Genomic DNA, 144,179 nt, shown 5'->3' with positions numbered 1-144,179 from the left:
TGTTATGAAATAAAAAAAAGTATCCTACCTCACTCATGATGTACAGTAATTTAGAGGTTGCACGCGGTTTCCAACGCTTGTGTTTGACTACCAGGAGTTAACAGTCGTCTTTTTGACAGTGGCTCAACGAGAAGCTTTATAAAGTATTTAGCCCAACTCCTCAGTGTCATCACGTTCCCACTAAACCAATAGGAATGCCGTCGGCAAATTTGTCTCACAAGTCACCACCCAACTCTTTAAAATATTCATAGACTGTGTAGCCTTTTTCATTATAAGACATTGCTTCTCTTTCTCTCTGAGAAAGGCTCGGTCGTGAATTAAAACGGGGAGGCATTTAAAAAAACTGTATCGTAAAAACGAATTTGCTTTAAAATTAAATTTAAAAACAAAGCCATTATTCCTGCCATCACTATATACAGCGCGGGTACAGTATAGACTAATGCCCCGTTAGAGGAGGATATGTGTTATCTAAATGTGAATTAAAGGTGTATTACTTGTACTACTATGTTTTGAGGTAGATGTTGAACAGGTGGATTTGTTTGTAGGGGAGGGCGGGGGCAATTGTAACATGTTTTGCAATTAACTCTACAACTCAGAGACCACTCAATCTAGCCGTTCTCCTGTGTTCATCATCCCCCCCCCCCCCCTTATTATAATGTCCGCGGCCAAATTTGGCCGGTCTGTTTTAACTGCTCTTATATTAACACAAAAACCATAAATCATCACCAAATTTTGTTTAACACCTTTTTAAACTGTGAAACAATGTCTTCAGCTAGTGGTTAACATGAGTAACTGCAGTGAATATACAAAGAACAGACTGAAAATGTATCTACATTTCTATGTATTTTCTCCTATTGTATGTATCTATTTTTTACATTTCATGACCCATTCATTTCTTATGGTGGTCATTTTAGACCCGGAACCCCACAGGTGTGACAAAGTTGACTAAACCACTCAAAATTCAATGAAAGTGGTGATCAGGAATTTTATATGTTCAAATTCCTAGTGTGGAGGAAAATATAAGGTCTTGAGGCAATCAGATGAAAAACACAATATTTATATTTAGGAAAAGTTGTAAATCGGTCAGATTTGACCCAAACACTACAGGTGCTTTTTTAAATATCATACATTTGTAGGTCTCTAAAGAGGACACTTATTGGATCACAGTACTGATTTTAATCCCAAAAGTCTGATGTTACAGTACACTTACCCCCATGAGCAGGGGCAATTGTAACAGTGGGCGGGGGCAAATGTAACCCCTTTAGAAAACACCAAATAAACAATGTGGAAAACAAAATAGACTCACTAATGCTCCATTAACACCTTTAATCAGTCTCTAAAGAATTTCACAATGTGTTTTGGAGATATCAGCGCCTAAAAAAGCGTTTATGGGATATGACATCATTAAATGTTTATGGGATATGACATCATGCCAGGAAGTCACAGCAACTTATACCAAAGATATTTGGAGTAAGTAAAGATGTGAACAACGGTAGGCACTCGTTAGATGTTGGCACATGCGCACCGTCATGATGTGTGCCAGAGTTGATTGTCTCCTCTTGTTTCTTGATTGTCTCCATTTTGATATTATATCTGGTAGTGTCGCCCTGCTCTTTTCCCGTTGACATTATATCCCAGAGTCTACCTTTACAGCAATAAAATGCCATATGTGCTCAGTTCTAATAAGATTGTTGACTTTCTCTTGTGTTTCAGCACTATATCCCATGGTATGCTAAACAAGTGCCTCCACTGTCGTGCCTACACTGGAAAATAGTTTTGCTTTACTTAATGCAAATTAGATGGATTTTTGTGGCCTACACATGTGAAGCAAGCTGACAGGGGACATAAAACATTTGTGATGTGTGGTTTGATTGCAAGCCATTGTTTTAATGGACCCTTTAATGCGGTAAAAGTATGGTGACTGCTTCAAACTGCTTCAAATTCAAATGGTCAATTTTGCATTGAATTATGTGATCACAGAATCGCAGAATCCTGGAGGGACGTTTAATGGTAACAATGTTTTCATCCATGGTGGATCCTTGTCAAAAATAACATCTTCATTCTCTGAGCAACAAAACACAAAATGACACCCTAACTAGAGCCCGACAGATATATCGGAGAACCGATATTGGCCTTTTAGAGAAATATCTGTATTGGCACATATTCCACCGAGAATTCAATGATATATACGTCAGCATAATTAAGGATTGCTCGTTATGATTTGTTTCAAAGCCCACATTTATCTCTGAATGCACTGGACAGGCTTCAGGTAAAAATTAAGAGACAATTTCAATTAAATTTGATATGTTCCATTCACTCAAAAAGGAAGCAATGGTTTTGCCCAAATTTAGTGTGCTCCATTTCACTCATCTCTTTGCATATTGGTCTCTAACAAAGATAGTTTTGGCCAAAGAGGGATTGCAGAGGAGCAATATTCTCAATGCATTTGATGTTGGTGTCACTCAAGGTGTGTAAAAATCAGTGAAGTTCCCAAAGACTGTTGACAGATGGAAAAGAGAATGATTACATATGTAGGTCTCTTGTCTACGTGTCGCTCTGATAATGGCATCACCTCTAGTGGAATTATCTGTCCATATGTGAATCTTAAACTTCTAGCCTATATGTCTTCTTTTTGATCATACAGTACACGATAAGACTAACCAAGGAACATTCATATGCATCATGTGTAAATGATAGCGCACAGTTCTCAAATCTACATCATTTACTACCTGTTACAAGATGAACAGTGCAGGTGTATAGGGCCTTTATAGGTTGGCAGTTACAATACAAAGGGTTGGCAAGGAAATTTGACTATGTATTGTAAATAGCAAAGATTATCTTAATATGAATAATCTGATAAATAATCTTAAATAACACTATGTGCAAATAATTGTTGAGTTTGTGTTGATTAGAGCAAGAATAGTGAAATTAGAATAAATCAGGTTCTCAGCCTTCACAAATAATTTGTTCTCCAGAAGGCGTTGAAGGACTTGGCGAACATGCAATTTATGCTCCAAGAGGGACTGGGAAAAAATCAAAATATCGTCCAAATAAACAAAAACAAACTGGTTCAGCATGTCTCGGAGAACATCGTTGACCAGGGCTTGAAACACAGCGGGGGCATTGGCTAATCCAAAATGCATCACCAGGTATTCAAAGTGTCCCTGGGGGGTGTTAAACGTTAAACTTTCACTCTCGCGGATGCAGACCAGGTGGTACGCGTTGCGCAGGTCCAGTTTTGAGAAAATGGTAGCTCCATGGAGGGGGGCGAATGCAGAGCTGATTAGCGGCAGAGGGTATTTGTTTTTTACTGTGATACTATTCAGGCCATGGAAGTCAATGCAGGATGTAGAAATGTAGGGGAGTCACCGATGGGAACAGGATGGACGGTGGATCTCTCCCTGCGGCGCTCGCGGAGATGGTTGTCCAAGCGAATGGCAAGGGAGTTTAGCTGGTCGAGGTCTTGAGACTCATCCTGGGACACCAACTCGTCCTTGATGGCGTCGCTCAGAGCATTCCGGAACACGCCCTGGAGAGCTTCATCATTCCATCCACTCTCGGCAGCGAGAGTCTGGAACTCAATGGTTAGGCAGGCCTTGGATGGGATGGTCAAAAACCTTTCGCATCTCCCGAGTGAAATCGGCGTAGGAGGAACAGGCCGTTGACTGTCCCTCCCAAACAGCAGAGGCCCAGGCTAGCGTGGCTCCTTTAAGACACCCGAGCAGGCAGGCAATACATGCGCGGTCGGAGGAATAGGTGAGGAACTGCTGCTCAAAAACCAAAGAACACTGAACTAAAAAAGCCCGACAGGAAACCAAATCACCCAAATGCTTGGCCGCGGGGACAAAAGGTTCGCAAATAAAGGGAGGTGAGCTAGGGTCTGGGCTAGGGGCTAGTGAAGGGGTCCTCGGGATTGGTGGGTTGCGGAGGCTACTGAGCACAGCCGAAAAATCTCCTAAACTGTCTGAAATGTCCTTGAGGGCCTGTTTTTGTTGCCCCAGATGGACATCTTGACTGGCGCAGTTCTGGTGGAGAAAATCCCCCTTACCGGAGATGGCCTCGAGGGCTAGTGAGTGTTGTCCAAGAATAGCGCATTGATTGGTACGGGCTTGGCGGAACGCCTCTGTGTCCGCTGGGTTCTTCATCATGGCCAGATCGTACTGTTGCGGTCAGAGCTAAGGAACCCAAGTGCAGGACACAGAGACAGGACATAAAACAACCAGGTTTTAATGAAGGAACAGGGGGGAAGGGGAAGGCAGTGTAAAATGATAAACAGGGTTGGGTGGCAGGGTAGGCAGGGCAAGCAGGCAGGCAGGGCAAGTAGGCATGGCAGGCAGGGCAGGTGGGACAGGTAGGCTGGCAGGTTGGTAGGCAGACAGGCAGAAACTGGGCAGTGGTACTAAAGCACAGAGAGAGCGCAGTTCGACAAAGACTAGACACAAGAAACTTCTGATAGACAATTGCTACAAAAGCGGCCGAGAGCGAGTCTGACATGTGAGAACAACAAACGATCTGCCTATGAGTGGAGGGAAGCCGGGGTTTAAATATTGCAGGTTGATGAGAAGATGAACCACAGGTGTGAAGACCGAGCAGGTGGAGATGATGACGAAACCGGATCGTTAAAGCCTGAAGCCATGCCCACACACACAGACAGACAGACAGAGACAGACAAGGGAGAGAGCGAGGCTGGCACAGGCTAGGTGGAAGTGGAGGGCGTGACACATCTCTGCCTGGATGTCTGCTCACCACCTCAAGCTCAATCTTGACAAGATGGAGCTACTCTTCCTTCCTGGGACTGCCTGCCTTCTCTAAGACTTCTCCATCACGGTGGAGAACTCCTCTGTGTCCCCCTCCCAGACAGCAAAGAATGTTGGGGTAATCCTGGACAACCAACTGTCCTGTGCAGCTAACGTCACAGCGATGGCCCGCTCCTGTAGATTCTTCCTCTACAACATTTGAAGGATACACCCATTCCTCACGAGAGAAGCAGCGCAACTCCTGATGCAGGCACTTTCATCTCCCACTTAGACTACTGCAACTCATTTCTGGCCGGACTCCCTGCCTCGTTCATCAGACCTCTAATCACGTTTTGATTCCCATGCAGTTTACAGATAAAATGGAACAGTAGAAATACTTGGTATTCATATCCCCAAAGACATACATTAAAATATGAGGTTGGGACAAGTCCCACACACTTTTAAAATTATTAGTTTAGTCCCCCCCACTTTTACCATGTTTTTACCATGTCGAAAATCAGTGCATCGGTTTATCGACTCGGCGCTCTTTTCAGAGCGCTCTGTCAGTGCTTCATTATCAAATCCATTCCGCTTATTGAGAGAATGCCCAAATCAATTAAATTCCCTACCACGTTTTCACTGCTACCTTGCACCCAGGCAGATTCTCACATAGCAGGCACACGCACACCCATACACACAAGCGCGCCACTAACGTTAGCTAATCATTGATGCCCGGATGCCAGGTAGCTGAGTTAAGGTGGGTCACACTGTCACCAGGAAATTGTTAAAGAAATTGTTTACTGCACCAACTGCCATTTAACTAAATGTTCGTATTTTGTTCGCCTGTTGCTTATAGCCTTCTTCTTTTTGTTACAAAGTCTCTATACTGACTGACAGCAGCCTCGCTGTTCGGTTAGCTAACTGTTAAGAAGCGCTAACGCTAGCTAACGTTAACATTAACGTTAGTAAAATAGTGAAAAGAGGAGGGAGGCTAGATTTCATTTGTTACTGTAGAGTAGACTCATCTATTTTTTGGGTGACGATCTCTTGGTTTGATATGTTTGCTCCCCCAGACAACATGGACATAAGGTGTTTTTTTTTTTTAAATTTTCAAAGAAGAGGAAAGTAAGTAATCACTGGTAGTAATCCGTTAACTTCAGCTAACTAACAGCCGAGTCCCTTGTCATGGCATGGGGCTCCCCGTTTTGACAAATAAAAGCCTGGCTAGCCCATGTATAAACTGGGTCACAAAATTGTTTGCAGTTGCCATGAACGCGGCGTTGATTTCTGTCAGTCGAGATAATTAGCTCTGAAAAGCTTCGCTTGCGCATAATATGAACGATGTGTGAATGAAATTAGGAATCGCCCTTCCCCAGCAGATAGTTGTTTGAGGAGCAACTTTTGGCCTACTGCTTGGGACTTTGGGTACTCTAAATTTGCAGTGTCACAGCCTGGTACTTCAGAGTCAGTTGTATTTAAATTCAGTATGACTATCAATGTGAAAGAATATATACTGCTCAATAAATTATCACTCCACCTCTCTTGACATCTAGCTTGAGAGTGAGTCAGAGGCAGGGGCAGAATGCAGGGACAGTGGAGAGAGTTCCATTGCAGAGGTGAGTGATGAAAGGGATTTGACAGTTTAGAATAATTTGTGATCTTCTCAGAATTTTATGGAAATCAATGGGGATATTGAATAGGAAACATTTCAGTCAAGGTGCACCATATGACCGATATAGTCAGGAGAGCCTCATTTATTTGAAAATTTGATAACTCAGTGTCATACCATTCCTAGGTGAACCATCCTATGCTATGCTTACTTTCAAACTGTAAATCCACAATGCACCCTCAAATCCATTGTCATTAATTTTAAAGGCATAGACCACCCAAAAATCTAAGTTTGCCAGTGATTATCTTACCTGTATATTACTCCAATGATGAAATCATTCCCAGCAACAACGATGAGTCGGCCTACAGGGAGGAGGTCCAGCACCTAACAGTGTGGTGCAACGACAATAACCTGGCTCTCAACACCAAGAAGACCAAAGAACTCATTGTGGACTTCAGGAAGTCTAAAGCTGGCGCACACACCCCCATCCTCATCAACGGAACTGAGGTGGAGCGAGTCACCAGCTTCAAGTTTCTGGGTGTCCACATCTCTGAGGACCTCTCCTGGACCCTCAACACCTCCACCCTGATAAAGAAGGCTCACCAGCGTCTCTTCTTCCTGAGGAGACTAAAGAAGGTCCATCTATCTCCTCAGATCCTGGTGAACTTCTACCGCTGCACCATCGAGAGTATCCTTACCAACTGTGTCACAGTATGGTAAGGCAACTGCTCGGCATCGGACCGGAAAGCACTGCAGAGGGTGGTGAAAACTGCCCAACGCATCACCGGTTCCTCACTCCCCTCCATCGAGGCTGTCCAGGGCAAACGATGCTTGCGTAAGGCACGCAGCATCGTCAAGGACATCTCTCACCCCAACCATAGACTTTTCACCCCACTCCCCTCCGGGAGGCGCTACAGGTCTCTCCGCACCCGAACCAGTAGGTTCAGAGGCAGCTTCTTCCCTGCGGCTGTCACCCTGCTGAACACGAACACTACACCTACCTGACAACCTACTACCCCCGCAACCCCCCCCCCCCACCCGGACAATTGCACTATTGCACTATTACTCCCCTCCCCTGCTCTTACTCTTACTCAATACCACTGCTCTTCTGTACATACCTGTTCATACTGTTCATAATGCACATATCCTATATTTTCTTTAATACTACTGCACATACTGTACATACTTGTTTATACTGTTTATACGGCATTCCATATTTATATTTATTCTGCATCTACCTCATGTTACTGTTAATACATATATACTGCTAGACTGCATTACCTATACAGCTCATATGCTGCTACACTGCTCATACTGTAACTATTTATTCTGCTATAATGCTACTGCTACTCACATACTGCTATACTGCACTGCTATATATACTGCTTATACTATACTATATTATACTGCACTACTACTGATCATATATTGCACTACCTGTAAATACTGTTCATTGCACTTTCTGCTATTTTGCACTTCTGGTTAGACGCTAACTGTATTTCGTTGTCTCTGTACTTGTACTCTGCACAATGACAATAAAGTTGAATCTAATCTAATCTAAAAAAATGAATGTCATGGCAACCCTTTTAAAGTTTTCAGTGAGTTCTCAAAATGGGTACAGTAGGCCCAAATGAAGCTTGTATTAGAAAAATACTTTACCTCCAGTTAATGGAAAGGGTTGCTGTGACATATGGATTCATTTCATCATCATATGTCATCATGAGCCTGCCTGAGCTTGTACAAGTGTACAAGAGCAACAAACAAGAAATAGACTGCCATAAACAAAATGGCAGGGAGTGTAGTCAAGTAACCAGTGCTTTCAAACACAGCCCAGCGTCAACATATGATGATTTTATGTTTTAGAAATGCCGAAAATATTACACAGGGGATCTCCACGTGAATTCACTTCTTTTATATTGGCTGGCGTTTACATCCCTCCTCAAGCTCAACGTCAACGTCAAGCTCAACGTCAACTCGCCGACCAAATATTAGGAGTGGAGAGAAGGAAAGAGAACATGTATTCCCCAGTTATTGTCATTGGGGACTTTAACAAGGGAAACTTAACTCACAAACTCCCTAAATATAAGCAGTTAATCAAATGTCCGACCAGGGAGGAGAAGATTTTGGATTATTGTTACAGCACCATCAGCAGAGCTTATCACACAGTTCCCCGCGCGGCTCTGGGACTATCTCACCACGCTCTTAATCATCTGATCCCGGCATACAGGCAGGAACTAAAACTTTCTAAACCTGCTGTGTGACTGCCTAGATAACACAGACTGGGACATTTTTAAGACTGCTTCCAACAGCCTGGACGAATACAGAGTGTGATGTCATACATCAGCTTCTGTGAGGACAGATGTATTCCAACATGCACCAGGGTGAGTTACAACAATGACAAGCCCTGGTTCACAGCAAGACAGCTTCGTTTGGAGAAGGAGAGGGCTTTCAGGAGTGGAGACAAGGAAAGGTTTAGACTGGCTAAGTACACGTTTGGCAAGGAGATTAAGGAGTACTCAAAGAAGCTGGAATTCGTAGCCAACGACTCCTCATCAGTCTGGGAAGGCCTTAGAGAGATCACAGACTGCAAAACCAAATCCCCTTACTCTATGGATGACCTCAGACTTGCAAACAACCTGAATGACTTCTACTGTAGATTCGACAGACAGGAACAGTCCTGACTCTGACCCACACAACCAACCCCCCTCCACAGCTATCACACCTCTTCTTCCCAGCTTGGACAGAGACACTACCCCTCCCTACACAATGGACCCAGACAGCCCCCTCCCCCCCATCACACCTCTCTGGATACAGGAGTGGACTTCAGCTCCCCATTCAACACCATCGTCACAGCTCTCCTCCAGGACAAGCTATCCCAGCTGAGCTGCAGGTGGATCACTGACTTCCTGACAGACAGGAAGCAGCACGTGCGGCTGGGCAAGCTTGTCTCAGAGCCCCGGACCATCAGCACTGGAGCCCCACAAGGCTGTGTGCTCTCTCCTCTACTCTTCTCCCTCTACACCAACAGCTGCACCTCTACCCACCCTTCTGTCAAACTCCTGAAGTTTGCGGATGACACAACCCTCATTGGATTAATCTCCAATGGTGATGAGTCCGCCTACAGAGAGGAAGTTGACAGCCTGGCTTCCTGGTGCAGCCAGAACAACTTGGAGCTGAACACCCTAAAAACTGTAGAGATGATAATAGACTTCAGGAGAAGCCCAGCCCAAACCACCCCCCTCATTCAGATTCCTGGGGACAATAATTTCACAGGACCTCAGGTGGGCGGAGAACATCACCTCCACCATCAAGAAGGCCCAGCAGAGGATGTTCTTCCTGCGGCAGCTGAAGAAATTCAACATGCTGCAGAAAGTGATGGTCGAGTTCTACACGGTCATCATTGAGTCCATCCTCAGCTCATCAATCACCATCTGGTTCACTGCCTCCACTGCCAAGGACAAAGGCAGACTGCAGCAGACCATTCGGTCAGCCAAGAAGGTCATCAGCTGCAACCTGCCATCTCTCCTGGACCTGTTCCACTCCAGGACCAGTAAGAGAGCAAGAAAGATCATCTCTGATCCTTCCCATCCTGGTCACAACCTCTTTCATAGATTTCCATCCGGCAAAAGGTTCCGGTCAATCAAGATTAAAACCTTGCGCCACCTGAACAGTTTCTTCCCCGTGGCAGTGGGGCCCACAAACAAGCCGGTTCCGGTCTATTTTATTATTGTCATATTATGTCTTAGACACACTATTATTTACTATAGCTTACTGTCTACACGGTATTCCAGTATATAACACATTCAAATTTTGGACTGTATTTATTGAGGAGATTTTCTTTTTTTCAGGACTGCTGTCTGTTTTTACTTATGTACAGTGCCTATAGAAAGTCATCATACCCCTTTGAAATAGTTACTATATTTGTCGTACAGCCTAAAATCAAAACCCATTAACAAAAACCTTTTTCCAGCTTTATGTACAAATTTAGCCATACAACATCAAACTAATTAAAAAAAAGGCGACAGGTCTGAAAATTTATAAAAAAAAATTAAAAACAAGAATAACAGGGTTGGAAAAGTCATCAGTCCCCTGATTTAATACTTTGTAGAGCCACCTTTTGCTGCAATTACAGCCATCAATCTGTTTGGATATGTCTCTACTAGCTTTGCACACCTAGATTGGAGAATATTTGCCCATTCTTCCTTGCAGAATTGTTCGAATTCAGTCAAATTCCGTGGTGAGTGGCGATGGACTGCTCTCTTCAAGTCCATCCACAGATTTTCTATCGGATTTAAGTTAGGGCTCTGACTTGGCCACTCAAGGACATTCACCTTTCTATCCTTAAGCCACTGCGTTGTTCTTTTGGCGGTATGTTTAGGATTACAATGCACAACAGAACATTAAGAAATCCCATCAGCGACTGTACTTCTTAAGAAGGCTGAAGAAATTTGGCATGCCATCCAAAGTTCTCAGCAACTTCTATAGATGTACAGTTGAGAGCACCCTTACCAGTTCCATCACAGTCTGGTATGGAAACTGTACAGCCCAGGACAGGAAGGCACTCCAGCGTGTGATAAAAACTGCACAGTATATCTCAGGAGCAGCCTTCCCCTCACTTCAGGACATTTACAACACCAGGGTCACCAGGAGAACACACAACATCATCAGGGACTGTACACACCCCCAGCACAGACTCTTCACTCTCCTACCATCAGGCAGGCGCTACAGGAGTCTGAAATCTAGGACCACCAGACTGACAAACAGTTTCTATCCACAGGCCATCAGGCTTGTGAACAAGCTACCTCACAAAGCCCTCCCCCTTCCACCCCCCCACATCACTTGCATTACTTGACTTGACTGATCAACTGTGAACTCGACAGACATTCTGACTGCTGCTGTGACTTCACTACTGTTTGCACTACTACTGTTTGCACTAAATACCTCATGCAATTTGCAACAATGCATAAGCGCACTTTATAACTTTATAACTGATCCACCAGGTGCAATATAGAATTTGTATATGTATATATGGAACTAGTTTTTTTTTTTTTCTTTAGTTTAGTCTGTTGTGTTAGGGGGGACTAGCAAAGTAAGATTTTCATTGTGTGGTGTAACTGTCTGTTTACTGTGCATATGACTAATAAATATCTTGAATCTTGAGGATCATTGTCGTGTTGGAAGGTGAATGACCTGCCCATCTTCAGCTGTCTAGCAGAGGGACGCAGGTTGTCCTCAAGAATTTGGGTGTACTTGGCAGCATCCATTTTCCCTTCAGTCCTGACCAATTGCCCAGTCCCTGCTGAAGAGAAACATCCCCACAACATAATGTTGCCACCACCATGCTTCACAGTAGGTATGGTGTGGTTTTCGCCAAACATAGCGCTTGGAGTTCAGTCCAAAAAGTTCAATCTTAGTCTTGTCTGACCATAAAACCTTTTGCCACATGGCAACAGAATATTCCAGGTGTGTTTTTGCATTGCACAAACGAGACTGAGTGTGGCACTTTTTCAGAAAAGGCTTCTTTCTTGCTACCCTGCCATACAGGCCAGCTTTGTGTAAAGCTTGCGAGATTGTTGTCACATGCACAGACAGACCAGTCCCAGCCATAAAGACTTGTAAGTCCTTCAAAGTTGCCTTTGGCCTCTTGGTAGCTTCTCTGATCAATGTCCTCCTGGCTCGGTCATCCAGTTTGGACGGACGGCCTGATCTAGGCAAGGTGTTGGTGGTGCCATACTCCTTCCACTTCTTAATGATGCTCTGAACGGTACTCAGAGGGATAGCTAAAGCCTTCGAAATCATTTTGTAGCCTTCACCTAACTTGTGCCTTCCTACAACTTTATCCCAGAGGCCTTTTGAAAGTACTTTTCCAACCATGGTGAATTCTTTGCAGAACCATGCACTTCTTGTAGTGGAATCCTCAAGAAACAGCTGGTTTTATTCTGAAGTAATCAAAACCACTACAATTGATGTCAGGTGGGGGGCAATTAGCCTGGTGTTTGATCTAGAAGTTGATTGGTTGCACCTGAGCAAGTTTATAATGGTATACTCTAAGGGGCTGATCACTTAACCAAACCAGGTATTTCACTAATTAATTTTTAATAATTGTCCAGAATTTTTAAAATTTGTATTTTCACTTTGATGATGAGGGTTATAATGTGTACATACAGCTCAAAAAAGTTAGATTTTATTTATTTTAATTTCCAGGGTGTAATGTGACAAAGGGTAAAGATTTCACAGGGTATGATGACTTTCTATAGGCACTGTACCACTACAATACCACCACAAGAGTTTATAGTCTCTTTGATACCACAACACACCCCAGATGTGTGTGATACCGATGGTGAGACCACAATCTTGTATTGTAAATGCATACCCAAGTGAAGCCGTTACTATAACTTTGATCTTTATATGACTTTGATCTTTATGTACAAATAATATTTAGGAATAAACAGTATTAGGTGATGGTCTGAAAATGGTTTTAGAACATGTTTATGAACTTTAGTTACTCTAAAGTTCACAAACATGTTCTAAAACCATCTTTTGAAAAATGTGCAAGTGTTCATGAATGATTATCAATTATTATTATTTATTTGTTAATGAAAAGATTCAAATGCAGACTTTAACATGTATTTTATTATTGAACATTGAATAATAGTATTATGTAATGTAATACTACATTTAGTATAATTAATTAGTACTGACCTACATTTACATTTTAGACATTTAGCAGACGCCTTTATCCAAAGCGACTTACAACAAGTACATTTGTCTAAGTAAGTGAATCATCTATACATCAGTCATCATAAGAAAAACTAATATATACTAGGACCAGGGGCCATTGGCAGTTACAATGCTAGAAGATGCTTTTTAAAAAAAAAAGGGTTTAAGTATTTTTATTTACAGAAGAGAAACTGTACAGGGGGATAGTGGGGATGAAGAGGTCTTTAGGAGGGACAGTCAAGATGTAGCCTGAAGAGATGGGTCTTCAGTCTACGGTGAAGTAATACTATTATTTAAAATGGAGACAGGAGGACATGGTCAACACTTTGACAGCCTGCAGGAAGGGCATGAGTGTGAGGCAGGCTGTGAAGACCTTCAGTGTTCCCAAATCGACACTCCGGGATAGTCAAAGACCATGGCTGCCTTAGTGGACCAGGCTGCATACTTACAGATGCAGAAGACACATCCCTGGTCCACTACTGCCTTTACAATGCTAGTCATGGGTTCCCCCTGACGAAGACCCATCTCCTGGCCTTTGGCACCGCCATCAGGAAAAGGAGGTACCCCAAAAGCAAGTCCCTCTCCCGCACGTGCTGATGGAACTCCGGTGAGCGTCATAAGGGGGAGCTCACTATGAGTAAGCCAGACCACCTGGAGAGGACCAGAGACTTGTGTATCCGTGAAGGTCCAGTGAGGGACACATGTGACGAGTCAGGGTTTTCAGATGAATAGGAGCAGGAGCAAGATGCTAGTGGCAAAGGGGTGCAGGCATCCCTACCTTCAGGCATTTGGCACCAGGGAACACATCACCGTTATGGTATGCCTGAATGCAGCTGAGGAGGATGTCCCTCCGATGGCGATTTACACCAAGGGATATCCGGGGGGGGCGGGGGGCTACACCACTGGAGCACCAGAGAACACCCTCTTTTCCAAGAGCCCCTCTGGATATGTGGACTTTCCAGCGGTAGTTCCAGGACCACTTTCTGAGGTACTTTCCCTCCACATCCACCTCCCCCTGTGGTCCATCTCCTGGTGGAAACAGGGCTTGTCGACCCTTGGCTGGCAGAGAAGATCCTGGATCCAAAGAAGACCACCCGCAGTCTCCCCATCAAAGCCAGGATCCTCACCATGGAAAACGATCACCATTTCCAACAGGAGAGAGAGGAGAAGCTGGGGGGCAGCAGTGGAAAAAGAAGAGGAGGGTCCCCCAGCCACAGAAGAGGAGCCCCTGCACCCCTCTGCACCTCTGCTACCACCAACATCACCGCCACTATGTCTGGAGGTTATACCACCAGTCCCTCAGCCCAGTGTTCCCCCACCACAGGCCATATGGCTCCCAACGCGTCCACCAGCAACACCGGCTCCTCCAGCTCCTCCCGCATCTGTCTGCTATCCACCAGACTGTCTACCACCACATTTTACACCAATGGCCACCTGCCAGGACTTAAAAAGAAAAGACAGCGAGTAAAAAAACTACAATGATTAAAATGTTGATATCACTGTTAGCTGTTAGTGTAATTGCACAACATTTCATTACAATTGCTTACCTTTTAACTTCCCCTCTACAGACCAATCAACTACAGCCTGCAGGTCCTCCCCCTCCATGTCCTCAAAAACGTGCAGTTCTTTGCCCAGGTAGGTGAAATCATTTATCCATTAAGTTCCTCATGTGAACTGTTGTGTGCAATCAGCTGAGAAAGGGAATTCCGCAGTCATACGTTTTTTTACTACCTCTTCATCACACACTCCAAGTGCTCCTTCCTCCTCCTCCCCTGGACCAGCGCTCACCAGGCCCATGACATCAGCCCCAGGCAATTGTGTAGCATGTTGCAACTCAATTGTAATAAACCTATTGACTGATTATACCCACTGTTGCTCATTCCTGCACAACAATATAGTATGTATGTCATGGCCATTTAGCAATGTCCATGTGCATGAACTAATGTCTCTCTCTAAACAATTGTTTTCTACTTGCCTCTACAGTGCCACACTCTTCAAAGTCGAGAGGAAGTAAAGTGAAGGTGTAGGTAGAGCACACGCAGGCCATCTATGAACATGGCCTGGGCAGGTTTTCTCTGTACCTGCCGAGCAGCAGATCCTGAAATAGCGTACCATAGCAGCTCCGACAGCCTGTGCTTTAGTCAAAAAGTAAAACCGAAAAATAAATGGCAACAGTATCCAAATATTTAACCCACTGCAAAACCAGGTAGTACCATTTTGCTCCAACATCGATGCTTGGCCATGTGAAAGTAAAAGTCATTATGTTTCCAGTTAATTCAGTGTTTTAGGAGTATTTAGAATTTTGACATTGGTTTTGATTATTTTGGCAAAATAAGCTTATGCTCAAGGGCAGTGGGGTGTGTAATCCTTTTTGACCAATGAGATATTTTCTGTGCATTATTTCTGACTGTTAAGGGGACCCCTTCAAGAGCACCCCCAGAGGCAAAATCCTCCATAATGTAGCCTAACTTCAAAAGTATTATAAACAATAAGAAACAGGGCAACAATTTAGAATGACTTAAATACTGTCACGCCCTCCTCTTCCTCCTAGTCTGTGCCAGTGCCTCGCTCTCTCCTGTCTGTCTGTGTCTGTCTGGCCATCTACTCATCTAGCCATCTACTCTACAGAACCGATAATAGGCTAATATCCAAATTAAGATGACATGTATTGCAGAGGGGAGCGATCAGCCATTTTTGTTTTTCGGAATTAGAACCTCAGTGTTTTCGGGTGTGGGTATAGGTTATCATTAAGTGTCACAATATGTTACGGATGGGGGTCGCGCTCCCCAGTGCAGTCCCGAGGTGTCTCCCTCCATTCTTTCACTGTGCCACCCAATCACAAACTCATTACCAGCACCTATGCGTAATTGTCACTCATGCTATATGTTCCCTCACTTCCCTTTACTCCCCATTTAGCCTTCACCGTTTGTTGGTCGCTTCACAAACGCAAATTATATGAGTATACTAGTACTATTTGGAGACTGCGATGTCCCCTTTTGTTTTCGAGCTTTGAGTCTGTGTTTTGTATCCTGTTTTGTCTACTCTTTCAAGTAAAGATCCTTTTGTTAGGCACCGCTAACTATTTGTCCGCATCCATTTCTCTGCACTGCACCTGGGTCTGCTTACAAAACCAAACTCTTACAGAAGGCTAATCCCTCATGGACCCAGTGGATGCAGAGCAGTGCCATCTTGCCTTGGCAGCACAAGACGCCGTCATCGCTTGACACAAGCACAATCTGCACCAACTGACCGCCGCAGTACAACAGCTGTTGGTTGCACGGCAACCACCAGCCCAGGGGGGCAGCGGGGTAGATGCACCTGTAGCAGTTCCTTTGACTCCTCCTGTGGCCCACCGTGAGCCCCAACTTCCGCCTCCCAAGCTCTATGATGGGCGCCCGTAGGGGTGCCGGGAGTTTCTCACACAGTGTTCCCTGGTCTTCTGTCTCCAGCCATCCTCCTTCCCTACCGAGCAAGCCTGAGTCGCCCACATCATTACCCTGCTGACGGGTCGAGCCCTGACCTAAATATAGGAGATATTCTGTCATTCGTGGAAGGAGTTAATCTATGTAGCAAGCTGGTTAAGCAAGGCTCTGCAATCATAAACTATCCTCTCATGTTTATTTTCGTGATTATTTTGTGACATGGAAGGAACACAAATCTCAGCACTGTCAGTCATTTCTAGAACAGAAGGATGGATGTTTTCAAACATCCTTCACAGTTAACAAAGTTATGGAAACACTGAGAATTATGCTAAACCAAAAAAAATTGTCTTTGTGTATATATATATATATATATATATATATATATATATATATATATACACACACAGTATGTATGTCTGGAAGGTCAAATTATGGGTCCCTCTTTGTATATATACATAGTAATGAGATGATACAGTGTATAATATAGTAGGTATACAATGTTATACCTGATTACGGCTTGGAGTGAATTTTTTAGATTTTCCGTGTCCATGTAATCTATGAGAGTTTATGTTTTTTGCTAAATTGTATTATTTGTGTTAATTGTAAATTTAGTGTCATGAATAGGCTTTAAGGTCAGGAGTAGATGAGTATGTTTAATGTGTATTGTATCTTTCAGGGATTTTGTATTTCATTGGTGTCTGAAAAGTATGGATTGATTTAAGTGATTTAGTTTGATGGCTAACATTGCTAGTGTGTAGTTGTACAACCAAACATGATTTATACTCTTACTGATGAGGAGTCCAGGCACAACTGCTCTCTAAACCCTCTATGTCTGTACATTCGCTAACTCTTGGCCAGTTAGACTGCTTTTGGCTAAGCTTGCCCTCCCTGTTACCTCTTGGATGCTGTGCGCACCTTAACCTTTACCCTCCCTCCATTACCCCTCTCCTTTTCGTATACAGCCTCTTCATACAGAGCTCCTGCATCCAACACTGGTGTGCATCTCTGTGCACTTTCCAAATAAACAGCATGTCAAAAGAGCCCAGGGACATTCTCTGTGTTTTTACGACTATGGCAGGCAACTTAATTTAATCCTGTGAGCATGGCCACTGCCAGCGACCCTGAGACAGCTGCATAATGAAATCTCACACAGGGAAAGCCCAACAGCCCTCCCTGCACCCTGGCTATTTAAGGCACAGCAGGCTGTCTCTGCCACTTCCTCTCCCTCTGTTGCCTTCATCCTTTCTGTAATTGATTCCTATGCAAATCAGAGACCCTATAAAAACAAAGATATTAATTCCAAAATTGCATAAACTATTATCCGTGCATTAAGATGGACTCAATTCAACTTATTGAGTGATTTGTTGATGACATTTTTGCATTTTAGCTAATTTTAAGTGTGATAGCAAAGGGTCTGAATACTTATGTACATGAGCTATTTCTGTCTTTCAATTTTAATACATTTACTGAAATTTCTAAAAACGTGTTTTCACTTTGTCATTCTGGGGTATTGTGTGTCGATTGATGGCAATTTCTTTTAATTTAATCCATTTTACAAAAATGTGGAAAAAGTGAAGGGGTCTGAATACTTTCCAAAGGCACTGTACATTACATACAGCCGTAATTAAAATAGTGAAATGCTTTAGGATCTTGCTCCTCGCTCAACAACAGTCAGCAACTGTTACAGATGGGGTCGCACTTCCCAGTACGATTCCTAGGTTTCTCCCTCCGGCCGCCCACTGTGCCATCTCACTCTCTCTCTCACTCACTCACTCACTCATTATGGACTTATTACCTGCACCTGTGTTTGATTGTCACCTATGCTCTATATGCCCTTACTCCCCGCTCAGCCTTCACAGTGTGTGCGATCGTTTGTGTGTGTCGTTTGTTCGATCACCTGAGAAAAGTAGGCCTTTGATATTTACGAGTTCGAGTTATGAGACATAGTTCTCTTTCTTTATTTTTCGAGTTAAGTCCATTGCCTTTTGTTATCTACTATTTCCGTTTTGGAGACTTTGCTTTCTCCCACTTTATTTTCGTGTTTGTATCCTGTGTTATAAAGAACCAATTTTTTCTGCCTTTTGTATGCCTCTTTATATGCACCACACCTGGGTCCGCTCATCCAACACGAAACCTTACAGAAGACTGAGCCAAAAATGGACCCAGCAGTTGTGGAACAATATCGCCTCGCAGTAGCAGCGCAGGACACTGTTCTCACGTGTCACAAGCAAAGCCTACAGACGATATCCAATACCCTATGCCAGCTGACCGTCACAGTCCAACACCTGTTGGTCATACAGCAAACCCCAGCCCAGGCGGGTAGCACAGCAGAGGGTCCCGCAGCAGCTTCTTCATGTCCTCCGGCGGTGTCCTGTGAGCCTCGATTACCACTTTACAAGCAATACGATGTAGGACCAACGGGCTGCCGGGAGTTCCTCACCCAGTGCTCCCTAATGTTCAGCCTTCAACCATCTTCCTTCCCCACAAAACAAGCCCGGGTGGCGTATATCATCACGCTGCTGACGGGTCCTGTCCTGGGCCACCGCGGAGTGGGAAAAGCAGACCCCGGCCTGTTCCAACCCCCTCCAGTTCACGCAGGAACTGCGGAAGGTATCTGAGATGGCAGATGAAGGGTGGTGTCAGTACACAAGGCAGGGAGATGACTCATAGCATACCGGCAAGGGAACCAGGCAGTGGCGGACTACTCGGTTGGGTTCTGGACGTTGGCGAGGGAGACCAGATGGGAGGAGAATACGCTGGTTGTCTTATATGCTCAGGGACTCTGAGGGTATTAAGGAGGAGCTTGCCCTCAGAGAGTTACCTGAGTTATTGGACGCTCTCGTCGACTAGGTGGACAACCGATGATGTGAGAGGATGCACGAGAGGAGGTTGACTCTCGGCGCGCCCTCCCGTATCCTGCCCAGTCCGGAACCTACTCGTCGTTCCACGGAGGAACTACCCCCAGGAAAGCCCATGCAGTTGGGAGGGATGCGCCTCTCCAGAGAGAAGAGGCAACGTCTCCAATGCGAGGGACGCTGCCTATACTGCGGGCAGTCTGGACACGTCTGTGCCACATGCCCGGAGGGGTTGGGAAATGACCTGTCTCGCTAGTGTTATGGAAAATACATTGATAGAACTGTTTTCAGGTTATACACTTTCATATGACTGATACAACTTGTGTAAATACTGTGATTACATTTTCTCTTGCCACACCTCTAAAGTTCTATTGCCATTGTTCTGAGAAGCACTGCATAATTTACCATATGAACAGCAGTGGTTTCGGAGGGAGTGGTGAGGGAGAGCAGTAATGGGGGGACAGACGTATCTTGCAGATAAGTGTGAAATGTTGAACGCCGATTGATCAGTAAGAAAGTCTCCCCATTGTTCATTCTCTCCCGCCCTCTCTCACGTAAGCACAAACCCATCAGCCGATAGCCTTGGCGGAGCCTATCATTATGTTTAAACTGTATAAAAGACAACCCTGATAATTCAGACTTGTGCTGAACAGACCCCCGGATCTACGCTGGGCTGCTGTTACGCTCTTGTTTGCAAACAATACATACCGGACTCAGATATTGTGGCTACTCAGGACTTGTTTCTTGATTCTTACCTCCGAAGAGCTGAAGTACAGAGTGGTAAATCCTAGACTTCCACCACACTAGCCACAGGGGTGCTAGCAAGGGGTGCTAGCGAGTCGACCCAGGAGATACCAGGCCTTTTTTTCTTACGGTGGTGCAGAGGGTCCAAAACACCCATCAGGTGTTCATTGACTCAGGAGTGGCGGGGAATCTACTTGTTGCGGGTCTGGCCCAAGAGTAGGGGGTCCCGCTGATCACTCTCCCCGAACCTATTCCCGTCATGGCTTTGGACGGCTGGACCTTGGGGTTGGGCATGATATCTCTGCGCACGATCTCAGTGTGTCTGCAGGTGGGAGAGGGTCATAAGGAATGGATCCAACTCCTCATTGTCAACTCCCCCGACTGTCCCCTAGTTCTTAGTCATCCCTGGCTAGCTGTCCACAATCCTCACATCGACTGGTCTTCGAGCCAGATCAACCATTGGGGGAATCCCGTTAACAACCAGGACCAGTTCCCATGTTCTTGTTCCCCTAAATCCCTTGCAGCAGTCTCCAACGGGAAGTCAGAAATCCCCATAGGTCCTATGACTGTGCCATTGACCTCCTGCCGGGTTCCACGCCCCCACGGGGTAGACTGTTTTCTCTATCTCGCCCCGAGACCCTAGCCATGAAGGCTTACATAGAGGAGTCCCTCGCCGTGGGTCATATTCGCCCCTCCACTTCCCCCCGCGGGCGCGGGGTTCTTCTTTGTGGCAAAGAAAGACGGTGGACAGCACCCTTGCATCGATTATCGAGGACTTAACAACGTAACCGTCAAGAATCGCTACCCCTGATGACATCGGCCTTCGAGTCTTTGCAGGAGGCCCGGATCTTCACCAAGCTGGATCTACGCTACACATACAATCTGGTGAGAATCAGAGAGGGCGATGAATGGAAAACAGACTTTAATACTCTTGGTGACCACTACGAGTACTTGGTCATGCCTTTCGGCCTTGCGAACGTGCCTGCAGTGTTCCAGGCGCTGGTGAATGACGTGCTCCGGGACCTGCTCGACCACTGTGTTTTTGTGTACTTGGACAACATCCTCATCTTTTCCAAGGACATCACCCAACACAAGCATGTTTGACTAGTCTCTTGGAACATCAGCTCTTTGCTAAGGCTGAAAAATTCGAATTTCATGTCGACATCGTCGTCTTCCTGGGGTTCATCGTGACCCAGGGACATATTCAGATGGACCCCGCCAAGGTCCATGCAGTTCTGGACAAAATTACAGGTGGGCACTTTTCTTTGCCTGTTTTAGTTTCACCATCTCCTACCGTCCGGGGTCAGAAAAAATACTAAACCCAACGCCCTTTCCCAGCAGTTTGATCTTGTCGACATGGAGGAGCAGACCAACCCCATCCCTCCCAGCACCCTCATTGCAGCCCCAGTCTCGTGGGGAATTGACGCGGTGGTCAGAGCGGTGTTGCGCCGCAAACCCAAAACTGTATGTGCCTAAGGCTGCACGGCTGCAGCTGCTTCAGTGGGCGCATGCGTCAACCCTCACCAGCCATCCCGGGGCCACCAGGACCTAGGAATTTCTCCGGAGGAGGTTCTGGTGGCCCACAGCGAAGGTGGACACATGTGCCTTCGCTGCCCCCTGCTTGGTGTGCACACGCAACAAGAGCTCCCGCCAACCCTCAGCTGGGCTCCTCCAACCCCTACCCATTCCCAAATGTCGCTGGTCCCACATATTCCTTGATTTCATTTCTGCCCTCCCCCCCCCTCTGATGGATTCATGGCCATTCTGGTCGTGGTGGACCAGTTGTCTAAAGCAGCCCACTTCATCCCCCTCCCCAAACTCCCGTCGGCCCGGGAGATGGCTAAGTTGGTGGTGCAGTACGTTTTTCGGGTCCACGGCCTCCCCCAGGATGTGATGTCTGATCAGGGCCCTCAGTTCTCCAGGTTCTGGAAGGCGTTCGCCACCTGCCTTCTGGCTTCCACCCCCAGTCGAGCGGGTCAACCAAGACCTGGAGGGGATACTGAGGTGCCTCCAGTAATCCCGCCACAGGAGTCAGTGATTGGCGTGGGTGGAATATGCACACAACACCCTTCTCTACTCATCCACTGGACTGTCTCCCTTCCAGTGCCAGTATGGCTACCAGCCTCTCCTGTTCCCTGAGCAAGAGAAGGAGGTGGAGGTCCTGTCCGTCCAGGCCCACATCAGTTGGTGCCACCACACCTTGAGGCATGTACGCACCATCTCTCCAGCGGACCTTAGTCCGGACTCAACATCAGGCCAACCACAGGTATCGTCCTACTCCAGTCTTTCGTGAGGGACAGAGGATCTGGCTCTCTACATGGGTTCTTCCCCTCCGTGTCGAGTCCCGGAAGCTGTCCCCACGCTTCGTGGGTCCCTTCATGATCATTCGTCGGGTCAACCCAATGGCCTATCGGTTGTAGCTTCCCCCATCCATGCAGGTCCAGCCCACCTTCAACTTGAAGTTGCTGACTCTCTCCACTGCAGCCCCGCGATGTGGATGGGGGCATGGTCCCCCCCCCGCCCTTCTTCCTCCTGAAGTCCACTATCAGCTCCTTAGTTTTACTGATGTTCAGGGAGAGGTTGATGTCCTGGCACTAGTCCACCAGGACTCTTACCTCATCCCTGTAGGCTGACTCGTCGTTTTTGGTGATCAAGCCAACCACAGTGGTGTCATCAGCGAACGTTATGATGGAGTTGGTGCTGTGTGTGGCGACACACTCGTTCTCTGATAGTGGTATTGTATGTCAAAATACCAACATGGTATTGTCATTTTGATAACATCATTCAGTTGGGATTATTTCCATCTCTCAAACACCCCACAAAGCCAACTCATAGTTGTTCTGTATTCGTCATAAAGGGAATTGATGCCTTGGCTGTGGCTTCATTCAGAAAATGTGTCTAAAACACCTTGCATATGCTCAATGAATGCTGAATGAATAAAACTAGCTTTTATTGCTTATTGTTTATTGTTAGGATTAAATTTTTCGTCCCTTCCAGTGTTCTTGATCAATACCAATTGTATGACAAAGGGAGCCATACCAGGCCTAGATGCACTGTCAGCAGTTGTATATAGATTTATGTGTCCAGTAATATACACTCACTGAACACTTTATTAGGAACCCCTGTACACCTTCTCATGGTGGAGGTGATGTAATGGTGTGGGGAATGCTTTCTTGGCACACTTTGGGCCCGTTAATACCAAACAATCATCGCTTGAATACCACAGCCTATTTGAGTATTGTTGATGACCATGTGCATCCCTTCATGGCCACAATTTACCCATCTTCTAATGGCTACTTCCAGCATGATAATGCACCATGTCACAAAGCAAAAGTCGTCTCAAACTGGTTTCATGAAAATGACAATGAGTTCAGTGTTCTTCAGTGGCCTTCCCAGTCACCGGATCTGAATCCAGTAGAACACCTTTGGGATGTGGTAGAATGGGAGATTCACAGCTTGAAAGTGCACCTGAAAAAAACTGCAGGAATTGCGTGATGCAATCATATCATCATGGACCAGAATCTCAAAGGAATGTTTCCAACATCTTGTGGAATCAATGCCACAAAGAATTGAGGCTGTTTTGAGAGCAAAGGGAGGCCCTACCCAATATTAGTATTGTGTTCCTAATAAAGTGCTCAGTGAGTGTATATCGTAAGCATGGTATTTTCTCCACCCAAACAGCACCCTCTGTTTAGTCATATCATGCAAGAACACTAATAGTAACTGGATCTATTCAATATCAGTTTCTTCTAGGAAATGTATTAATATAATATGATATATTTTGTTGTGTGGATTGTTAATGGGGTAAACTGGAATTTCCCAATAGTGTTTCAATTGCTTTGTGATGATATTTAATTGTGAGTCCAATAAAGCCCTGAGAAAGAAATATTCTAATCAGATCAACAAAAAAATGAAAGAACAGGAAATTTGAGATGGATTATCTAATACATACAGAACCCTGCAGAATATCTGGAGATATATCTCAATCTGAATGCAGCTCTATGTTGACTGGATGAAATACTTCAGTCATTCAACAACATTTGCCAAAAAAAAAAAAAAGCCAGAATGAGAGTGCTGTTTAATATTGTAAAAGGCTATGCAACAACATCTACAGTTCTCCCTCTAAATTAAATGCATTTTGCATACTCCAACAGCACTGAAAATGTCCACACTCTAGAGGCTAGTGGACAGTCCAGGCAGAGTAACTACTAATAAAGGTGTGCAATCAAAAATGATCCCCTTGTCTACCACCTAGCAGGACAGAAGAAACCACTGTCTCTCTACTTCTCACATTCTCTGTTTCTCCCATTTACTCCATGTACTCGTTGAGCTGAAGATAAAGCACTGTGCTGGAAGAGGGGAGCAGTGAATGCTATCTCCCAGCCAGCATAGTCAGATCAAAGGGAAGATGGGTCAATGTTTAATTACTGCACAGCCAGAAGACCTTGGGTTCCTCCAAGATCCCAATTACATTATTGAAAACCTTTTCTGAAGATTACTTTAAGATTTTTTTTATGAAAGACAGGACTTAAAAAGGCTTGCTGAGCAGGTTTAATTACTGATGGCCTATCAATAGCCATTAGCTGAAAAACCTATTAATTATTTTTCATTCCTCTACTGCCCCGACAATTATCTTTGCTCGGAGGGGGAGAGTGAATATACGCCATAGCAACAAGGTTAGCCTGTTTAGCCCAGATGAGACCTAAGAAGCTGAAGGACTCCTTGAAGTGGTGAAAAATTAGACGATGGATTTGCTGTGTTTGAGTGATGTGTATTGGACGAACAGGCCTGGGAGAAACTCTTGGTTACCTTTTGTACTTTTACGTCAGAATGTACCTTGCAATATAATTGGATCTTCTTATCAAATTCAGCAACCTTGGTATAAGATTTCAGTTGACCGGTTAATCCATATTTGGCCCTACTTCCTGGTGACAACCTCAACAATAACATCAGTTTTGTTCATGCATCCCATAAACCAACAGATAAAATAACTTGTTAATAACACAGTTGTACAATGAACCCTTTCTCACAAAGGCCTTCATAGGGGAGTCCCTAAAGGGTGCCCTGATTACAAAATATATACACATCACTATTATTTATATGCAAATTATAGAAGGACACAATTTACACAGGCAATATATTTTTTTACAAAAAAGAACAGCTGAGTAATCCTTAATCAAGTTCCTAAAATGGCCGAATGATACTAAAGCAGCAAGTCTTAGTGTATCCTACAGGTCATTCCATGCCCAAGGAGCACAATGACTAAAGGTAGTTCGACCCAGCTCAGAGGAGACAAGTGGGACCTTGAGACCGTGTCTGGTAAGTGCTAGGTCTTGTGGTGGATGTCTAGGATTTACCACTCTGTACTTTAGCTCTTCAGAGATGAGATTCAAGAAAGTCCTGAGTAGCCACAATATCTGAGTATATTTATTATTGCTTGCAAACAAGAGACAAGAGCCTAATAGCAGCCCAGTGTAAATCCGAGGGACTGTTTAGCACAAGTCTAAATGTAACCACCCTCAAATTCATCGACAGCGCTATGAATGCAAGGACTGACCATCAAAATTATAGTTTCAACCATATTTTGCAGATATACAGTGTTTGTTTAAAATTATGAGGCATTTATCATCATTAATGAAAAAGTTACACAATTGATGTATTAATCCCAGATTGCCCCTTGAAGAAATTACTTTTGAATAAAAATGGTGTAACAAAACTATGTCCTAAAATGGATTTATCCACATTTCATTCCAGTTTTACACCTTGTATTCTGTCCCCAGTGTGTGTGTCTCTACACAAATCGACAGATAGCTAACATGCTTCAGAGGAAATCAGAGGCAGAATTTCCCCTCAGGGATCAATAAAGTATCTATCTATCTATATATCTATCTATCTATCTATCTATCTATCTATCTATGTAAGTTGAATACTGCTTACAAATGAGCTCAAGTTACACAATGTTACACATTTTACATTGTATTTTTTTATATGAATGATGTAAAATAAGTTGCAAAGTGCCTGTGGGGGGACATGCAGCGTTTGGCATGTAGAGGGTGCTACAGGACCGTGGCCAGGGGGCGGAAGCGAGGCTTTGTCGCACACCTGTTGCGAATGAAGCCTCGCTAACGAATGGTTTAAGATGTGTGTGCCTCTGTTTTCAGTAGGTGGGCTGGGAATAACGACGAGGAGGAAGAAGAGAAGGCTGAAAAGCTAAGGAAAACAGACTGGAAAGTCGATAAGGACAGTACTGAACATTCTAAATAAACGGGATATTCCCTATCATAACACTGCGTCCGCTTCTGTGTACAACGGATCCCGTTACATTGGCGCCCAACCTGGGACACAGAGGAGATGGAGACGTTAAGTGCGGCCATCACCAGGATGACGATGATCCTGGAGCAGCAGGCCCACCTGCAGCAGGAGAACCAGACCGCGGTGGGGGAGATGGCGAAGGCAAGGGCTGAGGACCGCAGCCTGCCCACAGCCTGCCAGCAGCTGCCTAACGGGATTATCCCTCCCTAGCCTGGGCAATTCGATACCGCCTGGGCCTCACACCGGAGGAACACCGTCGCAGGTTCGGGGCCCTGACGATGGAGGAGGGAAGCCGGCCCTTTGCTTACGCCCAGCAGCTGCGGGACAGCGCGTGGCGGTGGCTGGACCCGAGGAACAGCTCGGCGGAGGAGGTCGGGGACCGGGTGGTGATGGAAGAGATCCTCACGGGGATCCCGGCCCGAAGCGCCACCTGGGTCCAGTACCACCGGCCCCAGGATCTCGCGGCCGCCGTGAGCTTGGCGGAGGACCATCTCTCCCTCCCACCGCGGGAGCCCCGGCGACCCCCCTGGCGCGGGGCCGGCGCCCGGAAGGAGCCGGGGTACCGGAAGGAGAGAGGCCGGCGCCCGCACCGAGGATGAGATGGCAGGGGCGGGCATATCGAGAACCAGCCCTGGCCCCACAGGAAGCACCCCGAGCGGCAGGGGGGGTGTGTTGGCGATGCGGACGGCTGGGCCATATTCAGGCGGATTGCCCAGTGATGGAGGTGGGGCAGGTCGTCCGCATCGGCGACATACCAGGCCCTCCCCCCGGACCAGAAGAGGCGTATTGTGTTCCGGTAAGGATACAACATGATACGCACCAGGCGTTCTTGGATTTGGGCTGCATGCAGTCCATGATCCAGGAGCGCCTGGTTCGACCGGGGGCATTGTTAAAGGTATCGAGGGTGTTGGTGAAGTGTGTGCATGGGGACATCCACGAATACCCTGTGGTCACTATCGAAATTCATTATGAGGGAAAAAAGCATAGTGTACAGGCAGCGGTTAGCCTGCGCCTCACGCATCCCCTTGTTCTGGGTGTAGATTGGGAGGGGTTTCCTCAAGCAGTAAAGCGGCCTACCGGGGTGCGTGCACGACAGAGAGGGAGGTGTGAGGCGTGTAATGTGCTCTGTGCTGAGGTGGCGCCTTGCGACACTGCCGAGGAGCCGGAGCCGGCGGGGGGGTCTCAACCCGAGATTTCCCCGCCGAACTATCCACTGCTAGGTGACTTCCCCCTCGAGCAGTCTCGTGATGAGACCCTACGATCGGCCTATGACCAAGTGATAGCGATTGATGGTACTTTGGTACAGCCAGACACAGTGCGCGCCCACCCCTATTTTGCGATTATCAGCGACAGGTTATATCGAGTAAGTCGTGACTCACATAGTCAGGAGGAAGTAACCCAGTTGTTGGTTCCCCGTAGCCGCCGGGAAATGGTCTTCCAGGCGGCTCATTTCAACCCCATGGCGGGCCATTTAGGTTATGATAAGACACTAAACCGTATAATGGCTCAATTTTATTGGCCGGGAATTCGGGCAGAGGTGCGTAGGTGGTGCGCTTCCTGTCGCGAATGTCAATTGGTAAATCCCCCAGCCATTCCCAGGGCCCCGTTGCGGCCCTTACCATTGGTCGAGAACCCATTCGACCGCATTGCCATGGATATTATCGGCCAATTTGATCGGTGTACACAGGGGTATCGATTTGTGTTGGTCTTGATAGATTACGCAACCCAATACCCCGAGGCAATACCGCCTGGTGTTTGATCTGGAAGTTGATTGGTTGCAAGTTTATAATGGTATACTCTAAGGGGCTGATCACTTAACCAAACTAGGTATTTCACTAATTAATTTTTTAATAATTGTCCAGAATTTTAATCCGGTCCAATGGTCGGGCCAGTGCCAGGGGTCGTTCGAGGCCCTTAAGGGCGCTCTTTGTGGAGAAACGGTCCTGTATGCGCCTGATTTTAACCTCCCTTTCTCCCTACAGACAGATGCGTCGGATAGAGGCCTGGGAGCAGTGCTGACCCAGCAGGTGGAGGGGGCTGACCGGCCGGTGCTGTACCTGAGCCGCAAACTGTCGGAGAGGGAGGGCCGGTACAGCACGGTGGAGAAGGAGTGCCTGGCCATCAAGTGGGCGGTCGGCGCCCTCCGCTACTACCTGCTGGGTCGCGCTTTCACCCTCTATTCCGACCATGCTCCCCTCCAGTGGCTCCACCGCATGAAGGATGTGAACGCGAGGATCACCCGGTGGTATCTCGCGTTGCAGCCCTTCAACTTTTCGGTCGTGCACAGACCGGGGGTGCAGATGGTCGTGGCAGACTTCCTCTCCCGTGCGGGGGGGGGGGGGAGTAGGCTGTCGGCCGTCGTATCCCCGGCCTGTGTCGGGCGGTGGGGGTATGTGGGGGGACCTGCAGCGTTCGGCCTGTAGAGGGTGCTACAGGACCGTGGCCAGGGGGCGGAAGCGAGGCTTTGTCGCACACCTGCTGCGAATTAAGTCTCGTCGGCGAATGTTTAAGATGTGTGTGCTTCTGCCATTTCAGTAGGGGAGCTAAGCTGGAGAAGGCGAGGCGACGAGAGCAGAGCCGAGAACCGAGACAAGAGAGAGAGAGACATTGAACGAGGCTGGAAAGCCAAACCGTGCCAGCGGAACCCCTTTGTGAATAAACGGGACGAATTCCCTTATCGATATACTGTGTCTGCCTCTGTGTATAAACGGACTTTGTTACAGCTTCTCAAGAGGCTTACTTCTGAAGGGTGGGGAGTAAGGCTTCTTGTGTATAGGGCATTGCTTGTTGATGTTCAGACTTGCTGCTTGAGCAGTCTGACTTTAAGACTTCAGGTTAAGGGATTCTGCAAGTGTTATGAGAGGAGACTAGACCTTTAGCATGTTCTGATGGTTGGTGTTACGTTCCCACTCCTACATGTGCGTGTGTCCTTGTTGTGTTTTGTGTTTCCTTCTGTGTTTCCCTTGCCCTGTCATTCTACATTCAGGTGTCCGTCAGCAATTGGCCATTTGTCCCCATCACTCATCTGTTCCTGACCAATCAGAGGGCTGTCCGTTTCCTTTAAAAGCTCTGCCGGACTTCACCTCGGGAGTCGACCTGTTTCATTGTAGTCTTGTGTTTGCTGTCAACTCGCTATTGCCCTGTTTGTTCGAATCCCATAAATATTAGTTTACGTCGTGTTTTCTTTTGTTAGGTTTAAGTCATTGTTTACTTATTTTCTCATAGTTTGTCTCTGTTATTTGTACGCCATAGGGGTAAAGTGAATAGGTAAGAGACCCATGGGTTTACATTTCCACCACGTAGGCTCACCTCTGTTACAATTCACCAGGTTAGGAGTGGGTGCCGCCCCATGTATGTATTAGTCTAGTGTAGCATAGCACTTTACCATAGCCCTGATAGTATAGACTATTGCACTAGTTTAGGACATCACTTTTGTTTATGATTTCTTTGCTTTGGCACCACTCTTAGTTCCCTTTTCCCCTTGGCGTGTGTCTTGTGTTTGTGTTTGCCCTGAGTAAATAAATACCTAGATAATAGTTGACTTTGGCCTGTTGTTTAATTCCTACAATAAGTTTGGTGTACTACCTTTTGTTGCGACTCCTCTACAGCCCCTAGACGTAGACGAGTTTTCATCTAGAGTCGTAACAGTTGGTTGGCTGGTCCATCTTTGAATATGTGTTTCCTGCTGCAAGGGCGATGCTTGGGTCATTCCTTGTGCAAGCTTCTCTGCAGACCAAAGTCAACAACGAATGAGAATGGAGGAAAGGTGCCACTTTTCCTGCAGAACAAACATAAACATGTTGATGATGGGGTTGACACCTTGCAAAGTATCCAAGTAGCTGAGTCCTGGTAGGTATCCCTCTAACTTAGCGTAATCCAACTCCTATACCAGATCTCTGAGTTCTCTGAGCTTCAAATGATCCTTCTAATTCCCATTATTCTCAAAAAAGTGCTCTTTTTATTGCTTCCGGAGACCCATAGCATTCCTCCAAGTGCTCCCATGCCAACCTCCCAGGCCAAAAGCTGCATGACCGACATGTACAGATCGATTCCTTCTCACTTGCAACCACTTTGTCTGGAGATCAAACTCTTTAGTGGCAGTTAGGTGTAGCCCCCGATGGCATTGCAAACGATGACTTCCAGGCCCAGTAGTTCTCAGTCAAACTTGGTGAGCCCAGAGACCACAAGCTCTCTGTGTACTAGGTTGTCGAGGGGTGGCTGTAGAGGAACCATTCTGGGAGAGGAAGTATATTGCTGGTCAGGGGGATTGAGATGAGCTGATGGCATTAGCCACACAGGCTGTTGTGCCCTTTGGTCATCCGGATCCTTTGTGTGAGAAGCTCTTGTATGGTCTTGCTCTTGTCCAGAAAGAGAAATGGAGTGGTAGAGTCTGTCAGCGGGGGCACATCTGTAGAGATTGACGAGAGGCTTTAGAGGTGGACTATATGGATCAACACCGGGAAGTGGCATAGGGTGTGTTTGGTGGACATACAGACGGGTACATTTCATGGCCTCCTGGTTGGTAGGGCGACTGCCCTCTCCACATTCGATCTCTGCTGCTGCTTCAAAGACTTTCCCCTCAGCAATAGCTCCTGCTACTTCATTCCCATACTGGAGAGCTGTTAATGCCAGCCTCTTCTACATTTAGTTGTGCTTTTAGTTGGGCCTTTTCTACCATTACTTTGTTTTCTTTCCTGATAAAGGTGCCCCATGCACGAGCAGCCTCCACCTTGGCACATGCTTTGGCAGCTACCATGCATGCTGATAACCCTTTCCATTAACTGGTTAAGATAGAGGCTACTGACCTTGTCACATGTGTTTGGTCCAATTCTATCTTACCTTCTGTTTCAAGAGCTGTTGTGTCCTTGTTCTAATATCATGAAACGCTGACCAAACGTGAGTGTGATGTGTGATGATAGAAGAGGTAAAGGAGCTTGAGCTGAAGCTTAATTCCTGTTTGCAGTGTCCTCTGTGAAGCTGCTTTCTTACTATTCCCCAGTGTGTATGTGTGTCTCTACACAAATTGACAGATAGCTAACATGGTTCAGAGAAAGTCAGAGACAGTTGTTTTGATGTTACGTATTGTCCCAACAATTATCTAAAATAAGCTGCAAAGTGTCAAATATGAATACAAAATGACTGTTCACCTAATACAAAATATCATATAACAACTCAAATTAGCATTGGTAGCATAAACATAGTTACAAAGAATTAGAGGAAAGATAGCATAGAATAAGCTACAAATTAGCATAGCATTAGCCTTCAAACCTGAGGTAAATAATTCTATTTACAGAAAAATATATCAAATTGTAAGCAGATAAAATGTAAACTTGCACATAATAATCAGAAATAATTATAAACTTAGAAGCAAAGTTCTCCGAGGCACAAAACATGAGCAAATGGGAGAATAGAGCTGCTAAACACATGAAGAAACTTGAGTCGACACGGCAAATAGATATTTAAGTATTATTGAAAATAACCACCAGATGGTGCCAAAACATATAAAGCAAAGTCAAAGTAATGAGTGACATGACACTTTTGTTGTTGTAATGTTCTCTATTTCCCGGGAGCCATTTTCTGAATTTTGTATTGGTTCATTGTTTTGTCATTAACAAGTTGCAATGAGGTGATGCAGCACCATGGCACTGAACAAATACATACAGCAGATTGTCACAGCCTAACTGTGACACAACTACCTTTAACAGTGAAATAGTTGATCCTTGGCTCTGTACTTTGACAAACTTGAATTTTGGGCAAGTGCTGTTCCAGGGGAGAGCAGAAGGGATCATCAAGAATGACAGCTGTGTGTCAGTTGATAAAATACTGCACAGTGCTAATCTTAACTAGCATGTTATGATAAACTGGAAAGCCTCTTTCAGGACCATAAACATTTTTCTAGTGTGCACCTCTTCAAAATACCTTACACAGCATTTGAAGTTCGGAAGCTGAACATAAATTCATGAAATAAACCAGAAAACTGTCAACTCAGTTATTATCACAATCCTAACCATACACTTGCATGTATGAATTCCTATCTTGACATAACCTTGCAGGGGAGACGTCCAGCCCAGCTACCTTTGATGTCTCTTCTTTATTTGATGTGATAGATGAAAGTCAGTCAGAGTTTAGCCTCTATCTTGCTGACTGTGCTTCTTTGGTCGCTGGTCTATATCCATAGGAAGTACTGTTATCAGATGGGCACCAGCAACCAGCTCATCATCAGTGCCACAAAACGTCCCTTCAATATAGCAGCCTGGGAAAAATATCAAAGTGTGCTTGTCGTTCTTTCATACCAGTGAGCGCACCTTTTGATTTTTTTGCATTTGAAGCAGGGGTTGGCTCCAAGACTCCAAGCAGATGGTGTGGTGGTGACTTTCCTCTCAGAGCCAGAGATGAACACTCATAACCTACTATAAGGCATCCTTCATCCTCTTCATCCCACTGAAGATCGTAAGAAATAATTGAATCCAGCTCCTAAAAAGATAGGTCCCAAGGGCTGGTAGCCTATACAACACACAGACTGGCTGTCTGCTGGTCATCTAAAAATACAGCAATAGAATGGAGGTAGTTTTAACAAGGGCTTTTCAACTTATGGCACCTTAACAAATGTAGTGCTTCAGATTTCAAATGCTGGACTAAAACATCCAGTCCATATATTTGCCATTATGGCTAATTGTTACCTTTGACCGCAGGCTAAAGTCCTGTGGTAGCAAACATGAGGTCTAGTATTATAGCTAATGATGAAGCTGCCCTTTTCAACATGGGAATTATTTCAATAGGCTACTTCTGTGATGCAAAATTGTGTGAGAAGGACTTTCTGTTGGGAGTGGGGCTGTTGCCTAAGTCTTTTGGCAGCCCAGCAACAACTGGGTGTCATTTATCAGGACAGGAGCTATCAGGGGATATGGTCTGTGGAAGCGCTGACGTGCTGAATTGCTACCCCCTCACTGCCAACGTCTCTGCCATCTGAGCCCAGCAGTGACAGATGGGCAGGTCGGAACATATGGAAAAGGGCCCGCAGAATCTGCACAGAGTTCATTTGGGCCAACTCCATGTGAAAGCTGGGTGATAAAGTTGGCTTTCAGTGAAGCAACCACCTTATTATAACAGAGGCTATATTCAGATGGGCACAGGTTTTGCTACTGTAATTCAGGGCAATAAACAAAAAGAACATTGGGAGTCTTGTCAAGTAAAAAAATAACTATTTTAAAAGTAATGTATTGCTACGTTAAGTACAGATACTGTGCAGTAGCTAGTTAGGTTTTTATTAGTGAAATATTTGTGAAGTTTGTTATCAATAAGCAAATATCAGCCTCAGATGAAAGTAGCTAGCTGATTGATTGATTGATTGATTGAATTTATTTAATCATTAAAAGTGGTCATCTTCTACAGCCGGAGACATCAACACATACATTAAAAATTAACAAGGATAAAAAACACAACAAAGCACGAAGGCTTATATTTGTAGCCCTGCAGTGAGATGGCAACGGGTGGGCAAGATTGGCATATCACATGCATGTACAATAAAAAACAACAGTATCAGCACAGAAGTGGCTGTATTAAAGAGTCACCTCATAAAAGAGTATGTTAGCTGTGAAGCTTGAGTCATAGCTTTGAATTGTAAGGTCACAAACTTTATTGAATTTTATTATGTTAATTCATGAATATTTGTAGCTAACATCTTGTTATTGTTATGAATTAAATGTTGTGGTGAATATTATTGGTAATATTATTTAGTCCAATAGAAGAGCCAACTCCATCCGACTCTTACAACAAGTATGGTACCAAGGTCTTGAAGGTGTCTCCATTATTCTCCACCCATAAACGATTACATTACAGAGCAACATTACCTACAACAGCTTATTATTATAAATGTCAATGTCTAAATTTGTTAATAAAGTAAAATGTACATTAACTGTATGGAGTCATCCGTATACCCTTTATGTAGGCCTTTGTATCAGACCCATTGTGTAGGTTATTGCTGCATTCATGATGCAGTGGATGAATGCATACTGACAGGTGTGACTGTATTACCACTGCCTGTTGGTCTAACCATGATAAACATGGTCTTACTTGTCAGGTTAAGATGAAAGACAAAGGTTGAATATAGCATCTGGTAATATAGCATCTTCCAGCTTTGATACCACTTTATTTCAAAGTAACTACCTTCTCTGTTTTTGCAAACCATGGTCTGTCAGTTGTGAGGGTAATCAGGATACAAGGCTAGAACAAAATGGAAACAGGTGATATACAATATACATGTAGCATTTTCTAGCTCTGATACCCCCTTATTTAATAGTAACTACCTTCTCTGCATCTTTCATGTAAAATAATTACATGGAAACTACAGTTCAACTACATATTCTTCAACTTCAACTTCTTGTTACTGGTAACTACAGGTAATTACTGGTAGTTACCATGGTTATTACCATATTATTTATTCCAAACTATAATGTAAAGTGTTAACAAAAATTGACTGCTGCAACGCTCACTGCCTTTCACTCTGGTGATGGTCCGCCACATCTATTTCTAAATTGCATCAATCAGCTAATTAAGAGCACCGTAATTGTGCTAACAAACTTGCGTCCAGGATTTTAGCTCCTATTGCCTTTAATAGCCCAGACACATAACACTGTGGCAAAGGGTGGATTTTGGAAGCCCTTTGTTGGTGCCAAGTGCTAAGATGCACTTGAGAGCATTGGCTTTCAATAACAGGAGGACATGTTAAGTTATTCATCACTGTTGGCCCTGAGAGACACAAACAGAGCACAACTGTTTAATTTGCCCTGACCAATGCCAAGAGAACCCATTTAATCCAAGTCAATTACATCAACTCAAGACCGTCCTGAAGAGGCACAGCCTTTTAATTTTGAGGGGGTCTGATATGCATTAATACATATTTATAGAAATTATGAAGCTTTCAGGCTTTACATCCTATTGTCATATTAATGTTGATGTGACACAGTCTAGTGCTCATGTTACTAAATGTATGGGTCATGGAAAAGAGTTAAACAAAAACAGAACTGGTTCCTACAATGATCAAACTCAAATATCCTCTTTTGCTATTAGATAACACTTTATAATACTTTCATTTATAAGCGCTTTATAAACAATTAATACATAATGAACTTTCTATTAACATATGATTATTCCAACATATTTAAACATTAATAAAAGCTTGAACTATTGAAGTCTTATTTTGATAGTTGATCAAGTTAAAAGACGGTTTAGACTGCAGATAGTCCGATAGATTAATAGAAAGACAGATAGAGAGTGTTGTAAATGAGCTTAATGTTAAAAACATCTAAATAGTATCAAACATCTGTATAAAATGTATTTAAGTGGGGTTAGGCAGTACACATTTTATTTATATTGAATTGTCAAGCTTAAAAGATGAAAGAGGAGATGCATTTTAAAATGATCCTCATAGAAACCCATGTTAATGCATGCAACTTAAAAATACTTACGTTTAAAAGGTCTGAATAGTATCAAAACTCTGAATTGAACTTATTTAAGTGGAGTCAGTCTTCACATTTTAAAGTTGAATTGAGGTGTCATGGTTAAAATATGAAAAAGTGGATACATTTTGAAATGTTCCCATTCAGAGCAAATGGCAATAGGAATAAATAGGATTTCAGGCAAATTCATGTACAGCTCAAAAAGTATAAATGGCATGAACAACTTTTTTTCAAGCATCTCCAATTACACAAGTATGAGCATTTCAATTTAATTGATTTGACTGATTTGAAGTTACAGTAGGTCAGTTTTTAATTTATGTATTTGTCAATGTCGGCAGAGCACAGTTAATGTGACAGCGGTAGTGAGTCTATTTGCCTTTTTCTTGGGGGTATTATGTATCGCAATGACACACGCCTCGAAGTCGCTAATATTGTGTTAGAGGGAATATCTCAGCATACTGTATGATATAACTATATTTTTATACAACAAAGTTATCTGTACAATGTGATTATAATCAAATGAGTGATGTATTCTGACACAATCATATAGCATTTGTTTCCTTTACCAATGTAATTTGCAAGATAGGCTACTACAGAACTGATGATAATTTCTAAATTAATATTACGTATTGCAGAGGGGAGCGAGAGTGCAATTATAATCTTTGGTTTTCGGTATTGGAACCTTGCTGTTTTCGGGGTTGGTATTGAGAAAGGCCATATCCAAGTCACATGCCTACCCATCTTGGCTAGGCAGCTGCACCATTGTTTCGCATTCATTCTCGGAAATGTTGGCGAGACGCAACCCCTGGAGTCCCATCGAATTCTAACTAAATCAAAGCTCTACAGCAGTTACAAAATAATGCACCTCGTGGAGACAGTCAGGTGGTCAAAATCACATGGAACAAAGTCAGTTGGTCGGTAGGTAGAAGAAAGGATAATGGCTGGGTAGTTGAAAGAAACTGGAAATAGGAAGGTCAAACGGTAAGTTAGCCAGAGAGATAAGAGAGGCTTCGATGATTGTTCGGGTAAGATAGATAGATAGAGAGAGAGTGTAAGGCGGTTTTGTTGGAATATAACTGGTTGCCAAGAGAGTGCATTGTTCTAAGAATGAGTTATGCAGGTCTCATACTGTTTTTATTTAAGAGTTCTGAAAGTTCCATGGCAGTTGCAGTAACAAATGAGTTCACAGAATGTTGGCCTAAATCAACATTCCACCATGTTAAACGGATGAGAGTTTTTGGAGTTCTAAAAAGTTAAATAGTTGAATAGGTATCAGAGAACTTTCATCAGGGTTGATCATTTGGTGTTCTTGGCACATTCTACAGTTAGATTGGTGTGAATACCGTGAAAGGTGTAAGAGTAGTGGTGGTTCAAAAATGTAATCTTTTGGTTTCCATAGACCTCCATGTTAAAATGTGCACAAGTTTTAATACTTTAAAAGGTATAATGAGTTTCAAAAAGTTAAGTACAAGCAACGCTTGTTGGTTCACCGCAAATCACATTCAAGCACAGGAGGACGCAGAGACTGCCCAAGGGATCTGGCTACCATCCCACAACTCCTGAACTCCAACACCAACATCCAATCATAGCCTATTGTAGTCTATTGTCTTGTTGTATTTGTCCTATTTGTCTATCAGTTTTTTATTCATTCAAATGGTCTTTTCAGATTCCTTTGTGAAAGAGGAATTTCTGACCCTATTACTGATGAAAACAACAGCCAGGGGTGTAGACATTTACAACATACTCAAAAACTACTTTGTGGAAAAGAACATGCTCTTGAATAAACTTGTGTCAGTGACCACTGATGGAGCACCAGCTGTCATCAGCCGCCATGCAGGTTTCATAGCAAATTGCAAAGCAGATCATGATTTCCCTCTTTTTTTGAGCTATCACTATATTATCCACCAGCAGGCAGTGCCAAAGTAACTGGATTTGACCATGTGATGACACCTATCACAAAGATCATTAATTCCATAGTAACAAAGGCCAAGCAACATTCAAACTCTTTTTGGAAGAACTGGCGTCAGAGTATTGTGATCTATTGCTGCAGACTGAAGTCTGATGGCTCAGCAGAGGAAGAATCCTGCATCGTTACCATTCACTTCTGACAGAAATCAAGATATTCGTGGTGTCAAGAGGTGAGGACACAACCCTACTATCAAACACAGCATGGCAGTTGGACCTGTCATTCCTGACAAACATCACAAAGAAACTCAACACGCTGAACACTGAGTTGCATGGAAAAGGCAAATCCATCACCACTGAGTGAAGCTTTTGATGTGGGTGCTACAGACTTGGAGCTGGAAATAATAACATTGCAAAACGACGTAGTGCTAAAATTGCATCACCCTGCCCCTAATGTTTTTAGTCTTGTTGATAATGGAAAATACACCAACATCTGCATAGATGCACAGAAGTCAGCTTCCTTATTTAGCTCAACATACCTATGTGAACTTCATCAAATCAAAATCTAGAACACGCCTCACTGATGTACACCTGGCTGACTCGATCAGAGTAAACCTGTCTGGATAAACTCCAAACTACAAAGCTCTGGTGGACAGCATGCAGAGTCAACCCTCTCATTAGCAAGGTAAATATACATTTATTTCATGTTAATATCATAATTTAAATACAGATGAATAGCTCATTTGGTAGCCTAAAAGCTGTTTATTAACTATCAACAGCTTCCCCCTTGTCTGCCACTTGTCTTTTACAGAAAGGGAAGATGAGAGAGGAGAGGAGAAGAGAGGAGAGCATGTGGTGTCAATCCTCTTAGAGAGAGGAGAGAGAAGAGAAGAGAAGAGAATAGTAGGAGAATGTGTGTTTGGAAGCTGAACATGCAGTGTCATCAAATCTGTCATTAATAAAATCAAAGGGAAAAAATGTAGTTCAGTCAGGACACATATGTCATTTTAATAAGTTTAATGAAAATTGTAATACATTACGTATTACATATGGCTTAATTGGAAGGCTCCACTCTGATATAGCTCCCTGTCTGAAGTTAAACAACATTAAGTACAATATTATACGGTGGGGGGCCCATAAACTTTTCAAACCACCCATAGGTAGGTAAAAAGACAGATCGAACCAGCAGGTGGAAGCTGGGATGGTTGGTGGGACGACCAAAATGTAACTCTCATAGCCAGTGGTGAAAACACTGTTTTACCATGGTGGAGTGTTGCATAACTCGGCTCTTTTAAGCCTAGTCCAATGAACATGTGATGTGTTGCTTTCTTTCATTCGTGGATTCAGTTGTCCACACCTGACGGCCTGTCCATCACCTGACAGCCAGCTGCCCTTCTCCTTAAAGTGCCCTGCCTGAACCTACGTAAAATTAATTTCAGTCAGGACACTTACATCCTTTTAATATGTTTAATGAAAATGGTAATACATTAGGTTTGGTGTAACTGGATAGCTCCGCTCTGATATAGCTCACTGCCTTTAGTTAAACAACATTAAATACAATATTATAAGGTGGGGAGCCCATAAACGTTTCAAAACCCCAACAGAACCATCCAACACCAATGCAACTATGTGACCTATTTGTATCAGAAAAAAACATCCTGGTGTCCCTCTGCACCTTCTTCAGTACAGGGCCAAATGAACTGTTGCATCCTGGATGAGACAGTGGTCATTCTAGCATTATGTGAATCTAAAACTATGTATCCACATTCTTACCCGGTACCTGCTTTGCAGGGTGACCCCTCCCGGTGTTCTCCCGCAACTTCTTTTGTGCAGAGACGAATGGCTTTACCACCTGGATCAGACGGGGGTCATTCTAGCATTATGTGACCTCAACTATTCACTATTACCCATGTACCACAGCGACCTCTCCACTGTTCTTCTCATCAGTATTGTAGGGTCTTCTAAATACTTTACAGTCATTTAGAGATGGCATTTTGCTTCTTGACTCTAAGCTCATCAGCACCCATATGATGTTTAAGAAGCTGATACTAACTATGTTGTCTGGTACATGAGGATATTCTACCTTGTGAACTGTGTTTACAATGAATCCATCACCACTTTCCTGTACATGTTTCGGGATTGACATGGGGATGTCAAGAAACCACCTCTTGGTTCTGTGCTAGTTTCTAGTTCACAGAGCATGTCTGCGACCCACCATGGATGATTATCTGCCTGGTCATTCTACTTACTACGCAATCAGTACCCAGCCACCTCCTGCTATGAGTAACTGCTTCATCATATACTTTTCTTAATTCAACAGCTACACTGCTGTTTATTGCAACCATTGCCATCATGTCTCTATATCATACATTACTCAGTGCCTTTTGGGCTTCACAATTCTTAGAATTCAAACTAATGTAATGTTCGTATGCCACTGAGGACATTGACCCATTGCCGCATGCCATTGCATCTCAATGTTATACATTATATGTACTCAGCGTCTTTTTGATTTCATCCACTTGACGCTCTTATGATGCTGAGGAGAGAGTGTGTGTGCGTGCATGTGCGTGAGTGCGTGCCTAGAATAGTATGTGTGCGTGCATGGGTGTGTGCCATCTCATCAGGGTAGTATTTGAGGCCCTGAAGGTTGATGCCGCTGAAGTGGCAGTGCCAATGCAGAAGGAGTGAAGTCTGTATGTTCCCGGATTTAGCCCACATGGCTCAGGAGCCGGAGATGTGCACCACTGGCATCTGGTCATAGGTTTTCCCTCCTCGATGAAGAACATCGGTTTGTAGGCATTGTCCGTGGTCGACATCGCAAATAGCAGGACATGGAAGAGAATGGGATAGAAGCAACTATTACTTGAGAATTACAATGGAGTTCCTCTGCTACCTCTATCCAAGTGTTTGAGAGTGATGTAAACAAAAGCTCATCCGTTTCCAAATCAGAGTGTGAGAATCATAAGGATAGAAGAATAATCATGAGCAGTATTCACCACGCCTTAGAAGCACATGCAACCGTGTGAAAGCTACTCAGCGACTGAATCTACATAGTGACTTAAACGCCCTCTTCTTAGATGACACCTGCTGTTCACTTAGAGGTAGAGTCAAAGACTTTTATCATTGCTAAATTGCATTTCCTTAATCCCTTAAGAGACTAATAAAGGACTACCCAACAATCTATACTGCAAGGATCATGCCTGCAGCTGACAGAAGCCTGCCATCTGAGCCTTGGGAGGCTGTAGTTCTGTAGTCTTGGCCACCCCATTCATTCATAAAGAGCAGCCTTGGAAACACAGGACACAACGCCTTTCATCTAGAATCTAACCAGTCTAACCATATCTGAAAAGCGGGGGGGCATGGCAGGTCAGCATCCAGGATAAATTCGCACCATGCTCTGAACCAAGGTTGTTAGGACCCCAAAACCAATAGAAGAGCTGCATCGCGCACATCAACACAACAGGACTAGCACATGTCAGACGACACCCTGCATCCAAAATAACAGTGCAATGATAGTGAGTGCACAGTAAACATGTCTTCCCCTGCAAAAGATGTAGCACCCTTATAGAAAAGAGAGTGAAGGAGAACATGTAAATGAAGCAACAAAATCATAAACCTCTAACACAGCTGTGTCCCCGTTGCACACAGGGAGGCTTCTCTCTTAGTCCTATCACGTCTGTGACCAAAGACCAAATCTGGGCGCCAATAGCTACTAACGTACTAACTCTGTATTGAATAAGACACCGTAATTTCAAACACAATTTTACCGATAGCTAGACAAAATATTTGCTTAATTCCTCAAAATATTATTCCAGAATTGTTAGGCTAAATGCCTACTACATTAGGCTACACTCCTAACTCTCCACTTGCACCCCATGATGTGTTGATGAGGCATCTCGAACTCCTATACAGTCTCTAACGGCAAGAACGCATCTTCAACGTAGTTTCATAAAAATTGGGCCAATCCATGATTGTCATACATTTCCCATCTATTCATTTCCCACAAGACCCATCATACACCCGAGATTATCAATTGTCCCAGTGATGTCAGAGAAAAACTTGACATAAGACGGACAGAGACTGAATCATAAATCCCCTCTCCGATTTCATCGGTGGAAGACAACAAAAAACATATATAAAGATATAAAGCCAGAAGGTTCACTTGCATTCTGTCACAACCGCATTCTGAGAACTTAATGAACAGGATTTCCAAAGCAGGAATGGTAGAACTGTGAACATCATGTATTTAATTAAAATATGGGGTACTCCTAGTCTCTTGAGAGGAAGATACAACATAAGCTGCCGAGGTGATCATACAAACAATCCAACCAGCGAAAACACCTATATATACTGAATCTGAGACCTATGACTACTCATTACAGAATTTCAAGCATCCTGCAAAGTCCTCTCGCACCACACCCATTGCATACAATTCTTCATAGCACCAGAGGCACAAGCGGCCTAGTTTCCAAACTTTACCATTTCATCTCAGAGCATGCTTACAGACCCCTGGCATTAGATGCTATATGGAGGGCTGACTTCCCAGATCTGGACCCAGCCTTTGATTGGGACAAAGTCTGGTCCAACATACTGCTAGCTTCACTGTTCTCTTCTGACTCAAGAAAAGAACCCCAAATCTTTGAACACTGAACTGATACTGCACACCCACATGAACTAAAGAACATACATGAAGCTCTTGTAACGACTCTTTATTTGGCCATGCAATCAATTTTCATAAATTGTAGGAATTTGGCCACCTGAAACCACAAGTTTACCAACACATATTTGTTACTGGTTAATATGGCAGGATCAAGAACTGAAATTAATTAATTATAAAAGGAAGAGAAATTAAAACTATATACTCCATGACATGAGTGTCGGGTGAGCACATGGTTTTGGAAAAACGTTGGGTTACGGTATGTAACCCCGGTTCTCTGAAGGAGATGAGGAAGACATCTCACTATGGGATATGCACCCCTGCATACCCTATTAGCTGAAACGCCTCAATCACGCCTGGAACAGGTATGTATGGCTGACCCTGCCCCAGCTCAGCCTATTAAGGCTACTGCAATGTGTGCCCATTTCATTCTGCAAACCACCTCTTCATGAACCTGTAAAAGAGGGACAATCTGGTGAGATGTCTCCCTCATCTCCTTCAGAGAACCGGGATTACATGCCATAACCCAAAGTTCTCTTTCAGTTGACTCGGTTCAATGTCTCACTCGGTTCAACGCCCTGATTGCCATAGCCCGTACAGAAAACCTGAGTGAGTACATGGAAATGTACCCAGTTCACCCCACTCAGTTCCAGCACCAGAACTGTATGCTCCGAAGAAGTAGAATCTCACAAAAGTGAAAGGGAGCCCAACTGGCTGCAGCACAAATCTCCAAAACAGATATGCCCTTGATCAGAGCACAAGATGTAGAAATTCCTCTAGTGGAATGCACCCAGACTCCCAAAGGGGGCTGCAGGCTTTTAGAACTGTACACTGTAAAACTTTTCACCTTAGATTTACAGTAATTTACTGGCAGCAGTTTATTTACAGCATATCTACATGTATATGTTGTTATAGTATATTATGTAATCATAAGAAACATTCAATTACTATATTTCTATGTTTTTACAGTAATTTACTGGCAGCAATTTACCAGTAAACTACTGTTTATTTACTGTGTTATAAACAGCACTGTACTGCAATCAAATTCAGTCTATTACTGTACTTACTTGTACTGTATTTACAGTACTGAACTGGTAGCAGAATCTCTTTTCAATTCAAGTGCAGACAGCACTGTCAAGATTAAGTCTACTGTGTAATACAATCAACAATATTGTTATTCACTGTACTAGAGATACAAACTGTATACTCTGAAATTAAATAGTGAAAAATACCTATTTACGTAAGAATCACAGAGTCATATTAATAAGAGAACAAGATAAGATAAGACAACACAAATCAAATACATTAAATTATATTTCTCCACATTTGGAGTGGAGAAATAGAAAAAAATGGAGGGAGTACTTAAATGAAGTTTTGACCTTGCAGAGGCAAGGGAAATCTTTGAAAAGACAATTCCAGCAATCACTTGCAGGAAATCACAAAACATTTTTTAAAAGAACAGAATGTGAAACTTTAATGTGTGTGGGGGTGGGTTTGAGTGAGTGAGTGAATGTGTGTGGAGTACCTTGATTTTCCTGATACTGTTTATATGACAATTACGGATCAAAATAAAAATACTGGAATCATGAAAATAGCAAAAATGTATGTTCATCATAATTGCCTTTTAAGTTGAGTAAATGGTGGCAGGAGGGTTTGAGTGAGTGAGTTGAGTGAAACAATGAAGAAAAGGGGTAAGATAGCATGCTGCATCTGTAAACATGCAGAGTTTGTCAATAGAATCTTCTAAAATAATGTGTATATATGCAGTCTGACCTACACGATTACACAAAGTCCCACTCGAAATCGATGAGCTTCGTTATTAGTGTGCACACGTGGATTCAAGGAAGTAGGTTTCTTCTGAACCATTCTTCCTGTCTTTTTACTTTGCACCTTTCCTTGGTGTGTTCGAGCCTCTCTCAGGGTTAATTCCAATGCAACTTCTACAGAGAGAGAGAGAGTGTGAGTGAGATGGTTGGTTAGAATGAGTGAGTGGTGTGTTTTTGAGCCTCTTTCAGGGTTAATTCTACAAGACAATGTAAAACTACCACTAAACAAGCAGTTTATTGAGAAGGCAATTGTAGAGTACATAGAGGGTGTGATATGTGCCAAGAACTTTACCTCTGAATGAACTCCAATGTGCATGTAGCCTCATCTTGATATTGGAGGTTGAAGTTATAGTAGGTGGTGAAGACCTACACGAAAGATGCACCCTCACACACCACCTGACCCTCGATGCCCACCATCCACTGCTGGTCAGCCAGCATAGGACCTAAAATATAAGAGGAGTTAGCAGAAATACCAACCGTACAGTATATACAGTACCAGTCAAAAGTTTGGACACACCTTCTCATTCAATGGTTTTTCTTTATTTTTTTATTATTTTCTACATTGTCGATTAATATTGAATACATCAAAACTATGAAGGAACACATATGGAATTATGTAGTAAACAAAAAAGTGTTAAACAAACCAGAATATGTTTTATATTTTAGATTCTTCAAAGTAGCCACCTTTGCTTTGATGACAGCTTTGCACACTCTTGGCAAGGTGTGTCCAAACTTTTGACTGGTACTGTATATATACTATATATATGTACAAAATAAAAAGTATGTAATGTATTGAGTATTTTAGTATTCAAATTGTATACTATTTCATTTTCACATTCAAATTAGTTGATATATACAGTATACATACCGAGAACCACTAAGGTGAGGGACATCTGTACGGTAGCTGCTGTGGCAGACACCTACAGAAAAAAGAAAAAAAAACATTGAATACCTTGCAGTTAACCATGGTTGCAGGAATTATTTTTCAAACAAATTAAATGTTTCAAAAAGTAGAAAACTTGCTTATCCAAAATTCCTTCAAAGCTTTGCTCTTGCATTGCTACACCTTTATTGACCATTGACCATAGATTATTCTGATGAAGGTCCTTTGGACAGAAACATTAATGTTTACCTACAATAAAGGTGTTGCATTGCAAGAGCAGAGTGCAGGAGTTTTTCTATTCTCTTGAAATTAATGAGATGTAAAATGTATTTTAATTATATGCATTGCATTTCAATACAATTGGAGGAATTGCTTTATCTGAAATGGAATTGACAGTAACAATGAGATATACTTACATCTGGATGATGAGAGAATCCATCTGCTCCTTAAAGTGTGCCATCAGTAGCAGCAGGATGTTGGGAGCCGTCACACCGCTGCCGTTCCTGGATAGGACAGCCTTCATTTCATCATTGGTTGGTTTTTGCTTGAAGAATTCAATTATGATTTTGTCATGCTCTCTGAATGCCTCTGTTCTTCGGACAATCAGAAAATCAGCTTGCATAAGTTTGTGTCTTGTAGTTTCCATATTGAAATATGTATAACTCCAATTCTGGATAGCATGACCACTTAGATTCTCACTCCCAGGATTAACCTCACTAGGTTTATTGTTGTCATCACTTCCAAGAAGTGGTTTATGCACCGATTTAATTCTACATAAGTGAACTCAATACCACAATACCTTAAAAAATATCATGGCTCAAACAAGGAGGTAGACCAGGCTGGTACACATGAAAGATTAATCTGCATCAGTTGCCATTATGTGCTGTATATGTTCTTTGTATGACTCAACTGTTCTGGGTGATGCCTTTGCCTGTGGGGAGGACACAAATGTTGCACGATCTATGTCACAATATCTGCAGAAGTAAGTGTTCCTGCTAAAATTCTAATTGAAACCACCAATGTTGTGTGATCCAAGGCTTTCACCAGCAATGGCACACAATGTGCCTCTATACACCTGTCCATCAGATATGGTGATGCCATTTTCTTCGAATCTTTCAAATTTCTTATAAGTGAACTAAAGACTTTGTCTTGGCCAAAGTACTTATAGCCCTGCTCTTGACATAGTAGAATCAGTTGCATTTGATCTACAGTACACTAGACCTGTTGTGCGGTGCCCTATCTGCAAGAGTAACATACACTGCAAGAATTGTATGCTTCTTCTTGCCTGATTCTAGCAGATTAGCCACCTCAAAGGCATTTTGATACAGTATTAAGCCCAAGGACTTGACGTATTTTCTGCCATATTACTACCATCCAAACGTCTCCATCTCCAAATATGTACTTTGGTCTAGTAGAAGAACGCACCTGCTGCTTATGGGAATGAACTTAAATCTTAGCTTTTTAACAAGCTCCTTTTTACAGACAATCCAATATTGTTGATGTAAATGGTAAAAAGAACCAGACCAAGAATTGATTTGATTAAGGATGCTGGACTCCCAAATATCATTGGCGCTGTAGACTGCACCCACATATGCATCAAAGCGCCCTCTCCAGATCCATTCCCCTTCCTCAACCGTCAGATGTACCACTTCATTAATGTCCAAATAATATCAGATGCAAACTGCCACCTTCTGAATGTTGTGGCCCATTGGCCAGAGGGAGCTTACAACTCCTTTGTGCTGCAGAACAGCTCGGTGGGGATGCATCTAGCTCAAGGAGCTGGTGGAGATGGGTTTCAAGTTTCAAGTTTCAAGTTTATTTGTTACGTCTCATACACGAGTGCAGGGAGTAAAATTCTTGAGCTCGGTTCCTTGACAATGCAGCATACAAAATACAAATAATACAAATACGCAGTAGTGCAATGAGGTAAGGACAAGACAATAAGTGACAGTACAAGATAAGTGAGACAAGACAATAAGTGACATAGTACAAGATAAGTGAGACAGTTGGACAGTGACGACTGTTGGGGACACAAGACAATAGACATGACACAATTGCAGTATAAATAGTAGAGTAAAAAAGTAAAGTGGTTCAGTGGAATGTCAATTATTGTCATTATTATTGCACTGTGCCATTGGTGTAACAGGTGTTGTTAAAGTGACTGTGTGCTAGTAGAGTCCATTCTGTGGGTGTGCTGGGGGTAAAGTCATGGGTTTGGGGTAGGTTTGTTCATGAGCCTGATGGCCTGGGGAAGTAGCTGTTAGAGAGCCTCTGAGTTTTGTCTTTTGGATGGCAACAGTTCAATCAGGCCTCCGGGCTTTGCTGACACATCGCTTGTTGTATATGTCCTGGATGGAGGGAAACTCACATCCACTGAGGCGCTCAGCTGTCCGCACCACCTTCTGCAGCGCCTTGCGGTTGAGGGCGGCACAGTTGCCTTGCCAGGCAGTGATGCATCCCATCAGGATGCTCTCAGTAGTGCCCCTGTAGAAGGTCCGCAGGATCTTGGGCCCCATGCCAACCTTCCTCAGCCTCGTCCCAGGTGAGGTCGTCGGAGATATAGACGCCAAGGAACTTGAAGCTGTTGACCCTCTCTACTGCGGACCTGTTGATGGTGATAGGGTCCTGTTCCCGGCCTTTCTTCCTGAAGTCCACCACCAGCTCCTTGGTCTTGTCGGTGTTGAGAGAGAGGTTGTTCTACTGTCTGTATTGGGCCGATCTCTCTCTTGTAGGCTGTCTCATCGCCGTCTGTGATCAGGCCAATCACTGTGGTGTCATCAGCGAATTTGATCACAGAGTTGGAGCCATGAGTGGCCCTGCAATCGTGGGTGTACAGGCAGTAGAGGAGGGGACTTAGGACACAGCCCTGGGGGGCTCCTGTGTTGAGGGTCAGGGGGGTGGAGGTCATTGAGCCCATTCTCACCACCTGTCATCGGCCCGACAGGAAGTTCAGTATCCAGTCGCATAGGCTGGGGTGGAGCCTGGAGGGGACAATAGTGTTAAATGCTGAACTGTAATCAATGAACAGCATCCTCACGTAGATGTTCCTCTTCTCCAGGTGGGTGAGGGCGGAGTGGAGTGCGGTGGCGATGGCTTCGTCAGTGGATCTGTTTTGCCTGTAGGCAAATTGGTGAGGGTCCAGGGTGGGAGGGAGCATGCTGCAGATCTGGGCCTTGACATGTTAGGGCTGAGAGGTGGTGTGGTGGACCCAAACGCGGAGAGATACTCAGACCACAGCGCGAAGTGTATGAGAACAGGTATTTTTAATAAGAACGGGTAGGGACACGGGAACAAACAAACACTGGGACCAACGATAAAATAAAGGCGGAGAAAACAAGCTCTGTAACAAAAGTACACGCTTAACAAGCGGTAGATAATCTAAACGGGGAATACAGGGATTGGCGATAGTGACGATGCTGACAAACAGACAGGTACTCACAAACAACGGGCAAGGGACAAGAGGGAACAAACAGGCTAAATAGCAACCGGGACAGAACACACAGGTGAAGCGGATGAGGGTGATCCCGGCAGATTGGGAGGCCCTGACCCGTGTGGCCGGAGGGGGGCGCCAGAGTCACCAGACAGAACCCTCAGGCGTGACATGACATGCCTCTCAAAGCATTTGCTCACGATGGGAGTGAGAGCAACAGGGTGCCAGTCATTTAGGCATGCTACCTGATTGGTAAGTGATTGGTAAGTGATTTGTAATAATGGAAACCACTATCTAGTTTAACCTTTCTAAAAACTCAACTTGATAAAAATGTAGCATAGGTGACCGAGGTTATGCCCTCACTTCATGGCTCATGACCCCGCTTGCAAACACCTAGACCAGACAGGAGCGTTCTTGCAAGCATGGACACGCGCGCACTCGTTCCGTGGTAGAGCGCACAATTGGAGTGCTGAAGGCCAGGTGGATGTGCCTTGATTCCGCTGGTGGAAAGCTTCTATACACCCCGGAGAAAGCTTGTCTAATCACAATGGCCTGCTGTACGCTGCACAATGTGGCCATGAGACGTGGCGTGCCACTGCCAGATCAGATACCCGCTGTGGAGGAAATGCCAGACGACCCAGTAGACGCACCTTATGGAGATGGTATCATCGTTCGGCAGTAGTTAATTGACTGCTAATGAGATAGGCTATCATATGGTTTTCTATACCTGTGGGCCTGTAATGCCCTTTGAGACTGTAAATAGTGATATTGGGCTTTAAATAAACTTGAATAACAAATAAGGAATTCCGCACAAGTCACATTTTATTTGGACTTGCTTTTGAGTGTTTAATTAATCCTTTCAAGGTTTTCAGTTATATTATTTAACACAGAAGTCAACAAAATTAAAGTTGTGGAAATATCTCGTAATGTTGAGAGAATCTGTGTTACGGTCCCTCTCCCTGACCTGCCCTCTGGCACCACCTTGAGGCCCCAGCGATCATTGTACTGTGTATATGGCAACCTTCCCAGTATTACGCTTCCAGCCTTTTCATATCCTCCCGCTTTCCTAGCTAGTGCGTCCATGCCCAGAGGAAAGTTGCGATTCTTTATTGCTAAAGACAGACGGCAATATGTGTTGTCCTGTGATGCATAGGCCCTGCCGTGATGTCTCCACATCTCCTGGAAGACATCCAGGTGGAGTCGTCATTCCCCTGAGAAGGAGCCTCCATGTGACAGTAAATCTGCTCCTGAATTTAGTCTGCCTGGTACATGTGTTGCTCTGAGAAACAACAGATGATTGCTGTTCTAAAGTAGCAGTTCTCGTGCTACGACAAAGAGCTGCTTGGAGCATGTCCCTCCTTGGCAGTTGATGTACGTTCCTAAGGACACGTTGTCCGACCTAATCAGAACATGAAGTCCCTGTAGGAATGGATAAAGTGCCTGAGGGCCAGTAACATGGTGCAGAGCTCGAGAACGTGCTAGGGGCGGAGCTCATTGAGTCTGACCATATGCCGCTCATTGAACATTCTTTGTGAACTGCCCCCATCCCTGTAATGATGCATCTGACATCACAACCCTGTGTGAGAGGACTCTGCGCAAGCGGCAGCCTCTCCACAGATGGGAGCGGTCTCTCCACTGTTGTAGCGCATGTCTTGGAGACATGCACACATCCATGCTGATGCAGTGAAGGATCCAGATGGAGTGCTATAACCCATTGCTGGTATTCTCACATGAGAAGGAGGCCAAGAGACCAGTCCCCTTGGTAGGGTTGCCTGCACAGGCACTACCAGGCACTACCGGGTCTACCTGGCCCGAAGGTCTGGCTGATCTGCCTGTTAGAGTTCAGCACCAAGTTATTCTTGTTTGCAGAAGCTCCTCTCACCAACAACCTAGCCATCATCCTTTCACCAGTCACTACTGCTTCACTCATTATAACCCATGCAGATTAACCTCTTACTTGTTTTGATCTTTCTATTCCTCCCCTCTCTCATCTATCCATCCTCTCTTTCATGTATCCATTCATCCATCCAGTCAACCAACCTCTCACTTTCATTCAACTACTCAGAAGATCTTCATCAACCCTGATTAAAGCTTTCTGATACCTATTAAACCTTTTAAACTATTAAGCCATTTGTACCTCCAAAAATTCTCATCCGGTTAACTAACCAACTCTACCACTCTCTACCTTTGTAAGGTTTTTGGTAGGATGAGATGACCCAAGTGCAGTGTATATAAATGAGGCAGACGAGTAGGCAGCAATATAAAAATAAAAGGATCTTTACTAGAAAGTTGATAAGGCAACACAGGATACAAAACACAGACTTACTCGAAAATATAGAGGAGAAAACAAAGTCTCCAAAACAGGGATCAGGTACATACAGAAAAGCTACGAACTAAACTCGAAAAATAAAGGAGAGAACAACTTCTCATAAACAGTAAATATCAAAGACTTACTTTTCACAGGGGACAAACACACAGTGAAGACTGAGCGGGGAGTGAAGGGAAGTGAGGGTACATAAGGCATCAGTGACAATTAAACACAGGTGCAGGTATTAAGTCCATCGTGAGTGAGTGAGTGAGTGAGTGAGTGAGTAAGTGAGTGAGTGAGTGAGGTGGCACAGTGGGCGGCCGAAGGGAGACACCTAGGAATCGTACTGGGACGATTATTTTAGAAACTGTAGTGGAAGACATCCTCATTTTCCAGTGAAGTAGCCGCCATGTTGTTCTGATTTAGTTTTTTGTCCCGCCCCTCTGTCAATTTGATTGGCCCAAGATGTCGCCCTGAGACCATAAATTATGTGTCCCTCAATAGTAACGTCTGCTATTCATTAAATCCATTTGTTTTCATACCATTTATACTTTTTATGCTGTACCCCATTGTGCCTGAAATCTTATTAAATCCTATGGCCATTTGCTCTGAATGGGGACATTTCAAATTGTATCCACCTTTTCATATTTTAAGTTTGACACCTCAATTAAACTTTAAAATGTGTAGACTGACTCCATTTAAATAACTTCCATTCAGAGTTTTGATACTATTTAGAATTTTTAAACTTTAAGCCTTATTATGTTGCATGAATGAACATGGGTTTCTACGAGGATCATTGGGTTCCTATGATACATTCTAGCTATACCTCCCCTCTCTAATCTATCCATCCTCTCTTTCATCTATCCATTCATCCATCCAACCAAACCAGCTTCTATATACTGTATCTATCCTTCTCTCATCTATCTATCTAACTTCATCTGTCTATATATCTACAGTATCTATATAACCTACTCTCATCTATCGATCTACAGTATCTATCATCTATCAATTCATCCAGCAAACCAACCAACAAACCAACCAATTATTCATCCATCCATCCACCCAACCCACTAATCAAACCATCTTTATCTGTATCTTCTACTACTCTATAATTCTATGTTGTGAACATAATCTGTGCAAGGGTTTTTACAACATAACACTGTTTACAATATATAGCTGGGACATGTAGACATGATCACTCCTACCCTGCAATGTTATGAAGAACAACCCATGCACATGTGATGTTGCACACCTTCTCAGGAACCATTCTCATCCCTGCGTAAAGGCAGTGGAATCTCCTCTTTAACACTCCTAAGGTCTTCTCTACAACAATGCAAGTTTTGCAAAGGGAACTATTGCAAAACGTGTTGGGGCGGGTGGTTGGGTTTAGGTAAGTTGGGGGTGGGTGGTTGGGTTTAGGTAAGGAGTGAGGAGCCATGGCTTCAGAGGGTAGTCCCCCAGCAGAGTCCCCCAGCAGAATCCCTTGCACAATTCCCTGTTCCAATGTGTCATGAATCAGGGAATTCGGTAGAATCCTGGAGTCATGTGTTGACGCTGGCCAGCGGGCCACACAGTTTATGATTTGTGGTACTTCCTGTTCACAAACAGATGTTCATTTGCAGATGGTCCCTGCAGCCTTATGTGGGTTCCATCTATTGCCCCTACAACATCTGGAAATCCAGCCATGGTGAAAAACTCAGCTTTCATTCTGTTCAGGACTGTAGGCTTGGTCGGGAAGAATGGCATCTTCTTCACAAGGTCCTTTCATACTCTGGACTATGCCAGACACTGTGGACTTGTGAAGTCGAACGGCATGAGGAAGAAGAAAGAGGAAGACCCAATTCCTTAGACAACAACCCAATCGTTGGAGGCTGCATTCTGGGTTCATCTCATGACAGAACCTGACCTTCATCACATTCAACACATTTTAGCTGTGAAGTTTTAAGGCCAAGGTTACAAATAGAAGGAATCTTTAGAAGTTACCTTATTTATAGTGTTACATAGAATAGTGTTGATCTACCTGAGGGAGGGGGGGACAAGATTATTTTATAGGAAGGTAAGACCAAACTTTTCTTGTCATTAAATCTGTGCTTCTCATTATAATTGTGTTTGTACTTGGGCCTAAAAAGATGTTAGTTAGAGGTGTTGAACATATTATGACTGTTGCTTATCATATGCTTATCTGATATTATTAAAAAAACTAGGACTTCTCTGCCTGTTTGGGATTTTGAATAAATTCAGATTTATTGTCCTGAACTCTAATCTAAAGAGTCATACAAGTACATGTGGTTTCACTGGTAGAGTGGTTTCAAAAGTGGTTTTACTTTTGCATCCCTAAAGTGTCAGGTATAAATAGAACTGTGCCTGATATAGTTCTAATATGACCTACTAATATAATTCGTAGAGAGGTCAGGAATAGATATTCGAGGTGGAAGCCTGATTATATGTATTAACATGGGTATGCAGTATATAGCCGGGATACCTGATCATAAAGTCACTATAGAATAGAGACAGAGTTTCTATTCTAGGAAACGTAGGTACTGTGTAGCGTAAGAAAGGTGTTCGATTCATTAAGAGGGCCTTAATGGAATGGAATAAGACATGGAATAGTTGAGTAACAACTATCTCTAAAAGAGTACATCAAGGAATAGCCAAGTAATGGTTTAACTTGATCAGTTGAATTGGAGACTTGAGTTACGTTTACTCTTAGAGTTATAAATAGGTTTGGTTGCGGCTATAAAGAAGTATAATTATATAAGATAAAATGTATAAGTAATGGGTAATATATAAAAGGATATAAGATAAATAAATTTGATATTTGTATGGTACTGAAACCTAAACAATGAACAAGTCAAATAAGGAGCTATTATTGAAAACAAGTAATGGAAATAAATAAATAAACAAGTAATGCAATGATATAAAATAAGGAATAAGGATAAAGATAAATAATGCCGTTATTTAACCTAAAGTAAAGGCCCTTATTGTTTAGCAGATCTATCATACCCCTTATTGGGATTGCCATGTGATAGAGATAAGAGATAGATAGATATAGATATAATAAGACATAATAACTCTTAGGATACATCTTGCTCTTGGAGGGGTGGGCTTGTAGCTTTGACAGCATGCACATGCAAGTGGGTGCACATCCGATGCATGTGTGTGTGTGTGTGTGTGTGTGTGTGTGTGTGTGTGTGTGTGTGTGTGTGTGTTTGTGGAAAAATATTATATTTGTGAGTAGTAACTCAATGTATCTGCTATTTGTGTTTACAGCGAAGTCCCCTCCTGTTCCCTGATTAAGAGTTGATAACCACTTCACTCTACTACCAGTGTCAACTCTCTCCTGACATAAACTAGAGCCATGTCCCATGTGCCCTCTCATACACTGGGCATTAGCTATGAGTAGTCCTGTCTCCCTACTGTATGTAGAGTCAATCATGTACACAAATCACTATCATGTACACACATTTTCACAATGTTTGATGATTTTACTTACTCAATCTTAACTCCTTTGTCTGACTGTGTTGTGTAATTGATTTTTTGTCTTCCCAGTAAAATCCTGCCTTGACCACAGTTAAAGACTTGAGATCTTCTCCAACACCATCCATCCATGATGAGGCTGTCCTGCACTGAAGCCTGGCATCTGTACACCTCAACCCCTGTCCAGCATTGAAGTCAAGCCTCTGAACACCTGAACTCTTGCCTCATACCTCATTCAATCACCACTGTGATCTTTTCCCAACACTGTGTGTGCCCTCTCGTGTTTGGATAAATACCATAGTAGACCAGCAATTTACACAATGATATGATTACACAAATTATAATAATTGGTCATAGACGATTTTAGAAACAAGGGTTGCCGTCTCTGTGCGGTCCGCACCTATAACCATCCTCCTACATTTTTCAAGTCACAAGCCTTGTAGTCTCACCTAGCCATACCTCCAAATCACATTGTTCTCACACTTCCTTGTGAGGTCTGGAGAATTTTAGATTACCCGATCTGGCTTGGATTGAACTGGACGCAGTGATGGGAGAATGTGCTCACAATTTCATTGGATGTTATGTTCCAAGAGCCCTCCCTCCACTTGCCCATACAATTGGTTGCTTGTTGTTACTGTATGTGCATTGTCTTTTTCCGACCAGGTAGGACTATTTTGCATAGTTGTTGCCTATGCTAGCTTGCAACATTGAAGAAAATCTGAAGGAAAAACTGAATCCTGTTTTTTTGGTGCTCCGCCCAAGCAAGGTATTTGATTGGTTTGACATGTCGTGGGGTTTCACTATCAATTGTTATTGGTTAAGGATTACTACTTATGCTTATAGATTGTTTAACAATGTTAATGATATTGATTTGTTTACTTTTTCATATTGCTAAAGGTGACATTTTGTAATCTAATTTCAGATTTGTAAGAATGTACATGAATTATTGAATGCTAGTTGTAACTCATGGAATTCCTGGTGACAATTGCCACACAAATAACTACATTGATTGTATGTATAATTTAAACATGTTTGTTTTAAAATATAGAACCATTTGGAGAATATTTTTACTGTTAGGATAAGTCTTCAGAGTAATTAAACTGCTTGGTTTAAATACAGTATTTAATAGCAGAGTATTTAAATGTAATTTGGGGAGTTACTGGTTTAAAAGGTTGGTTCAGGATTTTTTAACCTATCTATGTATTCTACATACTGGCAGTGTTGTCGATCGATTCATTCATATGGACCGTCTTCACTGGTTAGCATTTTCCTCATGAGCCACAATGCTACTGCAAGTACATGGGGCTACAAGTTCAGTCTGTCCAAAAAACGCAGGTTAACATAAAGTGTAGTAAACTTTGTTCTAAGGGCGGAAAGAATATGACTGGTTGAGGGCAGAACAAATCTGATTGGTTTCTAAAAAGTCAATGGGCTGAATTTAATGTACAACTTTTGAAAACATGGTGCAGGTTTGAAAAGTCTTGTAAACAAGCTGTATATATTTTTAAGTCATTATTGTATTACAGTAGTCAGACAAATGTGACAATATCTCTTACATACAACTGGTCTCCTACCTCGAAGCAAAGAGTAAAATGTAACAAGCTAGCAGCGACATGCTAAACTAATCATAGCAAACGAGTTAGCGAAGCATTTAGCAACCTCTATCTCTATATATGTCTATCTCAAATATAATAGTAAGTCAGTAAGACTTTATCAAAACATTTAGTTGAATAAGCTATAGAAACTTAAAAATTGGGGCTAGCTTGCTAACTAGGTATGTCTGAAATATAACAGTAAGTCAGCTCCCACTGATCAAAATATTTTGTTGAATAAGTTATATAAACATACACATTGGAATGGACTATTATGCTGCCCCAGAGGCAGCAACAAAAAATTCTAAGCTAAACAGAACTAGCTGACTAAGTTTTGATAAACCTCTTACTAATGTTGAATCTTGAGAAAATGGTACAAATTAAGCAAAAATCATTGGTGAGATTAAGCTTAATAAACTAGACATACAAATGCATTGTTTAAATGCTGCTCTAGGGGCAAAAATGTTAGTTTCAGGCAATGGTGATATGATAGAATTTAGATCATTCCATGGCTGCCCCTAGGGCAGTAAATACTCTTTTTAATTACATTTTGTGCTTGGAAGCATTTAAACAGTGAATTCCAATGGCTGCACCGAGGGCAGTAACTTTCTTATTACCCTTTGCGCTAGAAGTCTGCCCTTTTGTGCTTGACATGATCTTGACCCAAATTAACATTTCTGCCCCCATCATTAACAGTTTGTTCTAATTTTTAAGTTCATAGCTTATTCAATTAAATGTTTTGATAAAGTAAGTGCAAGGTTGACTATTCTTCTTGCTTATCTGTTAGTCACTTTTGTTTTCAACTCTTTGCGATGTGTCAAAAACGGGAAGTAAGAAATAAACACTTTTTATCTTTGGCACAATCATCATTACATGACAAACCTCAAATTTGTCCTATGACAACCTATTTTCCACTCATATGTTAAAATAGAGAGTCGTATTTTTTTGTTGAAGTGATTTTACCATCTATGGTTTAAATATTGTATGCTTAAATTGCTTTATTGTATATTGAAAGCGTATTGAAAGTGACAGTCAGCCGCGGTTGCTCAAGTAATGGTGGTGGCTATGGGGTCTAGATAGTCAAATTGTGTTTATAAATGTATAAATTATTATTTATAGATTGCTTACTGATATTTACTAATGATTAATAAATGGTGAGTAAATTATTTTCAAACAGTTTACAAATGCTTTCATTTACTGACATTATTGTAAAGTGTTACCTAGTATTGTAGTTTCATGTCTTCAATTATGATTTTTGTATGGTAGCTAATACAATTTTCAAATTGCACTGTACAAATGCAAATCTATTGTCATTTATTATGTGGTTTTGTGGGTTGATGATCAAACAATTTGCACCAAAAGTATTCAAATGGCTTATAAACCTGTGTTAAAAATGTGTTAATGTTGTACAATTTTTTTTTTGGTACAACCTCCACACACACACACACACACAACAATGTTATTGGAGGCAAGGTTGGCCTTTAGGTTAGGAAGGCTAGCCAGTAACCGGTTCAATCGCCGGGTGTGAGCCAGTGATTGGAGGGTTGCTGAAATCACATTTATCTGACCAGCTACTGCATGACTTATAACATGATATAAGTAGTATACACAAGTAGTACCTTAAATATAATTCTAAAATGTTTAACAAATCATCTGAAAATCATATGTAAATAGTTATGAATATAGTTAGACTAATTTACTAAGCATTTAGTAACGTTTATAACTGTTAGAATAATAATGTGATAATGTTAATAGTGAGTTCATTATTTATTAATGGTTTATAAAGGGCTTGTAAATGAAAGTTATTAAGGTTGAGAGACAGAATGGCACCTGAGTGACCTCATCCTTACACCAGAATCTGAGCAGGAGGAGAGCTAGAAAGAAAGGAGGAAGATAGACAGAGAATGAGTGAAGGAGAGCTAGAGAGACTGCCAAGACCTTAGTGCTGGAAAGGCACACCTTGCCTTGCAAACTCTTTGGGTTTTAGATGGCTCCTAGCGATATGAATACACCGTTTGTGAAGCGTAACTGAAAACCAGTGAGCCCCAGGGAGAAGTAACATTAGTCTGGAAAACAAAACACTGAACAGGGTCATGTAATGGGCCTCCCATATCACACCTGCCTTTGTCAGACCCACTGGAGGCCATTTAATTTATTTAATAGCTGCCAGTTTGATGGCAGACATTTGGTACGAAAAACAAAATGTGCACATGATGAAAGCATAGCAGGAGAGGAAAACGCTTTCCTCTTAGTCACAGGCGCTATGTGATTCTCAAACTAAGCAAAATCTGTATTACCCATCTGGTGAAATAGAATTGCAGGGAACTATTATGGATGCTACAATAATGTGTGTATATTTTAAAATGTCACCCATGAACATTGTGTGTCTTTCATTTACTTTCTATCAATAATCCTGGATTACTCTCTGACATGTGTAATCTCCAAGCTGCTTGGCTATACTGGATAACTTTTTTTTAAAAATTATATTCAATTATATTCAATATAAGGTGACATACAAGCAGTGCAAAGGGGGAGCAATATCTAACAATTATATACCAAAATACAAATAAAGATAAGAGAAAAAATATTAATACAAATAAAACAAAGAATAAATAATGTGAAGAATCGAGGAAAGGAAGGAAAAAGAAAAACATTAAACAGATTGTGTATACCTGTACATATGTACATATACATACACACATGTAGTATGTATATGCACTTAGCAAACATACATTAATGCTGAATAATGTTAGTAGTAATATATATTATTATATCATAATTTCAATATTTCAGACTTTCAAAACTTGATAATACTCGCATATTCGAATGTACAACATACACATACAAACCAAACAAACCATACAAATATAGCCTATAACAACAGCCAAATATCCTAGTGTTGACTGGGGACAAATCCTAGATCAGATTCTGTGTGTACCTGATCATCTTAGTGTAACGTTCCGTCCTGTGTATTAGTGTTGTTTGTCTTTGTTTTTGTTATTAATTTAATTCCTTTTACTCATTCACGTTGTTTTTTGTTTCTGTCACTTCGCTATCTGCCCATATGTATTTCCCGCTTGTGTTATTGTCTACCCCGCCCCAATTGATTTCACCTGTTCCTTACCACCATTCCCTGAGTATACAGTCTGTGTGTTCCTCTGTCTCATTGCCAGTTCGTTTATTGTGCCTCACCGTCAGTGTCACTCATCACACTAAACCTATTCAATTTATCATCATTAATAACCACACAGAATTTCTAAGCTTCCATCTGTTCAACTCCCCTTTACAGCCTCTCATCCTGGGATACCCCTGGCTCTCCAAGCATAACCCCCACATAAGTTGGTCTACTGGAGAGGTTACGGGTTGGAGCAAAGAATGCTCATGCTCCTGCTTTCCGTCCATTCCTGATTCACTGTCTCCTGCGCCTCCAGAGCTTCCTGCTTCTACAGGGTTTCCTGTCTCCTCACGGCCCTTAGTTTCTTCAGGCCCTGACTTCCTGGACCTTTCCAGTGTTCCCCCCTGTTACCTCGACCTCAAGGAGGTATTTAATAAAACCTGTGCTTCCTCCTCATCGGTCATACGACTCTGCTATTGATTTGCTCTCAGGGACTTCTCCTCCTAGAGAACGTCTCTACTCCTTATCGGCCCCTGAGAGCGAGGCTATGAAGAAATACATTGACTCTTCCCTTGCTGCTGGCATCATTCGCCCATCCACTTCTCCTGCTGGGGCCGGTTTCTTCTTTGTGGATAAGACGCTTCATCCCTGTATTGACTATCGAGGCCTAAATAATATCACCATAAAGAACAGGTACTCCCTCCTTCTTATCTCTTCCACTTTTGAATTATTACAAGGAGTAAAGATCTTCACTAAGCTGGATCTACGTAATGCTTATCATTTGGTTAGGATAAGGGAGGGGGACGAATGGAAGACCGCTTTCAATACTCCCAGTGGTCATTATGAGTACCAAGTTATGCCGTTTGGACTCACTAATGCTCCGGCTGTTTTTCAGGCTCTAGTAAATGATGTTCTCCGGAACATCATTTACATGTTGAATTTGTTTGTTTTGGTTTACCTGGACGATATCCTAATTTTTTACCCTGACAAGGAGACCCATGTCCAGCATGTCCACCAAGATCTTCAGCAACTGCTCGATCACCAGCTATTCGTCAAGGCAGAGAAATGCGAATTCCATGCCTCCACTGTTACTTTCTTGGGGTTTATCGTCTCGGAGGATAACATTCAAATGGACCCGGCTAAGGTTAGTGCTGTCACTGAATGGCCCATTCCCACTAACCGGAAACTGGTGCAAAGTTTTTTGGGTTTTGCCAATTTTTACAGGCGGTTTATTCAGAATTTTAGTACTGTTGCCGTCCCGCTGCATGCCCTCACCTCCTCCTCTGTCATATTTCAGTGGTCTCCCCAGGCGGAGCAGGTCTTCCGGAGGTTAAGGGAGTGTTTCACCTCGGCGCCCATCATCACTCTTCAGGATCCCCGTCAGCAGTTTGTGGTGGAAGTTGATGCCTCAGACATGGGAATCGGGGCGGTCCTCTCCCAGCGGTCCCAGAAGGACAACAAGCTCCATCCACGTGCCTTTCTTTCCCGGAGACTTTCTCCCACCGAAAATAATTATGACGTTGGAAACAGGGAGTTGGCCGTCAAGGTGGCTCTGGAGGAGTGGCGTCACTGGTTGGAGGGAGCGGAGCATCCTTTTTGGTATGGAACAATCATAAAAACTTTGAGTACATCAGGTCCGCCAAACGTCTCATCTCCAGGCAGGCCAGGTGGGCTCTATTTTTTAATGGATTTGATTTTTCCTTGTCCTACAGGCCCGGTTCAAAGAATGGTAAGCCTGATGCTCTGTCTCGTCTGTTTGACCCTGACTCTGCCCCAAGGGCTTCCACCAACATTCTGCCCTCTTCTTGTGTGGTGGGGGCTGTTACATGGGGTATTGAGGGGCGGCAGGTAGCCTGGAGGTTAAAGAGGCCGGCCAGCAATCGGAAGGTTGCTGGTTCGATCCCCGCTCCAGGAGGGATCTGGATGTGAGCTGGTGACTGGAGGGTTGCTGGCATCATATCCAGATCCCTACCACTGCCGTTGTGCCCTTGAGCAAGGCACTTAACCCCGAATTGCTCCAGGGGCGCTGAGCCCAGAGCCCAGAGACCAGCGCTCTGTTCTCCCTGGGGGGGTGTGCAGTGTTGTCTCGGAGGGGGGGTGTGCAGTGCGTGTGTGTTGTCTCGGGGGGGGTGTGTGCAAAAAGACCCATTCCAACAATTGATGTGAATTGATTGCATGGCAAATAAACAGTCTTTCTTTCTTTCTTTCTGAGGAAGAGGTCAAACAGGCGAGTGTTGATGTCCCTGTCCCGGACGGCTGTCCCGGTTGTTTGTCCCTATCTCCCAGCATTCACAGGTAAAATACTACTGGGCTCACACCTCTCTCCTCTCTTGCCACCCTGGGATTCGACGGACTCTATTTGTGATCAGGCAATGCTTCTGGTGGCCTTTCATGGAAAGGGAGGTGGGGGAGTACGTGGCTGCTTGTCCTGTGTGCACCTGGGCCCGCTCCCTGTGCCTTATCTCTCTGGACTTCATCATGGGGTTATCCCCCTCGGAAGGTAACACCACCATTCTGACAGTGGTGGACAGATTTTCTAAAATGGTGCATTTTATCTCTCTGCCCAAATTGCCGTCTGCCGAAGAGATGGCGGAGGCAATGTTATTTCATGTGTTCCGTATTCATGTATTCCCTAGGATTGTGGTGTTAGACCGGGGGCCACAACTCATATCATATTCTGCAGCATTCCTTCTTCCCAGGCGTTCGCCCACCAGTGTACCAAACCCTTTTACTAATAAACTATTCTTTTGGACCAAGCCTGTGTCCTGAGTCGTGCAATTGACTCTGCACTAGTACTCGTAATTACACTTAGACCCAAACGATACACTATATAATTACAATACACAATATAATAATTTCAAAGAGAATAGCTTTTTTTCACAGCAGTTGAAGCTGCTAAGATTATTCACTTTTCCTGAAAAGACATGTCAAATGTGGGTTCTAACCAAAGACCATAAGAGCAGGGCATATTGGACAGTTCTAATTAAGAATTGTTCCTACAACGTCAACAACATATTTCCGAAGAGCCCCAACAGTTCAACAGTGCCAAAATATATGCATGAAGTTTCCTATTTCAAAACAAGAGCATATATTACATTGATCGTTATCGCTAAGCTTCACTTTAAATCTATACTCAGGAGTGATTTAGGTCCTGTGTGGATATTTAAAATGGATCAACTGATGGGAACGACTGGATAGAATTGTTATTTGTAACATGACAGATTCAACTGGAAAACCACATCATCTGCATATACACTCACCGGCCACTTTATTAGGTACACCTTGCTAGTACCGGGTTGGACCCCCTTTTGCCTTCAGAACTGCCTTAATTCTTTGTAGATTCAACAAGGTGCTGGAAACTTTCCTCAGAGATTTTGGTCCATATTGACATGATAGCATCATGCAGTTGCTGCAGATTTGTCGGCTGCACATCCATGATGCGAATCTCCCGTTCCACCACATCCCAAAGGTGCTCTATTGGATTGAGATCTGGTGACTGTGGAGGCCATTGGAGTACAGTGAACTCATTGTCATGTTCAAGAAACCAGTTTGAGATGATGTGAGCTTTGTGACATGGCGCGTTATCCTGCTGGAAGTAGCCATCAGAAGATGGGTACACTGTGGTCATGAAGGGATGGACATGGTCAGCAACAATAGGCTGTGGCCTTTAAATGATGCTCAATTGGTACTAAGGGGCCCAAAGTGTGCCAAGAAATATCCCCCACACCATTACACCACCACCACCAGCCTGAACCGTTGATACAAGGCAGGATGGATCCATGCTTTCATGTTGTTTATGGCAAATTCCGACGCTCATCTAAATGGTTAATGGTGTTCATCTGAATGTCGCAGCAGAAATCAAGACTCATCAGACCAGGCAACGTTTTTCCAATCTTCTATTGTCCAATTTTGGTGAGCCCGTGCGAATTGTAGCCTCAGTTTCCTGTTCTTAGCTGACAGGATTGGCACCCGGTGTGGTCTTCTGCTGCTGTAGCCCATCTGCTTCAAGGTTCGACGTGTTGTGCGTTCAGAGATGGTCTTCTGCATACCTTGGTTGTAACAAGTGTTTTTTGAGTTACTGTTGCCTTTCTATCATCTCGAACCAGTCTGGCCATTCTCCTCTGACCTCTGGCATCAACAAGGCATTTTCTCCCAGAGAACTGCTGCTTACTGGATATTTTCTCTTTTTCTGACCATTCTCTGTAAACCCTAGAGATGGTTGTGCGTGAAAATCCCAGTAGATCAGCAGTTTCTGAAATACTCAGACCAGCCCGCCTGGCACCAACAACCATGCCACATTCAAAGTCACTTAAATCACCTTTCTTCCCCATTCTGATGCTCGGTTTGAACTTCAGCAGGTCGTCTTGACCATGTCTACATGCCTAAATGCATTGAGTTGCTGCCATGTGATTGGCTGATGAGATATTTGCGTTAACAAACAGTTGAACAGGTGTACCTAATAAAGTGGCCGGCGAGTGTACAGTAAAGAGTCAATGACGTCAGGCCCAAATATTCTTCAACACAAGCCTCACTCTCTAACAGGCTCACTGCCCTCTCCCCTCCACCAAGGTCGCCGACTGAGATAAGCTTAATCTATGTACAAATAGAAGAAGAATGTGTATACACTGTGATATGTTGTGTATTTTCTATTCACAAAGCATACACTACTGATTGCATTATTCAACACTACTGTCGACCCCATGCTGTTAAAGAATGTAGCAAATCAAACGCCACTACCTCTGATATAGAAGTCATAGGCATTTTATCATTTTTAATGCGTGCTGACTCTCTGAATGACAATAATGCTAGTGTGACTATATACAGTTAGGTCCATATATATTTGGACTCTGACACAATTTGTTATTTTAGCTGTTTACCAAAACACATTCAAGTTACAGTTATATAGTGAATATAGGCTTCAAGTGTAGACTCTCAGGGTTTAGGAATTACAGCTCTTTAATATGTAGCGCCCTCTTTTTCAAGGGACCAAAAGTAATTGGACAATTGACTCAAAAGCAGTTTCATGGACAGCTGTGGGCTATTCCTTTGTTATTTCTTTATCAATTAAGCAGGTAAAAGGTCTGAGTTGATTCCAAGTGTGGCATTTGCATTTGGAAGCTGTTGCTGTGAACGCACAACATGCAGTCAAAGGAGCTCACAATGCAAGTGAAACAGGCCATCCTTAAGCTGCAAAAACAAAAAAATCCATCAGAGATATAGCGGCAACATTAGGAGTGGCCAAATCAACAGTTTGATACATTCTGAGAGAAAAAGAATGCACTGGTGAGCTCGGCAACACAAAAAGGCCTTAATGTCCATGGAAGACAACAGTGGTGGATGATCGCAGGATTCTTCACATGGTAAAGAAAAACCCCTTCACAACATCTAGCCATGTGAAGAACACTCTCCAGGAGGTAGGCATATCATTATCCAAGTCTACCATATAGAGAAGACTTCACGAGAGCAAATACAGAGGGTTCACCACAAGGTGCAAACCATTCATAAGCCTCAAGAATAGAAAGGCCAGATTAGACTTTGCCAAAAAACATCTAAAAAAGCCAGCCCAGTTCTGGAACAGCATTCTTTGGACAGATGCAACTAAGATCAACCTGTACCAGCATGATGGGAAGAAAAAAGTATGGAGAAGGCTTGGAACTGCTCATGGTCCCAAGCATACCACATCATCTATAAAACACGGTGGAGGCAGTGTGATGGCATGGGCATGCATGGCTTCCAATGGCACTGGGTCACTAGTGTTTATTGATGATGTGACAGAAGACAGAAGCAGCCGAATGAATTCTGAAGTGTTTAGGGATATACTGTCTGCTCAGATTCAGCCAAATTCAGCAAAGTTGTTGGACGGCGCTTCACAGTACAGATGGACAATGATCCAAAACATACTGCGAAAGCAACCCAGGAGTTTTTTTAAGGCAAATAAGTGGGATATTCTGCAATGGCTGAGTCAATCACCTGATCTCAACCTGATTGAGCATGCATTTCACTTGTTGAAGACAAAACTAAAGGCAGAAAGACCCATGAACAAACAACTGAAGACAGCTGCAGTAGACAAAGTATCACAAAGGAGGAAACCCAGCATTTGGTGATGTCCATGGGTTTCAGACTTCAGGCAGTCATTGCCTGCAAAGGATTCTTGACAAAGTATTAAAAATGAACATTTTATTATTATGTTAATTTGTCCAATTACATTTGAGCCCCTGAAAAGGGACTGTGTATACAAATAGTTGCAATTTCTAAACGTTTCATACAATATTTTTGTTCAACCCTTTGAATTAAAGCTGAAAGTCTGCACTTCAATTGCATCTCGATTGTTTCATTTCAAATCCATTGTGGTGGCATACAGCAACACAGCCTTAAGGGAAATATACCTCATTTAGAGCTCGTCGATGGTTACTAACTCCTAACTTTTATGTTGTACACTTCTATCACACATACTTGTTGTCTTCTTTTAGCTCTATAATCCAACAGTTTGGATTTGAAATCACACAATGAGGTTAACATAGAGATTATCAGCTTTAATTCAGTGTTTTCTTGATAACACTTTACATTAACGTCAGATTTGTAAAAGGTTTATAATTAGTTAATAAATCACTTATAATCAGTTTATTATTCAATGATAAACCATTTACAAACAATTATAAGTCATTAGTTTAGACTGATCAATATTCACTTGGAGCTTGCCAAATAGGGAGCTTGCAATCAGGTGCCAGTTATTAATGCTTTATAAATGCACTTATAAATGCTTTGAAAACTAACCCTGATGTGAAATAATGCATTATTTGCAATTGCTGCATGGTGGTTGCAGTTGGGAAAATGTATTTGCTAGTTTTTACACTGGATGTGTGTAATTATGGGTGTTATTACTTTCAATTAATGTACTCTATCTATCTATGCCTCTATCCTACAATTACAACCATGACTACCCTCATTAGATAAGGTTGAAACTGAGACCCTCCACTTATTGATTCATTCTTGGTATGGCAAAACCTCATTGGAGATAGCAATAGCAGACAGGTTCTCCAAGCCTCTCTGGGTACACTTTTATAATAATTGAAAACATTTAGAAAAATGATTTATTAACAACAGTAATATTTCATGATAATTGTCTAATACTGTAACAATGTCTCTATAAAATATCTCTATAGTCCAATGAGAGTCCTTTGTTGTCTAAATGGTACAATGGTATAATTGAAGAGATATAATGCACAGGCAACGCTATGCTAAGAATCATAGCCAGTATCGCCTGTAGTAAGCCTGTAAGTTGATGCCAATGTCAAACGCACCTTTCAAACTTTTTATTTATTAATCTATTTCATTCAGCAGGCTGGTAGCCTTGCTGCAGTTTGTTATTGGGTTATGTTTTGTTAAAAGTGAATGCCATCTCTGCCATTACTATAGTATAGACAAGTATGAATAAACAATTGATGTGAGTTATTTGTTTATGACTACTTATTATGAATCATGCAATGTTGGATCACTTTACTTGATGTCCCCTATAAACATGCATTACTGTTCATAACTGCTTAAGAAGGGTATGGCTATTTCACTTGGAGTGCATTATTTTAGATGTGTAGGCACACATTTATTATGCTTAGTTACAGATGTTTGTAACTCAATAATTAATGTTAGTAACTCATTCATAAATGCTGTTACACTTTACATTAAAGTCACATTCCATCAGTTAGAAATGTTGATAACTCATTAATTTATGTTGGTAATTAATTAATAAATGGTTAATGGTGTTACACTTTATATTAAGGTTACATTTCATCAGTTAGATATATTGGAAACCCATTAATAAATGTTCGTAGGTCATTCATAAATGATCAATGGTGTTACATTTTACATTAAGGTCACATTTTATCATTTACAAATGTTGATAACTCATCAGTAATGGTTAACGATGTGGCATTTCATTAGTTATACATGTTGGTACTGTTACATCTGGCACTGCTGCGTCAGTGCAATGTGTTTTACGGCAATATGCGATTCACGTACCTGTTTTCAGTTAGTGGCATTTTGGTTAATAAAATGGAGAGCACGCTCCGAAGTTAGCTCTGGCTTCAGTCTCCGTTATTAAAACCTAACAGGTACCTCTTAGATGGTCAGAGGTTTAGAAAGTACTCACAGGACAGAAAATACTTAGGATAGGATAGATAGAAAGTACTCACATAACTTAATTATCAATGTGGTCTACTCATTGATATACCATAACCAGCTCAGAGCACTGACCACACATCGGTGAACACAGAGAAGGGTTAAGTAGTGGATAGATATATCAACAAATACAATATGTGAACCTGCACAGTGGACATGTTTAAATGAGGAACGTGTTGAGAAGTTCAGGATTTCAAGGGCCATGGTTAAAAAAACCATGATGACAGCTTTACTGTACTTTGAGAGATCTTCACATTGTACTGTATGTAAAGATGTGTTTAATCAGTTTGATGCCAGCCGAATCATCCACAGGAAATAACTTTCCCAACTGTACAACCACTGTGCAACCATTGCAAATAATTTTACATGATTTCACATCAGGGTTAGATTTTATAGCATTTATACAGCATTAATAACAGGCTACTGATTGCAAGCTTTATTCACTAATTATAAACCATTTATAAACCCTTTACAAATGTGACCTTAATGTAAAGTGTTACCATTTTTTTATACATAGTCCCCCTATTTCAGGGCACCAAAAGTATTGAAAAATTGGCTTGACTGGTGTTTCTGGTGTGTTCCGTTACATCATTTGTGCAGGTATAAGAGAGCAGTTAATGTCTAGTATTGATTCTAGGCTTTGCATTTGCCTTTGGAGTCTATTATTGGTGTCTGTCTATTGGTGTCTGTCAACATGAGGACTAAAGAGACTTCAGTGAGAATCAAGGAAGCCATTACAAGGCTGAAATATCAGAAACATCAATCAGAAACTTAGCCAAAACCTTACCAAAATCAACAGTTTGTAACACCATTAAAACTAGAAAGAAAGCGCTGGTGAGTTCAGCAATCTGGTAGGCCAAGGAAGACTTCTATAGTGGATGACCGAAGAATGCTCACCATAATTAAGAAAAAACCCAAAACAACTGTCCCACAGATCAGGAATGCTCTCCAGGTGGTAGGAGTGGATGTATCAGAGACTACCATCCACAAAATACATCACCAGCCGAACTACAGAGGCTTCACTGCAAGGTGCAAGCCACTAGTTATGCTCAAAAAGGATGGTCAGATTACAGTTTGCTAAAAGGGTATCTAAAAAGCGTACAGAGGTCTAGAAAACCGTCTTGTGGCTGCCGCAAGAACTGGCTAACTTGTCTTACTGACAGCAGCAGCAGAATCTATTCTGAAGTATACAGAAACAATATTGTCTGCTCGAGTACAAGCAAATGCCTCAAAATTCATTGGATGATGCTTCATCATACGGTAAGACAATGACCTCAAACATACTGCCATAGCAACTACAGTAAGGAGAATTTCAGGGCCAAAAAGTGGAAAGTTCTTGCCTGATTTAAATCCAATTGAACATGCATTTCATTTCCTAAAGATTTTAGGCTAAAAGCCCTCAAAACAAACAACTGAAGATGGCTGCAGTACAGGTCTGGCAGAGCATCACCAGAGAATATACCCAGCATCTGGTGGGGTCAGTGGGTCAATGGGTGGCAGTTATTGCATGCCAAATACTAAAGAAGAGTGCTTTATTTGGACATTATACAACTTTTTTCCCAGTCTAAAAAAAAACAAAAAACATTAAAGCTGAAAATCTCTACTTTGACCCCATAGTAATTGTTTGATTTCAAATCCAAACTGTTGGAGTAGACAAAATGCTTCCTCTTTCCAATACTTATGGAGGGCACTGTATATTGTCAGGCTTGACTGACACTGGTTAATGCTACAACATGTTATTCATCCAGGAGAGTGATTTGAATCCCTTATAATACAGGTTGGAAATCTAGCTTATGAGGAACAAAGAGGACAGACATGTACCAAAATAAAAGGGGCAAAGCCGACTTCGGCTCTCTATTTTTGAAAATTGATATTTAAGCTTAAAGGTGCAATAGGTAACATTCAAACTTTCTAATGGTTCTAAATGACTTATGTTGACAATGTTTAATTGGTAGCAAACAGGGATTGAGATCCCTTGGAATAAATATTTCATTTATCAATGCTGTTTTGGTCCCGAAAAGCACTTAATCGAGTGTCTAGGGGTGACATAGGTTTGTTGTACAGTTGTCCAGGGGTGTTCAAGGCAAGTGGACAGAGATCTGTCTCTGGTGGCTGCCTTTTCAAATCATATGCGCATGCAGAAACTCAACAGCTAATGTCTGACACTGCAAGTCCATTTCTGGGGGTTATGTTATTATTAGAGATGCTGTTGTTTGTAACTTCAAACTGATTTTTGCTTTAGTGACCAAAGGTGGAATATTTCCAACAGCCTTACAAACAGCACCTTTAAACTTTGCCTCCTCATTTAATTTGTGAGGGACACTGACCAAAACCTAGCTTTATTGGGTTTCTCTACCTAGGAGTGCTAGGTAGAGGAACACTGAATGGGTTTCCTTATCCACGCCTTTGTTGCATATTATTGACATCTATTATTGACTCCCTTGAGTTCCTCTCTTGGCAGGATATTAGATCAAAGAGCATTTGTCATACTCCATCTAATGAAAGCTATTTTTGTCTTCCCTTTTTGTGGTATTTTATTTGTATCCATTTCCTTTTGTGATACCGTACATTATCTGAAAACAGTATGATAAAGAGTTTGATTGGGTGTTTGACAAGAAAATACCACAAGTGAACCTATGATCTGCTTACTTGAGCCTTAAAGAGGGGCTGCCATGGCTGATTTGACCTTGATTTTCCTCCTCCTCCTTTTCAATGCAACTGAGACTGTCCAAAGTTAGGGTTTTTACACTTTTTACTCATTTTTTGGGCTAGAATTGATGTATGTGTAGGATTACTACCGAGGACACACAGACCGTTTTCAACAGGAAAAGTTGTTTTTTCGCTTCAGTTCCTCTTTAATTTCTCTTTCCCATGTCAATACAAACAGTTTCATGCAGGAATCAGAACTACTTGATGGTCTTCATATCTGCCCCAAACTGCAGAAAAACATTACATGCTTTATCTTTCAGATAACTGTCAACTCTCAGAATGTGAATTCTAGCTGACCACTGTGACAGCTCCACTGATGAACTCCTGAACTCACAGCTACAGGGTTTATTAATACATATCACTGTAGCTAGTACAGTGTATAAGCCAGTAAATCTTTTTTTTAATATAAATGCACCACATTTCGAACAAAGGTAGATGTATGCATCATGAAGCTTTACATATGGAGCCACCACAGATTTGGCTCCACCATAGCTATGGCTCCATAGCAAAATGGCCGCCGATGGTACCGATTTGACGATATTATCACAAAATACACCCTTTGAAAATGAAAGGTTTGTCAAATAGTGGTACCATCAGGGCCATTTTTAAATAAATAAACATACCACTGTGCCACATTTGGTGATGTGGTTACAAAATAGTCCCTCTGAAAAATTGATTTGTAAAATAGTGGTACTGTAGTTGGCCATTTTTTTATGGCCCCAGGGGCCAAATGTGCAATGGCTCCATATCTAAATCTTTTCAGGATATATAAATCTACCACTCACAAAAAGTGAGTGATTTCTTCATATTGTTGCTTATAACCGCTGCACTAAGCCTGTGGTTAACACCTCTCTAAATGATGTAAGATTACTTAAGTGAGAACAAAAATGAATAGAGGTCAGCTTTGATAGTTCTGGTCTTTATTGTCTTTATTCTAAGTGTTGATCCGACATGACATGTTATTGTAAAAAGAAGAAGGAAATGGATTAGCAGGTTAAAGTCATAGTTAGGCAAAATATACCACAACAGAAACTTTAAGCAATCAATTACTAATTTAACCAAGGTATTCTCATTATTTCCAGTGACAACCTACAAATGCATTTATAGTTTACATTGATATTTGTACATCAAGTGTTTTAAAAAAATCCATTCCAAGTAAATGTTTGCACCACTGATCCCCAAAATAATAAATGTAAAAATGTCCACTGGGGAAAGCACACACAGGATAGTGAGTTATACAGTATGCTTAAAATGTATTTTTGAAGGGTGTTGTCTTTTCAGGGGTAAAATAAAATACAGTATGTGTGAGAAATTGAGTAATGAGAAAATACATGATACATGTAGGCTGTCAAAATACAAAACATCCAGTTAAACTCTATTCTTAGGATAAACAAACGAAAAATGAAAAACAGTCAGCAGGTTTATTCCCATTCCCTTGATCAAACTGTAGTGACTCTTCTGACAGTCTTGGAGCCCTCTCCATTTAGGTCACTGTGGACTTTACTCATACTATGTAGTGAGAGATTACTCGAAGAGACAACATCAGGGACCTGGAGTACAAGATAAAAGGTGTACCATCATTTCAGAAATACTGTGACAAAGTTGAACTTTTGAACCTGTACAAAGCCAAATCCTGTGAAAGGCAATGGACAGAGGATGCCATATCACTCCCCCATCATTGTTAGACATCATGAGACCATTGAATATGTGTTCCCTGTGATCAATATGCCAATCAAATCTTTTGCATACCTCTGAAAGCATTATTACATCCCTCTACCTAACTAATTGATTGATGGATTGCTGATTGGGAATGATTGCGTACATCTGTTGGGTGTGGCTATTTAAGTTTTCTGATTTTGGCACGCTCTCTTTCACTTCCTCAGTTTCCTTGTTCTAGGATTTCTATGTTTGCTGAGATACTATGGTGTTACTTTTTGTTTTCTTTTGTAACATAGTTTATTCTCCTGATACAGTATTTAGTTGAAGAGTGGGTGTGGGGGCTGCAGGAAAGATTCCCTTCTCTCTTTATCTGACATGCAGGTGGCTGATAGGTAGTAAATAGTGAAATGGAAGACTCACGTTCTTGTATGTTGCGAGTGAGAAAAAGTGCCTGTATATGGCATGGTATGTGATTCAGTGTTAGGCCACTAAGTCGTGACAGTGTGAGATGTCAGAGGAGGGACTCACTGCATTATTCAACTGCTGAAAGTTGCTCTCTCCCCTTACCTTGTGAGCGCTGATGGAGTTGGTCTGGCTGAGGGCTCCCTGGATAAGGTCAGTGTGACCACCGTCTGTCGAGAAACAAGCATTTACCTGACCTGACATCCCCTCTAAACATTTCTTGTATGCTCAGGGGAGGAATTATATCATCTTCAGCATGGTAAATGTCATTGCATCACACTGAATTATAGGAACCTACAAAAAAGGGTTATAATTATAATCAAAAAGATTATAGATATTAAGATTAGATCTAAATACATCCTTTCTGATTTTCCATGCCCACAGTACATAATGTATTCACTGAACTTATTTTATGGTCATTATTTAAATAATGAGGCATAAACAGTACATCACTCTCTCACCTGTGGGGCTCTCTGTGAAGTATCCCAGGTTGACCTTGCCCCACGTCGCCTCAGCAACAGTGCTTCTCCCACTCTCGGATTCATCGATTCTGTGGAAGGAATAGCCTAATGGTTAAGTACACAAGATAATAATAAAGATAAGATAATAATATCATTAAGGGTCTATGCAGCGAAGATGCGCAGAACCCTATTGTGTGTTTGTTAGCGTTGACTATTATTAGGGGTCCAAGCACTCTACCATTTGTAGAGTTTTTGCAGTACCTAATCTAAGTTGCAACCATTCATCCTTTACAAATGTTGATGAAGTTTAATCTTTAATTAATTTAGCAATCTCTCATCTCAAAATGTATTTAAGTTTTAGATGATTAATTATCAGGTTTTTACTTTAAGACCAAATAGTAAAAAAAATTGGCTACCAGAACCAAACGCTAGTTAGTCGGAAAGAAAACGTACAAGAAACTGTGACCCATTGTAACAAAACGCTTATATTACCTATTCAAAAATGTATGGGGATTTTAGGCTTGAACTGGTAGTTTATGGACTACATTTTGATTAAACCACTTACAGCTCCGTACATTCTGTAAGCAGTCTACATGACCTACCCAGAATTGGGTTTTTACTCTTCTTATACTGAAGAGTAAAAACCCAGTCATTCATGGATACAAGGTATACTAGTACTTTTTATGCTGAGTTCCAGCATTAGCTTGTGCCAAAGGACAACATTTGCAAAAATGTCTAATCAATAGGATGAGACTATAAACTCCCACTCACAAGTGTTTTCCAGAATTGTTTCATGGCTAATTAGACATATCCTCTAAAGAAGCCAGAGTTGATACTGGATCTTCATTCATCAGCCCTTGACAATTCAGAAATGCCAAGGCCCTGCACCTCTCAAACACTGTCTATGCCTATATTAACAAACTGAGAGGCTAGAATATCAGAACAAGCATAAAACCCATACCTCATTGCCTCCTGTTGGCTTGATTCTGAAAAACAACAAAATTAAGCTTTAAAACTCTGACAGGCATTATGTTTAGTCTATTAGATGACAGTAATTAATATTAGTCTTACAGATATTTCATACTCTCAACTGTAGCCTACGGTCAGTTTAGAATTTTAGAGGGAATGCTGGAGCTGATTGTTAATGAATTTTATCACACAGCACCAAGGTCCTGGCCAGAGCCAAAACAATTGGCAGATGGTTGTAGCCCCAGGAGAAGTATAAACTGCCATTTTTATCGGAGGAGAATTGCCTTTGTCTTTCTGCCAAGTTATTAAAGTGAATATATTGAATCCTCATTGTTTTAGAATAATTGCAATGCATTCATTACCCCTCTGTGAGCTGGATTAACCAACAAAGAGCTGTATTTACATGGAGGCATGCCATTTTCTAAAATGTGAAACATCCTGATTAAGTTGATTTGGGAGAGTCACTGCAAAGCATAAAATAGGAACTGGACCAAATCAAGGACAGTGGAGAAGTATCATACATTGGGAAAATGTACTGCAGAAAAGGGCACACCTGCATTAAAATAATCCCGCAGATCCAAATCTTGGCCCTGATTTGCACTGGTCCCAAATCAGTCACAGGGATTATGGGCATGACTCTGGGGCACTTCTTGTTATCACACACAAACAGGCTGTTGACCTGAACAACAATCCCCTCAGAGATGGTTCCCCAGAAACTCTTCAACATCTCTCCCCCCAAAGCCCCCAGAATGCCTTCATATTTTATTCACTGGCTGTAAACCCAATAAGACATTAAACCAGGGGTATGATGTTGACAATTATTGGGGCTACCTCAGATAATGTTGATTTGAAATGTGGAATCTAACAGAGTAATTATCTGTTTAGCCAGTTAGGTATAACACCAGAATATGGAATTTTGTTAAATAATTTATACAAATGTCATTTAGTTAGGCAAAATATTAAAAGGAAAAGGGTGATTGAGGTCTAATCTCAGAGTTACACTCAATCATGAGTGTACCATTATGTTACCATAAAGACAGAGATAGACTGCAGGTCCATTTAGTGACTATTGATGCAAAGCCAAAGCAAGCAGTTTAGAACTCAGGCTTTCTGCTGACAGGTGAAATTCCGTCTGTGTTAAAAACCTACAGTATGCCCTTGCTTATAGCCAGTGTGGGGCATTGCAGAGTCACTGTGAGTGACTGCCCAACTTCTTCATTATGCTTTAATAATTTTTCCTATGAAGGTGGGGGTGACATTTTTACTGAGCGGTATAAAAATAAAAGAAAGGTGCTTACTTGCTCTTGTCCTACTTCTGTAACAGAGGCAAATGCAGACGGCGAGCAGCATCAGCAGAAGGATGGTGGACACTGAGGCTGTTGCAATTAGAACAGTGCAGTCATTCTCCTCCTTTAGCACTTCTGCAACTGAACAAAGAAGATTATTGATGAGTTTCACGCCAAAGTTTCAGTCTGCTCTCCAATAATGCTTTTAGATAAATAGATTTTATCCGGGTTTTTTTTATTGTGGCAGGTATAGGGGTGCCTATCCTTTATTTTACTGCTGTAAAAGTTATTTTGAATGTATTTCAAGATTTCCCACTCACTGTTTAGTTCTGAAAGCTTCTGCAAGTTTGCTAATGTAAAGCTTATTTTCAAATGTTTACACAGACTTGCTCCACCTTCCCTTTGTGAAACAGTGAAAACATTACAGTACACAGGTGCATGTACTCAAGCTGTTACAAATGGTAACTGCACAATACCAAAATGGAACACAGCACCAATCAGCCTTCCCTGTAAAAGGTGGATTTCTGGAACTCACTTCCAGATAATTTGAAATGTCTAGGAGATATAAGTTCATCAAACAGAAAGTGAAATCCTTGTTTAACTAGAACTCATATTTTAAAGCATGATGGTTCAATGCTGACTCTTGATTTCTCAATGTGACAATGTAATTGTATGATAATTGTATGTCCCTACTCAAATCAATTATTATTATTATTATTATTATTATTATTATTATTATTATTATTATCATCAAAGGTAAATTCAGCATGCAAACTAAGTAGCACATAACACTGTAGCATTCTATCATCTAGGATAACTTTACTCCTTTATAACTAAAGGAGATTGACTGCTCTGCTCCACCTCAGTGCTGATGCCAGTGCCTGTCTATTTTGCAATGCCTTCCATGTCATCCCTATCATCAACAATGCCTAGAGTCTGTGTTCACACATGACTATGAGGAATTACTAAACAGATCAAGCAGAGGCCTCCAGTAGAGTGAGTGTCCCTACCCACAGTCAGACGGACACAGCTGGCCAGGGGTGTGGGGAGGGCGGACACAGATGCCTGACACTCCACATGAGAGCTCACTGTTGCTTGGACACTCAGGTTACTGGTCAGACTGTAGAGCCCATCATAAGACACTCCAATGCTGATGTTGTATTCACCCTGGTCCACCTCTCTGCCATTTACCAGCCATGCCAGGCTGGGCTCTGGGTACCAGCCTACAGCCTTGCACTGGAAGTGGACCTGCTGCCTCTTTAGTGCTATAATGTTTCCCCCTGAGATGGCCACGCTCCCCCTCTCTGAAGAGAAAGAGTGAATGTTAAAATGCATAATACCAATTTTGACAGATATATTCCATTGTAATATTTGTGTGTAGATGTGCAGGATTTGTTTGTGTTTTCAGCCACTTGTTGTCTGTTATCTTTGGGACAACGAGAGGACCAGCCTCACTGTGTGTGTGTGTGTGTGTGTGCCAAGTGTATCTTGAGATGGATGGGGCCACTCCGATCGCAATTGACCAGTTAACTTATGGAGGCTTTTCATTTTTCCTAAATGATTGATCGTCCTCTGGGTCTAGATTGGCTGATGGGAGAACACCTCACTTTTTGCCATACACTGGCAGCCAAATAAGCCACTACGGTCAGGTGAGATCCTACATGTGACATCTATTTTATTGTCCAGTGAAAGACAAAGGGAGCAACAGACAACTGCTATAGACAGACAGATACTTACTGAAGCTTTGGCGCATTGACGAACCGAATTGTCTTGTCATGTCTTTGTTGATTTAGGATCAATGTCCTGGATGTTCTATGCACAATGTCGGTTCCCCCATTCTGCATTTGCCGTGTCTTGATACTTGATTTGGTATCATATACAGTGCCCTGCGTAAGTAATGGGACAGTGGAGCATTTTTTCTTCGTTTGGATTTGAAATCAAACAATTACTGTGAGGTTAGTGTACAAATTGGTTTCACCATTCAGAAATTACAATACTTTCTCTGCATAGTTTCAGGGTACCCAAAAGTGATGGGACAGATTTATCAAATGTCCAAATTAAGCACTAATGTTTAATATTTGGTCGACAATCCTTTGCATGCATACTGCCTGAAGTCTGTGACCCATTGACCCCGCCAGACACCGTTTTTGTTTTGAGGACATTTTGCCTTAAGTCTCCTCTTCAAGAATAAAATGCATGTTCAATAGGATTTCAATCTGGAGATTGACTTGGCCAGTCAACAATTTTCTACTTTGGGCCTTGCTATGGCGGTATGTTTTGGGTAATTGTCTTGCTATATGATGAAGTGCCATCCAATGAATTTTGGAAGCATTTGCTGCTGCTGTTGTCAACAGTTACATCAACAATTAAGACAAGTGAGCCAGTTCCAGTGAAAACCATACATGCCCAAGCTATAACACCCACTCCACCATATTTCACAGATGAGATGGTATGGTGTGGATACTGGGCAGTTCCTTATTTTCTCCACACTTTAGGCTTGCCATCACTCTGGTACAAGTTAATCTTTGTCTCATCTGTCCACAAGACCTTTTTCCAGAACTCTTTTAGTTTTGTTTTTTTAGAGGCTTTTAGTTGTTTTTTAGCTAACAGTAACCAGGCAATCCTGTTTTTGTGGCTAACTGTAGTTACATTTACATTACATTTATGGCATTTAGCAGACGCCTTTATCCAAAGCAACTTACAACAGATACATTTGTTTAAGTAAATGAATCATCTATCCATCAGTCATCATAAGAAAAGTAATCAATGCTCAGACCAGGGGCTATAGGCATTCACAATGCTAGAAGAAGGATTTTTGTTTTGTTTTTATTAACAGGAGAGAAACTTGTACAGGGGGGTAGTGGGGGTGAAATCTTCCATGGATGGTAGTCTCTGACACATTCACGCCTACCTCCTGGAGAGTGTTCCTGATCTGTGGGACAGTTGTTTTGGGGGTTTTCTTAATCATGATGAGCATTCTTTAGTCATCCACTGTTGAAGCCTTCCTTGGCCTACCAGGCCATTTGCGATTTCTGAACTCACTAGTGCTTTCTTTGCTTTTAATGATGTTCCACACTGTTGATTTTGGTAGGTTTAAGGTTTTGGCTATGTTTCTGATACATTATTTCTGATATTTCAGCCTCATAATTGCTTCCCTGAATTTCATTGATGTCTCTTTGGTCCTCATATACACAGACACGAATAGCAGATACCAAAGGCAAACGTAAAGCCTAAACTCAATACTAGACATTGAGAGCTCTCTTATGACTGCACAAATGATGTGACAGAACACATCTAACGAACCAGAAACACCTGTCTAGCCAAATGTCCCATCACTTTTGGTACCCTGAAATGGGGAGAGTATGCATAAAACCGTTGTAATTTATGAATGGTAAAACTAATATGTACACAAATACCATCAAATAAAAGCTGAGAATCTCTACTTTAAGCTAATGGAGAAGTAAATGTTTGATTTAAAATCTAAACTTTTGGAGTGTAGAGCCAAAAGAAGAAAAAATGCTTCACTGTCCTATTACTTACGCAGGGCACTGTACATTTATATTCTGTAACTTTGATTACACTGTCTACCTCAATGGAAAAGGCTCTTCAAATGTTATGCAAAAGAACAAACCTCAATGCTACAGAAAAGTAATGAGGATCAGAAGATGTGGTGTGTATGTGTGAGGATTGATACATTTTAAAATAAATCGTCATACTACATTTTCATGCAACATGGGGCTCCTCCCCATCATTCCAATCTAAGAAATTGAAATAAGATTTCTAAAGGTTCATTAATCACTGTAAGCTCAGTCATCTTAGGCTGGCTTTGTGACTGCCTTGGGAGGATGCTGGTGAGGACTACAGCTCTGTCTAATTCCTCTGATTTTTCAACAGGGCTTTCGGAAGGGAAATTGCCACTTTGAGGGCAGCGTTTAATCTGGAAGAAGTATGGGCACCTTCTGCACGGTTGAGCAGTATTCTATGCCTCTACTGCATCAGCGCTGTGTGTGTGTGTGTGTGTGTGTGTGTGTGTGTGTGTGTGTGTGTGTGTGTGTGTGTGTGTGTGTGTGTGTGTGTGTGTGTGTGCATATTTATTCTGATGAACAGTGCGCCTCTCCAGCCAAACCAAAGGCATGCTCACTCCACTCTGATTTACATCAAAGTGGCCTCACCCTCAGCTCCAGCCCTTACAGCAGATTCAGTTCATATTTAACAGCCCACACAGCCATATTGATTTATTAATATGAAATGTGCATGTGTGCGTTTGTTCCGGTCTGTGTACTATATGTTCTCAAGTACTGTGAGTGTGTGTGCATGTGTGTGCACATATGTGTGAGTGCGTGTGTGTGTGTGTTTGTATCCAGTAAATGCTCGGTGTACATACTGTATGTGTCAGTGTGTTTGTGTCATTTTCAAATTGGACAATTAGAATGGAGGGATGAAGAGAGTAGGGGGTAGGCTTCCATTGTGTCTCTCTTTGTGACTCTCCATCCAAGGTATATTAGGACCAACAGGCCACAAATCACAGGCAGTGTTGCTGACTGTTAACTGGAAACGCAAAGATGCAGAATTCATTCAAAGGGTCTGTCAATGCAGAGAGATCCTCTGCATCCACACTGGAGTGTTTGATCCACCATACACTATTGTTAATGGGTATGTATGTCAGGGGGGAATTGTAGCTCTGTCGATAAAGGAGCCCTCCCTTTAATATATTGGAGGAAATGGGTCATTGCTTTGTTCCCTCCTTTTTGCACTGAGGACTTTGCCCATGCATGTTTTTAGCTGAGCCCTCAGTTTGTAGTAAGACCAAATGAGCTGAATTATGAGAGAGAGAAGGGAAAATTCTGCACATCTTGTATTTGGAGCAGAGATTGGTCAGAAAGTTAAGGTTGTGACATGTCATCACCATGGACATCATATTCATATTCATTTTCATGCCAAACCGCAGTGTAAGCAGCATTATAATGTTGAATGTTAATGTTTTTTTTATCCACAAGCCCAAATCTAGCCACTCTCAGTTTGTCAAATCTACTACCCATTAGTCTGCGGTCCAACGGTCCAAAATTTGCCAATCTGAGTGGTATTTTAACAATATGAATTGTAAAGATGTACAAAAGTCTTATCAACAATACACCTCCTTGCATAGCCACTGTCCATGTAGGTGATTATCTACATTTTGGTGGATTCTGGCCTGAATGTGGAGTATATATGGACATATACACTCACCGGCCACTCACTGGTTCATGCAAATATCTAATCAGCCAATCACATGCCAGCAACTCAATGCATTTAGGCATGTAGACATTCAGCAGGTCAAGACGACCTGCTGAAGTTCAAACCAAGCATCAGAATGGGGAAGAAAGGTGATTTAAGTGACTTTGAACATGGCATGGTTGTTGGTGCCAGACGGGCTGGTCTGAGTATTTCAGAAACTGCTGATCTACTGGGATTTTCACACGCAACCATCTCTAGGGTTTACAGAGAATGCTCAGAAAAATAGAAAATATCCAGTGAACGACAGTTCTCTGGGCGAAAATGCCTTGTTGATGCCAGAGGTCAGAGGAGAATGGCCAGACTGGTTCAAAATGATAGAAAGGCAACGGTAACTCAAATAACCACTCGCTACAACCAAGGTATGCAGAAGACCATCTCTGAACGCACAACACGTCGAACCTTGAAGCAGATGGGCTACAGCAGCAGAAGACCACATCGGGTGCCACTCCTGTCAGCTAAGAACAGGAAGCTGAGGCTACAATTCGCACAGGCTCACCAAAATTGGACAATAGAAGATTGGAAAAATGTTGCCTGGTCTGATGAGTCTCGATTTCTGCTGCGACATTCAGATGGTAGGGTCAGAATTTGGCGTAAACAACATGAAATCATGGATCCATCCTGCCTTGTATCAACGGTTCAGGCTGGTGGTGGTGGTGTAATGGTGTGGGGGTCCAAAAGGGGGTCCAACCCGGTACTAACAAGGTGTACCTAATAAAGTGGCCGGTGAGTGTATATAGACTAGACAGATTTGATAGTGTGTGAGCCTGTTTTTAATAGAAATACTTGAGTACTGCTTGTTAACTGATTGTGTCTTGTTATAGAGGTAATCTGGGATTGGTACATAATTGTGTTTACTTTTAAATTAATGATATATAGCCATTGATTCTTGAAGCATATAACAGTGTCATGACCTTAGTTCAACTGTCTTACCCTATCAGAACCCACAATATAAGCTTGTTTTACTCCATTGTTTTTAAACAATATAGTTATTAAAGAGTCTGGCAAGTCAATTGCTTGATTACCTTGTAATTATGTTATTTGGGGACTTGTATGCATATAATAAACATCAAAAAGGTATGAGAAATGTATTACATTGCAATTTCGAGATATATCAATCTAAACCTTTCCCCATTTTCCATCACATGCAATCACTGGGCCTGAATTGGGCAGGATCAACGCAGGGAGAAACCTTTCATCATGTTTCTACAGTCATTGCAAAGGTCCACATCCCCAGCCTACTAATTACCCTCACCTGTTTCTCATTAGTTCCCTATCACCCTTTGTTCTCACTCCCCTTATATTCCCTTTAGTTTCACACCACCTCAGGCAGTGTTAGATTTCCCACCTCTGTATTATCATTAATGCCTGTTTCCCTCATGGTTCCACCCATGCCTTTGATAACTTTGACCACTTTGTTACTGAAATCTTTTCCAACCCTGACTACGGATTTACCCTTCATGTTTGTATTCTGCCTCCTGAGTATGTCGTTACAGCAGTAGTCAAATAAAACTTCTCTGTCCCTCTTTACCTGCCTCTTAACAACTGACACCAACACTCTTTTCAACCCTCTTATCTAATCTAATCTCTAACTATCCATTTATCTAATGTGATCTATAACTATCCAACTACTATAACTATAGCTATCCCTCTCTCCTCTCGCATCATTTCACCTGCTCTTCCCTCCCTTCAACTAACTAGTTAGCATGCTTTCACCCTGTGTTTGTATCGTCCCTGGATGCACATCCACCCAACACATTACACATTTCAACAGTAGCTAACTAGTTGGTAATTATAGGGCAGAACTATAAGCACATCTAATAGATAAATGTCATGTATGATAATGCAGCAAGCTAGCTATATTCAAAACATTTAGAATCAAACATCATACTACTGCACTAGCTAACACAGCTGACTTAGCTGACTCAGAAGGTTCATGCAGATGGCTGAATGAGACCGATTCTCCCTGCTAGCTCCCATCTGTGACCAGCCATGTGAGTTTGTTTGTTTGTGCGACACAGAAGGCTTTGAAAGGGAGCTGTCAATCAAGTGTGCAAAGTCCATGCCCATACAGCCCTCAGAACTGTCTGTTCAGAAAGTTGAGCTTAACAAGAAGCTTATTGATGTTTTTTTGGGTTAAAATTTTGATGGATGTTTAAAATGATACTCAACTTTGTCACAAAACACATTTGGAACCATTTAATGTCAACTTTCCAGACTCTTTAAAAAACACTGTATAGCTTCAAAACATGGTTAAAACTAGAATTTCTCTGTCATGGATGGTCAGTCCTTGCATCCATAGCTCTGTCTATGAAAATAAAGTCTATGAATTTGAGAGCAGCAAAAAAATGCTGTGGTGACCACTTTGTTGTTTGAATCCCGTATTGCCCCTTTATAGAGATGTTCCAGGAATTGTGTGAAATTTTCATTGTGTTTCACAGTGAAAGTGTTCACTGTATGGCTCATGATATAATGTTTATTGATTTCTTATCTCATTAAACCACACAGTCCTCAGTTTAAGACCAACAAGGTGTGCCCCCCCCAAGGGAGGTGTGCTCCTCTCTGTCCAATAAGGCAGAACAGGGACGTTTGGGGTTATCACAAATAAAATAAAAATAGTGGCTGAAAATATACAAAATATCCTGTAGCAGCTTTTTAAAGGAGAAATCCTTCGTTTTTCAACCAAATTGTTGGCCCGCCACTTGTTTTGGGATACGATTGAGAGATAGGGCTGGGGAAATGTGACAGTACCATGTATGTCATAAACGTTCCTCATAAATGTGCACCTTTCTTCATTTTTGGTGGCATGTGCTCTGTAGTAATTATTGTCATGGCATCCCCGGTAGGCTTTCTGAGACTTTACTGTAATGATTTCATCTTCAATATAACAATTTCAGCAAAACTGCAAAGTGTACAGATCCTTATCCTGCTCTGACTTTTTAACACTACGGCTGTACCACTCAATCTTTTCACATGATCTCCCCTGTGGAACAGTATCTGTGCAATGAAATCAGAGAAATGCACTGTAGCTACAGTGGATCAAAGAATGCATGAATTAAATAGCCAAAAGGAAAACATTGATGAGCCCAAGTTTGGACTAACCACTTCAGCTACTCATTGCTAAGTAATCAACATTGTTCCATACAGAAAAAATCTGTGAACCATAGAAACAATTGTCATAAGCACGGCTATGGAATCATTCTAACAGTCTTGTAAAAGCTAACTGACAAATCTAAGTTGAGGAGAAACACTGTACTTATAATTTAAGGATGACTGTGCTCCAGACTGAAAAGAAGGAGGGATAAAAGGATAGAGGAATACAGGGATGGAGGGAGGCTGATCAGGTGAGGGATGACAGACTTTAAATCTGCCTGGTCCCTGACTGGTACTCAGGAGAGTGCCCTCCACCCACTATTTATAACAGGCCCAATCGATTCCCATCCCACACACCTCCAACACTGGCATCAACCATGTCAGATGGCCCATCAAAACAGCCAGTGCAGCAGTCCTCCACTGACACAGGCCCAAATGAATCCTCCCCCATCGATATACAACAGGGTCGATATATCTGCCACTAAATCAGCTGCTTTATAGAAAACTGGAAAATCTGCTGGATGCATGAAACCCCAAACAAATTTAAACAAAGGCATTCAATTAACACAGCACGCCAACAGAGCTCAGGAAAACACTGATTTTTTGTCTGGGTGTCCTCGAGTGTTGATAGTAGATGTCATTGTGTGGGTGGCGGAATCAAGGTGCTATTCAACTTTTGTTTATTCCCTTTTTACCATTCTTTCATAGTCAAGGTTAAATTCAGTGTCTCTCTCTTCTCGTGCAGCAATCATTTTCGAGAAGGATTCCAACTTTCTGTGTGTCCATAAGAAACAAGGCCCTCACTTCACAGCTAGCCTTTGAAATCTTTGAAAGCAGCACAGTCTTTATTTCTCAGCCACATTGAATCTGAGCCAATAGGCTGGCACCTCAGGGACAACCAGTGAGAAAAACACACAAACCTTGAACAAACAGAAAAGCTGTTTGCCTCTGAATGTTTTGGAGGTCACAGGTCACCTGTCCCTGGTGGCTGTGCTCTGCTCTCCTCAGGACAAACTCCCAGCTGGAGAGCTGCGTGGTGGAGTAGTTCAGCGCAGTCATATTGGGGTTGTTGGAGAGGATGCCATACTGCGCTGAGATGGTCATAACAGAGGCACCATTCAGTAGCCACACCATCACCTCCCAGGGTTCAGAGGTGCTGCAGGTCAGCCGGGCCAGATCGCCTCGCAGCACTGTGACGCTTCTGGGCTCCAACTGCATCAAAGACTTCACCACTAATATAGACAGACAGAGGCATTGACGTCAGGCGAGTCAAGTGTGCCAAGAGCACTGTGGTTAGCATGTGACAGACATTTGTATATGGTGCAACTGAGTTGTGATTGAGTCTGTGTGGAAACTAAAGACAAATTCCCATTTTAACATAAAAAACACTAAAACGTTTTTTTTTTAATTGATTCTCTCTGGAATCAATTGTTCATAAGTTAAGAGTGAGCATCCTTGTTGACTGTGTGACAATATAAGAAACAGAATCAAAAAGACTATGATAGGCCTTTATTCTTCAACAACTAATTAAACGGACTGATCAAGTCTTTTGGAGGGGGTTCTGGTGTGACCAACTGTAGTTTATCTCTCTTGCCTTCAACCTGTGTACAAATCTGTGCTGAATTTAGACAAGAGGTAAAAATGTTCAGTTCCAGACAAACATGTAACCCAGTGAGTCAAAATGAGAAGAGCGAGTCCCTAAATCTGTGCTGTGTCGTCCAGATGGGGAGTAAGATTTGGTTTGGCAGAGGGAGTGAGGACAACAAGGATTACGAGAGTACAGACAAAAAGGACAGTGTAAATGAATCCCCAGTGGGTCAGTAGCACTGCCAAGGTAAACAGTTTAACTGCTCCAGTGGCGTGTTAGAATAGCCCAGAGCACTGTGTACTTGATTAAGAATAGATTAACTGAGAATTTGCAGTGAGAGGAGATCTATAACCTGTTGTGAGACATCTTAGTTTCTTTCCGCTTTTATAAAAATCATCCCACAATTGAATTTCAGTGGTTCTTCACGGTTTAATTTCATTGATAGATGGAGGGGAAAAGGAGAGAATATGAATGCATTTGGTGTTAATTTTGGAATATAAAATAATATGCTCATACCAATGTAATCTGGGTGATATATAACTTATTTGTGTAGTGCTTAACTGTTAGCTTATATGGTCTGTATGGATTCATAAATGATATATCAGTTAAGAAAATTAGGTCTGAGAAATATCTAGTCCATCTTTTACAACTCATACTTTTGTAAAATCAGAGAATGGAGTAATGGACATATTCAAGCTCTAATTTTGGATTCGATTATTATGTGTGTGGGATATACAGGAATATTACTAAATTCTGGTAGAGGATTCGGAGGATCAAACTCTTACCTTGGGTCACATATGCCAGAAGTATCAAGGGGATGAGGTTGCTCATACTGTCCAGGCAATAGTCAAGCCATTGAATGAAGTAGGATGGACACAGAGATAAGGAATTGAGAAAACCACAGTAATCAACAAACTTATTATTATTATTAGTAGTAGTAGTAGTATTTTTATTATTAGTATTATTAGTATTATTAGTATTATTAGTATTATTATTATTATTATTATTATTATTATTATTATTATTATTATGCCTGCTAGTCCTCCTATGCTGTAGCTTTTAAACAATTTACACTAATCCAACTTGACAACGTGCAGTGATGTCTAACTTGAGTTGCTTGACAACTGCAAAACATAAAAACAGAATGTTGAGTTAGGCCAACATTCTGAGAGCCCCATTGTTACTGCAACTGCCATTGAAGGGGAAGCAATTCTGCCCCTCTACACCTTCCCCCGATGGGACTGTTGGCTGTTATCTCTCTGTGCTCTAGAAGGTGTCAAAATAGTGGTGTCTTCAGTATAGAATTGATAGGATGAATTCTGATTGGTCTCCTTGCAAACGGCTCCTAATTTAAATACTATGGTCTATAAAACAGAAGGAAAGGTACAGATTAATTCTCCTTTTTTTCCTCTTGGTGTCTCTCTCTCTCTCTCTCTATCATTTACCATTGAGGTTAGAATGTAATGTTGTTCTATGAAGTATTTGCCTTGTAATAAATGTAGAACTATACAGTATTATTAAAGCCTAATTTGATTCATTCTATTTGATCATTTTTGCACTAAATCAGCACAAACTCAACAATTATTTAGATAGTGTTAATTAAATTACTTGGAGTCAGATTATTAATATTAAGATATGCTTTGCTAATAACAAAATAGTCACATTTCCTTGCCAAACCTTCACATTGTAACTGCCATCTTAATAAGGCCTACACCATGGAACTTTCAAAACTCTTGAATAAAAACAGCAGGAGACCTACAGTACAGAACACATTCTTAGAATGATTACACAACAATGCACTCTATTGGCAACCAGTTCTACCCCACTGAAACCACTCTCAATCACTCAACCAACCAACTACCGCTCTCAACCACTTAACCAACCAACTCTCTCCCCACCACTGAACTATACAAGGCTCATTCTATCTATCTGATGGGATGACGGGAATAAAACTAATTATATTTTCACTGTTTTACTGCCCGTATTCAACAAGTCATTTGAATTTACCATTATCAGAGAAGAAGGTCGTTGTAGTGGTGGAAGGGGAGCAAATTGTAGCATATTTGGCATTCATAATGCCATTGCCAACCTCTGCAGCACCTCATATTTTGCATTTTAGCTGATAGCAAAGGGTCTGAATACTTATGCACATGAGGTATTTCTGTATTTCAATTTTAATAAATTTACTGAAATTTCAAAAAACGTGTTTTTGTTTTGTCATTCTGGGGTATTGTGTGTGGATTGATGGCAAAATCAACTGTCTGGTTAAATAAATGTTAAATAAAAACATACTTTCAAGAGGGTTAGGTTGGATTGAAAATAACAGAATATTAATTCATATGTACTTTTTGAAAATGTAATGAAATAAGAAAAATTAATTAATTTAAATAAGTAGATTTGATAACCAACTATAAGACATACCTTTTGGAAATATACTTAATTACAAATGAGAGGAAATTAATTTCAAGTAGACTTTCAAAAAGTATATTTGATTACAATTAATAGGACATTTATCTCAGGTACACTTTTTGTCAGAACACTTAAATACAAATGATAGGAAATAGTTCCAAATACACTTTCAATAAGTATATTTGATTACAATTAATAGCATGTTAATCTTAAGTATACTTTTTGGAAGTATACCTAAAATACAATTAAGCAGAAATATATTCAAGTAGATTCTCAATGAATATATGGAAGTTCAACATCAAATTAAGTATACTTTCAATAAGTATAAAAAAAATATTAATATACTTGAGATATATTACAAATTGATTATTAAATTGATATAAATTACACTTAAGTATACTAAAGTATACTTCGCTTGGGTTATATACAGATTTTTAAAACTAATTAGACTTTTTAAACATTAAGCACATTTACACTCTCTCTCTATCTATCTATTCATCTATCCATCTATCAGATTATTTATTGTCCAAACAATCTAACTACCAAATATGACTTTGCAAGCCCACAAAGGTTATTCGTGAACTTCCTTTTCAATGTTCAATGTTGTTTTAATTCAGACTGGTTTCACTATTTAGAAACATTTAAACATACTACCCCTATTTCAGGGCAACAACAGTATTAGGAAAAAATAATATAATGTCCAAATGGAGCACTCATGTTTAGTATGTGGTCGAAAATCCTACGCATGCAATAAATGCCTAAAGTCTGCGACCCATTGACACCACCAGATGCTGGGTATTTTCTGTGGTGATGCTCTGCCAGGCCTGTATTGCAGCCATATTCAGTTGTTTGTTTTGAAGTCTTTTTGCCTTAAGTCCCCTCTTCAGCAAATGAAATGCATGTTCAAAATATATGTTCAAACTTTAAATCTGGAGATTGACTTGGCCACTCTAGAACTCTAGAACTTTCCACTTTTTGGCCCTGGCAGTATGTTTGGTTGCTTGCTGTATGATGAAGCACCATCCAATGAGTTTGAAAGCATTTTCTTGTACTTCAGCAGACAAGATGTTTTGGTACACTTCATAATTCATTCTGCTGCTGCCATCAGCAGTAACATCATCAATGAAGACAAGTGAGCCATTTCCAGTGGCAGCCATACATGCCCAAGCGATAACACCCCCTCCAACATACTTCACAGATGAGATTGCCATCACTCTGGTACATATTAATCCTAGTCTCATCTGTCCACAAGACCTTTTTCCAGAACTCTAGGTACTTTTTAGCAAACTGTAATCTGGCCATCCTGTTTTTGTGGCTAACTAATGGTTTGCACCTTGCAGTGTAGCCTCTGTAGTTCTGATGGTGAATTCTTCTGCGGATGGTTGTGAGAGACACATTCACGCCTCCCTCCTGGAGAGTGTTTCTGATCTGTGGGACAAATGTTTTGAGGTTTTTCTTCATTATGGTGAGAATTCTTCGGTCATCCACTGTAGAAGTCTTCCTTGACCTAACCCTAACCCTAACCCTAACCCTAACCCTAACACCTTACAAGCCAATTTTCCCAATACTGTTGGTTCCCTGAAATCAGAGGACTATGTATACAACAAAACAAAAAAAATACAAAGCTGAGAATCTCTAGTATAACCTCATAGTAATTGTTTGATTTCAAATCCAAACTGGAGTATAGGGCCAAAAGAAGAAAAAATGCTTCCATGCTGACACTATATATTTCTCTCAAGGGTAACTTTAGTGTAGTTTAACTTCTTCCCTTGTAAAGTAATTAGTTAAATAAATTTTTAGAATAGCTTCGACACTGTGAATTTTTCTATAAACAATAATCATCAGTACTTATTTTTAAAGATAAATCAAGGTGTTTCAACTTTCTTAAGCACAGTTAAGTAAAGTTAAATACAAGTATCTCATATTATTTTGTGTAATTCCATTGCAACAAACCAGAGTTGTATTGACAAGATTACATTTCTCTTTACTATATTTAGTAAACTGAATAGGAAGATAAACTCTCAGCAGACTATGCAAAAAGGTATTCAGAAAATAATATATACTGTACTCTATTATATGCTATATTTAGATGTAATCTCTTCGCAGCTTCTCAGATATGTTGTAGTAGAAATTTCATTTTTGTCCTCCCATGTGCCAGTGACTATGCAGAGCTTAATCTCCTGAAGATGTTGACTGGGTGAAATTATTATCCACCAAAATACCACATTTATACAGTATCTATCTCACTTACCTCAATGTGACTCAGTGTGGATTTGTTTTACACCACAGGTTCAGTTGTGTGAGGAACAGGAGCCTACTGACGATGCTGCTATCACCTCATGTGTGGTTGTATCATATCACCCAAAAACAGCCTGTTAAACATTACCAGGGAGGAGTGGGAACTTTGCTCCCTGTGTAACGAATGGCGACAAATATACATCATGACTCATTCACACTAAGAACAATACTAATAAACTCCCCAGTCCACAGGGGCTACATGTTTTCTTTCCTTCCTTGTTATGAGAATAAATCTTGACTAACACCGACCTGTGTGTAAACTTATGGACAGAACAATAATAGTTTAGGCCACTGTTATGCCAACCATACCAGGTCTTCAAAATGTGTTCACATGTTGATGCCAAGGTCTATGAGCCCTCTGCCAGAAGGTAGCACCAGCAACAAATATTCTGTGCAAAAACACGTAGCTTGTAATAGTCTGTCGAAGTGTGATATACAGTATACTGTATGTGTTATTGGTTGGCTTTGTTCTTTCCTATGCAGGATTCCTCTCACAGTGAAATATTAAAATTATCCCACCTCCACCCTGCATCTCTAGAGCTTTTACTCTTACCTCCTGTTGACTTGAACTGGCTCTGCCCAACCCTAACATTGTGCATTGATCTATAAATAAACACAATGAAATGAAAAAAGAACATGACAAGCCATGGAGCTGTGTATACCACTCTACTTTATTGGCATCAACTCTTATATCTAGGGGTGCCTCTTAGTCATCCATTTACTTCTACAGTCAGCAAAGTGCATAGATCAGCAGACAGATACAGTATGTTTAGAGAAAGGTGGACAGGACATGCAATGCTAAGACAGTAATACAGAGCATATGGTGCATGAAGGTCCATCTCATGTGAACTGAGGCATAGAGTCACTGGGTTGCATTCACACACAAAGATGTAACATATTTGCCATTATCAAGTCAGAGGCATAGCATTGATATGTTGCAGTTCATAATAGCCTTAACAAGCTGTGGTATAAAACTACCATTTTCAATTTGAAAACATGTCTGAAATCTTTTAAATGCTTTACATAATGACTTTCTGTACAATAAGAAAAGCTGTTAAAAACAAGAAACTGATACCATTATGAAGCCATCCAAAACTAACAGTGCTATATAAATTAAGTACAGCAATAAATTTCCTTTAGTCTTAGTCCCCTACGCAATATAAAAATCTGGTAAAAGTTTCATTCACGAGGGGGGTATCTCTGGAGCATGGATGGGCCGTCCAGCATGAGCAGGTTTCAGCAGGGTCCCGGAGGGGGAGTGTGCGTTCCAAGTGAGCAGTATCCAAGGGGGCAATCTGAGGGGTCGGGGGGGGGTCAAGATGGGATAGAACAGGAGTCTCCAGGCTGGAAGACAAAACACAAAGGTCACCCATGCCCCTCTCCCAGTGGCTGAGCTTCCAGCAACCACTGTTCCCATGCTACCTTGAGTGCCCTTCCCTCTTCAGGCCTTCCGTAGGTCTCTTAGCAGCAGCTGTCTCTAACACGTTGTGACAGGGTGTGTGGAATGGGGAGGAGAATGCAGCGTTGCCATCCCATCAAGGCTTTGTCTATGGCTATTCCTTCTCCCAAACTCAAATATCATCTACAGACAGCTGAGCCTTTCCTACACAAACGGAGAGGGGCGATGATTGCCGCTTTTAAGATAATGATTATCATTACTATTATCATCACCGCTGCAGGAAAAGAAAGGAAAATTCATGAGATATTGTTATTATGACCATACACTAGATCCTTCAGGCATTCTGCTCACTGAAATTGTTTTTTGGGAGACTGGTGACAGTTCCTATTAAATAGCCCAATGCACTTTTCCTTTCAGCTTCTCAGAAAGAACACTTTCTGGGTTCTTTAAGGCACCTTTGAGCTTTGACGCAGTCATTTATTGATCAAAGAGGTGTTTTTTGGAACCCTTTTCATCAAAGAGGTGCTATTTAGAAATATTTTGCTCATCTCATTCCACATGATGCATCTGTTTGAAGTAAGATGTCACATGAACATGAGCACAGATGTAATATAGTTAGAATCCAACAAGAACCAACATCACATGTACATTGCTTAGTGACATAATGCAACACAAAGAACAAAAATTCACAATAACCAATAATTTCCTAGAAAACTTGCTACATTGCTCCCTCTTGTTGCTAAGGAATTGTGGGTAATGGTAAATTTCAGTTCTTTGTGTTGCATTATCTCACTAACAAATGTACCTGTGATGTTGGTTCTTGTTAGATTCCAACTGTATTACATCTATGGCCATGTTAATGCATGTGTTTTGTTGGGGTGGTTGGTCCGGCACCCATTGGTGTGAAATGTGTGCAAGACTACTGGTATGCGGCCCTCCACTTCTTATTTAATTAAAATTGTTGAAAAGGGTCATTCACTGTTGAGGTACCTTGTAGTCTGCCAATGTGAAGTTGCCTGCAATTCTCCTGAAGCCAGGCTTCTACAACTAATACATAATTAAATATTTATATATATAACTATGTAAGGCTCTTTAAACAATGAAATAGAACCATCTATGTAAAACAGAGGTTCTATTCCACGATTCATAAATTAATAAATAAATACAATAAATACACAGAACCTTTTTTAGTTTCCACATCGAACCATTCATTCTAAGAGAGCAGAGCAGCATTTGCATACATCTCACATACAGGTTAGCCATCCTCCACTGGTTGGCAGATGAAGCTAGTGGGATTAATCTCTAATACACCTAAGCGCAAGGATACTAGAGGGATTGTAACCTTGGTACATCTGTATAATACTGTGAGGTTGTTTAATAATGCTGTTATGTGGAGAAACATATTAACATGATACCAGTGTCAAAGAACCAGAGAGTAATCAATACATTGTATTGAATACATTTCATCTTACTAATTAATCTATCTTAAAATGTGTAGTTGACAGCAAAAAGGTATTGTTTAGTTATACTACAGTCTTTGGTTATACTTGCCAGAGTTCCACTACAATGATCTGCATGATCATATACCTCCACCTGGTGGTATGAGGAGAAAATGTGATCCATGTAATAAAATACTGTATTACCTGGGCAGTAGTTAATCACGTCTTAAACCTCTTCAAGGTTAAACTACTCATCCTCTTCTTCCTGATGGAAGAAGAAAACCAAATAATGACAATGATTATGACAGGGTGAAGCAAAGAGTGACTGAAAGAGAAGAGAACCAAGGGATCACACTCATTACTGTCAATATAATAAAATAAACGTGCTGTAGTTAGTTTTACCAACTTAGTTTGTAAAAACGTAAAAATAGAGGGTTTGCTAAAGAAAGCAGCCAGAACCAAGCCTCTCTCTCCACAACAATTATGTGTTATCTCTGTGCACTGCCTGATTGAGCTAAAACAAGATTACTGATTTCATTAAGATAACGCAGTCATCAGTCACAGATACAAAAGATTGAGATTAATATTCAGCTGGCTAAATTGCTTAGATCCTTTTCCCAAAGTGGAACAAGAGACTTTGCAGGCTGGTGTTTGCAAAGGGAGCTGTTGGTTGTCGCTGGTGATTAATGGTGTGTTTGCTGTTTGTACTACCTCTGCATCTGCAACTTCCTCTTCTTCCTCCTTGGCACATTGAAGAGAGACAAAAAGAGGGTTTTTTGTAAAGGCAGGGGGACAGCATAATGGAAAGGGATATAGTTAGTGTAAAACTACATGATAATCCAGGAGAGGCACCAAGAAACCAGGTAGGAGAGACAGGCAGGGGAAGACACGTCACACTGGCCACAGCTCCACTACTTGGGTCAAGGGAACCAGTTAGCCACAGGCTATCATTCCCATAAGTGATGTGCTGTGTCGAGACTAGTTTGGGCCTGTAAGCAAGGCTCTCTCTGAGACAGTGTCATATGACATGAAACTGCAAGGCACTGCATACTTCACTAAATCATCTGACGATAGTCACTCAAGATGCATCTGCTGGGCATAGTGCTGTGCTAATGCAACTGCATGTCTACATAATGTAAACAGTCTTCACCCTATGAGCCCAATCAAAAAAGCATGTTCTGCTACTTGGTCTTGTGACCAATTAACCCCACAATGTTTTGGTGATTACCTGTAACTGAAGACTCACTCAGTGGATTTCCATAACCCTTTCACAAACTATTTAAAGGCCAGGTCATTCTGTGCAGCAAAGTATCTGGCACTGCCCAGATATGTATTATATATATATACATATATATGTGGTGCATATGGGCATTGCACAATAACAAACAACAGTCCATCAATCTTCCCTTGTGATTGTCCTATCACTCAGTTTCAAGACTCCCCTTGAAAAAAGAGACCATGCCAATGGGTGTCATTAAATTCTCTTCAAGTAACTGGGATCCCTACACAACATGGTAAGATCCAGTACACACACGTCTATGCGGGAGACTTGTGCTCATGTGCATAGTCAATCTTGTCACCAAACGATACATTTCACCTGTTCTCAAGTCCAGACAGGAACTGTCATGATGTGGACTAGAATATTGAGGCAATCATATAATTAAAAGGACAGTGACATCATGTTACACTCCACCAACAACCACAAACAGAGTTAAGAATCTTGTCCCACATTTAACACAAATGACTGCTGCATACCACAGGACAGGAGTGCTGATATCCTTGGGGAGAGAGGGTAGAGAACTTCACAAGCCCACACAGCATCTGTATGTAGTCATGTCATGCATGATGAATTTACTCCACCTCATGAGGCCACACCATGCAACAGGCTTTATGTACAGCCAGAATATACCTCTGTTACTTGGGCCTCTTCTTCTTCCTAAGGAAGAGGATATTGTGTTTTAAGTGTTTCAATGTCAAAGAGGAAACAAAAGCAACAGAAGTACAGTGCCCCATGTTTAAGAAATGGCATGTCACTAAGAAGACTACAAGAGGGAGAAAACCCAGTGTTATTTAATATTACCATTATAATATGAGTATATCAGACTATCTCATTGTCGATGTTGTCTATCATGCTGCACACCATCAGGTATCTCTACTAAAAAGAACACAACTCATGCAGCACGGAGAGAGAGAGAGAGAGAGAGAGAGAGAGAGAGAGAGAGAGAGAGAGAGAGAGAGAGAGAGAGAGAGAGAGAGAGAGAGAGAGACAGAGAGTGTTTCCAATCAGAGATCTAGAGAACACAAGGCGCCCAAATTACTACCACAGGAAACTACCTCACTGACTGCCTCTTCTTGCTCCTGCAATGAATGTAGGAGGAGGGGGAGAGTGATAGGAGGGGAAGGGAAGAGAGAGATGGAGAAAGAGGAAAGGATATAGAAAGCAATAGCAGTGAAGCGTGTGTAAGAAAGACAGGCAGTGTTTGGAATGTTAGATAGACACTGTGTGTGTGTGTGTGTGTGTGTGTGTGTGTGTGTGTGTGTGTGTGTGTGTGTGTGTGTGTGTGTTGTGACTGAGATATCACTCTTTGGCACAACTTATGTTAAATGTCTCCAGTCTGTTGAGATGCCCTCGCTGAGACCAAAAAGTAGTGAAGGGGAAAATTGAAGGAATACCAGATAGACTGTGAGAGAGGTGGAAGCAAGAAAAGCAGCATGAGAGAACCATAGAAGAAAGAGAGGAGGGAGGGCGAGGGAAGATGAAAAAAAAAGACGCATCAATATACCTCAAGCTGTCGAAGCTCTTCTTCCTCCTAGAGGGGATAACAGATTGAGTATCAGAGGTGTAGATGAAGGGCTTAGAAGACACCAGAAGCATGCGCTAGGAAAAGTTGGGTGTTTAAAATGGAATCTACGGGGAGTTCAGGCTGGCAGGAAGCAGCTACAGGATTGGGGAGAAATGAGGAACAGGAAGTTAAAAGGAAGGAGGGGGAAAGAAAGACAGAGGCGGTTCGTAGGGAGTGAATACAGGCTACGGATGAGGGGGCAGCAGATCACAAGGCAAGCCCTCTGAACCAAGAACGCAAAAGCCTTCTCGGACCTCCGCAAAACAAACCCACACAGCTGGTGTCTAAGGGAACAAACGGAGAAATTCACAGCCACAGATGCCAAGTTACCTCCGACTCCAAATCCTCTTCCTCCTGGAAAAACCAAACCAAGAGATGGACAGAAGGTCAAAGGGGAGGTCAAAGGTCTTATAGTATGGTGTGGGACATCATTGCTGTGGCTTGAAAGAGAGACCCTATCTCACAATATTTTACATTCATGCATAGATAAAGAAGCAAAGCAGAGCAGAAGCTATAGGCACTGGGCACATGCAATTTTTCATAATCCAAGAATGTAACCGATTAAACTTTTCTCCTGTTGAGGATCTATTTTCATAAAATTACAAAAACAAATACTTTTCGCTAAAATATCAAACATGCCATCTTAAACTGTTTGTTTAAAGTATTAAAAATGAAATGCTTGGAAATATGGCAATCCCTCCACAAGGGTCTGTGGAAAATGAGAAGGGGGCAAAAACAACACAAGTGGAACTGAAGGTGAAAGTCAATGGGTCTAGGAATGAAGGTGTTTCAAGTACTCAATACTGTATACTGCACACCAGCAGCTACAACAAAGGAGAATATTGAGTATTAGTTGTATGGACGTCAGACAAATACCACAATCACAAAGATGCAAACAAACTACACCAAAACTGAACACCCAGTGCACCCTTAGCATAGAAATGGAGACTATACTATATTAAATGAGATATAAAGATGTAACACTATAGTTATGGTACATGGAACACAATTCAAAGAAGATCTACCTCAGAGACCGGTTGATCGTCTTCTCCCTAAAACAACGGATAGCAATGATTAGCTTTGGATCAACTCCTTCTAACTTTCACTGGGTTGCTGTAACTACATGGGGAAGAGAGTCACACATTTTTTTTTAAATATAGCTACAATACAATAACGTCAAAAGTACTTTTGATCTATTGACATATTGCACGATGAATGAATGAATACTGCATGAATACTGCTCAGTAAATCTACAAAATGTTAAAAGTACAACTACAGTATATATGATTGTTGGAAATGTTTGTTTGAACTAGTTCAATAACATCATATCAAATCTCTATATCATATCAATAATGATCTTATAGTGGTTTACTCTGGTTAACAACAGCACTCCTGGATGTAATAACACTCACACAAGGCCCTAAGTATTGAATAGAAGACAACCTCAGTCTTGAGACCCAGGCCTGCTTTGACCCAGATGCTTTGTTCCTCTTTATTGGCCTTGACTGCTGTTTTAATTTCTCTGCTTTCTTTTTGTCTGTTTAATAGTTTGTTTCACCGTTTATTGTACTCGCTTCTGGTATTCACTTTTGATCTCAGAACACAACACAACAGGGGTAGGAGACATGTTGACATTTTAGACAACAGATTAGTCTGGCTTTTTTCATTGCAAATATCATCCAATGTCTTGAGAATAGTTGCCTTAATAGCCTTATGATTCTCAATACAGCTTTCAAGTCACAATAAAAGTATTAATTTATTGATAACTTAAGCTGCTGGTGAGTTGGGGAAACTGAGCAAGCAGATGTAGTATGTTATGAAGCATGTATGAGCTGATAAAGTTTTACTACAGTGGCTAGCAGACATAGCCAGGCATTGGTGGAGTTCATCATAGCGCACTGATTCTCAACCTGTGACTATGGCCAGGAAAACTTAGACCTGACATATACATTTTATTTTAATACGGAAGTATTATGTTTAAATATGTGATTCATGACTTAATATCTACAAGTTAATAATTTGGTAAATTCCAATCAGAGGTAAAATGGAAACACAGCGGTGTGTGGAACCATGTGCCAGGTCTATTGAGTCCAGGCCTTTCTTAGTGGGGCAGGTGGCACAATGCAGAGACCAGCGGCGCTGTTGTTATTAATAATGCCCTTTATATCAGGCATTACTTCTGTGAAAACAGAGTGTTGCATGTTACCTTCAAATCCTCATCCTCTCCTTCTTCCTGTTTAACACAAGGGAGACAACAATGAGACATGACTCCATCAGTTACACTTCACTTCAATACTATTCATCAATTTAAACCACCTTACCTGGGCTTCCTCTGCACGGGCCTTCTGGCAAAAAGGGGAGAACATATTAGGTATCAGTGTCTTTAGAATAGTAGAATGAGCTCAACAAGATGCATCCAAGGATAAAAGATAACCTCTCCTCACACACGGATGAGGCGCTTTTACGACCACAGACGAGGCACATTCAATTATAACATGGCGGGATTTTCAATGGACCCTGAACATGGACAGCATCAAGACTAGTGGTAGTATCGTCAACCCAAAAACACAAAGACTGCAAATGAGGTCAGTCAAAAGTAAAGAAACAAATCCAAAACAGTTAACAGTTAATAGTTAAACAACAGAACAGGGAGAAGGTGTTAAATGTCCAAACAATTCTAAGGGATAAATAGGAACAAGGAACAAGTAATAGGAATTGTTACGGTTGGTTAGTTAGTGATTCTCAAAGTGGGGTCCGGGTACCCCAGGGGTCCGCAAAGGTGTACCAGGGGGTCCGAAGCAAAACGAAGAAAAAGGTATGATGAAGGAAATGATAAACTTTTGCTTGTATTTTACTCACTAAAAAGTAATATGTTCATTTTGTTACACCTTATTTACTCCTCTTTGTGAACAATAGGCCTAGGAATTAACTTGGTGGCTATTTTTTTCCATTCAAAATAGGGGTCCGCGACCAGCAACTTTATCATTTTTGGGTGTTCTTAGCATTCAAAAGTTTGAGAACCACTGTTAGTAAGTCCAGAGTTGAGGTGGAGACATCGACAACAGGAACTGAAGGGGAACTAAACCTTGGTGGAAGAAAAGGACAACATTAAAGGGACGGAGGAGAGGCTATGGGAGGACACAGAGCACAGGATTCTGGGAGCCAATTACAGTGTCTTCTGTGTCTTCCTCTGTGTCTTCAACCGCCCCCTCCTCCTCCTGAGGCACTTCCCCCACCGCCTCTTCTTCTGCAGCCTCTTCTTCTGCTACCTCCTTCTCTCCTGCTCCTCCACTCTCCACTGCTTCTTCTCCTTCCTCAGCTGCTGCCTCCTCCACTACCCCCTCCTCAGCATGTGCATCTCCATTGCACTCCTCTACCGGAACATCTTTTTTCTGGAGTCAACACAACAACGTGCCATGAAGGAAGAAAAAAACTGTTGAAATAATAATGAGTCAGCTGTTATGGGCACACATCAAACATTATAAGGGGAGCAGTTCCACTGCTGGAGACTTGTTCAAAAACATCACAGAGTTAAGAATACGGGAAAGGCATGAATAAATGAACTGGAGTTACACACTGGTACTGTGGAGGGAAATGAGAGAATGATGAATGGCGTAGTGAAAGGAGGAAGATGACATATTATCACACTACCAGGAGCCAGACATTGTCTACATCAGTGTAGTTAACAGACATTGTCTACATCAGTGTAGTTAACAGACCTTGTCTACATCAGTGTAGTTAACAGACATTGTCTACATCAGTGTAGTTAACAGACATTGTCTACATCAGTGTAGTTATCAGACATTGTCTACATCAGTGTAGTTAACAGTATCAATAAAATAGCTTTCCAACTCTGCTGCAACTAAAATGGAAAATAAACACTCATGGTACTATGGAAATCAGTGAAAGCAAAATGCAGCTGAACTAATTTCTTAATACGCTTGTCCAGTAAAATGAACTCAATTTGCACTCTTCCAGAAACAGCACCCTCTAAAACTGGGATTTTGAGAGGACGATCACATGTATCAGACGATCACATTAATCGGTAGTAATCAGGGAATGAGATCCCTTCAAATAAATATTTATTTTATTGATAACACTCTTTTGGTCGGGAAAAAGCGCTTTCTAAAATGGAGTGTACTACCCGACACTCAGTTTGCATATAAACATGTTGTTACTGCCAGGGGTGTTCTAAGGGAATGGACTCAACGATTTTCACCTTTCTGTCTCTGGTGACTGCCCCTTCTAATTGTGCACGCATGCAGAAACACAACAGCTAATGTCTGACACTGCAAGTCCATTTTGGGATTATATTATTATTAGGGAGGATGTTGTTGTTTGGAACTTCAAACTGAAGTTTGCTGCAATGGCCAGAGGTGGCATATACTCTACAAACTTGCTCCTTTAATGGGAGATGGAACATTGTTTAAACCAACTGGAATTTGTCACTCATCCATGCAACAAAATGTTTCGCTTCAGTGATGATTACAGTACTGATTAATCAGAACAACTTGCCCAAGGAAATGAAAGCGACACAGGGGAAAGTGGTTAATTATGGTATGCTAGATGGGAGGAAACTGAGGAGAAATTGTTAAAGTGATAAAAGTAATGAGGGATGAGAGGAAGGAAGGAATTACTAGTGTGTCATCATCAAGGTGGTCCTCGGCATAAGTCCTGTTCTCAAGGATGAGCTGCTTTTCGGTCTGTAGCGCTTCCTGCACCAAGAAAATTGTCAGTCTTTTAACTCATGCATCGTTGAATCATAGATCATAGGAGGAAATTCAGGGCTGTTCTCTACTAGCATACATATCACATCATGTCCCATTGGTTTTTGGTTGTATAACGATCATCATGATCCAACATTGTAACAAGGCTGCCCATTGAATCCTAACCAAAGGGAACCCATGTGCAGCAAAATCATACAGCAACGTTAGATGATGAGCATCAAATGACAACCTTAAGTCAACATTGAAAACTAACCATCACATAACAATGTCTAATAAACTGTTGCATTTTGACGTTTAAGAAACTTTTAAAAACAATACTCCCACAACTGTTGTACAACATGAGTTTGCTTAGTTTTTGACTGTTGCACAACTGTGACACAATATAAAATGCCCATGGGGTAAGCTCTTCAGCTAAACAAACAAAACCAATCTAAACCAATTAGATTTCACAGGATTACTTTAAAACACCCTGACATATAGGTGAAACATTTTTGTGAGTTTATTTCCTTTTCAAAAGCTCAAATGGTATAAACATAATTGCATAGAAAACATTTAGAAGAGCTCCAACCTTGGACCCTGGAGGAGGTGGCAGGCCCAGGAAGGCATACACCTGGTTGTCTTCTTTGGCATCAAAGAATGTCTCATAGTCCTGTGGTATAAAAACACATTTCAGGTCAGTTATTTTTGTCTCTAATAACCCCCCCACCCCCACCCCCCATGCCTAAATGCTCACCCCACAGTAGCTCCCTTCATTGAAGATCTGAGGGGGCAGTGGGATCCCATTGGTGGGTTTCTTCTCCTTAGGGACATTCTCCCTCATCCACATGCGATTATCCTCATTGCAGGCAATGTCCAACTGAGCATACTCCACTTTGAGGGCCTCCAGGAAGCCAACCACATCTTGCTGCTTCTTCTTGATCTGGAAGATTGTACAGGTGCTCAAACCATTTAAACAGATACACTATTTGTGAACATAGGAACATTAGTTTCATAGTTTGAGAATATCCTTATACATGAACATAGTTATGCATTATGCGTAAGCTTAATGTTATAGAAAATGTACTATTTGTTCATTGCTTACATTTTGTTTAATCCATAAACCTGGACCTATGGCATTTTCTTTCAGATTAGTATCAACAGTGCCTACGAATTTAATCAGAGGTTTGTTTGTAATCTCAAAAATGTTCTAGAAGGTTCTGCAAGCGAATGGTGATTACTTTTCAACAGATTACTGTTGCAGGTTTGGAATGTGATCTCAGCGACTGTCGAGATATATAAGGAAACTAGGGGTAGTGCTACACAAGTGAGAAGTCACTGGCAAATAGCGGTAGTAAAATGTGTTTTTCCCCCTTACAAAAATTGTAAAACACACTTATTCCAATTGTCTGAATGTTTGCCAGTAAAAAAGCATGACGCTTTACACACACACACACACACACACACACACACACACACACACACACACACACACAACCAACTTCACGGACTTGACAAATAAAATAAATACTGGAGTAAATGCTTACCGCTGTCGATCCTGATGAAGAAGCTAGAAATACTTTGATAACCATTTTGTTGTATTCTACAGAATGTGAGACGAAGGTTCTTAAAGACACAGGCTGCCTCTCCTAAAAGAGCGCACCCAGGACATTACACTGCGATCACACACACTACCGTGGCTATTTTTGTCCCCAAACTCTTCATCACTGCAGGATTGGTGGGCCAGGTTTTAGGGGTGCAGCACTGACCGAGTGATTGGCAACTTCAGCTGTCTGTCGGCATGAGGACCACAAAGTTAGTTCGCAGCTACGTGCAAAGTGCATATATGGACAGAAATAACCACTCACTAACAGTGCCAGCTCCAACTAGCCTCGCTACTGAAAACAAAACTGTAGATAATGAAAAGTTGATGCAAATATTTAACCATCATTGAAACAAACGGGTGTTTTGTTTCAGCTTTGGGACTAATAAGCAAATGATTTCAGTAAAAAAAAATTAAAAGAAATTCAATGTTCAATTTTTAACAAATGTTTTTCTAACTAAATTTTTTTAGTTAAATAACTCTTCTTAGATCAGTGGTCTGCCATTCAGTAGCCAGAAAACTACTTTTCCCATCGCATATTTTGTTATCATTAATCCGTGAAACGCATTGAAAAGGCTGTGGTTTATATAAAATAAAACAACTACTATCTGATGCGTTATGGTCGAGGGCAGTCAGAACAGATTTCCTATATCCACATAGGCTATTGGTCGATAGCACATTGGCCTATCTACACATAAATTCAACTATATCTAATCAATGATACGAGGCTAAATAAATCAGCTGGAAAGGGTATGCACTGCAGTGCCTGCCAGCAGTGTGCCAGTGTGGATCTGTCGGGATAGAGTCACCATACGTTAGAAACAATGTTAGCCAAATATCCGCTACGATGGTTGAGATATATCAAATGGCCAGCTAACATGTTTCTTTCCATATCATGGTGCTAGGTATGGTAGATAGCTACTTACAGAGAAACGTACTTCATGTTTATTTCAAACCCTTACTTACTGGTGGATTGTAAATACGTCTCTATGTTGTTCTACAGACGACTAGTCATAAAGTATGGAAAATAAACTTCACCTGTCAATAGGCGATTTGTCAGTTATCACTGGCTGGTACACTTTTATTAAATATCACCCACACATCAAATCATGTCGATGCCAATTATGATATAAAGCAGTTTGATTCAGCAGTTGTTGTTTTTTACATTAGTGTGGGCGAGAGAAGGCTGTCCTTGCCCTAGCTGAAATTTCTAACGTTCGTAGGCCTACTCTTAATGACGTTTTTAACGATAACAACGTATACAAACGAATGCTTTACTTGTTTCTAGGACAACCATGAATACCTTTCCAAAGAGTCAATTAGGAACACAATCCGTACCTCTTTGCTATTGAATATAAATGCAAGTGAGTGCAAAAAGGTGGAGTTCAAGATAGAGAAACTTGATAAACTTAGTTAAATCAATGTGTATCTTAGCAAGTTCGTTCAACCAGCATCATGAGGCTTCAACCTCAGACCTGTGGCTGTAGCTAGCTAAATGACTAAACAGAATGGCTACATTAGCTAGCTAACTCATTAATTGGAATGTCTTTCCCATTACAGATAAAAGGGAAGTCACCTTTGGGGGAGATATGTCTCTGAAACAACACAACACAGTGCATCTGGACAAAGCTCACTGTGAAGGGGGTGCCGGAGATGCAGACTCATGTGATAGGTCAAGCTGCTCTTCATGCCAGTCCACTCCATGGTCAAACAGGGAATGCAGCAGTAGGGAAGGGTCTTGGAGGTCAAGCATCCAGTCTGTCTATGAAGACGAAGCAGACACCTCTGCAAATCAGACTTCAGCCACCCTCTCACCACACAAGAAGCAAGTTCCAAAGACATCAAAATCACCAAGTGTGTGAGATATTAGTCATATTGAGTCGGGATTACAGAGATTTGAATATTTTAAATATGTTATCTCAGTTGATACGTTAAAATGTGTTTGCATCTCTCAGATAGCGCAAAACCCTTTAATAATAATAATGCATTTATTTTGTATAGCGCTTTTCTCAGTACTCAAAGACACTACATTCCATGGAGAGAACAACAATAGATAGATAAATAAAAAGTAAAATGAAAGCACAGTCAGTAGCAACAATAAAAATAGTTGAAGATTAAAAGCGAGTTTATAAAGGTGGGTTTTGAGGGATTGTTTGAAGGAGGAGAGCATGCTGGATTCATTGCTGTGGTTTTGGAGAGTGTTCCAAAGAGAGCCCAGCAGAGAAATCCCAGTCCCTCCGGGTCCAGCGTTTAGTCCTGATAATGGAGACAAGGAGGTTAATATTATAATTATAGCCAAAATGCATAAATAGGAGAGAATAGGCATGGTGTAAAACTACAAGATTATGTTCTTGTCTTCTCTAGCTCTGATCAAGGCAGAACAGTGGTGCCCAAAACAGAAGAGCAGTCATGCTGTGAACCGCAAAGCCCCTCTCTTCCCTCAAATCAAGCCTCTGGAGGGCCCAAAGCAGCGCATCTGGTCTGCCCACATGCACAGCATCAAGGAGCTCCGCAGCCACGTGTGTGAGCTGAAGCATCAACTGAGTGGTGCCGCCATGGAGAACAGGCTGCTGAAGCAGCTCCAGGGTCGCCACACGGCGGCACTGCAACGCTTCCACGAGTCAGAGAGCAGCCTACCCCAAGTACGATCCGGTTACTACACTGCCCTGAATAAATGATTAAGAATTAGCTTTCTATTAGTCCTACTCATATTATTACAAGTTTATGACAATAATTAGCTCTCTATTAGTCCTACTCATATTATTACAAGTTTATGACAATAATCTGACTTTGGACCCCCCCACTCCAGGTCCTGCTCAAGCACAGCAATGAGGCGCGTGCCCAGCAGGAGCTTCTGCGGAAAGCCCGCGTTCACCGCAATACCCTGGCCAGGCGTGTGCGGGCCACAGAGGATGAGCTGCTGTGCACCAAGGATGCACTACACCGGTTGCAGCTAATCATCCAGGATCAGAGCTTGGAAGAGAGGGAGCAACTGAGCCAGAAGCTGGCACTGGTTAGCATAGAATCGGAGAGGAAGAACAAGAGGATACAGGTACAGTATGATATTTTTATTATGTATTGTGGGGAGTAATCTAATTGGCTCTTATAGGCCCGTGTAGTCAGGGTTTCTGGGCTGAAGATTGACCCTGGGTGCCAATGTAACATGTAGAGGTGTCCCCATTCCCTCTTCCCCTTTTTATTTATTTCAGAAATTCCAGTCAACACAAACAAATCCCATTGAGAGGGATGTTATGTGCATGTCGTTTAATTACACAGAAATCAATTACATTCAATACAACTTGTGTGATTTAAACTGAGGACTGTGTGGTCTAATGAGATAATCAAGTCAATACGTTCAAGCTAAAATTTGTGGTAAAGAATTTGTGACAAAAGTTCTGTATTTTATCTATCTCCGGCTGACATTCATTGGGCTACAAACACATAGCCACCGAGGTGTTATTTATTTTGAATTGACAATAACATTGTCCCATTGTGATCTTGACTGGAGAACCCGGGTCAGAGTCGTTTTAGCTGCTGCTGCAGCCGAACACCTGAGTTGTTACTTTGTTACCTTTGTTACCCTGTCTCCAGCCAATCAGAGAAGAGATAGCCAGAGCCACAGTCAGAGAAGTGGTGGTGGTAGTCAGCTACAGATCTCTACCCAGTGATTTCTGAAATCACTTAGACCCTGAGAATGTATGTCACCAAACCTATTTATCTGTTATGTCACCCAGTGTGTTGACTGGTCTCTGTGATGTTAAGTGTTTTATTTATTCCCAATCAATACTTCTGTATTTGGACATAGAAAGCCTCTCTGAGTCTATTGTGTTCCTTGTTGCCACAGCTGTTGCCAAAGCTCTTCATTCCATTAAAGCCACAATCCACCATAGGTGAAACAGCATTGGCCACTCTATGCACTACTCAGGGTAAACCACACGGAACACATTCTGTTTGTCTTTAGTAAAAGTAAGCACAGAGACAGTTTAGTGAGGTTGGTGGTTACAGCAGCACACAACCCTGTCTGTAACACTTTGTTTACAAAATCCTCTCGGACTGATCTGAGCAGAAAGAGAGATGCATACCACATGACCTTATGCTGTGATTTCTTTATAATTTCTCAATGAAAACAACTGATGCTCATGACCTCATGTCCAGTTCTTACTCCTGGACACTCCCACCCTCCCAATCTAACCATACTGACATTCACATGGTAGGGATCAATCACTCTTTATGTTGACAGGCAGATTACAATTTAGTTAATTGATACTGTACAATACAATGTGTTGTATTTATACAATTAAATATAAATAAATAAATCTTGTTTATTCCAGGACTTAGAAAGGAATCTTGAGCTGAGCCATGCTTCCTTCTATCGCCATCTCGCCACAGAGACACGGAAGACCAACGACGCACGAGAGCTGTCTGATTACCTTCAAGCTCAGATCAGTCAGTTGACCCAAAAAATCAAAGTACGTTTAGAGCAAGCATGCTATACAAGTAAACTGTTCTAAGCCCTCAGTGGTTTTACATTTCAAGCTGAGTGTATCATTTCATTTTACTTGCAGTGCTGCAATGTCAACACAAGAGGGAGTCTAATACAACAATAGTATTTCTGATTATGTAATAGCCAGAATATACACTCACCGGCCACTTTATTAGGTACACCTTGCTAGTACCGGGTTGGACCCCTTTTTGCTTTCAGAACTGCCTTAATTCTTTGTGGCATAGATTCAACAAGGTGCTGGAAACATTCCTCAGAGACTTTGGTCCATACTGACATGATACCATCACGCAGTTGCTGCAGATTTGTCGGCTGCACATCCATGATACGAATCTCCCGTTCCACCACATCCCAAAGGTTCTCTATTGGATTGAGATCTGGTGACTGTTGAGGCCATTGGAGTACAGTGAACTCATTGTCATGTTCAAGAAACCATTTTGAGATGATGTGAAGAAGAAGATGGGTACACTGTGGTCATAAAGAGATGGACATGGTCAGCAACAATACTCTGTGGCATTTAAACGATGCTCAATTGGTACTAAGGGGCCCAAAGTGTGCCAAGAAAATATCTTCTGCATACCTTGGTTGTAACGAGTGGTTATTTGAGTTACTGTTACCTTTCTATCATCTCGAACCAGTCTGGCCATTCTCCTCTGACCTCTGGCATTAACAAGGCATTTTCGTCCAGAGAACTGCCGCTCACTGGATATTTTCTCTTTTTCTGACCATTCTCTGTAAACCCTAGAGATGGTTGTGCGTGAAAATCCCAGTAGATCAGCAGTTTCTGAAATACTCAGACCAGCCCGTCTGGCACCAACAACCATGCCACATTCAAAGTCACTTAAATCACTTTTCTTCCCCATTCTGATGCTCGGTTTGAACTTCAGCAGGTCGTCTTGACCATGTCTACATGCCTAAATGCATTGAGTTGCTGCCATGTGATTGGCTGATTAGATATTTGCGTTCACGAGCAGTTGAACAGGTGTACCTTGAGCATTGAACATTTTAATACATTATTCATATTGCAATCGTGAGACATTTTTTAATAATTCATTTACCATGCCATATAGGACAGAGAGAGGGAATTGGAGATCCACAACATCTACTCACACAGGTTTCCAAAAGGCTGGCACACAAAAGGTACAAAGTCATTATGATCTGTTTTTACTTTAATATGGTATGTGCATTATCAGATTTGTTTTCACTTGCGGAATATCTTTTTTCCAATTTACAGGGAAAAAAGAAACCAAATTTGTTCAAACGGACAATATATCCCCTCTCCCTATTGAGGCTCCATGTCCGCCGGAGTTAGAATATCCCATTGCAGAGCATCTTGAGATGGAGCTGGGGAGGCATAAGAGATTGGTGAGCTGGGTATGTATCTATTTTTTCACATTATTTGTAGAGCTGTGCATCAGTGGTAGAATCCATGGATGGGATAGCAAATTCTTAAAGGATAACATTCAGTCAGAAAATGTGTTATTTGAAAGAAGTTTATGTGTTAAGTTCTACTGTGATCTTCATATCTGGTTGTGTTTTCCAGGAGTCGTTTGCCATTCACTACACAGACACAGATGAAACAGCAGCAGACAAGTCAGGGGATGCCCAAGGATCAAATGATAATGACAACAGTGCTGGTAAGCAATTTTGATTTCTCTTACAACTGCATGTTTTTAGTCACTCTCCTGGCAGCTGAAGGCCAAACAGGATATATAAACTAGACAGTAAACATTATTATTAAACAATTATCCACAGAAGATGGTCAGGATGGCCATTCTGAAAGTGAAGAACCACAGCTTCCCAATGATGAGGGCTGCTGTACGCAGGAGGCAGCAGGTACACCCCAGGCTTCAGAAGAAGAGCAAATAGAGCCATGTGAAAGCCAGGTTGAGTGCACTCTGGAGGATTTTTCAAATACAGCACATCCCAACAACAAGGCCCTCAAGTCCTCTTCCAGGACCAAGCACCACTACACTTTCAAAGAGACCATCCAGAACCTCCATAGTGGGAAGCCTGCCTACAGCCCCTATACCCACAGCCTGAGAAGGAGCCCCCCTAAATACATAAAGAGCCAGGCTAGAGTGGAGAACCTGGGGTCTGGAGCGTATGAGCCTTCCTTTATGACTTTACCGGCAGGGAGGGGCCAAATGTGTTTTAGCCCTCAACCTGAGGGGGTGGTCCACAGCAAGAAGAGCAGCTTGATGAAAGAGCTGTTTGGCCAGGCACAAATCTCTGATCCAACAGCCATGCAGACAGGTATATCAGGGTCCAAAGCACGGTTACCAGAGTTACCACACAGGGGATGCTAGCCCAATCTCACCTAGGAGGGACACCAATATCATCTTTGACTGACCCACTTAGTCCATTCGGCCACAGTGTGCAGAAGACTACAGAATGATAAGCTATTTCCATGATTTGATTCTTATATTTCTTTAATAAATCGGGTATCTCTCAGAACATTATTGAATGGAGAATCAGTAATACATTTACCGGATAAAGAGAGTATTGGTCAACAATTTAGTAAGAAACTTATCTAAGCCTCTGTGTTTGTGATAAGTTAATTCTCTGGCAGTATGATTGCTCATCCTATCCTCATCACAGTTAACTAAAGAACATTGGAATGCAGTGTAAACATTCAGTTCTGACTAATCCTCTGCCACAACTAAGTATAAACTGTTTTGCAACTGTGTTACCCAAGAAGTTGATATCAACAACCCATTGCATTTAGCTTTCTAAATTTGTATTGGTACATAATTTGAGTAAAGATTATAATAATAATTTAACACTTCCAAAACTAAAACAGCAAATATTGTAATATTGTCTTGTACAATCAGTAAAAGAAATGTGTAAAGCTGCTTCAGAACATAATCACAAAAACAACTCAACAACATAAAAAAACAACTGAACACATTCCAATATGTAAGAATAAGATCTTCATAGATATTCATCATACAGACATATATTCATACAATCATATGCAATCTAGAAATTAGTGAAACAGCCAATGCCAACTGTGACAGACATTCAAATACTGTATGTGCAGTAACACTGGCATGTTAGAATATTAGGTGTTTTGTAAAATAGTTAACAAACAGTTACACTGCCAGACTTTATTCTCAGAACATCTGAATAAAGAAGACATGAAAAGAACACCCTCATTAGCTAACAGCATGTAGACCGATGGTAACCACTTTGTTACACACCACAAGCCAGCACGTGATTCCAACACCACCTTAAAGAAAACAAAGGCTTAGTTAAAATGAAGATCGACAGAAAACAGAACTTGATATTAGTTAAATTTTGGGGGGGTTGTTCACATACAACATGGCCAGTTTTGTACCAGTTCAATACTAATTGCATGTCAATTTGGAAGGGGGAAGAAGAATCATGTGATTCCTTCTTCAAATTCCTGTATAATTTCTAAAATGACTTTTTGACAGGGCTTCAGACTAAGACAACCTTTTGTCACGCAATTAGCAGGCTAATCATCTTAGAAATGAACTTGTCATTGCATTCAGAGATAACTTGTGCTATGTGTGTGCTAAATTCCTCTTATCATTACAATGGTCTTACTATTAATAAACGCATACAGAAATGTGTTACATGCTACATCGCCTATTCTTTGATAATTCAAAAATAAAATAAAAAACATTGTTTGATCATGACATCGCAATTGCATGTGGGAGAAGGCACTTCCAGGCAGCATGCATAATACTGACAGTAGGCCTATAGGCCAAGACAAGTCATCTGGATATCGATTGGAGAGAAAATGTTAAATTAGTCTTTTAAACACCTATTCACACATTGGACTGTCTATAGGCCTACAAATTATAAGGCACCGCAGATCATGACAGAAAGGGTTCGAAATTAACACCTGCCTAGCGTTAAATGCGGGTAGGCCTACATTTTTCTTGTGGCGAGGAAATCTCGCAGTGATCACCTGACACTCTGGCGGGTGCTTGTGAATGGCAGCACTTAATTCCGTGTCCTCGCAGTTTTAAAATATCTATTCGGTATCATAATGTAGGCCTAATAATTTTAGAGAATGTTAAGAATTTTGAGAAAAAATATGAAGGGGACCACTGGCATCCTACATAAATCATACATACAGTGGGGGAAATAATTATTTGATCCCCTGCTGATTTTGTTAGTTTGCCCGATTACAAAGAAATGAGCGGTCTATCATTTTTATGGTACTTTTATTTTAACAAATAGAGACAGAATATCAACAAAGAAGTCCAGAAAAAAAACATTATATAAAGTTATAAATTCATTTGAATTTGATCGAAGGAAATACGTATTTGATCCCCTACAAACCAGCAAGAATTCTGTCTCATACAGACCGGTTATATGCCCATGAGGCACACAGATTACTCCTCTCACTTTAAGAAAGTACTCCTAATCTCTGCTTGTTATGGGTATAAAAGACACCTGTCAATAGAATCAATCTCTTCCATTCCAACCTCTCCACCACCATGGGCAAGACCAAAGAACATTCAAAGGACATCAGAGTTAGAGTTGTAGACCTGCACAAGGCTGGAATGGGCTACAAGACCATCAGCAAGAAGCTTGGTGAGAAGGAGACAATTATGGTGCAATTATTAGAAAATGGAAGAAATACAAAATAACTATCAATCGCCCTCGGCCTGGAGCTCCATGCAAGATCTCGCCTCGTGGGGTAAGGATGATCATGAGAAGGGTGAGGGATCAGCCCAGAACTACACGGGAGGAGCTTTCTAATGATCTCAAGGCAGCTGGGACCACAGTCACCAAGAAAACCATTGGTAACACACTACACCGTAACGGATTGAAATCCTGCAGTGCCCGCAAGGTCCCCCTGCTCAAGAAGGCACATGTACAGGCCCATCTGAAGTTTGCCAATGAACACTTAAATGATTCAGAGAAGGCTTGGGAGAAGGTGATGTGGTCAGATGAGACCAAAATTGAACTCTTTGGCATAAATTCGACTCTTCGTGTTTGGAGGGAGAGAAATGCTGAATGCTACAATCCCAAGAACACCATCCCCACCGTCAAACACGGAGGTGGAAACATTATGCTTTGGGGTTGTTTCTCTGCTAAGGGTACAGGACGACTTCACTGCATTGAGGGGCCAATGGACGGGGCCATGTACCGTAAGATCTTGGACGAGAACCTCCTTCCCTCAGCCAGAGCACTGAGGATGGGTCATGGATGGGTCTTCCAGCATGACAATGACCCAAAACATACAGCCAAGGCAACAAAGGAGTGGCTCAAGAAGAAGCACACTAAGGTCATGGAGTGGCCTAGCTAGTCTCCAGACCTTAATCCGACAGAAAATTTGTGGAGGGAGCTGAAGCTTCGAGTTGCCAAGCAAAAGCCTTGAAACCTTCAGGATTTGGAGAGGATCTGTAAAGAGGAGTGGACCAAAATCCCTCCTGAGATGTGTGCAAACCTGGTGACCAACTACAAGAAACGTCTGACTTCTGTGCTTGCCAACAAGGGTTTCTCTACCAAGTACTAAGTCATGTTTTGCTTGGGGATCAAATACTTATTTCCTTAGATCAAATGCAAATATTCTGATATTTTGATATTCTGTGTCTATTTGTTAAAATAAAAGTACCATAAAAATTATAGACCGCTCATTTCTTTGTAATCGGGCAAACTAACAAAATCAGCAGGGGATCAAATAATTATTTCCCCCACTGTATATAAATGTGTTATTGGCCATGGAAATTGAATATGACGTTTTAATCCCGAATAATAGCAAGTGGTCTTCATGCCCTAGCCATTGTAATCACAATTTACCTGCTACTCCGGTTGGGAAGGCCACCAAACGCTCCAGTGGGGCAATCCACTTACTCTGTAAAACTGTCACTGGGTCTGCATAATACTTCCAAATCAGCGAGATCATCAGAGCAGCCTAGCAACAGACAACAACAAAAATGTAACTCCCTGGTCTGATTCAGAGAGTACCACAATCAGGCACCCTATGGAGTGAAAGTGTTTGGTAGCAATGGAAATGTAGAAAGTACTGTATGTAGTATCCTTTGACCTCAACAATATAGGACAGTATGTAACTTTTCATTATGTTTACACACCTACCTGCAGAATGTAAAAACATATATTTACAATCCATTTCATTTTGGCTTGTTGAGCAGTTCTTGACTTGACTGTAAAAAAAAAAAACATACCAATCTTATTTAACCAGGCATATCTGTGGCTTATTACCTTATATCTTATTTAACCAATTAAGGTTGAATCCCTGCCTTGATATCTGACTCAGAAGAATATAGTAATCATACACTACATATAACAGTAACAATGTGTGTATTCTTAGCTACAGTGTTATTGCACAACAGACATTGGAATAGTGTATCCTTTGTGTGGAATAGGAAAAGGGAAGTGTTCACAGGAACAAAAAAGTCTTAAGTGTAAGAAATATGGGAGTAAAAATGTGGTACATTCCATGGTGAAAATGCTTTTCATTTCAAAATTGTGAAATATTCCTACTATATTGAACAATAGGATTTTCAGATACTTTGGTTGACAGACACTGACTGTGTGGAGACAGCAGGAGAGGCTAAGTGAGACAGGAGCCCCTACTGGAGACTATTAGCTTCTGAGGGGACAGTGAGAGGTGACAATACTTTAAAACAACACCATGGCATTTTTTTTTTTTGGGGGGGGGGGGGGGGGGGGTAGATCAGCTTTGAAAATTTGTAAATAGAATTTAAATTCTATCAGATAGCAATGCATTTCTAGTCCCCTTTTTTCCCCTGCCCCAACCCTCCCATCAATGGAGGACATGAAAATAAAATAACAACCACAATTTGAGTATTGTTGCTGACCATGTGCATCCCTTCATGGTCACAATCTACCCATCTTCTCATGGCTACTTCCAGCATTATAATGCACCATGTCACAAAGCAAAAGTCGTCTCAAACTGATTTCATGAACATGACAATGAGTTCAGTGTTCTTCAGTGTCCTTCCCAGTCACCGGATCTGAATCCAATAGAACACCTTTGGGCTGTGGTAGAACAGGAGATTCACAGCTTGAAAGTGCACCTGAAAAATCTGCAGGAATTGCGTGATGCAATCATGTCATCATGGACCAGAATCTCAAAGGAATGTTTCCAACATCTTGTGGAATCAATGCCACAAATTGAGGCTGTTTTGAGAGCAAAGGGAGGCTCTACCCAGTATTAGTATAGTGTTTCTAATAAAGTGTTCGGTGAGTGTAGATAGACAATTCCCATCACTGCCTGTACTGCCTGAATCGGCCAATCAACTATCCATTTCATATCTCATTCCAAACTTCTGATGTCCACAGGTCAACCCACCTTTCCCAGTATATAACCCTAACCATTTTACTATTTTCCCTTGCAATACATCTCTTTATTCTCGTGTGATCTTTCACAAAGGTCTTGACCCTCTCCATTTGTATAAATTATTTTGCAATTTCCCTAAAAATAAATATTTTGCCAAAGAATAGAATTTGCATTTTTTTTTTCCTATTTGAGTATTCTCCTGTGTGCTGTATCATTAACCTTTGAGGTTATGATCTAGACGCTGTTGTATAATAATGCCCTCATTCATATAACTACCTAATGGCTATTGGAGACATGTGGTGGTTGTCTCTGATAATGTACTGTCTGTCTGACAGCCATTTGTAATGGAGTACTATGCTTCCTGCTTGTGCAGAGTACAGTGCTGCCTGTGGCTTAAGATGAGGGACAGCAACAGGCAGCAGCTGCACCCCTAGGCCCCCCCAAGTAAACACTCAGTCTGTTATCCAAAACCCACAGCCACTTTCTACATGTGGTGCCTTAACGTGCGAGTCCTCAGTGGTAGCAAAGAACAGTTTGATGTGGGTCAGTTGGTTTCCAGACTTTTTTTGCCCCTTATTGCTCTTGAGTTGTGAATGAGAGTGCTAAGGTAAAAGTTTGTCTTTCATCTAATCCTTGTTTAAAGGGTCAATCTGGGATTCAAACAACAACAAAGCGGTCTCTCTGCCACTTTTTTGGTAAACAGCTGAGCGATGGGGCTGGAGAAATGTAACCACTCTCAAATTCATGGACAGAGCTATGGATGCAAGGACTGACCATCCATGAGATCAAAATGATAGTACAAATACAAATAATTGAGAGAACAAGTTAAAAAACACAAGAACAACAAAACACACCCAGCTCTTATTATATGTTCACCTGCCAAGGGACTGCAGACAGAAATTAGCTGTTGGCTAAATCTCATACAACACATCTTTTCTCAATAAACTTAAAAATATATATATATATTTTGGGTTCTGATGGGGTAAGCCGATCTAAACTCATGTATAAGTTATATTATTCAAGAATCAATGGATGTCATTCATTTAAAAGTAAAAAAAAAAATGTATCTACCAATCCCAGATTGCCCCTTTCTTTTTTTCTCTAAATTCATTTCTTCACTTGTGTCCCTTACCATGTGTCTTCAGCTTGTCTGTCATCTTGTTGATTTTGCGCTCTAGTCTGGCATGTCTTGCAAACTCATCCATCATGCTAACAGAAGAGTGCTCCTTCTTCATCTCCTGGATCTCAGCCCTCATCTTCCTCTCACGCTCTGCATCTTTTTGAATGACCTTTGACAGCTTGACATCCCAACAGACAAATTGGAAATGGTATTAGAACACGGCAAGCTTGCAGGCAATGGTTTTTGTTAACTGGAAGGAAGAACACTTTCAGCATCCAGCTATAACACTGTCATGACAAAAGTGAAATAATCAAAAGTTACATGTTAGCGAGCATGTAATAGGAACCAAAGCTTGTGCATCCATCCATCAATTTCCGGCATACACACAACAATTACTTACTGGCTCATACATGCATTGTTTTAATAGGACTCAGTTAGCCGGTAGCAAAGAGATAGAACATTAGACATCGTCATTGATGGCACCACAGGTCAGCCATCTGACTTAGGCCAAGTTCTAAACCATATAGAGAGTAAGTATAATGAATCAACATTCCATGATGGGTGTATGGCGGCTATCTTTTGGTGTTACATTCGGAAATGTTACAGCTTTATTAACAACCAACTCAACTCGATGCTCTGCCACAAACGTTGATCTGATGACAAAATAGGCGATATTTCATAAAGGGTTAGCTATCTGAAAATAAATTGCAGTAAATAAGTTATAAAGACCAACACACGTGGTGTCAAGTTTGGGCTGAAACCAGCCCACTAATAAGTATGAGCAAGAACAATAGTTGAACTTGCTGAAACAAGACTTATCAAGTCCCTGAATCCATGTATTGCAGGAGTGCGCAAAATGTTTGGCTGTTGATCCAGTTTTCCCCAAATCAAGGGAGAGACTATGGCTGGGATGACGGAGACTATAAATGATGGTCTGTCATTTTAAAAACATTGACTGCGAACTGTACATAGAAATATTGTTCATCAAAATAAGTGGCTGTAACCCGCACCGCCGCACATCGGCCCCTACTACATGTCTCAACATTATAGGGTTATAGGGTTGGATATAGGGCCTTGGACTCATAGCATGCAATGCTAATGATATAATCTTGAATCTGGTTGACTACCAGATTTAACACTTCCGTAATAGTATTGTGGCAGCATGGCATGCCCTTGAGTGAATCGTGTGGCCAAGCTTTGGCCAATGAAAGTGTTATGGGTGGGCCCACATTGGAAGCTAGTACCGCCTTTCACCAGCATAGAAAACAGAAAATATGAAAACAGAATAATGTCTATTTTCTTGTCTTTTATTTGATTTAACGAAATTGAACAAAATAAAGAGAAAAAAAGAAAAACGAACTAACCCCAACTGTTTTTAACCCCAACATAGGCAGAAATCGGAAAATTAGGCAATTCTCGTTTTCTGAATTGCCATCTAACTCCACAAACGAAAAATGAACGATTTCCGATTTCCGTTTTGAACACGCAAATCTAATGGTAGCGAGGTACACGGACCCATGTAGTCTACATATGAGGTAATTTGACTAGCATACTGTTGTGGGTGGTTTGCTACCGAAACGCTGTCAGTGATGAACAATGCATTGAAATCTCTTCCGGGGCAATGGAATAAACTATAGAAGGCAGTCGGTATGGTCTGAACGTAATTTATATCATATATAACCCAATGCAAATCTCCCCTTTGAGCAACTACCGCGAATATATGTTGACGAAAGAACTTCGGGCGACTTTTCCTCCTATCTGAATTGTTAAAGCAGAGATGGTGAAACTATCCGATGTAGCCTTACTTACGACGGAAGAAACGGTGGGCAGCAGTGTTTTGACGATGTTGCACAAAAACACAGATCCCAGCACCAGTAACCAAGAGCACTCAGTCGCCATTTTTCTGATCAACCTTTGTTGCTGCGCGCTCATCACCCCTACTAAACTTGAGGTTTTTTTTTTTTTTTTGACATTAGATTACACTGATGTGAACGACAACAGGCCTACTACTGTTTCTAAACAAAATATCATAGAGATATATATTTATGTAGAAATATATAAGAATTCATTATTGTCCACGTGCGCTATTTTCATGATATAGGCTAAATGTTTCTAGGAGGTAAAAGTATGTTTTTAATTAGTATCCTATAATTTATATGGGCATTACAACCATTGGATTATAATATGATAACATTGTAATAGCCTACAAGCCTATATAACACATCATTGTGAATCCAGCTATTCCCCACCCCTTCATAAAAAGTGAGAGTAACAACGACTGATTGGCATTCAGACCTACCCACACAGGTAGCTTGCTATGGTTTAAAAATGTGTTGCCTAGACCTTAAAGCCAATCATTGGCAACAAGGGGCGGAGAGTTAGTTGCCCGTCAGGTTGGTAGGATAAGGAATACAATGTAGAGAAGGGGGATCCAATCCGGTTTCAGCTAGTTTCTGTACTGATGGAACATTTATGTTAGTTACAGTGTGTTCTGGAGGTACTGACTGAGTTACACTGAACACATTTTCAGTATCTGCCGAAGGCTAATTTGTGGTCTGTTCTCTCTAGACAATACAAGCTAAACCATGCCGAAAAGAAACAAAGTAAGTTGAAATGTGTGCATTGTATCCATTTAATTTAAACATAATTTACCATGTATAATTTAACACAGAAAATGTTTTATAAATAAGTGCAACAATTGCATGTGCATGAAAGCGTAACAATTCTCGATACATTGTAGCATCTATCAGTGATATCTGGATGTTGATATGGAAGTGGCGCCTTTTTACTTAGCGCAGCGTAGGCTAACATTTTACCTTCGAACTGGCTCGCTCTGCACTGCAGTGTGCACTTTAAATTCTTATTTATGGCATTCTTTAATGCACGTCTCCAATCGTTCATACAAGTAGCTTAATTAGGCTTCTTGTCAATGAGATCAGACAAAGGGGTGTAACCCACCAGCTATGTACATGTTTCCATTGCAGAAATGTGTGCGTATGAGAACTACTTGTGATTGTATTGTGCTCTCATGTGCAGTCTCATATCAGATCACATTCACATTTAATTGTGTAGTTTAGCAGTTTGATGTAAATGGCGTGTATTGTCCTATGTATGTGCAGTAAAGCGTAATGTAATGCGCGACATGGTTCTGACTGAGTCTTGGAAAGGGTAGGCTACAGTCCATAGCATAGGTTGGCTAGCTAGGCTAAAGTTGGGGTGTCATGGCAGACACACGAAGTGCGTCGGTTGATAGGGCAGATAAATGACGCTATGTATTTGAAAATCAAAATAAACATGAGGTGAACGGCTTGTGATCAAGTTTACATGTTTGAGGATGTTGTGCGCTTTCATAGACGTTGCTTCCATTAAACGGATGTTGCATATTATGCAACTAAATATTCGTCGACACCGCGCTACCCCTGATGTATCACAAAAGTCATGGTATTATAGAAAATCATATAGGATGTCGGGGAAATGTAGACATTCGAACTGATGGCGGGAACATACAGTAAACTGGTTGACGTAGCGGCGGATGAGTTCATGTAACACATCGTGTGTTGAATGAAATAGCACGGGGGAGGCGGGGCTGCAATATCCCTCCATGTGTATTCTAACTATGGCCTTCTCTGTAGACTTAACTCAAGCGATATAACTTTGTGATTAACATGCTTGTTTTATCGCCACCACAATAATCGGCAGGCCTAATCTACGCCAGACTTCATCCTGCACCTTGACAATAAAAAAGGCCATATGGCCTCCCCTCCCCCGCCCAATTTTAGATTACATAATGCCTCTTTAACATGGGGGGGGGGGGGGGGGGTACAACATGTGAGCCCATCCCCCTAGCGCTACACACCCACTTTTCCGACTCATGAATGTGGGATTGTTGTTCTTGGATTACTCATTTCTTTCTTTTCTTTTTTTTCTACCTACACAGGCTAATAATGACACTGAAGTGGAGGTTAGTATTTCAGGCTCTCATGAGTTTGTTTTTATTTTATAGTTGTGGTTGTGTACACATATTTCTCTGCTGTAACTGATAGAACTTTTTTTCCTGTTTTTCACCAGCCAAAAAGGCGATCCCAGAGGTTGTCTGCTGTAAGTTCACTCTAGTTTATGCTCATGTAAATAGGTGCTGATTGAAGTTCATATTTGACATGAATAATCTGATATTCATTATTTTTGCAGAAACCTCTACCAAAGTCAGAGCCCAAGGCAAAGGCGAAGGTAAATGTTTATTATTATTACTTTATTATTCTGTTTTATTTTACTACCCCACAATGTGCATTCTAAGCATTTGTACTCTGCAATGCATCTGTTGTTTGTTTAAATTCCTTAGCCACAGAAGTCACCTGCTAAACCCAAAAAGGCAAAGGAGGTAGAGAAGACCAAGCCTGAGGAAAAGAAAGAAGAACCTGAGCCAGAGGAGGAAGAGGCCCCGGCAGAAAACGGAGAGACCAAAGCAGAGGCTGAGGAGGAGGTAAAGCTTGTTGACTCATTGAAATATTATGTCAGTTACTGACATAAAGAACGTTTGAAACCAGGAAAGGGAAACATTTTCCAGTTCGTATGTTCCAAAATTGTCTACACAACATCATTTTCAAATGTTTTATGGGAACTTGAGAAAAAGGTAATATGAACGTAAGACTTGATGGCACTGACCGCTGTTTATACTCCACATTAAAGGGTATAATAGCTGAAGTTAAGTCAGTGATTTATACTGAGAGTTATTTTATTTTATCCCCCCGCATCCTCCAGGAGGCACCAGCAACAGAGGAACCAGAGGCAGAGGAGCCAGAGGAGCCTGAACAGAAAGAGGAGGATGAGGAGGAGGCAGAGTAACATCTTTACCCGTTCACCAGCGCTCCCTGTACCTCCTTTCTTGTACAATGCAGAGGATATTTTTTATCAACTATTTTCTTAAAAAAGCAGGTTTTTTAGTAGTGTGATTGTAGAAATACATTTTTTTAAAGAAAAAACAAGAAGAAAAAAAAAAAAATACATTTGGAGAGAGACTCCATTGTATCCTACACATCTCCAGAAGAAAAGCTATGGTCATTGTGTGGGCAATGTTTCTTTTTCATATATGATCTGGTTTTGTTTTCAAAGAGGGAGGGGGGGCACGTTGCATCTATAACATGCAATCATGCCAATATCAGGAATATGTTGTTCAACTGGGAGAGTTTGCCTGAGACTAACATTCCATGGGCTATATGAGGGAAAGTGTATGTAAACCTGTATTGTATGGAGAAGGGTTTGGGGGTGGGGGGGTGGTGATACACTATAATATGTTGTTTTGTTTATAATGGGGGTGTAGGATGGGGGTTACTGTTTAAGCTGTGCTCTATGAATATTAACTCTTTTATCATGCAGTTTTATGAATCCACAGACATGGTCAATAGTACTGGATTTTATCGTCAGGCCTGTGCATTATGTGAAATGTTTTTTGTCTCTGTTCGGTGTCGGCATTGCAATAACATTTGTATAGCTGCTGTGAAAGTAGGGTTTTCATAATTTCTATATGCAGTATGGTACGTTGTCAGGATGGTTAAATGAATACATGTGTTCTTAGCAAAGCTAATAACATGACATACATTGCAGTGTTAAACATACTGGTCCTAGTTTATCCTTTTAGGATACTGATAAACAAACAAATGACTGTAATTTCACTTAATCTAAGTGAACATACCAGCAGTAGCAAGATTTTCATGTGGTTTTAGGATTTATGTACCAATGTACAGTTTTCTCAGTTTGTTTTTTGTAGCTGTGTCTGTGTAATGATTGTTATAAACGATGACAGTTAAAATGGTTGCCTGTTCTCTTTTTTCCTTTTAAGCCAAAACCCATAAATCACGCATGATATATTATGAACTAGTATCCTTCACTGCAAAGGATAAACACAAATTACCAAATTCATTAATCTTATGTGATCTCTATGTTTGCAATGCCAAGTATTTCTTTGCCCGGCCAGTATTTCCAATAGAGCACTGCTCAGTGTGACATAGGTCTTAACTAATACTTAGATACATGCCCATGCCACCAGACCTGGGTTTATAGTGTTTGAAATAGTTCATAATACTAACCGTGTGCTTGATTATTCCCCGGCATAATGGAACCAATTAAATAATCTTAAATGCAAACCCTGTCCACTTGGTGTGTCAAGCAGGCTAATAATTACATAATGACTATGTAAAACCTTAATACAATTTTGAAACTACCGTTATTACAATTACACAGGTAGACGGGCAATTTAATGTAACATTTTACCTCATGTGTATGCATTAGAGTATTGGTTGACATGTTACTTTGTAAGGATGAAATGTGTACAGTATGTGTCAGATTTATACATCAGAATGAATAACTCCATCTGCTCAGGACATTGTGACTTCGTTCTTCCAAGTAACCTAATTTAAATAGCCTTTAGAATACAAAGATCATAGTTTGAATGGAGTATGAATAACCTGCAGGCTAGTTACTTTCAACCTATGGTTAGTTGTGCTTTCATCTGAGGTAATGCAGACGCCACTGGCGATGTGTGTGTGTGTGTGTGAATTTGTTTGTTGTCAATTTGATTACAAGAGCACAGACATTAGCTGTCTCCATTGATATCTCCAGGATATTGCATACACCACACAAGGATATTTTTCTCTTTCATTGAAAATGAGACAGGCATACAGAGGAAAAGTATGTGCAACCCCCCAAAATCACACAGAATTAAATAAAGAAAAAAAAGGATACATGAACAAATATTTTTTTCTCTCGCCATCACATGTGACGTCACCAACAAGACTCTCGACCTTGTCGAAGAAAATATTCAGTCCTTTAAATATACGGTCCTTTAAACAATCATTTTACGTCTATCGAACGCTTTCTTTGTGTATATTGAATAACAGCTTCAAATGTATTCAAAATATATTGTTGTTGTATTTAGTTTGCGAGCTTCGCTTTGTCTTTGTTGTAGCACTGAAATAAATTTTCTTCCCCACCCCCTATTTCCTCTGCTGTGGCGGAAGTAACTCGTATTGCTGAGGCCTCATCCTTCCAATGGCGACTGAAAACAGGCTGAATAGAAAGCGGGAGCAACCGTGGAGGGGGTCAGAGCAGTGTAGCCGAAATTAAATAAATATTTCATACTCTCACTAGTCATAAAGTTGGTTTAAAATTATCCACCCATCAAATTACGGCCGATTCAATGGCCAAAAATCGGAATATTTCGCTCCTTGAATCGGGTAAGGTGCACATAGTAGCCTAATTCATTGCTCAATTGCCAGAGATAACGCTTGGTTTAATTGATATCAACATTTCGTTAATGTTTTCTTCTATTCATTTGCAGAGCTCTATTACTTGATCTCTCGTTTTCTAACAACGGGTCCATGTCGAAGAGCGGCTGAGGTGAGCTGGCGCGTGCCTTGCCTTATTGACATAATTCCTAGTGATTCAAATTGTTTGACGAACACACAATTAGAGCAACTAATCTGAAACACTAATTTAAATCTATTTCAGGTTCTAGCGAGCGAATTAGAGGAATATCAGGTGTGTATTCCGCGCTGCAACGACGTGCCACCGTCGCTGCATGTATCCCAGTTGGAATGGAACTCCAAACTTGCTTCGCTCACTCTACTTTTAATGCTTCCCTGAAAGTCTCGTTTGACATCACACGTTTTACTAACTGAATTTCTGGTAGTATTCCCATCACACTTTTGTGAGTATTCAACTAAAACTCGTCTTTTTTCTTCTTTTTTTATTAAGCTTTTACCCTGCAGATTAGACTGGGAAGGTAATGAACATCCAAGATCATACGAAGATTTGGTAAGACATTACATCTATTCATGTAAACTCATAACGAATACCCTGTTATTGTTGAATGACCGTAACATTGTGTACACGCCTGCTTGTTTACTCTTTGTCCTATTCTCTTCACTCGTTGTTGCATTCTCTATGTTGGCCTATTGATGTGATATTAACTAACGAAGGGGGGCTTATTGTAGTTTGTTTCGAAGGATGGACACTGTCCATTAAAAAGGGATTTTGATAAAGCATATCATTTATAATATTTTAGTGTTGTACTGCGGATAGGGTGGAGACTCTTGGGTTTCTGGCTACGTCATTATACCTCTACGGGCCAATCCACGGCCTAGAAACGCTGTCGTTTCGTTATTTTGCTTGTGACCTGTGTTGTGATTCGTTAGAATAAGGAATGTGTTTTGCATAAAACACTGCCATGGGATCAAATGTACATGAAGCAGAGTTGTTATAAAACCCTCAATGATATCTTATTTTAATATTTTTTTGATGCAACAGTTTAGACGAAATGCCGCTTTCCAGTGATTAATTAAATGCTGTCTGACCTTTCTTTAACTGCATAAAATAACTTGCATTGAGTTTATTTTTGTCAGCAGTCCTGTAGTTATGGCTGACAGTGTTCTGAAGTGTGTTAGGGAATCAGACAGCATGTCATTGTCTAAAAGATTAGTGGCTGCCACAGTAGTTTTATTATGATGCCTCGTCTCGCCATTGGCACTGAAATATTTGCACTGTGAGATGGTTTAGATTAATGGAATTGAGGCTGAACTCAAAGGTTCAATTTAGATGAAAGATATATTCACTTTTCTGCGCCTCATTAACACGTTGCTTGGCCGTGTAGGTTGCGGCCAACAGACATATTGCACCAGACCATTTGCTGCAGATTTGTAAGCAGATTGGGCCGATTCTGGACAAAGAGGTTCCGTCCTGTGTACCAGGCGTACATTCTCTCCTGGGAACCGGGAGGCAGTCCTTGCTCCGAACATCAAAAGGTGCAGATCTTTCTTTTAAGATGTAATGTACCTACTCTTTGTTGGAGTGTGACTGGTTAACATATAAACACACTTACTTATTTTGGTCACACTTAACATTAAGTTGCCCTGTACTGTGTAGTAACATTGTAATTATTCTAGTGACAATATTGTAATAATATGCCATCACACAATAATTGCATGATATTGGAGTGGAACAATTTGTGTTATTACACAAGTGGAAAAAGGACTGTTCATTATACCACTTTTGTAATAATAATAATAATAATAATAATAATACAAGTCGCTCAACTCCATGTGTCATGCAATTACCAAATAACTAACATGTCAATAAAATGTTATGACCATTAATACAGAGCTAAAGGGGCAACTTGACGGATTGTTACACTTCTTTATTTGCACGAATTGAAATTAAGTTATTAGACTGAATTATTGAATTTATTAGATTGAAAGATTCAACACTTTTCCCACCTGTTCCAGATTGTGGCGATGTTCGGTGGAAAGGCTCATCATATGCAGCACTTCATAGAGGTAGACCACCAGAGAGGCCTTTGAGCTGCAAGGATCCTCCAAATTTAGGTGTGTATTCCCTGGTAAAGGATTATAAGATTCATACTGTTAGAACATGTTTATTTCTATTCAATTTCTCTACAGAAACTTGTATCTTAGCTGCTAAGTGCTAACTTATGTATATTATCTTAGGTATAACTTCTGTATTATATTAATGTTAACTTATGTATTATCATGATGTTCTTACATTTGTTTGAACTCTGTAATCATTAGTGCCTTGTCATTCACAGTGGAGGTGCACAGAGGAAGGGAGTTAACAGGTACTCAGCGGTTCAGTACTGTCAACCCTGTGAGCAACTATCAGCACATGCGCATGCACAGGCGGATTCTGGGTCATCTCTCTGCAGTCTACTGCATTGCATTTGATCGAACCGGTCTCAGGATTTTCACTGTGAGTTGGACCACAAAGATCAAGCTCTTGAACATTGCTGTTGGGTGATCCCTGAGGCGCATTTGATTGACTTTTTCAAACCTGTTTTTGAAGGGCTCGGACGACTGTTTGGTGAAGATATGGTCTTCGTTTGACGGGCGCCTTCATTCCACCCTGCGAGGACATTCTGCAGAGATCTCTGATCTGGCTGTCAGCTTTGAGAACACTTTGATTGCGGCGGGCAGTTGTGACAAAACCATCCGAGTGTGGTGCCTTCGTACCTGTGCCCCTGTAGCTGTACTACAGGGGCACAGTGGATACATTACCTCCTTACAGGTAGGACCTTGAATACCATTTATACACTACATTTCTATACCTTTGTATACCATTTATGGTATCATTTACACACTAGAATTATATAATTGTTGAAATATTTATGGCCAAATATATAATGCTGTCCGCCTAGTGGAAATATGCTACTATTAATGCAATAGTACCACAGTGTTATTTACTCTAAGATTGCTTTTACAGCTAATTGGACAACTAGTTTGCTTGGCATCATGCATTAGTGATGTTCATAATGGTGTTTAACTGGTTGAATGGCATCTGTCCTTAGTTTTCACCATTTGCCAAGGGCTCAAAAAGATACATGGTGTCCACTGGATATGATGCAACAGTCTGCTTTTGGCAGTGGGATGTCAATAACATCAATTTCAGGTTAGTTTAATGAAATTTACATTCTGAAAATTACATAATTGCGTAGACTCAAAATAAGAGAGTTGTGTTTAATGAAAATATAAAGTGTATCAGTTGAAAATTGTTTAGTTGGACAGAGCTATTCCTATGTGAAAATCCAAAGTCTAAAACATTTATATTCCATTTGTGAAGTGATCGCCCGCACAAGTTTACAGAGAGACCCAGGCCAGGGGTTCAGATGGTGTGCTCCTCATTCAGTCCAGGTAAGGTAAAAAAAAGGCTATCAAGTAATGTCAATCCAGTCATTATCCAGAAACGGTGGAATTTGAAATTGCCTTGAAATGTAGCAGTCATGTCTGAGTGAGTGCTTTGGATATTTGGATTTATAATACCTATTAGGCTTGGCGAAAACAATTTTCAGGAGTGGTTATTCAGTTTGTTGACCAGTTTATAACTGTTATAAGTGTAAGTCATTCAAACATGGAGATGAACATTTTAGTAGTTAAATATATTGTAATTAAGGTTTTCGGACCAAAATTGATGCTATTTATTTATTTTTGTAATATTTTAGGTGGCATGTTCTTAGCGACGGGGAGTACTGACGATGTCATCAGAATATATTACCTGGGATGTGGGAACCCTGAAAAAATATCTGAGCTTGATGCACACACGGTAAGATCCCAGGCTTTGAAGAACAGATAAACATGCAACATAGCATAGAAGAGAATGAGAGTTTCCATAGCTTCCCATTAAACTTCAGTTCAGTCAAAATCTGCTTTAAGAAAACGTATATACTATTGGATTGTAATATTGTCGGCATCTCTACTTTTTTTAGGACAAAGTTGACAGCATCCAATTTTGCCATTCAGGAGAAAGGTATGGTTAATGTGTTCAGTTTAAAAGCCCACCTTTAAACTTAAACAAACCCTTACTTGTTCAAAGATGATGATTGTCTAAAGCTCAGGACTGGGTTTACCTTGTCTCTCAGGTTTGTGAGTGGTAGTCGTGACGGCACAGCACGTATCTGGAGGCTACATCAGCGTCAGCAATGGAGAAGCATTCTACTCAACATGTCTGCTACTCTACCAGGGTAAAGAATGGCTTGACAACATCACAGTGTGTTTCCACACATTTTTGCGTCTGTGCTCCTTGACTCATTCTCTCTCTCTCTTCAGCTCTGAACCAACAACCAATGATGAGAGCTTCTTCAAGTTCAAGGTCACCATGGTGGCGTGGGATCGCCATGACAACACTGTCATCACGGCCGTCAACAACCATCTCCTCAAAGTGTGGAACTCTCACACGGGGCAGCTCCTTCACATCCTCAAAGTAAGAGACATCTCATTGCCTTATAGCCTCATTCACTGAAATGTAAAGTATCACAAAGACAGCATAGTACGTTTTTAGCTGTCTGTAGTAGCTTCAGTGAATTTCCGTCTTACAGTGTGTATTTTAAATGATGCAAAGAGCGTAATACCACCAATTTTGTATAACGGAGTTGAGCTGCGCTGTCAAATTACTCGCTTTTCGATAGCGTAGATGGTTTACATCAGGGATGGGGAGGCGGTCACGTGTGTTGGCAATTCAGAAGTCGCAAGTTCGAGACTTGATTTGAATTTCGGGGCTACTGTTTGCAACAACCTGACGTCTGCTTTATTGGTGCCTGTGATCCGGATACGCATTTGGGCTCAGCTCAGCGGCTGGGCTTGCTGTGGTATTGTGAGTTGAGAGGGGTGAGTGTAACCGAATTGAGATGGTAAACTCACTCCTCAAGTTCAAATACCCCCACCCGCAGTCAAATTGCTAGCTTTTCTAAAGCATAGCATTTACATTTACATTGGGTATTTAAGGAGACGATCACATGTGTTGGCAAGTCATAGCTCTCAAGTTCGAGACTCGGTTGGGGCTACTGTTTGCAACAACTTGAAGTCTGTTTAATTTGCCAACATTTGTTTGTTGTTGGGCCAACAACAGAATTACGCTTTGTGCCAACATCAGCGAACATTGACTGAATTGAACTGAACATTAAATGTCAGCTATCTGGAATTGTAGGCCTAGTTCTCATGAGTTCTGGACTGTCACTATAGCATTTTGGACCAGTGTGTAAAACAGCATGGTATCAAGATGATGAATTGACCGGAACATTCTCTGTGCAGGGCCACGAGGCTGAGGTGTTTGTCCTGGAGCCCCACCCTTTCGACCCCAGGATCATTCTATCTGCTGGCCACGATGGAAATGTTTTCATCTGGGACATTGTCCGGGGCACAAAGACACAGCACTACTTCAACATGGTAAAGAACCACATCTCTGTCACTCTAACCATACCATTCTCTTTTACTATGCCTGACTCTTCATCGCCTTGTAATTCTATCACCTACAGATCGAGGGCCAAGGCCACGGTGCCGTTTTTGACTGCAAATTCACTCCAGATGGCCAGCGGTTTGCCTGCACAGACTCCCACGGCCATCTGGTCATATTCGGGTTCGGAAGCTCCAAGCCATATGAAAAGGCAAGGATGGAGCTCATAACTACATGCAGGCATTATGAATTGTCTGCCATATTGTCTAACATTATCATTTTCAAAAACAGAGAAATAAATTATCTAGACATTTCCTCCTAAAACTAACTCCTCTAGAAAGTGAACTAACCCTGCTGTCCTTCCACAGCTTCCAGATCAGGTCTTCTTTCACACAGACTACAGACCCCTGATCCGGGATGCCAACGGTTTTGTGCTGGACGAGCAGACTCAGCAGGCGCCTCACCTCATGCCCCCTCCCTTTCTGGTGGATGTGGATGGGAACCCCCACCCCCCGAGATATCAGAGGCTGGTCCCAGGGAGGGAGAACATCTCAGACGAGCACCTGGTGCCTCAGCTGGGCTACGTCGCCACAAGTACATAAATATCTCTGTCTGCTTTGACTAGAATTCATTTGACTATTTCAGTGTCTTTTGCAAGTCTGGCCTGTGATCCTCCTTATGTTAATGTATGTGTAAAAGTACATCTCAACCCTTAATGATCAGTGCAGCTGTTTTGTGTATATTGTGTAGCTTGTACCCTCATCCCTGCCTCACATCGTGTCCCTATTCTCCCTCTCAGGTGATGGCGAGGTGGTAGAGCAGGTGATCAGCCAGCAGACCACAGACCATGAGGAGGCCACGGCACGACGCAGCATTCTGGACGACGCCATCAGGCAGCTGCAGGAGCAACAGGACAGGCAGAGCAGGGGAGGAGCAGGGCCCCAGGCCCCTGTCCCAGCACCCAGCACCCCACGCAGAGGTACAACAACACGCCTATGTTCAATACCAGTACAGTAGTCATGTTTTTAGCTAGATAGATTTTAATGTCCTTAAACTGATCCATAGGGACACATATTTCCTGCTAAAGTTCAAATTGGTTTCTTCACATTACTACATGTTACTGATACTAAGGATTACATTGGAAATGGAAGCGACTCTTATCAGCTGTAGCTGACAGAATTGGGTAGTGCAGGACAACCAGTCATGTTTTTTCCCCCCTCTCTACCTGTATCCAGTGTCGGTGAATGAGCGCGTCGAGGTGCAGTCGTCTCCCAATGTGGGGCTGCGCCGCAGTGGGCAGGTGGAGGGAGTGCGGCAGATGCATCAGAATGCTCCTCGCAGCCAGATAGCCACGGAGAGAGATCTACAGGCCTGGAGACGCAGGGTGGTGGTGCCCGAGATCACGTCCAGCGGGTACAGGTGAGGCACCACTCTATACCTCAAACAACAGTTATTATACCTGTGTCTGTATATAGTTATTATAAGTAGAACCCTGAGTTTAATCTGACCACACTATTTATAGCCTGATCAGGTTACCTAGGGCCCTTGATATAACAACTTAGATTATATCAAACAAAGGATGTATTTTTTAGTTCTATCAAATGGCATCTCATGTAAACAAGGTGAATACCTCCATCTCAAAATCAAAAATTTAAAATCTAGCAACCAGGAGGACTTCCGAACTGCTAAAGGAGAGGAGGAGATTGCCCTGTACAATGCAAAGAAACGGCGGGTGACGTATGGCAGTTGTAGAGTGAGTCAATATTCATTCTTACAGAAGCATTTAAAGATTTTCTTTATGTGACTGTTTTAGAATGGTAATTAAGTCACACCTACACTTTATCTATTGTGTCTGCTTCAGGATGATTCTGATGATGAAATGCCCTGTGTCAAACGAGCACAGTCCCGCAAGAAGCAGAGAGCTTTCCAGAGCATGGATGGAGTGGCAGAGGAATTCATGTGTGAGGAGTTCTTGTTTGAGGAGGATGAGGAGACCTCAACCACTGAGGTGAAGGACAAATTCGACATGCATGTGTGTTTACACGTGCCTACACTTGTAAATGGGTTTGATGATGGCTTAACAGGGTATTGTCTTTTCACCTGCTCCAGGAAAATGAAGTGGAGGGCAGTGAACTGGATTCCTCAAATGAGGAAGAGTGGAAAAGCGACAGCTCAAGGTACAGATATGTTCCAGTTTTGCTTTTCTACATTCCTTGTCCTTCTTACATAATATATAACAAGTAGCTGTCATATTGTTGTCTTTACTCGGTGTATGACACTAATGTCTCTGATTCCCGTGAATGATGACAGACACTCGTCCAGTGAATACTCGGACTGGACGGCAGACGCTGGGATCAACCTGCAACCCTCCACCCCTCTGTCGTCTCGGAGACGTGTGCGCCGCCAGATCAGCAGCTCGGAGGAGGAGGTGGAGAACGAGGAGGAAGAGAAGCAGCAAAGTGACGAGGAAGAGCGAACCCATAAAACCAGCAAGCAGAAGTCCAAAAAGCCCAAAAGCAAGACACCCAAGGTTAGCGGCCCCTTGTTGTTCATTTATATCCATACTTATGAATGAAAAAGTAAACATCCATTGAGGTAACACTTTACATTAAGGTCACATTTGTAATGGTTTATAATTAGTTCATGGATCACTTATGACCTGTTTATTATTCAATTATAAACCATCTAGAAACCAGTTATAACTCATTAGTTTAGATTGTTCGATATTCACTTGGTGCTTGCCAAATAGAGAGCTTTCAATCAGGAGCCAGTCGCTTTAAAAATGTACAATGTGAAATCATGCAAAATTAACACAGTTGGTAAAGTGATTTCCTGAATTGTGGGGATGATTCAGCTGGCACCAAACCGATTCCACACATCTTTACATACAGTACAATGTGAAGATCTCCCAATGTACAGTATACACTCACCGGACACTTTATTAGGTACACCTTGCTAGTACCGGGTTGGACCCCCTTTTGCCTTCAGAACTGCCTTAATTCTTTGTGGCATAGATTCAACAAGGTGCTGGAAACATTCCTCCGAGATTTTGGCCCATATTGACATGATAGCATCACGCAGTTGCTGCAGATTTGTTGGCTGCACATCCATGATGCGAATTTCCCGTTCCACCACATCCCAAAGGTGCTCTATTGGATTGAGATCTGGTGACTGTGGAAGCCATTGGAGTACAGTGAACTCATTGTCATGTTCAAGAAACCAGTTTGAGATGATGTGAATTTTGTGATGTGGCGCTTTATCCTACTGGAAGTAGCCATCAGAAGATGGGTACACTGTGGTCATAAAGGGATGGACATGGTCAGCAACAATACTGAGGTAGGCTGTGGCGTTTAAACGATGCTCAATTGGTACTAAGGGGCCCAAAGTGTGCCAAGAAAATATCCCCCACACCATTACACCACCACCACAGCCTGAACCATTGATACAAGGCAGGATGGATCCATGCTTTCATGTTGTTTACGCCAAATTCTGACCCTACCATCTGAATGTCGCAGCAGAAATCGAGACTCATCAGACCAGGCAACGTTTTTCCAATCTTCTATTGTCCCATTTTGGTGAGCCTGTGTGAATTGTAGCCTCAGTTTCCTGTTCTTAGCTGACAGGAGTGGCACCCGGTGTGGTCTTCTGCTGCTGTAGGCCATCTGCTTCAAGGTGTGTTGTGCGTTCAGAGATGGTCTTCTGCATACCTTGGTTGTAACGAGTGGTTATTTGAGTTACTGTTGCCTTTCTATCATCTCGAACCAGTCTAGCCATTCTCCTCTGACCTCTGGCATCAACAAGGCATTTTCGTCCAGAGAACTGCCGCTCACTGGATATTTTCTCTTTTTCAGAGCATTCTCTGTAAACCCTAGAGATGGTTGTGCGTGAAAATCCCAGTAGATCAGCAGTTTCTGAAATACTCAGACCAGCCCGTCTGGCACCAACAACCATGACGCGTTCAAAGTCACTTAAATCACCTTTCCTTCCCCATTCTGATGCTCGGTTTGAACTTCAGCAGGTCGTCTTGACCATGTCCACATGCCTAAATGCATTGAGTTGCTGCCATGTGATTAGCTGATTTGTTTGCGTTCACGAGCAGTTGAACAGGTGTACCTAATAAAGTGGCCGGTGAGTGTAGCTGTCACCATGTTTTTTTTAACCATGACCCATACTTGAAATCCTGATGTCCTTGTCAACACCTTCCTCATTTAAACATGCCCACCCTGCAGGTTCACAGATTTTATTTGTTGTTATGCATCCACTACTTACCCCTTCTCTGTGTTCACTGATGTGTGGTTAGTGCTCTGAGCTGGTTTGGGTAAATCAGTGTGTAGACCACATTGATAATTAAGTCACGTGAGTACTTTTCTATCCTGTGTACTTATGGAGAAAACCTCTGACCGTGTAAGAGGTACCAACATGTATAACTGATGAAATGTCACACTGGTAACCATTTATTAATGAGTTATCAACATTTGTAACTGATAAAATGTGACCTTAATATAAAGTGTAACACCATTTCCTATTTATGAATGAATTACTAACATTAATTATTGAGTTACAAACATTTGTAACAAAGCGTAATGAATGTGCATCTTCAGTATACAGTAACATTTAAAATAAGGCACTCCAATTGAAGTAGCCTTACCTTTCATAAGCAATTATGAACAGTAATGCATGTTTATTGGGGACATCAAGTAAAGTGGTCCAACATTGCATGATTCATAATAAGTAGTCATAAACGAATGCTTGTTTATTCATCTATACTATATTAATGACAGAGATGGCATTCACTTTTAACAAAAGATAACCCAATAAGAAACTGCAGCAAAAAGAATGAAACTAGATAAGTTAATAAACAGCAACACAGCATATAGCAGACTGTGTACAATCGGTGTTAAACTACAAGTTATTATGAGCTTATGACAAAGCCACACTGGTGTGGAGCTAGCTAGGTAGCTCTACATTAGTCAGTCATGACAGTAGTATCAAAATGAGCATATAGCTAGTTAGCTAGCTTGTGTAGCTAATTAGTAGCATCACCAATTAAGTAAGTTGCTAACGCTACAGTATGTGATCTTTCTCTTTCCTTCGAGGCAGCAGCACCATAGCCTACCGATTGTTTGTAGATGCTATATATCATTTGATAGTTTTGACCAAGTACTGAATATAGATATGCAACACGAGAGCTGCCAAACCCAGTTCTGCATTTGTGATGTTTTTTTGAAAGTCCTTCAAAATACTATGCCCTATAATGCCCTATAAACGGTTTAAATACTATTAGACAATTATCATGACATTATTATTGTTGTTAATTAATCAATTTTCAAAATGTATTCAATTATTATAAAAGTGAATCCAGAGAGGCTTGGAGAAGCGGTCTGATATTGCTGTTGTCCAATGAGGTCTTGCCATACCAGAAATGAATCGATAAGTGGAGGGTCTCAGTTTCAACCATATCCGATGAAGGTAGTCATGGTGGTAATTGTAGGATAGAGGCATAGATAGGGTACATTAATTAGAATAATTACACACATCCAGTGGAAAAACTAGCAAATACAATTTCTCAACTGTGCAACAACTGCAACTAATATTGCATTATTTCACATTAGGGTTAGTTTTCAAAGCATTTTTAAGTCCGTTTATAAAGCATTAATAACTGGCTCTTGATTGCAAGCTCCCTATTTGGCAAGCGCCAAGTGAATATTGATCAGTCTAAACTAATGATTTATAGCTGTTTTGAAAATGGTTTATAATTGAATAATAAACTGATAAGTGATTTAAATGATTTCAAATGTGACCTTAATGCAAAGTGTTACCATTATTGAAGTGATAAACGTTCTCATATAAATGTTTCAATTATTATTTGTATTCATTTCATTGTTTTCTAATCTAAGCGCCAAAAAGCCAGGCCATCAGTCAACAGAGAAGTTTCCAACGAGTTCCGACCATCAACATGGATCACTGATGTCATTCCTAGGAAGTCTCCTTTTGTTCCTCAAATGGGGGATGAGGTACACATGTCTCTTTGGACCATATTGTTTGACAACTCAGTTATGTTGTGTGCATTTCTAGAATTTAAATATTCTGTGTGTATGTGTGTCAGGTGATCTATTTCCGTCAGGGTCACGAGGCTTATGTGGAGGCGGTGAGCAGGAACAACCTGTACCCCATCAACCTCGAGAAACAGCCTTGGAGGAAGATGGAGCTGAGGGTGAGTCTCATGGCCACTACCATCCCCAACTAAGAACCTGATTTATTTCATTCTGGTTTACAGAATTTGAGCGTTTAGATTACCTGTGTGTGACATCGGATGGTTTCAACCCTTTTGTTACAGAAAAGTCAGGCTTTATTTAAAGTGCATATTTGCTGTGCCACACACTTTACAATTATAAAAGAAGGTAGATATAAGCAAAAATAGAATTTACTAAATACAAAAGATAAATGGACAAGAAAACAACAGTCAATGGAGGGGAGGGGGGTATGTAAGTGGACAGAAGGTAATACTAGACTGAACAGACAGGACAAGACTGGGAACAGTGTCCTAGGTGTGTGTGTGCATGTGTTTTTGGGGGGTGGGGGGGGGGGTAGGACTGGAGAAAGCAGGGAGGGCAGTCCAGCTAGGGGAATGTGGTGTTAGTCTTTTCCCGGGGATGGGGGGGATATAGGCCCAATCCCAATACACCCCTTGCCCCTATCCCTCTGTTTTGCACGTTCACGCGTCGGGGTAGGGTGTCCTGATTCTTGTTGGGATAGAGGGGTAGGACGAAGTGGTAGGGCTACATGGCCCTCCAAACTGAGGTTTTTCAGAGGCACACTCAAAACTGTGTTATGAGAAATCTCCCAGAATGCCTTGCGAATCATCAGCAAGATGGTGGCAAACGCTGCACAAGTAACAAAAGAAAACCACAAATGTAAGTATTTTCTGTGTTAATAAAGATTTAAAAAATATGATAACCATTGTATTATCTTAGTCTAATGTTGTTTCAATGTATTATAGACTTTTCTTTATAACAAGCATAACAAAAAATCGCTAGTATGCTGATGTCTCTAGCTAGCTAGCTAACGTTACAACATTGTTTTAATGTTGAAGACATCTTCTTTTTCTTACATTTCTCTGATTTGCTGCTGACAACCGCAAAAAGATGCCTATAGCTCACGCAAGAGAAATCACCACAGCTGAAGACGGCATTGTGAGATTCGGAACGTGTCCGGCAACAAACTCGTCGCGTCTGTTTACATAAATGCCATCGACAACTACTGATGACGTATCAGGGTCTTGAAGGGTTGTCCCATTTCATAGGGGAAGATTTCAACCACTACCGCTTGTAACAGTTCCGAGGGGCAAGTCGAAAAGCGAGGGGCACTCGAAAAAGAGGGGTAGGGGTAAAAATAAGAAATGGGATTGGGCCATAGTCTTGTATGAGCTACAGACAGCAGGTAGGCAGCAGGTTGGTTGACAGCAGCCAACGGTGTGGCAGCAGGACTCTGGGCCATTAAGGTGGGTGCTGGGGAACCACCCACCTCAACTGAACCCTTAACTTCTCTTCCGCCCCTTTACAGGACCAAGAGTTTGTTAAGATAACTGGGATCAAGTACGAAGTGTGCCCTCCAACACTGTGTTGCCTGAAGCTGACGCTCATTGACCATGGCACAGGCAAGATCACAGACAAGTCATTTTATGTCAAGTAAGTTATGCACCCATTACGGCTATCTGTAATGTTGGACATTTAATCTACCCATAATGAGAGAGACATTAAGACATTTAAGATTTAATCTATAGTGAACTCTTCAGAGGCATGGATTTATTGTAACTAAGGTCTTTTGAATGCCTCCCCTCAGGTACCACGACATGCCAGATGTGATTGACTTTCTTGTGCTTCGCCAAAGTTATGATGAGGCACGTAGTAGAGTCTGGCAGCCAAGTAAGTTTGTTCAATTCGCATCAGGGCTTCCTTCCTTTGCTTAAGGTCTAATATCATTGGAAATAAATTTCAGTCTGATTAGTCAATGTGTTGCTTTACTCTTTATTTGCAGATGACCGATTCAGGTCAGTAATCGATGATGCGTGGTGGTTTGGGACCATTGTTTGTCAGGAGCCTTATCAGCTGGAGTATCCTGACAGCCACTTTCAGTGCTTTAAAGTCAGGTGAGAATATACAAACTTGTATAAATAAGTCCTGGTTTGGTTCAGTCTGGGATGTTGGAAAGAGGGTGACGGTGTGTTCTGTGACTGGCATGATTTCAACTTGGCTGTTCTGTCACCAGATGGGACAATGGAGAAACAGAGAAGCTGAGTCCTTGGGATGTGGAAGCTATTCCAGAGAATGGTATTTTTACACGAGCTCTTTGTTGTTCAAACCTCATACTTTCTACAGGGAATGATGGCACCTAAAACATTTATGCTGCCACCATCATTTGTATAAATCATTACATCACTTCACATCACCTAGTATTTGATATATGACTGTATAGTAACAGTGTTCCGTCTGTGCTGTTCAGCCCAGCAGCCTGAGTCAGTGGGTGGAGGGATTTCAGTGACGGCAGAGGAGATGAGAGAGGTCATGTACAAACCACAGACAGGGGAGTGGGGCGAGAGGAGCCGAGACGAGGAGTGTGAGCGCATCATCGCAGGCATCGACCAGCTAATCACCGTCGGTAAGCACACTCACTGCATCACTGCTTTTTCTACCCCCCACCTCCCCCGACACACACACACACACACACACACACACACACACTAAGCAGGCGTCTATCATACCATTCCCAGAGGAGCCAAGGTTTTTACATTTCTGGGTTTTTTGGGGTTTTTCATTGACAGATATTGTAGCTCCTTTCTCTGGTCCAGTGGACATAGGACAGTACCCAACATACTGCACTGTGATTGCCTACCCCACAGACCTGGGCACTATCAGGCTTAGACTGCTGAACAGGTTCTATAGGTCAGTGTCCAGCTCTCCCTTGGAAATTGCATTCTTTACCTCAATTTAACTTCCTGGTATATATAGAGGTCAAATAATAAAAATTAAAAAATATTACCCAGATTGACATTGCTTTAGTACACACTGTAACCTATGATGTGATTCTCAGGCGCCTGTCGGCGTTGGTTTGGGATGCCAGATACATTTTCCTCAATGCCCGGACCTTCAACGAGCCAAGAAGCAAGATAGCCCACTCTGCAAAACTTATCACAGACGTCCTACTGAAGTTTATCAAGTGAGTAGCCCAGTTAAGTGCCAATGATTTCAGGATTAAAATAAATGGATTTGCAGTTTACAATTGATGTTTCCTCTTATTTCTTCAGTAAACCTAGCTGTACAGATATCATACAGATCTACAATGCTGTTGAGGAAATGGATTATACCGATGACGAGGTAAATTGCATCCCATGGCTATACTCTGCCCAGAGTCTATAATAATAGACATTAAATCATTGAGAATTTCAGTAATGTTTGGGGTGCAGTGATGTTAATTTGAATGCCTTTCCCAGGACCTGGATGATACAGAAGCACCTGGCACCTCTTCTGGGCACAGACTTCGACAGGTACGTAGTGAAAGATAAGTAAAAGAAGAAAGTATTCTGTGTCTTTAAAATAGGCAGTGGAGGTTGATAAAGAAAGTGCTCCAGTTATGCTTGAGTAATGTGGGTGAATAGGCTCGCCAGTGAGCTAAGATATAGTACTGTCCAAGGTGTAGTGCTATCTTATGTGTTATGTCATTATAGGGTGTTTGTTTTCTTTCACTCCAGCTCTTTGTGGAGGTGGTACCTGATCGGGATACTTGGAAGGGGCAGTGCAAGCGTCTTCTGAACTATGTCTTTGAGTGTGAGGACTCTGAGCCCTTCAGGCGGCCAGTGGATCCTGGCTCATACCCAGTAAGACAAAATAATCAAACTGTAGACTACAGATACTGGCTTTTTGCACAGCTCTTTGGTGTTTAAATGTGTCCTGTCTTATTAGGATTACCTGAGTATCATTGACACTCCCATGGACTTTGAGACGGTGAAGGGGACTCTTGAAGAGGACCATTATGAGAACCCCATGGAGCTCTGTAAAGATGCCCGACTGATTTTTGCCAATGCTAAAGCCTACACGCCAAACAAACGGTCAAAGGTATTTCTCATTCTTGTGGAAGCCAAATGAGCTCAGTGGTGTTATGTTGGACTGTCAGTCAAGTTTTATTACTGCCAAAATAAAAATAAAAACATGTTTTATCCCCAGATCTACAGTATGACTTTGCGGCTTTCTGCATTTTTTGATGAGCGAATCAGAACAATCATATCAGAATACAAGACTGCTCTAAAGAGCAGTGAGAAGCTCCGTCGCAGCCAAAGGTTCAGGAAGAAGCTTCAACACCAAGAGTCTACTGCAACCAGCAGCACCAACACCACAAGGTGAGCTTCATTTTTACTGCCAACAGGCCGCACTTGTATGGTTTTAAGACACACAGGAGCTATAGGACTCATTATTTTGTTTTTGTCTATCCTGTAGTCATAAGAGGGTTGCTGTAAAAACTCAGGAAAAAGTAGAAACGGCGTCAACGACCAAATCTACCTCAGCCAAAGTGTCAGTTCCTGAGAGAGCTAGGAGGAGGAGCCGCAGCAGCAGCAGCAGCTCAGGCCACACCTCTGAGGACTCCTCAGGGTCTAAAGCTGGGTCCTCCACACCTGGTAACTTTTCCTTTCTAACAAGGCTTTAGCTTTTCGAAGTCATGGTTTCTGATTTGAATGGTGTGGAATTATTGCATTGGCTTTAGTATTGTCTCGTTTTGTCCCATATATGTCAGACTCAGACAGTGAAAGTGAGTTATCTATGAGTGACTCGGAGGAAGAGAAACGCCCAGGGTCCTCTATGCACCACCGCAGTCGAGAGACCAGGGGAACACCAAGAGTCACCAGGAACAGCAAAGGAGCAAAGAAGAGGACAATAGGTGAGGCTTTTACATCCATTTGGCTCAAGACAGTCGGCCATCTGAAACCAACATTCCAAAATGAAATCCCTGTTTGTGGTGTTTTGTTTCAGTTACCAAGAGTGAGAGTGATGAAGAGTCTTCCAGTGAGGGAGAGGAGAGTGATGATGGGGGAAAGTCTTCCAATTCCTCCTCTCACCGATACCCCAGCAGGGCCAACAGTAGGAGCACCAGGCGGACCACAAACTGTGGTGCTATTGACAGAAAACGGCCAGGTACTGTAAACACAATTACAACTCAGGGCAGGAAAAGAGGGATCACAACCATTAAAGCAGGAAGTGGTCAGGCACATACCACCATAGACAGAAAAAAAGAAAGACAAGCACCCCCTAGAACGTAAAAGGGCAGAAAATTGCTCAAATAAAGCAGAGGAAGAACATCTTTTTAGAAATCATTATCAGCCTTTAATAAGTTTGATTTTTACTCTGTATATCCAGAGAGCAGGGCCCAGATAAACGGTCACAGCAGAGCATCTCGTCGGGAGAGAGCGCCATTCCAGGGCTCAGACACTTACACGGAGGATCAGGAGGAGGAGAATGTGGGCCGCAGGACTCTGACCAGGAAGACTGCCAGGGCAGCCGTCAATAAGATGAAGCTTTTGGAAGCCTCAGAAGAACACTATGGCTCAACCTCTGAGGAGGAAGAGGACAAGCCTAGGAGGATCAGCAGCCGCCAGGCTACTCGAGCCAGCAAACGCACAGCCGTTATCAGCTCAGACTCTGAGGAGCAGTCATCAGCACAGCGTAAGTACCCTAGTCGGCTGCACACCATAAAGCCTCAATTCGAAAGGCAACAAAATGCCACATAAAGCTGAGGGATGGAATTGGAGACAGAAGTCGGGATGTAAGGACTGACAGTCTGTGACATCAGCATGGGAGTTTTAAACAGATTTTGAAGCTAGACAGTTTTTTGGGTTTTGTTTTTTTTCACCTTCCTTGTTTGTAAATATGAGAAACAGCCATGTGCTTTGGATTATGATGGGGTAGGACGGTTGCATTAGGCTCATGAGGCATCTGTAAGTAATATTCTTCATGAATAAATGGGTATATATCATATATATATATATATATATATATATATATATATATATATATATATATATATATTCAAAACAGTCTCATTAATTACTGATTAGGCATTAGCTCTGGGAGCTAACATGTCCGGAAGTTTCAGGCAAGGCAACTCATCACGAACCACCTCTGTCACATCAGCGTTGGCCAATTTGGCCCTGTTACTGGACTATTAAGCCTCAATTATTACTACCAGATCCAGTAAAGTAGCTATGTATGAATCTTGAATCTGCTTCCCCTTCCTTAGGTTCCAAGAAAAGCAAGGAGTCATCTGGTGATTCAGAGGACAATGAAGACAGCATTGAGAGTGACAACTCATCCTCTCAGTGTCAACAGAATGGAGAAAGTGAGAGCTCAAACAGACGCAGGATGACCAGACAAGCTGCAGTGACCGATAGAAAGGGTGAGCTTTGGGTTTATTTGCTTTCAGTCATGGCTACTTTCTCTCTGCTGTTTGTTTTGTTCCTTAATGCTTGCTGTAGCACTCATCTTTTTTATATTCATCACTATTTCAGATGGTTTGTCTCATGTGAATGGACACAGCACTAAACATCTGAGGTCCGACAGTAATTCTGAGAAAGAGGAGAGCTCCGATGGTGAAGAAGGGGATAAGGAAGAGGAGGATTCTGTTGTGCCTCATAAGTTTTCCAAGAACAAAGCGACTGTTGCAGTCAGCAAAAAAAGAAGTCAGAGATCCAGTGATGTGGAGGAAGAGGAGACTGTCTCCAGGACCAGACGACACAAACACTCTGCAAGCTCTGACGAGGAAGACCGAGATCACAATGCCCAAAAGCACCCTCATCAAAATGGGAGAAAGGTGGAGAAGGAACATCCTATAGACTCTGAAAAAAATAGTAAATTGCCATCAAAAAGCCAAGAACAAACATCTGCCTCAATCAACATGCATGAGGGCCCTGAATCAGAGGAACAAAGTGACACTCCAAAGAAATCAGGCCTTCACAAGAAAAGAGTAAAGTCTGAAGAGGAGGATGAGGATGAAGAGGAAAAAGAAGCAGACAGCAACCACTCTCATGAAGAATCTAAGTTAAAGCAGCTGTTACGAAACAAGAACAAATCTAAAAGGCAGAGTCACAGTGCCTCTGCTTCAGACAGTTTGGAGGAAGATGATGTGTTCACTAAGAGAGCGATGAAAAAACAGTCTGCCTCCTCTGAGGAAGAATCCGATCAGAACGAGAAGCCCTTCCCCAGCAGGCGGATTTGCCTCCGAGCCAGGCTTCCAAAAAAGAAATACATCAACGAAGACTCTGAGGAGGACTCTAACTCTGAGACGCAGGGCCTTCATAGGAATGGAAAGAGCAGTGCTACTGTCAAGGGCAAAGACAGACATCGGCACAACCGAAGAAGAGCTTACCCGGGTGATGGAAAGCATCAGTCTTCCAAGAGAAAACGCATCTACACCTCAGACTCTGAAGACAACCCTGATGGGAAGAAACAATGTGTGTCCAAGGCTGAGAGTGACTGTGAAGAGGAGGAGAGGGAGAAGAAAAGATCAAAGTCCAAGAACCCCAAGAGGGAACCTCAATGCAAGTCTAAACCAGAGGATGGAAAAAGTCAGGAAGACACCGCTTCACACCAAGGATCAGACATTGAGGAAGAGGTTCAGCACTCAACAGGGAGGAGAAACCCGGGGCGCCAGAAACGCAAGCAAAAGGAAAGCAGCAGCAGTGCCCACAGTTCTGCCTCTGAAGTCAAGGAGTCGTCTTCTGCCTCTGAGAAGTCCTCTGCCAGCTCAGGATCCAACAGCAGTCCAAAGAGAAGTGACCACAAGAGGAGGTCAAGGGCTGCTGCCCGCCATTCTCGAAAATGCCTGAGGGAAACCTCAGAAGTGGAGAGTGATGAGTCTTATGGGAAACAGCAGAAAGGGGCACGTGTCAAGACCCGAAACCGTGGCAAACGTACAGTGACATATCATGACAGCGAATGAAGGACTAGGCACAGAGGCTTTGTCAGAGAGACACTAACTGGAGACCTTGAAGACACTTGATCACCACATTATGGTAAAAGCACTGGAGTCCTCTCAAGAGAAAATGCTGTGAATCTGTTTCATTCAGGGATATTTATATTTTCTATGAAAAAAAGTTAATGTATGAATTCAAGCATTTGAACAGCTGGATATACAGGATATAGCGTAAACCACCTTCCACTTTGCTTTTGTGATTTGGCCAGCTAAAAAACTGTTCGGGGGAGCATTGTCAGCTTGGGTGCTATCTTAATATACCTCTGTTTAATCAAGCATATTCCGCTGGCTTGCACTAAGATACACACTGTAATGAGGTATTTCATACACTAGTTTTGCATTAGAAACTCAGGGGTCAACTAAGTTTACTGTAGTCTCAATCACGCAGTCGTTTTTGTAATATTGAGAGCTAGAGTAGGGACAATAAACATTTCCAGGATGGCAGTTTCAGTCCAAGCACACTCACTGGGACAAGACTAATCAACTTCACCCTTCTTTAACTTCAACACTCCTTTGTAAATCCACATGACATGATTCTTTACTGTATTGTAAGTTGTTGATATGAGCCAAAATGTACAATTATGAATTATTAGTTTTCCCCCCTTGTCTTCATTATTTTAATGTTTATTTTGAAAATTTGTGTTGTGTATATTCTAGTCAATGGGATGTAAATATGTGATTGAGAATGGCATATTTTGAAAGGTTTGAGGATCACTGTAGCAAACCATTTCTTATTTAAAATAGCATTTCATTTATTTTGTCTGACATTAGAATGCATTGTCTTGCCATATGTCACAAATTGGTACCTTTTTGCCAAGTACAGAAAACCAAAAAGTACTTCTGCAAAATACTGTGATTTCTCATATTGGGAAGACATTTAGATCTGTGTTATGTACTCTCAGTGTTAAATTCCTTTTCAAAGCTAACTTAACTGCAATGAACGTTTTGCCAGTCACATACTTTAGTTTTGTGTGTTGGGGGGGTGGGGGGGGGGTCTTGAACAACAATTGCATTATGAAATTTTTGCTTGATGTTTTACATTCTCTTTAATAAAAATAGATTTCACAGAAAATGTAACTCCGTATGGTTGTGGGGTGCACGAAGGTTGATTTTCCTGGTTAATAAAGACATCACTTCAAGCTATCCCTGTTTGAGTATTTCTTGTGTGTCTATTACAAATAATGCTCATAAGCCATGACATTCATCTTAAAGGGACATTACACTCTAAAATCAAAGTTTTTCAGATGCTTTCGGGTCAGCAGTATGACCTCAACCCATGGGACGTCATCATGTTGCTCAACACTCAGCCATAAATGAATGGGCAAATGTGCACCGTCAAATATGCTTATCTTACAGAGCCTCTGCCCTACACTGCTAATGAAACAGAATTTACCAGATTGGAGCTTTAAACCCATGTTAGTTTGATGCATGTATTTCCCATTCCTTTGCGGCCAATGGCGATGCATAGCATAGCTGGGTCTCAGTAAGGGACATTCAGACTGGGACTTATTACTCTGAAGTCTAAACTAACATCTGACTTTGATTTCAAGTTCAAAGTTGTACTGTCTACAGGGAAGGGTATGACGGTACAATGACATTCTTACTCACAAGCTTAGAAAACACAATAGAACACAGTAGCCCAGGAACATGAAGGAGCACAGAATGATAGTAACACTATAGGCACATAAGCAGCAGTGATTACACATTAATACTATAGAGCATATAAACCTAAGCCTTTTCTTAATTGTTAGGAACACGACTCTTCATGTCCTCTTCTCTGTCCTCCACTCACACTGAAAATTAATTGGAGGAGAATATCTAGGTTCCTCCCCATATGTATTCTGCTCCAATGCTTTTTGAGGACAAAGCGAGTGGAGGATGGAGGAAAGGACGCAAAGAGAGAAAAGGCTCTACTTCCAACTCTGTTACTTCCTGAAATGTGGCGAAACCCTTGAAACAGACCAGAATGGCCACGCCCCCTTTTTTCCTCATAGGTACTTACACCAGATGCATTAAAATCCAGTAAATCTGAAGCCACGCCCCTCTACTGGGGTACGGAAGTTTCCCCATTGACCCTCACAACAAATAGCTTACAGTTGGCCACTTTCGACTAGATAGATAGATAGATAGATAGATAGATAGGATGAGTTTGGGGTAGTTCAGTGGAATGGGTTGGTTAAGTGGCTAAGAGTGGTTTCAGTGGGGAAGAACTGTTAGCAAAGAGAGTGCATTGTTGTGTAATCATTCTAAGACTGTGTTCTGCAGGTCTCCTGTTGTTTTTATTCAAGAGTTCTGAAATTTCCATAGCAGTTGCAATAACAATGGTGCGCTCAGAATCTAACCCTAACCCTAAAATAAACATTCCACTAATAAGTAATGCACCCTCAACTTTAAAATTCCTTTGCTGGTCACAAAGTCATGTATCTGAGAAACTCTCTGAAAATAAACTTTATTTATGGATTTGCTGTTCTGTTGAATTGTCATAACTGGTTTGAGGCTGAAAAGTCTGTCCCACTGTAACCTATGCCAGAGACTGTATGTACTATACATTTTAAGAGGCTTTGCTTATGCACTGTTTAGAGGAAGCTTGCAAAGTGTCTCATCATAATTGTACGTATATGTTGAACATGTCACCTCACGCTAGTGGTTGCTGTTTCACACCTGTCGTACGACAAATCCACTGTTATCAGTCTATCCAGAATACATGGAAGAAAGAGAGAAGTCTGAGTCCTGGGCCTTCACTCCTGTACTCCAGCTATGTATGCAGTTGATTTCTAGATGTATGTAGCTGATCACAACTTAAACAACTTATCCAACTGATTAATAAATTTGTTGTTGTTGTTGTTATTGTTTCTATTACTTGTTGTCGTAAACAGTTTTTTGTATTAGCTTATTATCTTTAGAACATTCTATTGTTGTGGATGTTGAGAGCTGCTCTGCCCAAGGCATTTCGATGCATTGTGTACTTGTATTCAATGTAATGACAAATAAACTTGAACTTGAACAAGCAGTGCATGCGGAGACGACGCGGCCACAAGGGAAATGTCAGGCTTGACTGATACCGGTTAAGGAACACAACATGTTTTTG

The 144,179-nt window shown here is 41.7% G+C and overlaps 5 protein-coding genes and 1 pseudogene across 14 annotated transcripts; 2 read left to right on the top strand and 4 right to left on the bottom strand.

Moving 5' to 3' along the window:
• Positions 1-52,066: 52,066 nt before the first annotated feature.
• Positions 52,067-52,611, bottom strand: LOC310822286 (putative nuclease HARBI1; annotated as a pseudogene). Its single transcript has one exon. The product of its transcript is annotated as a putative nuclease HARBI1 (transcript).
• An 18,761-nt stretch (positions 52,612-71,372) lies between these two features.
• Positions 71,373-85,553, bottom strand: igsf5b (immunoglobulin superfamily, member 5b; the record flags this gene model as incomplete). The annotated part of the gene is made up of 7 exons (XM_083694631.1): positions 71,373-71,483; positions 72,160-72,224; positions 72,516-72,620; positions 74,783-74,911; positions 75,781-76,074; positions 84,055-84,366; positions 85,508-85,553. 7 exons carry the CDS (start codon positions 85,551-85,553, stop codon positions 71,373-71,375), a joined length of 1,062 nt encoding a protein of 353 aa, XP_083550757.1.
• A 4,540-nt stretch (positions 85,554-90,093) lies between these two features.
• On the bottom strand, positions 90,094-101,465 carry sh3bgr (SH3 domain binding glutamate-rich protein). Of its 9 annotated transcripts, none has more exons than XR_014554915.1 (12): positions 101,361-101,465; positions 100,571-100,756; positions 100,406-100,486; positions 97,432-97,455; positions 97,317-97,343; positions 96,136-96,162; positions 95,441-95,464; positions 95,051-95,077; positions 94,177-94,203; positions 92,979-93,008; positions 92,464-92,532; positions 90,094-90,766 (listed from the first exon to the last, which is right to left on the bottom strand). XR_014554915.1 is itself a non-coding variant. In XM_083695737.1 (12 exons), exons 1-11 carry the CDS (start codon positions 101,403-101,405, stop codon positions 92,515-92,517), a joined length of 516 nt encoding a protein of 171 aa, XP_083551863.1. In that variant the 5' UTR covers positions 101,406-101,465; the 3' UTR covers positions 90,094-90,773; positions 92,472-92,514. The 9 variants fall into 9 exon arrangements, 8 of the variants coding, with proteins under 8 accessions (XP_083551863.1, XP_083551864.1, XP_083551866.1 ...); XM_083695737.1 differs by having other exon boundaries at positions 90,094-90,773; positions 92,472-92,532; XM_083695738.1 differs by having other exon boundaries at positions 90,094-90,773; positions 92,472-92,532; positions 97,432-97,452.
• A 6,900-nt stretch (positions 101,466-108,365) lies between these two features.
• On the bottom strand, positions 108,366-116,245 carry get1 (guided entry of tail-anchored proteins factor 1; the record flags this gene model as incomplete). Its single annotated transcript, XM_083695746.1, has 5 exons — positions 108,366-109,149; positions 111,702-111,816; positions 111,999-112,066; positions 114,359-114,524; positions 116,156-116,245. The coding sequence occupies 5 exons, from the start codon at positions 116,243-116,245 to the stop codon at positions 109,076-109,078; spliced, it is 513 nt and encodes a 170-aa protein (XP_083551872.1). The 3' UTR covers positions 108,366-109,075.
• A 532-nt stretch (positions 116,246-116,777) lies between these two features.
• On the top strand, positions 116,778-120,156 carry hmgn1a (high mobility group nucleosome binding domain 1a). The gene is made up of 6 exons (XM_083696348.1): positions 116,778-116,949; positions 118,284-118,307; positions 118,415-118,444; positions 118,535-118,573; positions 118,686-118,826; positions 119,105-120,156. Exons 1-6 carry the CDS (start codon positions 116,932-116,934, stop codon positions 119,186-119,188), a joined length of 336 nt encoding a protein of 111 aa, XP_083552474.1. The 5' UTR covers positions 116,778-116,931; the 3' UTR covers positions 119,189-120,156.
• Positions 120,157-121,422: 1,266 nt separating this feature from the next.
• Positions 121,423-141,515, top strand: brwd1 (bromodomain and WD repeat domain containing 1). Its single transcript, XM_083696222.1, has 43 exons — positions 121,423-121,575; positions 121,680-121,738; positions 121,850-121,879; positions 122,096-122,155; positions 122,991-123,141; positions 123,622-123,720; positions 123,942-124,102; positions 124,196-124,417; positions 124,698-124,798; positions 124,970-125,040; positions 125,349-125,449; positions 125,613-125,653; positions 125,766-125,867; positions 125,953-126,106; positions 126,934-127,068; positions 127,158-127,286; positions 127,444-127,669; positions 127,875-128,054; positions 128,311-128,494; positions 128,738-128,828; positions 128,937-129,083; positions 129,185-129,252; positions 129,386-129,605; positions 132,973-133,089; positions 133,182-133,289; positions 134,639-134,763; positions 134,918-135,000; positions 135,113-135,224; positions 135,344-135,405; positions 135,578-135,733; positions 135,897-136,017; positions 136,166-136,291; positions 136,380-136,449; positions 136,566-136,619; positions 136,824-136,949; positions 137,035-137,187; positions 137,296-137,468; positions 137,566-137,744; positions 137,861-138,004; positions 138,097-138,258; positions 138,481-138,786; positions 139,361-139,516; positions 139,629-141,515. Exons 1-43 carry the CDS (start codon positions 121,539-121,541, stop codon positions 141,056-141,058), a joined length of 6,732 nt encoding a protein of 2,243 aa, XP_083552348.1. The 5' UTR covers positions 121,423-121,538; the 3' UTR covers positions 141,059-141,515.
• The last annotated feature ends 2,664 nt before the right edge of the window (positions 141,516-144,179 follow it).

The sequence above is a fragment of the Argentina silus genome (assembly GCF_951799395.1).
Source record: "Argentina silus genome assembly, chromosome: X".
NCBI lineage: Eukaryota > Metazoa > Chordata > Actinopteri > Argentiniformes > Argentinidae > Argentina > Argentina silus.
This window is presented reverse-complemented; position numbering and strand designations above follow the sequence as displayed.

What these genes read in the sequence shown, in the direction of transcription:
- sh3bgr (XM_083695737.1), bottom strand. Translation starts at nt 101,405, where the DNA reads ATGGTTATCAAAGTATTTCTAGCTTCTTCATCAGGATCGACAGCG. An exon ending in AAGAGGATTTGGAGTCGGAG is followed by an intron (nt 95,078 to 95,440) that starts GTAACTTGGCAT and finishes TATCCCCTCTAG; the next exon opens with GAGGAAGAAGAGCTTCGACA. An exon ending in AAGAGGCCCAAGTAACAGAG is followed by an intron (nt 93,009 to 94,176) that starts GTATATTCTGGC and finishes CAATGTGCCAAG; the next exon opens with GAGGAAGAAGAGGAAGTTGC.
- brwd1 (XM_083696222.1), top strand. Translation starts at nt 121,539, where the DNA reads ATGGCCAAAAATCGGAATATTTCGCTCCTTGAATCGG. An exon ending in CCGGTCTCAGGATTTTCACT is followed by an intron (nt 124,103 to 124,195) that starts GTGAGTTGGACC and finishes CTGTTTTTGAAG; the next exon opens with GGCTCGGACGACTGTTTGGT. An exon ending in AGCAGCACCAACACCACAAG is followed by an intron (nt 137,469 to 137,565) that starts GTGAGCTTCATT and finishes TCTATCCTGTAG; the next exon opens with TCATAAGAGGGTTGCTGTAA.
- hmgn1a (XM_083696348.1), top strand. An exon ending in ATAATGACACTGAAGTGGAG is followed by an intron (nt 118,308 to 118,414) that starts GTTAGTATTTCA and finishes GTTTTTCACCAG; the next exon opens with CCAAAAAGGCGATCCCAGAG. An exon ending in AGCCCAAGGCAAAGGCGAAG is followed by an intron (nt 118,574 to 118,685) that starts GTAAATGTTTAT and finishes TAAATTCCTTAG; the next exon opens with CCACAGAAGTCACCTGCTAA.